General features: G+C 47.1%; 1 protein-coding gene across 1 annotated transcript; it reads right to left on the bottom strand.

The window, feature by feature from the left end:
- Positions 1 to 64,202: 64,202 nt before the first annotated feature.
- On the bottom strand, positions 64,203 to 124,342 carry LOC139266703 (equilibrative nucleobase transporter 1-like). Its single transcript, XM_070884291.1, has 12 exons — positions 124,153 to 124,342; positions 115,467 to 115,599; positions 112,349 to 112,395; positions 106,599 to 106,675; positions 98,810 to 98,902; positions 98,063 to 98,202; positions 87,330 to 87,553; positions 85,734 to 85,895; positions 83,362 to 83,511; positions 70,183 to 70,375; positions 65,091 to 65,214; positions 64,203 to 64,373 (listed from the first exon to the last, which is right to left on the bottom strand). Exons 1-12 carry the CDS (start codon positions 124,340 to 124,342, stop codon positions 64,203 to 64,205), a joined length of 1,704 nt encoding a protein of 567 aa, XP_070740392.1.
- Positions 124,343 to 144,179: the final 19,837 nt, after the last annotated feature.

Raw genomic sequence — 144,179 nt, 5'->3', positions numbered from 1 at the left:
CATGCCTATAGAAAATTTTGCAATCCGCCTTAATGTTCCCTGCAAGCTTCTTCTCGTACTCCATTTTCCCTGCCCTAATCAAACCCTTTGTCCTCCTCTGCTGAGTTCTAAATTTCTCCCAGTCCCCGGGTTCACTGCTATTGCTGGCCAATGTGTATGCCACTTCCTTGGCTTTAATACTATCCCTGATTTCCTTTGATAGCCACGGTTGAGCCACCTTCCCTTTTTTATTTTTACGCCAGACAGGAATGTACAATTGTTGTAGTTCATCCATGCAGTCTCTAAATGTCTGCCATTGTCCATCCACAGTCAACCCCTTAAGTATCATTCGCCAAACTATGCTAGCCAATTCACCCCTCATACCTTCAAAGTTACCCTTCTTTAAGTTCTGGACCATGGTCTCCGAATTAACTGTTTCATTCTCCATCCTAATGCAGAATTCCACCATATTATGGTCACTCTTCCCCAAGGGGCCTCGCACAATGAGATTGCTAATTAATCCTCTCTCATTACACAACACCCAGTCTAAGATGGCCTCCCCCATAGTTGGTTCCTCGACATATAGGAAAAATAAAAAAACATAATTATTTAAATGGGGAGAGATTACAAAATGCGGAGGTACAGAGAAACACAAAAAGTTAGCATACAGATACAGCAAGTAATTAGGAAAGCAAATGGAATGTTGACCTTTCTTACAAGGGGGTGGAGTATAAAAGTAGAGAATTCCTGCTACAACTGTACAGGGTGTTGATAAGACCACACCTGGAGTACTGTGTACAGTTTTGGTCTCCTACTTGCATTGGAGGCAGTATAGAGAAGGTTCATGAGGTTGATTCCTGAGATAAAGGGGTTGTCTTTTGAAGAATGGTTGGGCCTATATTCATCGGAGTTTAGAAGAATAAGAGGGGGTCTTTTGAAACATATAAGATACTGAGGAGACCCGACAAGGTAGATGCAGAGAGGATATTTCCCCTCGTGGGGGAATCTAGAACCAGGGGGCATAATTTCAGAATAAGGGGTTGCCTGTTTAAAATGGAAATGAGGAGGAAATTCTTCTCTGAGGGTCATGAATCTTTGGAATTCTCTTTCCCAGAGAGCTGTGGAGGCTGAGTCATTGAGTATATTTAAGGTGGAGATAGACATATTTTTGAATGGTAAGGGAGTCAAAGGTTATGGGGAGTGGGCAGGGTAGTGGAGTTGAGGCCAGGATCAGATCAGCCATGATCTTATTGAATGGCGGAGCAGGCTCGAGGGGCCAAATGGCTTAGTCCTGCTCCTATTTCTTATGTTCTTATGTTCTTATAATTGGGGAAAATTGAACCCTATGTGAGTACCTTCATCACACGGACTGCAGCGGTTCAAGAAGGCGGCTCACCATTACCTTCTCAAGGGCAATTAGGGAGGGCAATAAATGCCGGCCTTGTCAGCGATGTTCACATCCCAGCAACAAAACAAAAAGCCATTATGTTGGTATTTATAAAACTAAGGACCCCATATGCATCCTAAACACGTTTATCATTTTTTTCTGTCACCGTCAATGCTTTGTGCCTATGAGCACCCTATATATCTGGAGAGTATAGAAACATAAAAACATAGGAAATAGGTGCAGGAGTAGGCCATTTGGCCCTTCAAGCCTGCACCACCATTCAATATGATCATGGCTGATCATGCAACTTTTGTACCCCATTTCTGCTTTCTCTCCATACCCCTTGATCCCTGAAACTGTAAGGGACACATCTAACTCCCTTTTAAATATTTCTAACGAGATGGCCTCAATAAATTTCTATGTTAGAGAATTCCACAGGTTCACACTTCTCTGAGTGTGTGTGAATGTGTTCTGGGAAATACATGGATGTGTTCTGGGAAATTCATGGATGTGTTCTGGGAAGTACAGGAATGTGTGCTGGATATATAAATGTGTTCTGAATATATAAATGTGTGCTGGTTATATAAATGTGTGCTGGATATATAAATGTGTTTTGGGAAGTATATGAATGTGTTCTGAGAACATAACATAGAAGGCCCTAGGATTCTAGGGCCAGCGGCAGTGTGGATATAAAATTGTTTAAGGTACAGAAAGCAGAGACCAGTGGTGAACGGGTGTTGATGTCCCAATGATGTCCCCAGGGGTCGGTATTCAGACCACTGTTCATTTTGATCGATATCAAAGTCCTGGAATTGGATATCCAGGGCATAATTTCATATTGTGCAGATGACACGAAACTCAAGTTTAGTGAGGAGGACAGTAGCAGAGTTCAGGCGGACTTAGACAGACTGGTAAAATGGGCCGACACACGGCAGATGAAATTTACTGCTGAGAAGTGCGGAGTGATACATTTTGGAAGGATGAAGCAGGAGAGGCAATATAAATTAATGGTACAATTTTAAAGGGAGTTCAGGCATAGACAGACCAGGTGGTTAATGGAATCTTTACTGATGGGCGGGGCCTCCCCGAAGTGGGTAATGGGGTTCCGGCGTGATGATAATAACCATCCGGTAAATCCTGTGGTAATTAATGGAGGCCAGCGACAGATAATGCTTGTGGACACTGGTTGGGCTATTACACACCCCATGCCCTCAACACCACCTCTGGCCACAGGGAAGATTATTTCTTTGACTGCCTTTGTCGGATCGATGCAAAAGGCACCCGAGACAAAGGAGGGATGGTTTATATTTAGACTGGTGGAAGTCATTCTAGAGAGGCCGGTTGTGATACACTTAATGAATGGGGAAGGTATTGTGGGTCTGATTTCCTGGATAAATGTGGTGTAATTGTGGATTATGTGAATGATCTACTGTGGTTTGGGAAAGGAAATTCTCACGGCAGAGCGATATCGGACATTCATGTTGTTTCTGCGATTGAGGAGCCCGAGACATATGAGGTAGTTACACACAAACACACAGACCCGAACACACAAGCTCTGTTAACTCAATATCGGGCCTACAGCATGGTTGAAAAAGAGGCTCTGGCTTGCGTTTACAGGGTAAAAAAATGCACCAGTACTTATTTGGCCTCAAGTTTGAACTTAAAACTGACCACAAACTACACATATCACTATTCTCAGAGAGCAAAGGGATTAATACCAATGCCTCTGCCCGCATCCAAAGATGGGCGCTCACGCTGTTGGCATACAACTATGTAATCTGCCACAGACTGGGCACAGAAAACTGCGCAGATGCTCTCAGTTGGCTACCATTGCCCACCGCCGGGGTGGAAATGGCACAGCTAGCAGACTTGCTTATGGTCAAGGAGGTATTTGAGAATGAGAAATCCTTCGTTATGGCCCGCCAGATCAGGACCTGGCCCAGCCAGGATCCTTTACTGTCCCTGGTAAAAAACTGTGTCCTCCATGGGAGCTGGTCCAGTGTCCCAGTGGAGATGCAGGAAGCGATTAAGACATTCCACAGACGCAAAGATGAGCTGTCCCTGCAGGCGGTCTGTCTTTTGTGGGGCAATCGCATAGTTTGCCCAAGAAAGGCAGAGACACATTCATTTGCGAACTGCACAGCACCCACCCAGGCATCGTGATGCTGAAAGCCATAGCCAGATCCCACGTGTGGTAGCCTGGCATCGACGCAGATTTAGTCATGTGTGCGCCAGTGCAACACTTGCTCTCAATGCACCCAGAGAGGCACGGCTAAGTTTGTGGTCCAGGCCATCCAAACCGTGGTCGAGGATCCATGTAGACTATGTGGGCCCATTCCTAGGCAAAATGTTTTTAGTTGTCGTGGACGCTTACTCAAAGTGGATTGAATGTGCAATAATGTCTGTAAGCACATCCACGGCCACCATTGAAAGTCTACGAGCCATGTTTACCATGTACAGACTGCCTGATGTCCTAGTCAGCGGCAATGGGTCGTGTTTCACCAGTGCGGAATTCAAAGAATTCATGACCCGCAATGGGATCAAACTTGTCACATCTGCCCCATTCAAGCTCGCATCCAACGGCCAAGCAGAACAGGCAGTCCAGACCGTGAAACGCATGTCGGAAGGCTCCCTGCAGACCCTGCTCAGCTACCGCATCAGACCCCACTCACTCACCAGGATTCCCCCAGTTGAGCTGCTCATGAAAATGACGCTTAAAGCAAGGCTATCTCTGGTCCATCCTGATCTACATGATCACGTGGAGGACAAGCGGCATCAAAAAAGTGTGTACCATGACCCCACAAACTTGTCACGCGATATTGAGATCAATGATCCTGTGTTTGTGTTCAATTATGGACATGGTCCCAAATGGCTCGCTGGCACAGTCACAGCCAAAGAGGGTATTTCAAGTCAAACTGATCAGTGGGCAAACACACAGAAAACATTTGGACCAAATTAACTTGTGGTTCACCAACAGCTACGCACAACCTGAAGAGGACACCACCAACTTTGACCTTCTAAAACACACACACAAGTGATAACTGACATCACAGTTGACAACGAAACAGAACTCATCATCACCAGCAGCCGGGCAAGACTGGCTGCCCAACAGCCCAATAAAGAACTGACCAACCCACCTACACCAGCATTTGTACCGAGACGATCGACAAGGGAGTGCAAAGCCCCAGGTCGTCTCACCTTGTAAATAAGTGTATTATTGACTTCACGGAGGAGTGATGTTATGTATTTAACCCCTCGTAACCTGCATCACACCTGACCACCAGAGGGCCTACCTGTTGGAGTCCCAAGGGATCCCAGCATCCTTTGGGAGCACAGTATATAAGCAGGCCACCCATGAGGTACCTGCACTCTAGAACCTTAATAAAGGAGCGAAGGTCACACTTGCTCATTACACATAGTACTCAGTCTGACCATTTATTATGAGTGTATCAGTAACACCGGCATGTGCCTACGTAGTGCGAGAGGTGCCCACATTACTGTCCCAAATTTCAGGTTTTGGCGTAGTTGAAGAGTTACGTCAGATTTTTTTATGTCCGAATATGCCCAAAAAAAGTTGCAAGTTTCCCGTTTTAACTTGTGAATATGGCCCGGCATAGTCCGTAAGCTCCAAAAGAGCGGGTTGCCAGGTGTAAGAATAAAAGTGTTTAGTAATGACAAAATTGATTCTGTGTATATATATATATAAAAATGTTAACAAATGAGATTATACGAAAAGACAGTTTTGAAAGAGACAAAATCTTCCAGCATGTTCTGTTTGTATATTGTCTTCTGGCTGGACAGAGCTTAAAGGAACAAAGGAAATGTCTTTGAAACCCATCGAAACTTAAAGGTGTTAATTGGAAAACCATTAACCTAATCAAGGAATGGCACTGGTCCCCCAGACAGACACATGTATGAAGAGAAGCCAATCAGAAACGGCCCTGGAATCAAGAGCTAATCCTGGGGCTTTCTGAGAAACAATGTATTTAAGGACTATAAAGACCCAAACACAGATTGCTGGGTTTCTCTTCTTCTCTCCTGAGCACAAGGCAAAACAGGAAAACTGTCATCTCAAGACCAGCCCAAACAGCAGGCCGTGTGTACAGCCAGCCAGCCAGAGGAAAGTGAAGTATACCCTTTTATAATCTGTTGTAACTAAATAGATCCGTAAGCTAACTGATGACTGCTGTTTCTGTGATAAGACGTGTTTTTGTGTGTGATAATAAACTATTTGGAATTGTTTTAAACATAAGAACATAAGAAATAGGAGCAGGAGTAGGCCATAAGGCCCCTCGAGCCTGCTCCACCATTCAATAAGATCATGGCTGATCTGATCATGGACTCAGCTCCACTTCCCTGCCCGTTTCCCTATCCCCTTATCGTTTAAGAAACTGTCTATCTATGTCTTAAATTTATTTAATGTCCCAGTTTCCACAGCTCTCTGAGGTAGCGAATTCCACAGATTCACAACCCTCAGAGAGAAGAAATTTCTCCTCATCTCAGTTCTAAATGGGTAGCCCCTTATTCTAGTCTCTCCCACCAGTGGAAACATCCTCTCCTCATCCATGTTGTCAAGCCCCTTCATAATCTTATACATTTCTATAAGATCACCTCTCATTCTTCTGAATTCCAATGAGTAGAGGCCCAACCTACTCAACCTTTCCTCATAAATCAACCCCCTCATCCCCAGGATCAACCTAGTGAACTTTCTCTGAACTGCCTCCACAGCAAGTATATCCTTTCGTAAATATGGAAACCAAAACTGCATGCAGTATTCCAGGTGTGGCGTCACCAATAGCCTGTACAGCTGTAACAAGACTTCCCTGCTTTTATACTCCATCCCCTTTGCAATAAAGGCCAAGATTCCATTGGCCTTCCTTATCACTTGCTGCACCTGCATACTATCCTTTTGTGTTTCATACACAAGTACACCGGTACGCTCGCGGCCTTCCGCGAGAGGTGGGCACCGGAGGGACTGGAGTGCATCATCACGCCCGGCAACCAAATTTTAATTTGATTTTACGTTTTTTAAGTTTAATTTGTTTTAATTGCCGGTGCTTTTAGTGTCCCCCTTCCCTTTTATAGGGGGCACTGGGGAAAATTGTGATTTTAGTGCCCAAAAAAAAAACCAAAAAAAGAAAAACACAAAAAAAAACAAAAAAAAGGGGGAAAAAAAAGGGCCTTGTAAATGTCTGGAGTGTCACCCAGGTCGGGTGGCACCGTTTAATGTTTTATGTTTTTGCAGGTGAACTCCAAAAAGAGTTTCATACACAAGTACCCCCAGGTCCCGCTGTATTGCAGCACTTACAAGAATCAGTCTTGCTGTCAATTTAATGCCAGAGATTTAAAAATCTTACAAAATTGGGGACTCGTCCGAGATCCGGCGGGACAGCTTTTAATTATTTCTTTGAACAATTGGAAATTTCGAGAGTTGCGATTCTAACCTGTGTTGCGAAGTGTGAACTATAAACTGTTAAACGGATCGGGAGAAGTTGCGTCTTAAGGAGCAGTTGTTTCGATAGTTGGAACTGGTTAAGTGGACATCCACCAGTAGTTACATTCAAAAGACACAGGATGAAGGGATCGGTCATGAACAGAAAGCTAACAAAAAAAATGTTGAGAGAGTTTATCAGGAGTTGTCCAAAAAGGTATCCATAAAGGACATAAAGGACACTTTTGTACTTATTGCCCAAAAATGGGCGTTCTTTCCTGCATGGGCAGTAAAAAATGATTTTCAGATCGCTGGCTTCTCGCCCATTCTGAAAACACCTAGTTTACATTTTTGAAAATGTCCTTCACCATGAGCGATATCAAATGGTCGGTAGCGTTAAATTTTTTTGGCCTTCTGCCATAAAGTGTGGCCGTCCTTAGCAACGGCATGGCAACGCTCGATTCCCGTGATTCTGGAGGTCAGGGATCACCATGACATGGGCAGAAGAGAAGACAGAGAGAGAGGGAGCTCAGAGGGACTGAAGGTGTGGCTGGGTGTGGTGTGGCTGCTTTGGGAGAAAGGAGGGAGACTTTCGAGCTTCACAGCAATTAGGCAAACAAAAAGCCTCATATTTGACTGAATTTGCCCTATAATGGAGGGAGAAGAGGAGGCATCACAGCACGCTGTGGAGACTGATGCTGGAGAGAGCAGTAAGGTGGGAGAGGAGCACATTGGAGGTCGCAAAATTGCCAGGCGGTTCTCGGACGAGACAAATGCCTCCCTCCTGCAGGAGGTCGACTCACGCTGGGGAGATTTAACACAGGGAGGGCGTGGGAAACCCACCCCAAAGGCCTACCAGAGGATATGGACTGAGATAGCAGAGGTGGTCTCGTCGGTGACCAACGAGGTGCATGAGGGCAACCAATGCCGCAAACGATGGAACGTTTGTGGGATCTGCAAGAGTAAGTATTACATTGATTTACATGTACTTATATATTTATATAACTTGATTTGTGACAGTCATGACTGACTATCAGCAGATGTGAGGTCTTGCACTTTTACCGGGAATGCTTTACTCAAAGCCTGTGGTCACGGTGTATGTCTTTAGGTAAAGAATGATAATATTCATATTAATGTTGATGAAATCTGTTTGTTATGTGTTGTATCAGTCTCTGTAACAGTACCTAGCAATGATATCACGCAATGATCTCATGCCATGTTGTCCTGTCACCTTTTACAGAAGAAGCTATTGACGATGAGGTCTGTGCTGAGGTGAAGGGGTGGGCGGCCACCAGTCCCCAGCGACATCACAGAGGTGGAGGAGTGAGTGCTAGCACTCGTGGGGAAGCACCCCCGGACAGCCATGGATGCATCTGCAGACACTGAAGTGATGCCACGTGAGTAAAGCTTACACCATTGCGTGATGTAAAGTCAATAGATACCACACCAACTCATATCCAAACAATCATATAAGAACAAAGAACATAAGAATAGAAGAACATAAGAAATACGAGCAGGAGTAGGCCAGACCTCAAGCCTGCTCCGACATATGATAGATGATTTCTAAAAGTGTCATAGAAATAATTCTGGCCGAATGAAAATCATTGCAATGCACAATGTGTTGATGGTCATGAAATGTGATGTCTGCGATGATTTTGAGAGCGGTGGTGCTTTTATCGTGCATATGTTGTGTGTAGCGCTGGACTCACCTTGTCACCCTAGTACCCCCTTCTCCTCTAATAACCTCATTTGTTTCTTGCAGCTCAGCCAGCAGCGCGGCCCCAAGCAAGGCCACAGAGGCCAGAAGGTGGGGGTGCGGGGCAGGAGTCGGCGGATGATCCCACTACATCTGGTGCTGAGGAGCTCCGATTGTCACCCGTCAATCCACTGGGTCTGTTCTCAACGGATATGAGTGCAAACTTCGAAGAACCTGCATTGCCACGCTCCAGAACCCATTCCATGCCATCTAGTGGTCCTCCAGTCATTCCCGCCTCCACTCTGGAGGTGCCGGCTCCAAGTACCACTCCACAGGGCATCCCATTCGTCCCCAGGACGGCGCTAAGCCTGCAGAGACCTCATGGACGTGGCAAGTTTGTTCCACCAGCGCAACATGACAGCAGAGAGATGATACAATTGTCCAGGAGGACTGTAGACATTGGTGACCTGCTCATCAAAGCATTGGGGGGCATATCCCGACACCTGGCCACCATGACTGAGTACATTCCATGCATGGCAGAGTCCCTGGATGCGATAGCCAGGAACGCTGCTCCCACAGGCCTCCCAGTGGTCCCCGAGCACAGCACTCCACCCCTAGGTTCCACACCACCACTACGACCGACAGATGAGAGCAAGGACCAAGATCCTGCTTCTGCCTCAGAGAATGTTGGCCCCTCAGCACACCCTGCTCCTGTACCCATCCAACCAATGCATCTGCCTTCATCCGCTCCCCCCATTGAGGCACCACCTGAGGAGCTCCTCGGTCAGGCGCCATGGAGCAAGTAGGCGAAGGGGTAGAGATGGGGAGAAGAAGGACAGGGGGGAAGAAAAGTGAGGTGCATGTGCGCAGGTGATGGCTGTGTTATAGCTCCATCTGGGTGTATGCAATTTGTTGCAATGTATGGGGGCTGGGAACCACGCACCTGCTTTGCCTTTGTATTCTGTGTTGCTGGACAAGTTGAACATATGATTTATGTCAATGGTGGAAAAAATGGGGTGTGAGCGGCGGTTGGGTGTTATTGGCTGTGATACTTATGATTTCAGACCAATATTGGTATTAAACTTTTGTTGTTGAACATAACCTTGTTGTGCATTGTCTCAGATAGCTGGACCATTACACACTGGTGATTACTTACCCATGAAAGGGTTAAATATAAATTAACATCAATCAACGGAAACCTTAACTGGCACCAAGATGATGGGCACCATTGATGTCTGAGCTGCACACACACAGTAGTGTGTCAGCGTTGTCACTCACATCCGCGCTCTTTCAGTCAAATCTTTCAGACATCAGCTCCTCACGTAAGAGAGGAATTTAACAAATGCCAGTCACACCGGTTAGTTCCATTTTTTGTGAGCGGTTTTTGAGCGAGCGATATTGTGGGCGATATGTGTGCGAGGTGATGAAATTGAAGATGGGCGATCTGCATGGTCGCTAGTTTGGGTAAATATGCTCTTTATGACAAAAAACAGTGTGCGGGCGTCAATATTGAATCTCGATGTTAATTCCGTGCGGAAAGTAATGCTGGGCGATATTATGGGGGTTGAATTCGTCCATTCTGCTGATTCTGCCCCAAAAAAGTGGGTGGGCGGTGATCTTTTTCCCCGGCATTAAGCCCATTGGGAAATTAACGCTCAGCGATAAATCTCCTAAAAAAGCCTGTCAGTTTCCATTTTGTGCCAGAATGGGCGTTATACGTCATTTCAGCAGTAAAATGGACGTTAAGTGGGCGTTAAGCATACAAAAAAAGTGGAGGTTCTAGCCCATAGAAGAGTTACAGGCACAGGCACCATATTTCCGTAAGGACCAACATGCGTCCTTTGGGGAGCTCGTGACATTTATCGAGGAGAAAGTAGATCAAGGAGAGCCAAGGCCAAAACGGGCAAATGGTCTTTTGGCATTCACTGCATTTTATTGTACCCAGAGAGATGAGGAATTAATAAGGCAGGAGGTCAAAGTGATACAAGATTTAAAAGAACTCCAAGTAAAAGAGGTTCAAAGCGTGAAACAAAGGGCAAAAGAAATACAGGAAATCAAAAGAATTGTAAGTAAAAGAGATTCAACTAAAAGAAAAAGAGAATCAAGGTATAAAACAACAAAAGGAAGAAGGCCTCCAACTTGTGAAGCAGTTAAAAGAGGGAGAAATACAGCATTTAAGACAAGAAATTTGTCAATTAAACCACAGTATTAGGCAATTAGAAACATAAAAACATAGAAACATAGAAAATAGGTGGAGGAGTAGGCCATTCGGCCCTTCGAGCCTGCACCGCCATTCAATAAGATCATGGCTGATCATTCCCTCAGTACCCCTTTCCTGCTTTCTCTCCAGACCCCTTGATCCCCTCGGCAGTAGGCGAGAGGCAGGAGCAGTGTGAGTGAGGCCTATAAAGGCCCAGCGGGTGTTCTTTTGGCGGCGGCAGTTGGCGAGAGGCAGGAGCAGTATGAGTGAGGCCTATAAAGGCCCAGCGGGTGTTCCTGAGGCAGCGGCAGTTGGCGAGAGGCAGGAGCAGTGTGAGTGAGGCCTATAAAGGCCCAGCGGGTGTTCCTGAGGCAGCGGCAGTTGGCGAGAGGCAGGAGCAGCGTGAGTGAGGCCTATAAAGGCCCAGCAGGTGTTCCTGAGGCAGCGGCAGTCGGCGCGAGCCGGGAGCAGCGTGAGTGAGGCCTATAAAGGCCCAGCAGGTGTTCCTGAGGCAGCGGCAGTCGGCGCGAGCCGGGAGCAGCGTGAGTGAGGCCTATAAAGGCCCAGCGGGTGTTCCTGAGGCAGTGGCAGTCGGCGAGAGGCGGGAGCAGCGTGAGTGAGGCCTATAAAGGCTCAGCGGGAGATCGAGAGGCAGCGGCAGTTGGCGAGAGGCGGGAGCAGTGTGAGTGAGGCCTATAAAGGCCCAGCGGGTGTTCCTGAGGCAGTGGCAGTTGGCGAGAGGCGGGAGCAGTGTGAGTGAGGCCTATAAAGGCTCAGCGGGTGTTCCTGAGGCAGTGGCAGTTGGCGAGAGGCGGGAGCAGTGTGAGTGAGGCCTATAAAGGCTCAGCGGGAGATCGAGAGGCAGCGGCAGTTGGCGAGAGGCGGGAGCAGCGTGAGTGAGGCCTATAAAGGCTCAGCGGGAGATCGAGAGGCAGCGGCAGTTGGCGAGAGGCGGGAGCAGTGTGAGTGAGGCCTATAAAGGCTCAGCGGGTGTTCCTGAGGCAGCGGCAGTTGGCGAGAGGCGGGAGCAGTGTGAGTGAGGCCTATAAAGGCTCAGCGGGTGTTCCTGAGGCAGTGGCAGTTGGCGAGAGGCGGGAGCAGTGTGAGTGAGGCCTATAAAAGCCCAGCGGGTGTTCCTGAGGCAGTGGCAGTTGGCGAGAGGCGGGAGCAGTGTGAGTGAGGCCTATAAAGGCTCAGCGGGTGTTCCTGAGGCAGTGGCAGTTGGCGAGAGGCGGGAGCAGTGTGAGTGAGGCCTATAAAGGCTCAGCGGGAGATCGAGAGGCAGCGGCAGTTGGCGAGAGGCGGGAGCAGTGTGAGTGAGGCCTATAAAGGCCCAGCGGGTGTTCCTGAGGCAGTGGCAGTTGGCGAGAGGCGGGAGCAGTGTGAGTGAGGCCTATAAAGGCTCAGCGGGTGTTCCTGAGGCAGTGGCAGTTGGCGAGAGGCGGGAGCAGTGTGAGTGAGGCCTATAAAGGCTCAGCGGGAGATCGAGAGGCAGCGGCAGTTGGCGAGAGGCGGGAGCAGCGTGAGTGAGGCCTATAAAGGCTCAGCGGGAGATCGAGAGGCAGCGGCAGTTGGCGAGAGGCGGGAGCAGTGTGAGTGAGGCCATAAAGGCTCAGCGGGTGTTCCTGAGGCAGCGGCAGTTGGCGAGAGGCGGGAGCAGTGTGAGTGAGGCCTATAAAGGCTCAGCGGGTGTTCCTGAGGCAGTGGCAGTTGGCGAGAGGCGGGAGCAGTGTGAGTGAGGCCTATAAAGGCTCAGCGGGTGTTCCTGAGGCAGTGGCAGTCGGCGAGAGGCGGGAGCAGTGTGAGTGAGGCCTATAAAGGCTCAGCGGGTGTTCCTGAGGCAGTGGCAGTTGGCGAGAGGCGGGAGCAGTGTGAGTGAGGCCTATAAAGGCTCAGCTTGTGCAGCTTCAGCGGGGACAGAAGGCAAAAAAGAAGTAGAAAGAAATCGAAAGGTGACATCACAGCCAACGGGGTAAATGAATGGCTGGTGATTGGTAAGTAGCTTTTCTTTTTCTTTTCTAAATCAGGAAGGAATCTTTAGCATTGTTGTTGCCAAATTAAGTTAATCTAGGGGTTAAGTCATGGCAGCAGAGCTCAGACACGTGTTATGCTCCTCCTGTACCATGTGGGAAATCAGGGGCGCTTCCGGTGTCCCTGACGACTACGTGTGCGGGAAGTGTATTCGCCTCCAGCTCCTGACAAACCGCGTTGCGGAACTGGAGCTGCGGGTGTATTCACTCTGGAGCATGCACGATGCTGAGAATGATGTGAATAGTACATTTAGTGAGTGGATCTTACCGCAGGTCAAAGGTCCACAGCCAGATAGGGAATGGAAGACCAACAGGAAGAACAGTGCAAGGAAGGTAGTGCATGGGTCCACTGCGGTCATACCCCTGCAAAACAGATACACCGCTTTGGGTACTGTTGAGGGGGATGACTCATCAGGGGAGAGAATCAGCAGCCAGGTTCATGGCACCGTGGCTGGCTCTGCTGCACAGGAGGGCAGGAAAAAGTGTGGGAGAGCGATCGTGATAGGGGATTCAATTGTAAGGGGAATAGATAGGCGTTTCTGCGGCTGCAACCGAGACTCAAGGATGGTATGTTGCCTCCCTGGTGCAAGGGTCAAGGATGTCTCAGAGCAGGTGCAGGATCTTCTGAAAAGAGAGTGTGAACAGCCAGTTGTCGTGGTGCATATAGGTGCCAACGATATCGGTAAAAAACGGGATGAGGTCCTACGAGACGAATTTAGGGAGCTTGGAGCTAAATTAAAAAGTAGGACCTCAAAAGAAGTAATCTCAGGATTGCTACCAGTGCCATGTGCTAGTCAGAGTGGGAATCGCAGAATAGCTCAGATGAATACGTGGCTTGAGCAGTGGTGCAGAAGGGAGGGATTCAAATTCCTGGGACATTGGAACCGGTTCTGGGGGAGATGGGACCGGTACAAACCGGATGGTCTGCACCTGGGCAGGACCGGAACCAATGTCCTTGGGGGAGTGTTTGCTAGTGCTGTTTGGGAGGAGTTTAAATAATATGGCAGGGGGATGGGAACCTATGCAGGGGGACAGAGGGGAATAAAATGGAGACAGAAGCAAAATATAGAAACGTGAATAGTAAAAGTGGAGGGCAGAGAAACCCAAGGCAAAAAACAAAAAGGGTCAAAGTGTGTTAAAAAGACAAGCCTGACGGCTCTGTGGCTCAATGCGAGGTGTATTCGGAATAAGGTGGACGAATTAACTGCGCAGATAGCAGTTAACGGGTATGATGTGATTGGCATCACGGAGACCTGGCTCCAAGGGACCAAGGCTGGGAACTCAACATCCAGGGTTATTCTGCATTTAGGAAGGATAGACAGAAAGGAAAAGGAGGCGGGGTGGCGTTGCTGGTTAAAGAGGAAATTAAAGCAATTGTAAGGAAGGACATTAGCCTGGATGATGTGGAATCGGTATGGGTGGAGCTACAGAATACCCATGGGCAGAAAACGCTAGTGGGAGTTGTGTACAGGCCACCAAATAGTAGTAGTGAGGTTTGGGACAGCATCAAACAAAAAATAAGGGATGTGTGCAATAAAGGTACAGCTGTAATCATAGGCGACTTTAATCTAAATATTGATTGGGCTAACCTAACTGGGAGCAATACGGTGGAGGAGGATTTCCTGGAGTGTATTCGGGATGGTTTTCTAGACCAATATGTCGAGGAACCAACCAGAGAGCTGGCCATCCTAGATGGGTGATGTGTAATGAGAAGCGACTAATTAGCAATATTGTTGTACGAGGCCCCTTGGGGAAGAGTGACCATAATATGGTAGAATTCTTTATTAAGATGGAGAGTGACAAGTTATTTCAGAAACCAGGGTCCTGAACTTAAGGAAAGATAACTTTGATGGTATGAGATGCGAATTGGCTAGATTAGACTGGCTAATGATACTTAAAGGGTTGACGGTAGATAGGCAATGGCAAACCTTTAAAGATCGTCAACAATTGTACATCCCTGTCTGGAGTAAGAATAAAATGGGGAAGGTGGCTCAACCGTGGCTAACCAGGCAAATTAAGGATAGTGTTAAATCCAAGAAAGAGGCATACAAATTAGCCAGAAAAAGTAGCAAGCCGGAGGACTGGGAGAAATTTAGAATACAGCAGAGGAGGACAAAGGATTTAATGAAAAGGGGGAAAATAGAGTACAAGAGGAAGCTTGCCGGAAACATAAAAAATGACTGCAAAAGCTTCTATACATATGAGAAGAGAAAAAGATTAGTGAAGACAAACATTGGTCCCTTGCAGTCGGATTCGGGTGAATTTATAATGGGGAACAAAGAAATGTCAGACCAATTGAACAAATACTTTGGTTCTGTCTTCACAAAGGAAGTACAAATAACCTTCCCGATTTACTAGGGGACCGAGGGTCTAGTGAGAAGGAGGAACTGAAGGATATCCTTATTAGGCGGGAAATTTTGTTAGGGAAATTGACGGGATTAAAGGCCGATAAATCCCCAGGGCCTGAGAGTCTACATCCCAGAGTACTTAAGGAAGTGGCCCGAGAAATAGTGGATGCATTGGTGATAATTTACCAATCGTCTATCGACTCTGGATCAGTTCCTATGGACTGGAGGATTGCTAATGTAACACCACTTTTTAAAAAAGGAGGGAGAGAAAAAACAGGTAATTATAGACCAGTTAGCCTGACATCACTAGTGGGGAAAATGTTGGAATCAATCATTAAGGATGAAATAGCAACACATTTGGAAATCAGTGATAGGATTGGTCCAAGTCAGCATGGATTTAAGAAGGGGAAATCAAACTTGACAAATCTTCTGGAATTTTTTGAGGATGTAACTAGTATAGTGGACAGGGGAGAACCTGTGGATGTGGTGTATTTGGACTTTCAAAAGGCTTTTGACAAGGTCCACACAAGACATTGGTGTGCAAAATCAAAGTACATGGTATTGGGGGTAATGTACTGACGTGGATAGAGAACTGGTTGGCAGACAGGAAGCAGAGAGTCGGGATTAACGGGTCCTTTTCAGAATGGCAGGCAGTGACCAGTGGAGTGCCACAGGGCTCAGTGCTGGGACCCCAGCTCTTTACAATATATATTAATGAATTGGATGATGGAATTGAGTGCAATATCTCCAAGTTTGCAGATGACGCTAAACTGGGTGGCGGTATGAGCGGAGAGGAGGACACTAAGAGGGTGACTTGGACAGGTTAGGCAAGTGGGCCAATACATGGCAGATGCAGAATAATGTGGATAAATGTGAGGTTATTCTTTTTGGCGGCAAAAACACAAAGGCAGAATATTATCTGAATGCTGGCAGATTAGGAAAAGGGGAGGTGCAACGAGACCTGGGTGTCATGGTACATCAGTCATTGAAGATTGGCATGCAGGTACAGGAGGTGGTGAAGAAGGCAAATGGTATGTTGGCCTTCATAGCAAGGGGCTTTGAGTATAGGAGCAGGGAGGTCTTACTGCAGTTGTACAGGGTCTTAGTGAGGCCTCACCTGGAATATTGTGTTCAGCTAACCCTAACCCTAACCCTAACCCTAACCCTATAATAAGCCAAGCCAAAGATTGATGGCTCTCTGCTTCTCTTTTCCTAAGCACGCGGCAAAAGCAGGACCTTCCTCCACAGACCAAGAAGCAGGCCGTGTGGTTGGCCACAGGGAAGTGACATATACCTTTTTATAAATCATTATTGTTACATTGTATCTGTTGTAACTAAGTCGATCGGTCGGAGAGCTGACACTGCTGATAAGACGTCCATGTGTGTGTTTAAGAAACTATTCCGAATTGTTTTCAAAGAATCCGTCTTGCTGTCAATTTAATGCCAGAGATTTAGAAATCTTACATCCCTCCCGTCCATCAGTTTTCCCCTCCTTCCCACTCAGACCCTTCCCTCACGATCATTGTCCCCTCTACTACCCACTCCCTTCCTCACGATCGTTGTCCCCACTCCTGCCCAACCCCTCCCTCACGATTATTGTCCCCTCTCCTGCCCAACCCCTCCCTCACGATTATTGTCCCCTCTCCTACCCACTCCCTTCCTCACGATCATTGCCCCCTCTCCTACCCACTCCCTCCCTCACGATCATTGTCCCCTCTCCTGCCCACTCCCTCCCTCACAATCATTGTCCCCACTCCTGCCCAACCCCTCCCTCACGATTATTGTCCCCTCTCCTACCCACTCCCTCCCTCATGATCATTGTCCCCACTCACTGGAGATTGGGCCGTGTAGGACTCATTTTTTAAATGGAGGCATCTGTGAAAAGAAGGGCAATAAGTTTACAGACCTCAAACCGTCCCACCCACCCCCACCCCCACTATACCCTCCCACACACCCCCCACCCCCACTATACCCTCCCACACACCCCCCACCCCCACTATACCCTCCCACACACTCCCCACCCCCACTATACCCTTCCACACACCCCCCACCCCCACTATACCCTCCCACACACCCCCCACCCCCCACTATACCCTCCCACACACCTCCCACACCCACTATACCCTCCCACACACCCCCCACACCCACTATACCCTCCCACACACCCCCCACACCCACTATACCCTCCCACACACCCCCCACTCCCACTATACCCTCGCACACACCCCCCACCTCAACTATACACTCCCACACACACCCCACCCCCACTATACCCTCCCACACACACACCACCCCCACTATACCGTCCCAGCAATGTCAGCAATGCCATGTATGTAACCTTTATGGAACAACACTGCAATACTGTATATACGTAAGAAATGCACACCTTGACCACAGGGAGTGAACTTGTGGGAGACACTCCTCACCTAGTCATCCAGGTATATAAAGGGAGGTCCCACGCACGGTCATCACTTCTTGGTCCTGTGAATAAAGGTTCAAGTCATGGAGTGACCTTTTCCATAGAATGTGCCTCGTGTGGATTTGTGGTATTGTGTAAGGACTTTACAAGCAACACATCATTGGTGAAGACATCGGATAGGATGGGTGAGAACCTTGATTCATTTCTGAGAGATAAATTCAGGGAGTCTCCCATTTTACAGGGATTGAGGAGTTGCAGTTCATTCCCAAGATTTAATCTGCACTCCCATAGTTTCCAAGGCAACGGCTCCCTCTAGTGTTGAACTGTTGAATATAAAAATCAATCCAACAACCAGCTATTAACCACAGCTTGTATTAATTATACTCAGAAACCAGAAACCCCAATATACAGCAAGTCTATTCGTTTGTTAACCATGAATCAGCTAAGAGCACATGCCTGAGAAGTTTGATGGTGCGGTTCACCCAACCAATAACAACAGTAATAATAATAATCAAATATTGTTAAAAATTGCATGTTGTCATTGGGGCCTGCAAGCCCTGGCGATATAACATCCTCAAACATTTCCACATGACAGGATTGATGCTAAATGTCATTGTCAACGGGTCATCTCACACATATAGAATGCTGAACTATTTGGCCAAAACAACACAGTAAATCGGAGGATGTGGTGCTACACTGTTTCCTTGCTGGGGCCACACCATACCTTGAGCACTGGGCCCTGTTCTGGTCACCAAGACAACAAGGGAGATTTTCAGTACCATGATGCACTGCACGAGACTGATCCCTGGGTAAAGGGACTGAATTATGAGCAAAGACGGCAGAAACATGGGCTTTCTAGCTGGAAAAGGAAGCGTTTTGAGATCCTTAAGATAATAAATGGTATAGAAAAGATAAATCTGGGTCGGGTCGGGTAAGTGGGAGAAATGGGGTCTCTGGGTCAAAGTGGCAAAGGGAAAATTAACTTTGATTTCAGGAAATTTGTCACCGAGTGCTCAACACTTGGAGTAGATTCCAGATAATGTGGTTGGGGTAAAAATCATAAGGAGTGGTGAGGGAGGGCATTTGTATCTCAGTTTGAAAAATGAACAAGGAGGCATGTCTGAAAATGCAGTGTCAGTTTCCACATGTACGCTGATGACACGCAGCTCTACCTCACTACCACTTCTGTCGACCCCTCCACGGTCTCTAAATTGTCAGACTGCTTCTCTGACATTCAATTTCTGGATGAGCAGACATTTTCTCCAATTGATTATTAGGAAGACCGAAGTCATTATTTTCAGTCCCTGCCACAAACTCCGTTCCCGAGCCACTGACTCCATCCCTCTCCCCAACTTCTGTCTGAGACTGAAGCAGACTGTTCACCTAGGTGTCATGTTTGACCCTGAAATGAGCTTTCGACCACGTATCTGCAACATAACTAAGAGCGCCCATTTCCATCTCTGTAACATCGCCCGTCTCAGCCCTTTCCTCAGTTCATCTGCTGCTGAAGCTCTCTTCCATGCCTTTGTTACCTCGAGTCTTGACGATTGCAATGCACTCCTGGCTGGCCTCCCCCACTCTACCCTATGTAAACTTGAGGTTATCCACAACTCGGCAGCCTGTGTCCTAACTCGCACCAAGTCCCGCTCACCCATCCCCCCTGTGCTCGCTGACCTACATTGGTTCCTGTTTAAGAACACCTCAATTTCAAAATTCTCATCCTTGTTTACAATTCCCTCCATGGCCTCGCCTCTCCCTATCTCTGTAATCTCCTTCAGCCTCACAACTCCCTAAGATATCTGCGCACCTCAAATTCTGCCCCCTTGAGCATCCCTGGTTATAACTGCTCACTGTCGGTGGCCGTGCCTTCAGCTGTTTGGGCCCTAAGCTCTGGAACTCCCTCCCTAAACCTCTCGACCTCTCGCCGTCTCTTTCCTCCTTCAAGCTCCTTAAAACCTACCTGTTTGACCAAACATGGTTATCTGCCGTAATTTCTTCTTATCTGGCTCGGTGTCAATTTTGTTTGTGTTTTATAACACCCATGTGAAGTGCCTTGTGATGTTTTACTGCGTGATATGTTGCCTGGATAGAAATACAAGTTGTTGTTGTTGTTGTTGCACTGAATGACTCTCAGCACCTTCAGGTGGGTCTACAGTTTGAGCAGCGAGTTCAGATCTATTGATACGGCTTTCTGAAGATATTTTCAAATCCTTTAGGCAGGAACATTAAACGCTGAAGAAAAACAGCAGCTAATTGATCCTGGAATTGTTTCTTCCTTCCAATATTGTGATGGATTTAGAAACCATGAACTCTCTGAGTGTCGGCTCCAGGGAGGTCTGAACACCCGGGGCAGCCATTGTTTAATGATTCCAGCTCTCACACTGTAAGGCTGATAAATTCCCCAGTAATACAGTAATAACATTGGGGAAGTGTCAGGAGTGGCTTGTTCTGTATGTTACAATTCAGCCTCACTCCCAAAACTCTTTCCTTGTTCTCAGTGTAAAAGGCAGCCTCCATTAGCAGGCCCACACCTCGGGATCATTTTGACTTGGGCGAGATTATAAAATGGGCGATACCAGATCAGCCGCCCGTTATAGATCTCTCCAATAGAAATGAAAATCCGCTATCGCCCGTTTTATACTATCCACCAAAGTCAAAATTACTCTACTCATTTAAATATGGGTCTTTGTAAATCGAGCTTCTGCCCAGGACAGGTTTCACCCCGTGGTGTAATCTGCAGTCTGTGCTGAGTTATCGGATCTCAGACAGGTAAAACGGGCGGCCGATTCACCATCGCACGTTTTGTGCTACTGCCCAAGATGGATTTACACCCCTGGTGTAACCTGCAGTCTGTGCTGAGTTCTCCAATCTCAGCCAGGTGGCAGTAGGGGCACAACAGGTAGTCTCACCTCCCTTGTCTGGGAAGGGATAAAAATCAGCATTGTTCCTGCTGATAAATGTATGTATGTAGGTGTTGGGGGAGGACAGGAGTGGTTCAGCTGTGATACTCTCTGTGGTCAAAACACATGGTGAATTTCATGGGGTCATTACCATATTAGGGGTGGGTAACCCCCCCCCCCCCCCCGGCCAGTGGTGGTGTTACAGGGGCACCCACCCTGATGACCAGGTGGAATATGAGAACAGCTCCTTGCTGGTCTATGAGGCATGTAACAGCCTGGTGTGGCTGAAGACCTTGGTCCGTCCATATCTTTCTGAATGTTGGTCGCTCAATGGTGGGCCCAGAATCAAATGACTTAATCAGTGGAGCCCAAAGGATGCCTAGAAAATCAACAATCCAGCTTTCCGCAGTATAAGTAAATACAACTATCTGATGGGGATTTCGGGCTGCCTGGTAAAAACTAACCTAATTTTTGAGGCGGAGGTGGAGGACGCACTCGAGCCCCCTCCACTGGAATTTGCGTTCCCGCATCCAATATCCTAGGGGGAGTGTTTGCTAGTGCTGTTGGGGAGGAGTTAAACTAATATGGCAGGGGGTTGAGAACATATGCAGGGAGACAGAGGGAAATAAAAAGGAGGCAGAAGCAAAATATAGAAAGGAGAACAGTAAAAGTGGAGCGCAGAGAAACCCAAGGCAAAAAACAAAAAGGGCCACATTACAGCAAAATTCTAAAGGGGCAAAGTGTGTTAAAGGCTCTGTGCCACAATGCAAGGAGTATTCGAAATAAGGTGGATGAATTAACTGCGCAGATAGCAGTTAACGGAAACGATGTGATTGGCATCACGGAGACATGGCTCCAGGTTGACCAAGGCTGGAAACTCAACATCCAGGGGTATTCAGCATTTAGGAAGGATAGACAGAAAGAAAAAGGAGGCGGGGTGGCATTGCTGGTTAAAGGTGAAATCAATACAATTGTAAGGAAGGACATTAGCCTGGATTTTGTGGAATCAGTATGGGTGGAGCTGCAGAATTCCAAAGGGCAGAAAACGCTAGCGGGTGTTGTGTATAGACCACCAAATAGTAGTAGTGAGGTTGTGGACAGCATCAAACAAGAAATAAGGGATGTGTGCAATAAAGGTGCAGCAGTAATCATGGGCGACTTTAATCTACACATTGATTGGGCTAACCTAACTGGTAGCAATGTGGTGGAGGAGGATTTCCTGGAGTGTATTAGGGATGGTTTTCTAGACCAATATGTCGAGGAACCAACCAGGGAGCTGGCCATCCTAGACTGGGTATTGTGTAATGAGAAGTGACGAATTAGCAATCTTGTTGTGCGAGACCCTTTGGGGAAAAGTGACCATAATATGGTAGAATTCCTTATTAAGATGGAGAATGACAAAGTTAATTCGGAAACTAGGGTCCTGAACTTAAGGAAAGGTAACTTTGACGGTATGAGGCGTGAATAGGCTAGAATAGGCTGGCAAACAATACTAAAAGGATTGACGGTGGATAAGCATTGGCAAACATTTAAAGATCACACGGATGAACTTCAGCAAATGTACATCCCTGTCTGGAGTAAAAATAAAACGGGAAAAGTGGCTCAACCATGGCTAACAAAGGAAATTAAGGATAGTGTTAAAGCCAAGGAAGAGGCATATAAATTGGCTAGAAAAAACAACAAACCTGAGGACTGGGAGAAATTTAGAATTCAACAGAGGAGGACTAAGGGTTTAATTAAGAGGGGGAAAATAGAGTACGAGAGGAAGCTTGCAGGGAATATAAAAACTTCTCTAAATATGTGAAGAGAAAAAGATTAGTAAAGACAAATGTAGGTTCCTTGCAGTTGGATTCAGGTGAAATTATAATGGGGAACAAAGAAATGGCAGACCAATTTAACCAATACTTCGGTTCTGTCTTCACGAAGGAAGATACAAATAACCTTCCAAAGCTACGAGGGGACGGTGGGTCAAGTGAGAAGGAGGAACTGAAGGATATCCTTATTAGGCGGGAAATTGTGTTCGGGAAATTGATGAGATTGAAGGCCGATAAATCCCCGGGGCCTGATAGTCTGCTTCCCAGAGTGTTCAAGGAAGTGGCCCGAGAAATAATGGATGCTTTGGTGATCATTTTCCAAGTATCTATCGATTCTGGATCAGTTCCCATGGACTGGAGGGTAGCTAATGTAACACCACTTTTTAAAAAAGGAGGGAGAGAGAAAACGGGTAATTATAGACCGGTTAGCTTGACATCAGTAGTGGGGTAAATGTTGGAATCGATCATGAAGGACGAAATAGCAGCGCATTTGGAAAGCGGTGACAGGAACGGATCAAGTCAGCGTTGATTTATGAAAGGGAAATCATGCTTGATGAATCTTCTGGAATTTTTTGAGGATGTAACGAGCAGAGTGGACAAGGGAGAACCAGTGGATGTGGTATATTTTGACTTTCAGAAGGCTTTTGACAAGGTCCCGCACAAGAGATTGTTGTGCAAAATCAAAGCACATGGTATTGGGGGTAATATACTGACGTGGATAGGGAGCTGGTTTGCAGACAGGAAGCAGAGTGTCGGGATAAACGGGTCCTTTTCAGAATGGCAGGCGGTGACTAGTGGAGTGCCGCAGGGCTCAGTGCTGGGACCCCAGCTCTTTACAATATACATTAACGATTTGGATGAAGGAATAGAGTGTAGTATCTCCAAGTTTGCAGATGACACTAAACTGGGTGGTGGTGTGAGCTGTGAAGGGGACGCTAAGAGGCTGCAAGGTGACTTGGACAGGTTAGGTGAGTGGGCAAATGCAGTATAATGTGGATAAATGTGAGGTTATCCATTTTGGGGACAAAAACATGAAGGCAGAATATTATCTGAATGGCGGCAGACTAGGAAAAGGGGAGGTGCAACGAGACCTGGGTGTCATGGTCCATCAGTCACTGAAAGTGGGCACGCAGGTCCACAGGCGGTAAAGAAGGCAAATGGTATGTTGGCCTTCATAGCTAGGGGATTTGAATATAGAAGCAGGGAGGTCTTACTGCAGTTGTACAGGGCCTTAGTGAGGCCTCACCTGGAATATTGTGTTCAGTTTTGGTCTCCTTGTCTGAGGAAGGACATTCTTGCTATTGAGGGAGTGCAGCGAAGGTTCACCAGACTGATTCCAGGGATGGCTGGGCTGTCATATGAGGAGAGACTGGATCAACTGGGCCTTTATTCACTGGAGATTAGAAGGATGAGAGGGGATCTCATCGAAACATATAAGATTCTGATGGGACTGGACAGGTTAAATGTGGGAAGAATGTTCCTGATGTTGGGGAAGTCCAGAACCAGGGAACATAGTCTTAGGATAAGGGGTAGCCATTTAGGACTGAGATGAGGAGAAACTTCTTCACTCAGAGAGTTGGTAACCTGTGGAATTACCTACTGCAGAGAGTTGTTGATGCCAGTTCACTGGATATATTCAAGAGGGAGTTAGATATGGCTCTTACGGTTAGGGGGATCAAGGGGTGTGGAATCAAGGGGTGTGGAGAGAAAGCAGGAAAGGAGTACTGATGGAATGATCTTTTTGAATGGTGGTGCATGCTCGAAGGGCCGAATGGCCTACTCCTGCACCTATTTTTCTCTGTTTCTATGTTTCTATGCTTCCATGGGGCAGAGACAGGTTTTGCCCCAACTTATTGATCTCTTCGTCTAATGTCATGTCCACCAGAGCCTGGTCATGTGACCCTGTAATGCCTAGAGTGGGAGGGGCTTGGGCTGCTTTGGAACATGGGTCCTGGCTCCTTTGTGATGTCACCTGGAGACAGGTTTACGCCCCTTGCTACACCGCATCAGTGGGAGTCACTGCGGGAGGAGCTGGACTTGGCAGCTGACACTGCGAGTGAGTTGAGTCCATATAAATAGGGGAAAGGAAAGAACAATTTAATATTAAGGTAAACTGAACCAAATGTCAATAATTACCAATATATTCATGTTAAATATCATTATCGCCATAAAAATAGGCCCACTGTATTCCAATTACAGATTCTAGAATTAATATTAATGTTTATTAATGTTTTAGTGTTAATGTTTCTTCTGCATGAAAACTGGGCATCTAGCGAAGGCATGCCGACTGAAGAGTAAACCAACTTTCAAAGCTTTAAGTTGAAATCCCCAGAGAGTACATAGCATGGAAGAAAAGCAACAGGATGAAGAGATACACATCATCAGGAGCACAAGGGTATCTAACAGCGATTCCAAAATTATCATCATCCAAGTAGATGTTGCAGGAACCAGGATACCCATGGAAATCGACACTGGTGCATCCATGAGCGTAGTACTGGAATTGCAATATCTCAACAAATTGCTTGATTTCCCATTGGAGAAATCCAAGATAGAGCTACTCTGGAGAGAACATTCCTGTGGTAGGTTGTATCTCCGTACCGGTGAAGTACAAGAATCAATTTCAGGGTTTGCCTCTCTTAGTACTGGCAGGAGACAAGCCTGCCTTAGTAGAAAGAAATTGGTTGGGATCACTGAAGCTGAATTGGAGTGAGATTTCTCGTGTTTAAGGGAGATTTGCGTCGAAGGATGGTGTCATCAAGAAGTATCCGAAGGTGTTCTGCGAAACAGGCAGCCCGATCCAAGGCTTCAAGGCGAGTGTCTTCAGGGTACAGAAGGACACATGTACTCTCAGAGCCAGTGAGCGTAATTTTGTGCAAATCGAAAGGGACATTTTGGCACTAATTTTTGAGGTCAAGATGTTCCATAAATAATTGTATGGTCATAAATTTACCATTGTTATGGATCATAAGCCAATGACAGCAATCCTCCATCCAAAGTCCCCAGTTCCAACATTAGCAGCAACCTGAATGCAGAGATTGGCTTTGATCTTGTCAGCATATACATATGATATTGAGTACAGACGATCAGCTGATCACAGTAATGCTGATGCTATGTCTAGATTGCCTTCCCAATCACAAGTTACAACTGATACATTGATGAACTGACAGTCACAGCAGAAGAGATTGGTAGAACAACCAAACGTGACCCAGTTATGTCAAAGGTGTATGATTACATCACAAATGGCTGGCCAAACCAGGTATCAGATAAAGATATTAACCCATACTTCCTTTGCAGGAATGAATTGTCTGTGGATAAAGATTGTATCATGTGGGGTGCAAGAGTGGTTATACCAAAAAACTTTAGGTCCAGATTATTAGGAGATCTTCATGACCAGCACCTGGGAATGTGCTTAGAAACATAGAAACATAGAAAATAGATGCAGGAGCAGGCCATTCAGCCCTTCGAGCCTGCACCGCCATTCAATGAGTTCATGGCTGAACATGAAACTTCAGTACCCCCTTCCTGCTTTCTCGCCATACCCCTTGATCCCCCGAGTAGTAAGGACTTCATCTAACTCCCTTTTGAATATATTTAGTGAATTGGCCCCAACCACTTTTTGTGGCAGAGAATTCCACAGGTTCACCACTCTCTGGGTGAAGAAGTCTCTCCTCATCTCGGTCCTAAATGGCTTACCCCTTATCCTTAGACTGTGACCTCTGGTTCTGGACTTCCCCAATATTGGGAACATTCTTCCTGCATCTAACCTGTCTAAACCCATCAGAATTTTAAACGTTTCTATGAGGTCCCCTCTCATTCTTCTGAACTCCAGTGAATACAAGCCCAGTTGATCCATTCTTTCTTGATAGGTCAGTCCCACCATCCCGGGAATCAGTCTGGTGAATCTTCGCTGCACTCCCTCAATAGCATGAATGTCCTTCCTCAAGTTAGGAGACCAAAATTGTACACAATACTCCAGGTGTGGCCTCACCAAGGCCCTGTACAACTGTAGCAACATCTCCCTGCCCCTGTACTCAAATCCCCTCGCTATGAAGGCCAACATGCCATTTGCTTTCTTAACCGCCTGCTGTACCTGCATGCCAACCTTCAATGACTGATGTACCATGACACCCAGGTCTCGTTGCACCTTCCCTTTTCCTAATCTGTCACCATTCAGATAATAGTCTGTCTCTCTGTTTTTACCACCAAAGTGGATAACCACACATTTATCCACATTATACTTCATCTGCCATTCATTTGCCCACTCACCTAACCTATCCAAGTCACTCTGCAGCCTCACAGCATCCTCCTCGCAGCTCACACTGCCACCCAACTTAGTGTCATCCGCAAATTTGGAGATACTACATTTAATCCCCTCATCTAAATCATTAATGTACAATGTAAACAGCTGGGGCCCCAGCACAGAACCTTGCGGTACCCCACTAGTCACTGCCTGCCATTCTGAAAAGTACCCATTTACTCCTACTCTTTGCTTCCTGTCTGACAACCAGTTCTCAATCCACGTCCGCACACTACCCCCAATCCCATGTACTTTAACTTTGCACATTAATCTCTTGTGTGGGACCTTGTCGAAAGCCTTCTGAAAGTCCAAATATACCACATCAACTGGTTCTCCCTTGTCCACTTTACTGGAAACATCCTCAAAAAATTCCAGAAGATTTGTCAAGCATGATTTCCCCTTCACAAATCCATGCTGACTTGGACCTATCATGTCACCATTTTCCAAATGCGCTGCTATGACATCCTTAATAATTGATTCCATCATTTTACCCACTACTGAGGCCAGGCTGACCGGTCTATAGTTCCCTGTTTTCTCTCTCCCTCCTATTTTAAAAAGTGGGGTTACATTGGCTACCCTCCACTCAATAGGAACTGATCCAGAGTCAATGGAATGTTGGAAAATGACTGTCAATGCATCCGCTATTTCCAAGGCCACCTCCTTAAGTACTCTGGGATGCAGTCCATCAGGCCCTGGGGATTTCTCGGCCTTCAATCCCATCAATTTCCCCAACACAATTTCCCGACTAATAAAGATTTCCCTCAGTTCCTCCTCCCTACTAGACCCTCTGACCCCTTTTATATCCGGAAGGTTGTTTGTGTCCTCCTTAGTGAATACTGAACCAAAGTACTTGTTCAATTGGTCTGCCATTTCTTTGTTCCCCGTTATGACTTCACCTGATTCTGACTGCAGGGGACCTACGTTTGTCTTTACTAACCTTTTTCTCTTTACATACCTATAGAAACTTTTGCAATCCGCCTTAATGTTCCCTGCAAGCTTCTTCTCGTACTCCATTTTCCCTGCCCTAATCAAACCCTTTGTCCTCCTCTGCTGAGTTCTAAATTTTTCCCAGTCCCCGGTTTCGCTGCTATTTCTGGCCAATTTGTATGCCACTTCCTTGGCTTTAATACTATCCCTGATTTCCCTAGATAGCCACGGTTGAGCCACCTTCCCTTTTTTATTTTTACGCCAGACAGGAATGTACAATTGTTGTAATTCATCCATGCGGTCTCTAAATGTCTGCCATTGCCCATCCACAGTCACCCCCTTAAGTATCATTCGCCAATCTATCCTAGCCAATTCACACCTCATACCTTCAAAGTTACCCTTCTTTAAATACTGGACCATGGTCTCTGAATTAACTGTATCATTCTCCATCCTAATGCAGAATTCCACCATATTATGGTCACTCTTCCCCAAGGGGCCTCGCACAATGAGATTGCTAATTAGTCCTCTCTCATTACACAACACCCAGTCTAAGATGGCCTCCCCCCTAGTTGGTTCCTCGACATATTGGTCTAGAAAACCATCTCTTATGTACTCCAGGAAATCCTCCTCCACCGTATTGCTTCCAGTTTGGCTAGCCCAATCTATGTTAAAGTCACCCATTATAACTGCTGCACCTTTATTGCATGCACCCCTAATTTCCTGTTTGATGCCCTCCCCAACATCACTACTACTGTTTGGAGGTCTGTACATAACTCCCACTAACGTTTTTTGCCCTTTGGTGTTCTGCAGCTCTACCCATATAGATTCCACATCATCCAAGCTAATGTCTTTCCTAACTATTGCATTAATCTCCTCTTTAACCAGCAATGCTACCCCACCTCCTTTTCCTTTTATTCTATCCTTCCTGAATGCTTGACCAAGAGTTTTGCATGCAGTAACTTATGGTGGCCAGGACTAGATAATGATATAGAGTAAATCGTTAGTCAGTGTACAATATGTCAATCGGTAAGCAAGCAATCACCATCAACACCATTACAGCATTGGAAATGGCCTCCAAGGTGTGGCAAAGGTGACATATCAATTTTGCTGAGCTAGAAGGACAGCAATTGTTCATTGTGATTGATAGCCATTCGAAGTGGGTTAAGGCGTTTCCAATATGGAAAATATCAACAAGTAAAACAATAGACATTTTCCGAAGATTGTTTTCTTCATTTGGCCTCCCAGAAGATTTTGGCTCTGACAATTGTTAAGAAGAATTTAATAGTTCACAAGCAAAAATGCTGCGAAACATAGCAAATCGAGGGCTGCAAAGAGATTTAGAGAGGCTGCAAAGAGATTTAGATAGGTTAAGCGAATGGGCTAAGGTTTGGCAGATGGAATACAATGTCGGAAAATGTGAGGTCATCCACCTTGGGAAAAAAACCAGTAAAAGGGAATATTATTTGAATGGAGAGAAATTACAACATGTTACAGTGCAGAGAGACCTGGGGGTCCTTGTGCATAAATCCCAAAAAGTTAGTTTGCAGGTGCAGCAGGTAATCAGGAAGGCGAATGGAATGTTGGCCTTCATTGCGAGAGGGATGGAGTACAAAAGCAGGGAGGTCCTGCTGCAACTGTACAGGGTATTGGTGAGGCCGCACCTGGAGTACTGCGTGCAGTTTTGGTCACCTTACTTAAGGAAGGATATACTAGCTTTGGAGGGGGTACAGAGACGATTTACTCAGCTGATTCCGGAGATGAGGGGGTTATCTGATGATGATAGATTGAGTGGACTGGGTCTTTACTCGTTGGAGTTCAGAAGGATGAGGGGTGATCTTATAGAAACATTTAAAATAATGAAAGGGATAGACAAGATAGAGGCAGAGAGGTTGTTTCCACTGTTCGGGAGACTAGAACTAGGGGGCACAGCCTCAAAATACGGGGGAGCCAATTTAAAACCGAGTTGAGAAGGAATTTCTTCTCCCAGAGGGTTGTGAATCTGCGGAATTCTCTGCCCAAGGAAGCAGTTGAGGCTACCTCATTAAATGTATTCAAATCACAGATAGATAGATTTTTAACCAATAAGGGAATTAAGGGTTATGGGGAGCGGGCGGGTAAATGGAGCTGAGTCCACGGCCAGATCAGCCATGATCTTGTTGAATGGCGGAGCAGGCCTGAGGGGCTAGATGGCCTACTCCTGTTCCTAATTCTTATGTTCTTATGTTCTTATGTTCCACACGAAAAGTGAGTTCTTAGGTGACTGAACAGTCTACTGCAGGAATTACAATCTCTGTCAAAGGTGGGACTGACAGTCGTTGAAGGAAAAGGTGGGTGGGGATTATGGTTTGCGCAAACTCCTTCCGCTGTCTGCACTTGCTTTCTGCATGCTCTTGACGACAAGACTCGAGGTGCTCAGCGCCCTCTCAGATGCTCTTCCTCCACTTCAGGCGGTCTTTGGCAGGGACTCGCAGGTGTCGGTGAGGATGTTGCATTTTATCAAGGAGGCTTTGAGGGTGTCCTTGAAATGTTTCCTCTGCCCACTCGGGGCTCATTTGTCATGTAGGAATTCTGAGTAGAGCGCTTGCTTTGGGAGTCTTGTGTCAGGCATGTTCGAAGTATATAACAGAGATGTCAGAGTGTTTGAAGATCAGGCCCTCAAATCTGGAACCAAGCTCATGGTCTACAGGGCTGTAGTGATACCCGCCTTCCTGTATGGCTCAGAGACGTGGACCATATATAGTAGAGGTCATGTTTAGAATAACTCCACGAGGCTGGGTTGTAAACTTAAACCATTGTGACCTTGGTCTGGTTACTATAAATCCAAATTGAAGCAGCAACATGGTGACCTGCCTTTTATACCTGCTTGCACCAGGGTACACACAGGTGACCCATAGGTCTCCCATGGGTATGTCCTCTGGTGGCAAATCTTAAACACAGGTGAGGTGCACATACATAACATCACTTCCCCCCAAAGACTTGAGTGCAAGCTATTTATAGGTTGAGTTGATCTGGCGGCCTGCATTCCCTGGTCAATCGTCTGAGTTGACATCCTGGCATGGGTGAGTTGGTCGGGTCATCGCTGCACGGCAGCTGGGCTGGTCTGGTTGGACTGTCGGGCAAGGTGGGTTCATTCTTGTGGTTGACAGTGAGGTCACTTGCTGGTTGGGTGTGTGTTGGTGGATCAGAGATGGTGGGGTCTTCCTCAACCTGTTCTTGGTAGTCTGTGAATCGCAGTTTGGTCTGATCCAGGTGCTTTCTGCACGTTTGCCCATTCAACAATTTCACAACAAACACTCGATTCCCCTCCTTGGCTAAGACAGTGCCAGCAATCCACTTGGGACCATGACCGTAATTTAGAACAAACACCGGGTCATTGACACCAATGTCACACGAGGCCGCCGCGCGATCATTGCACACGTTATGCCAGTGCTGCCGGGTTTCTACGTGATCATTGAGGTCCAGGTGGACTAAGAAGAGCCTGGTTTTGAGTGCTCTCTTCATTAACAATTCTGCAGGGGGAACCCCGATGAGCGACTGGGGCGTGTCCGGTAGCTAAGCAGGAACCTGGATAACCGGGTCTGCAAGGAACCATCCGTTACGCATCTCAAGCATTGATCACTCACCGGGGTTCCGCTTGAAGCTTCTTCCCTAGAAAAGGGCCAGCGAAGTCTACGTGGACCCCGGACCATGGTTTGGAGGGCCATGACCACAGACTCAGTGGGGCCTCCCTGGGTGTGTTGCTCAGCTGTGAGTAAGTATCACATTGGTGTACAGATGACTCTAATTCGGAGTCGATGCCAGGCCACCAGACGTGCGTCCTGGCAATAGCCTTCATCATGACTATGCCTGGGTGGGTACTGTGTAGATCGCCTATAAATGTTTCCTTGCACTTTTTGGGCAAAATCATGCAATTCCCCCATAGGAGGCAATCTGACTGGACTGACAGTTCATCTTTGCGTCGGTGAAAAAGCTTAATTTGCTCTTGCATTTTCCCGGGAACGCCCAACCAGCTCCCATTGAGGATGCATCTTTTTACTAGTGATTTCAGGGGGTCTTGGCTGGTCCAGGACCTGATCTGGTGAGCCGTGATAGTCGACCCCTCACTCTCAAAGGCATCCATTACTAGAAGCAAGTCTGTGGGTTGTGCCATTTCCATCCCGGTGGTGGGCAATGGCAACCGACTGAGGGCATCAGCGCAGTTCTCTGTGCCTTGTCTGTGGCGGATTACATCATCATATGCAGACAACGTTAGCACTCATCTTTGGATGTGGGATGAAGCATTGGTGTTGACACCTTTGCTTTCTCAGACCAGTGATGTGAGCGGTTTGTGGTCGGTTTCTAGCTCGAACCGGAGACCAAATAGATATTGGTGCATTTTCTTAACCCCATACGTACAAGCCAGCCCTTCTTTCTCAACCATACTATAGGCTCTTTCAGCCTTGGACAAACTTCTGGACACGTATGCAACTGCTTGCAGTTTTCCTGACACATTTGCTTTCTGTAACACACACCCGACCCCGTACGACGACGCATCACATGCTCGTACCAAACCGTTACATGGGTCATACAGAGCAAGTAATTTGTTGGAGCATAGCAAGTTTCTGGTCTTGTTTAAGGCTGTTTCTTGAGATTTACCCTAAACCTAATCATCACCCTCAATAAATCTCACAAGAATACCAACGGCAGCCATTTCCATGTGAAAGTATGTGATTTGTAACTCGTCGCCAGTTGCTATGTTTAGAATAACTCCACAAGGATGTGTTATAAACTTAAACCATTGTGACCTTGGTCTGTTTACTATAATTCCAAAGTGAGGCAGCAACATGGTGGCCTACCTTTTAAACCTGCTTGCACCAAGGTGCACACAGGTGACCCATAGGTCTCCCACGGGTTTGCCCTCTGGTGGGAAGTCTTACACACAGGTGAGGTTCACATACATAACAGTAGACACCTCAAATCACTGGAGAATTACCACCATTGATGTCTCCACAAGATCCTGCAAATCCCCTGAGAGAACAGATGCAACAACGTTAGTGTCCTCAATCAGGCCCACATCCCCAGCATTGAAGCACTGACCACACTCGACCAGCTCCGTTGGGTGGGCCACTTTGTTCCTCATACAACTACTGGTAGAGCACCAGCAGAGTTGTTTCTCAAACGACAGCCATGAACCAGGTTCTCATTGTTAAAACCAAACTTAGCACAGTCAGTTGTGGGATACGTTCCTCCCCCCCACAACAGTAAAAATTGGACTACTATAAAAACTCAGAAATGCATTCCGGCCTGCAAAAAGAGCTGGGCAGGAAAGGGACACAAGCTGCTATTCAAACATTGCAGCCAAACCATCAGACATCATGAGAGACAATGATACAGGATATCTGCCATCAATCTTAACCCACACAGACAATGACATCAAAAGAGACATCCACACCTTCAATGGTTTTCTGTCTGAAAAGATACAGGGACAGTCGCACATTCCTCAACTGTGGAGACCAAGGAAGGTTACGCAGCAGGAGAGCTGACCATGCCCCTGTCTGGGCCAGGGAGAGACAATCAACACAGACAATGCCATTCAAACATTCGATGGTCCTGGCCATTGCAGTGAAACTATGATTCATCGAGAGATTGGACATCATCAAAGCACCAGAAGAGGGATATACAACCTTCAATGGTTTTCTGTCTGAAAAGATACTGGGACATTCAAACATTCCTCAACCATCAATACCAAGGAAGGCTTTGCATTGTGTTGCACAGCAGGAGAGCTAATATCACAGGAGGGAACAGGAAATCTGTTTGGAGATCACAAGCTTGTTTTTGGAATAAAGAAGACCCATTTTCGAAGGCAAGAGAGCATTACAGGAACAGCATCGAAACAGCAACAGAAGCCAGCGCTGTGTCTTTGGGACATAAGCTGTAATGAAGAAAATGGCCCACAGTCAACCTCAGAGGATAGCCGAGGAATTGTTGATTGTATGTTTGTTCCAGCCAAATCATAGAAGGGTTTTGTTATTGGGTCTGGGTAACTTTATGTGCAACAGTCAAATCGCGGACGGGTTTAACTGTCATATTGTGCCGAGGCAAATGAGTCTTTCGTAGGGGTTTGTATTCTGGGGTTTATTAATCCAATATAAATTGTATGATTTATACAGGGGAGGTAATTGCGTGTATGGTCAACAAAACAAACAAATCTTGGTTGAGCCAAAACCCTGTGCCATGTGTATTTTGTTCTTTTCGATCCTGACCTCAAAGAACTGTGTGTAACGGGGGTTAGGTATTTAGAAACCTTTACCAATAGAAGAGAAACAATTAAGACAGAAGGAGAATCATGATAGAGGTAGAGTAAGCGAGAGAAGTGTGAAATTAAATCAGAAGGTGAGAGTGAAGAACCATCACCATAAATGGTTAAAGTGGTTACCAGGAAGAGTGGTGAAGATATGTGGTCCTTGGACAATTTTGGTCAAGATGTTTGATCATGGACAGTGTTAGGTTTGTTCACATTGATCATATTTCACCTACAGATGTGGAAGGAGTTGAAATTTGGAATGATTCAGAATCACGTCCAAGAGAAAGTGAGAATTTAAGTGTGAGTCCGAGTCAGGCAGACAAATAGTCTGAAGTTGTAGAGAATTCAAATGTAAATCAAAGTCATCCCTTGGAGGAAAACTTTCCTCAGGCTCAGCCTAGAATGAGTCTAAGTTCCACACCATGTTTGGAAAGTTCTGTTCGAAAACGAAGGTATCCTCTTCGAAACAGAAAACCAGTCGTTACGTTTGATTTGTAAAAATGGCAAAATAAGTCCATGGGCTAGACTTTCCTCTTCATTTTCGGCAGTTTTCTCGGTGGTACATCTCTTTTTCAGCGGAAAATCACACGGTGAAAGTTTCCTCTTCATTTTTGAACCCGTTCCGCCGACATTTTCTAAATACCGCTGGGGAGCAGACGGCCCACGTGTATCTGTGTGCACCGCCGAGAAAACTGCCACGGTCCAAGTTTTACCTCAACGGTGTCCCACATCAACTCGAAAAAACCACCCACAAAAAGCTGCCGGAAACAGGACGGTCAGTAACTACCCTGAAAAGAAAGGTAAGTTAAAGATTTTTTGATAATTATTTTAAAATTCTTTCACGATGATTACGTTAAAAAGGGCCTTGAGAATGTTTTCTAATTTTTTATTTTTTGTTTCATTGAGAAACTATTTTTTGAGCTTTCCCTCCCCTCCCTAGGGCCAACCGTAGTTTGAGTACTTACCGTCTATTCTGGTAAGAACTGCCCATTTTGCCAAGTTTCAATTTAACCGCCGAGAAACCCTCGAGAATCTACGTGTAAGATCCATTTTCTCGCCGGCCGGTATTTTTTCCCTTTTTTATGGAATTTTTCGCCAGCGGTATTTGAAGAATCTTTTTGGACGGCAATCCGGCGGTGGGGGGCTTTAGGGAAAGTCTAGCCCCATATCTTTTGTTATGTATAACCATGCAAGTGATGTATGATGATTGTTTGTTATAATTACTTCTTCATTGAGGAGTGAGAAGTGTAATATAGTTCCATATAGTGGACTACTGCTCCACCCAGTGGACAAATGTGGTAATGCAGCTATTGTTGTTATTGCAATAAAGATGCAGGTCACCTGACAAGTTCCTGAGTTAACAGCCATCTTGTGAAGTCTTGTGTGTTTGCGAGGTCCTAAAGAATATATCACATATACTGCATTTAGCACGTGCTGGATGTGAGTTGGCTGTGCTTGGTGAACCAATTTAGAGAGAGCTTCACTCTGTACCTAACTCGTGCTTAACCATTTCGGCCCATCGTATCTGTGCCGGTTGACAAAGAGCTATCCAGCCTAATCCCACTTTCCAGCTCTTGGCCCGTAGTCCTGTAGGTTACGGCACTTCAAGTGCACATCCAAGCAGTTTTTAAATGTGGTGAGGGTTTCTGCCTCTATCACCCTTTCAGGCAGTGAGTTCCAGACCCTCACCATCCTTTGTGTGAAGAAATGTTCCCTCAAATCCCCTCTAAACCTGCTACCAATTACTTTAAATCTATGCCCCCTGGTTGTTGACCTCTCTGCTAAGGGAAATAGGTCCTTCCTATCCATTCTCTCTAGGCCCCTCATAATTTTATACACCTCAATTTAAATCTCCCCTCAGCCTCCTCTGTTCCAAAGAAAATAAACTCAGCTGATCCAATCTTTCCTCATAGATAAAATTCTCCAGTCCAGGCAATATCCTCGTAAATCTCCTCTGTACCCTCTCTGGTGCAATCACATCTTTCCTGTAATGTGGTGACCAGAACTGCACGCAGTACTCTAGCTGTGCCCTAACTATTGTTTTATACTGTTCAAGCATAACCTCCCTGCTCTTATATTCTATGCCTCGACTAATAAAGGCAAGTATTCCGTATGCCTTTTTAACCACCTTATCTACCTAGCCTTCTACCATTAGGGATCTGTGAACTGTACCCCAAGGACCCTCTGTTCCTCTACACTTTTTAGTGTCCTACCATTTAATGTGTACTCTCTTGGCTTGTTAGCCCTCACCAAATGCATTACCTCATACTTCTCCAGATTGAATTCCATTTGCCACTGTTCTACCCACCTGACCAGTTCGTTGATAACTTCCTGCAGTCTACAGCTTTCTTCTTCATTATCAACCACAAAGCCAAATTTATCTCCATCTGCAAACTTCTTAATCATACCCACTACATTCAAGTACAGAGGGAGCTGTACACCATTATTGCCCACGATGCACCTTCCAATTCATCATCATCATAGGCAGTCCCTCGGAATCGAGGAAGACTAGCTTCCACTCATACCATGAGTTCTTTGGTGGCTGTACAGTCCAATACGAGAACCACAGTCTCTGTCACAGGTGGGACAAATAGTCATTGAGGGAAAGGGTGGACAGGGAGCCTGGTTTGCCGCACGCTCCTTCCGCTGCTTGCGCTTGATTTCTGCGACGATACTCGAGGAGCTCAGTGCCCTCCCGAATGCACTTCCTCCACTTAGGGCGGTCTATGGCCAGGGACTCCCAGGTGTCAGTGGGGATGTTGCACTTCATCAGGGAGGCTTTGAGGATGTCCTTGTAAAGTTTCCTCAGCCCACCTTTGGCTTGTTTGCTTTGGACGAGTTCCGAGTAGCGCGGTTGCTTTGGGAGTCTCGTGTCTGGCATGCAAACTTCGTGGCCTGCCCAGCGGAGCTGATCAAGTGTGGTCAGTGCTTCAATGTTGGGGATGTTGGACTGGAAGAGGAGCTCGGATGATGTGGAATCTATATGGGTGGAGCTACAGAATACCAAGGGGGAGATTGGCCAGAAATAGCAGCGAACCCGGGGACTGGGAGAAATTTAGAACTCAGCAGAGGAGGACGACGGGTTTGATTAGGGCAGGGAAAATAGAGTACGAGAGGAAGCTTGCAGGGAACATTAAAATGGACTGCGAAAGCTTCTATAGATATGTAAAGAGAAAAAGGTTAGTAAAGACAAACGTAGGTCCCCTGCAGTCAGAATCAGGGGAAGTCATAACTGGGAACAAAGAAATGGCAGACCAATTGAACAAGTACTTTGGTTCGGTATTCACTAAAGAGGACACAAACAACCTTCTGGATATAAAAGGGGTCAGAGGGTCCAATAAGAAGGAGGAACTGAAGGAAATCCTTATTAGTCGGGAAATTGTGTTGGGAAATTGATGGGACTGAAGGCCGATGAATCCCCAGGGCCTGATGGATCCCAGAGTATTAAGGAGGTGACCTTAGAAATAGCGGATGCATTGTCAGTCATTTTACAACATTCCATAGACTCTGGATCAGTTCCTATCAAGTGGAGGGTAGCCAATGTAACCCCACTGTTTAAAAAAGGAGGGAGAGAGAAACCAGGGAATTATAGACCGGTCAGCCTGACATCGGTAGTGGGTAAAATGATGGAATCAATTATTAAGGATGTCATAGCAGCACATTTGGAAAGAGGTGACATGATAGGTCCAAGTCAGCATGGATTTGTGAAAGGAAAATCATACTTGACAAATCTTCTGGAATTTTTTGAGGATGTTTCCAGTAGAGTGGACAAGGGAGAACCCGTTGATGTGGTGTATTTGGACTTCCAGAAGGCTTTTGACAAGGTCCCACACAAGAGATTAATGTGCAAAGTTAAAGCACATGGGATGGGGGGGTAGTGTGCTGACATGGATTGAGAACTGGTTGGCAGACAGGAAGCAAAGAATAGGAGTAAATGTGTACTTTTCAGAATGGCAGGCAGTGACTAGTGGGGTACTGCAAGGTTCTGTGCTGGGGCCCCAGCTGTTTACATTGTACATTAATGATTTAGACGAGGGGATTAAATGTAGTATCTCCAAATTTGCGGATGACACTAAGTTGGGTGGCAGTGTGAGCTGCGAGAAGGATGCTATGAGGCTGCAGAGTGACTTGGATCAGTTAGGTGAGTGGGCAAATGCATGGCAGATGAAGTATAATGTGGATAAATGTGAGGTTATCCACTTTGGTGGTAAAAACAAAGAGACAGTCTATTATCTGAATGGTGACAGATTAGGAAAAGGGGAGATGCAACGAGACCTGGGTGTCATGGTACATCAGTCATTGAAGGTTGGCATGCAGGTACAGCAGGCGGTTAAGAAAGCAAATGGCATGTTGGCCTTCATAGTGAGGAGATTTGAGTACAGGGGCAGGGAAGTGTTACTACAGTTACACAGGGCCTTGGTGAGGCCACAACTGGAGTATTGTGTACAGTTCTCGTCACCTAACTTGAGAAAGGACATTCTTGCTGTTGAGGGAGTGCATCAAAGGTTCACCAGACTGATTCCCGGGATGACGGGACTGACATATCAAGAAAGGCTAAATCAACTGGGCTTGTATTCACTGGAGTTCAGATGAATGGGAGGGGATCTCATAGAAACGTTTAAAATTCTGACGGGTTTAGACAGGGTAGATGCAGGAAGAATGTTCCCAATGTTGGGGAAGTCCAGAACCAGGGGTCACAGCCTAAGAATAAGGGGTAAGACAGTTAGGACTGAGATGAGGAGAAACTTCTTCACCCAGAGAGTGGGGGTGAACCTGTGGAATTCTCTACCACAGAAAGTTGTTGAGGCCAATTCACTAAATATATTCAAGAAGGAATTAAATGTAGTCGTTACTACTAGGGGGATCAAGGGGTATGGCGAGAAAGCAGGAATGGGGTACTGAAGTTGCATGTTCAGCCATGAACTCATTGAATGGCGGTGCAGGCTCGAAGGGCCGCAAGGCCTACTCCTGCACCCATTTTCTATGTTTCTAACGTTTGTGCATCTGTCCTCCCAGACCTTCCAATTAATGTTGTGATGTTCCAACTCTTTGATATCCCTGAAGATCCTTTCATTTATTGCCTCTGGCACCTTTCATTTTCAGAAAATAAAGTTGTTTCAGAGCACATAGGATGTTGTAATATCCTTGCCTTATCGCATATCCCATTCCCACGAACTGCCTCTCTGTCAGAGCAGGAGGAAGACACACTGGCTGATATAACGAGAGCAGAGACTTTCTGGTGAATAAAGCAAGAGGTAGACATGGGAACCATAGAAACATAGAAACATAGAAAATAGGTGCAGGAGCAGGCCATTCAGCCCTTCTAGCCTGCACCGCCATTCAATGAGTTCATGGCTGAACATGAAACTTCAGTACCCCCTTCCTGCTTTCTCGCCATAACCCTTGATCCCCCGAGTAGTAAGGACTTCATCTAACTCCCTTTTGAATATATTTAGTGAATTGGCCTCAACTACTTTCTGTGGTAGAGAATTCCACAGGTTCACCCCCACTCTCTGGGTGAAGAAGTTTCTCCTCATCTCAGTCCTAAATGGCTTATCCCTTATCCTTAGACTGTGACCCCTGGTTCTGGACTTCCCCAACATTGGGAACATTCTTCCTGCATCTAACCTGTCTCAACCCGTCAGAATTTTAAACGTTTCCATGAGGTCCCCTCTCATTCTTCTGAACTCCAGTGAATACAAGCCCAGTTGATCCAGTCTTTCTTGATAGGTCAGTCCCGCCATCCCGGGAATCAGTCTGGTGAATCTTCGCTGCACTCCCTCAATAGCAAGAATGTCCTTCCTCAAGTTAGGAGACCAAAACTGTACACAATACTCCAGGTGTGGCCTCACCAAGGCCCTGTACAACTGTAGCAACACCTCCCTGCCCCTGTATTCAAATCCCCTCGCTATGAAGGCCAACATGCCATTTGATTTCTTAACCGCCTGCTGTACCTGCATGCTAACTTTCAATGACTGGTGTACCATGACACCCAGGTCTCGTTGCACCTTCCCTTTTCCTAATCTGTCACCATTCAGATAATAGTCTGTCTCTCTGTTTTTACCACCAAAGTGGATAACCTCACATTTATCCACATTATACTTCATCTGCCATGCATTTGCCCACTCACCTAACCTGTCCAAGTCACTCTGCCGCCTAATAGCATCCTCCTCGCTGCTCACACTGCCACCCAACTTAGTGTCATCCGCAAATTTGGAGATACTGCATTTAATCCCCTCGTCTAAATCATTAATGTACAATGTAAACAGCTGGGGCCCCAGCACAGAACCTTGCGGCACCCCACTAGTCACTGCCTGCCATTCTGAAAAGTACCCGTTTAATCCTACTCTTTGCTTCCTGTCTGACAACCAGTTCTCAATCCACAGCAGCACACTACCCCCAATCCCATGTGCTTTAACTTTGCACATTAATCTCTTGTGTGGGACCTTGTCAAAAGCCTTCTGAAAGTCCAAATATACCACATCAACTGGTTCTCCTTTGTCCACTTTACTGGAAACATCCTCAAAAAATTCCAGAAGATTTGTCAAGCATAATTTCCCTTTCACAAATCCATGCTGACTTGGACCTATCATGTCACCATTTTCCAGATGCACTGCTATGACATCCTTAATAATTGATTCCATCATTTTACCCACTACTGAGGTCAGGCTGACCGGTCTATAGTTCCCTGTTTTCTCTCTCCCTCCTTTTTTAAAAAGTGGGGTTACATTGGCTACCCTCCACTCCATAGGAACTGATCCAGAGTCAATGGAATGTTGGAAAATGACTGTCAATGCATCCGCTATTTCCAAGGCCACCTCCTTAAGTACTCTGGGATGCAGTCCAGCAGGCCCTGGGGATTTATCGGCCTTCAATCCCATCAATTTCCCCAACACAATTTCCCGACTAATAAAGATTTCCCTCAGTTCCCCCTCCTTACTAGACTCTCTGACCCCTTTTATATCCGGAAGGTTGTTTGTATCCTCCTTAGTGAATAACGAACCAAAGTACTTGTTCAATTTGTCTGCCATTTCTTTGTTCCCCGTTATGACTTCCCCTGATTCTGACTGCAGGGGACCTACGTTTGTCTTTACTAACCTTTTTCTCTTTACATACCTATAGAAACTTTTGCAATCCGCCTTAATGTTCCCTGCAAGCTTCTTCTCGTACTCCATTTTCCCTGCCCTAATCAAACCCTTTGTCCTCCTCTGCTGAGTTCTAAATTTCTCCCAGTCCCCAGGTTTGCTGCTATTTCTGGCCAATTTGTATGCCACTTCCTTCGCTTTAATACTATCCCTGATTTCCCTAGATAGCCACGGTTGAGCCACCTTCCCTTTTTTATTTTTACGCCAGACAGGAATGTACAATTGTTGTAATTCAACCATGCGGTCTCTAAATGTCTGCCATTGCCCATCCACAGTCAACCCCCTAAGTATCATTCGCCAATCTACCCTAGTCAATTCACGCCTCATACCTTCAAAGTTACCCTTCTTTAAGTTCTGGACCATGGTCTCTGAATTTACTGTTTCATTCTCCATCCTAATGCAGAATTCCAACATATTATGGTCACTCTTCCCCAAGGGGCCTCGCACAATGAGATTGCTAATTAATCCTCTCTCATTACACAACACCCAGTCTAAGATGGCCTCCCCCCTAGTTGGTTCCTCAACATATTGGTCTAGAAAACCATCCCTTATGCACTCCAGGAAATCCTCCTCCACCGTATTGCTTCCAGTTTGGCTAGCCCAATCTATGTGCATATTAAAGTCACCCATTATAACTGCTACACCTTTATTGCATGCACCCCTAATTTCCTGTTTGATGCCCTCCCCAACATCCCTATTACTGTTTGGAGGTCTGTACACAACTCCTACTAACGTTTTTTGCTCTTTGGTGTTCTGCAGCTCTACCCATATAGATTCCACATCATCCAAGCTAATGTCTTTCCTAACTGTTGCATTAATCTCCTCTTTAACCAGCAATGCTACCCCACCTCCTTTTCCTTTTATTCTATCCTTCCTGAATGTAGAATACCCCTGAATGTTGAGTTCCCAGCCCTGATCATCCTCCGTAATCCCAATCACATCATATTTGTTAACATCTCTTTGCACAATTAATTCATCCACCTTATTGCGGATACTCCTTGCATTAAGACACAAAGCCTTCAGGCTTGTTTTTTTTAACACCCTTTGTTCTTTTAGAATTTTGCTGTACAGTGGCCCTTTTTGTTCTTTGCCTTGGGTTTCTCTGCCCTCCACTTTTCCTCATCTCCTTTCTTTCTTTTGCTTTTGCCTCCTTTTTGTTTCCCTCTGTCTCCCTGCATTGGTTCCCATCCCCCTGCCATATTAGTTGAAATCCTCCCCAACAGCACTAGCAAACACTCCCCCTAGGACATTGGTTCCAGTCCTGCCCAGGTGCAGACCGTCCGGTTTGTACTGGTCCCACCTCCCCCAGAACCGGTCCCAATGCCCCAGGAATTTGAATCCCTCCCTGCTGCACCACTGCTCAAGCCACGTATTCATCTGAGCTATCCTGTGATTCCTACTCTGACTATCACGTGGCACTGGTAGCAATCCTGAGATTACTACTTTTGAGGTCCTACTTTTTAATTTAGCTCCTAGCTCCTTAAATTCATTTCGTAGGACCTCATCCCTTTTTTTACCAATGTTGTTGGTACCAATATGCACCACGACAACTGGATTTTCTCCCTCCCATTTCAGAATGTCCTGCACCATTGAATAGTGGGATGTCACATTTGTAGCATGGGAGTAATAATTTATATGTGATAATTTTGGGAGTCAGTGCTCTCTGCCTGGAGTCTCACTATGTGGGAGCAGGTTTGGAGATGGGACTGAATGTCCAACCTGCATTCATGCCCAGTGAGACTACACACCAGGAGCAGAGCCTGGTCATGTGACCCTGTAGTACCTAGAGTGGGAGGGCTTGGGTTCCTTTGTGATATCACCTGGAGACAGGTTTCCGCCCCTGGTTACACAGCATCAGTGGGAGTCACTGTGGGAGGAGCTTTACTTGGCAGCTGACACTGCGAGTGAGTTTCGTCCATACAAATAGGGGAAAGGAAACAACAATTTAGTATTAAGGTAAGGTCAATTAAATGTTATTCATTAGCAATATATTCACGTTAAATATAATCATAGTCACTAAAATAGTCTGACTGTATTCCAATTACAGATTCTATAATTAATATTAATTTTTATATTAAAATGTTCATGGAGTGAGCAGTTCTCAGGAAGGTGAAGAGAGAGGATTCAAATCATCATCACACTAACTGGGACTGGAGAAATGTCGCTGGATTCACAGAGCAGATCTGGTGGGACCAAGACCCTCAATGTCAAAGATGGGATGAAACAAGAAGCCTCAACAATGATTGTAAAGGTGAGGAACTTTACTGAGGATCCCATCAGTCCAGGATATTGCTGAGGTGAAAGTCTAACCATCTACTGGGAGCTTCTTCGATAGATGCCATAAAGCTCGGCCTTTGATGTGACAACTTGACCCGAGCTTAACCTGTGTGTGAAGCCAGCCAATACCTCACCTGGGAATACTTGTCACTTGTATGTAGAGGGTGTTTTATTTTGTATTCTTACAATGCAGTACCTGAGCTGGTGGGCCCGAAATTCACCGTCCCCAAAGGGGAGTTTGGGCAGTCGATCGAGAAAATCGATGGGCCGCTGCAGTCGGGTAATTTTCCCTCCCCGAGCCATATTCAGCTCGGGGAGGATTTCAGCGGTGTTCACCTCCGCCGGGAAGGGCACGGTGAAGCCGCTGTAAAGGGAAGTTTCCAGCGGAGAGGGAAGCAGCGTGCAGGCTGCTGAAAAGCCACCAGGACAGCGAACTTCACCGAGGAAACGGTCGGACTTTTCCCGGCAGTGCCCCCGCGAGGTTTTCGATGCGGTGCTCGAACGCGACATCGCTGGGGCCCTTTGGAAGGTAAATAGTTTTATTACTTACTATTGATTTTATTTCATTTTTCAGCATGCATCCGCAGTATTTATCTTTTGAAAATGTTTTTATTATTATTATTGTTTTTATTTCATTTTCCATGGTCTGCAGTATTTGTCTCTTGATATAGTTTTATTAATTGTTTTGGTTCCATTAAACCTGCTGAGTGCTGCTCAGAGGTTTTCACATAGCTCTGTACTTTTGTATAACTTTCAGGTCTGACTCTTTAGTGGGCTGCAGAGAGCTGCTTGGCAGGGTTCACCCTGAGGATGGGAGGAGTGTTGGGAGGGCGACACCTGGTACACCTGCTCAGAAGTAGGGTGGCACGCAGGAGAAGGCATCGCCGTCAGCACCATGCAGACAGGCAGCGGGCAAGGGAGGGAGCAGCCATTGATTCGTTCATTCTGTGCCACACCAGTGTGCCCGCCGTCTTCACCGGCCTGAATCAGGATTGTGGTTGGCTGCTTGGGGACAAGGGATATCCCCTGTGGCTGCTCACTCCTCTGCGGAACCCCAGGACAGTGCCAGAGCCTGCTTACAATGACGCTCATTGTGCCACCAGGTGTATCGTCGAGCAGTGCAGAGGCATCCTTAAGCAGAGATTCCGGATCCTCTGGTGGCACCGTGCAGTACTCTCAACGAGTCTCCATAATCGTCATGGTCTGCCGCATGCTGCACAAAATGGCCATCATGAGGGGACAGTCGCTGGAGGTCGAGCCAGCAGTACCACCTGAGGAGGAGGAGGATCCCATCACCCCAGAGCTAGGAGGTGTCGACCCATCGCCACCCTGGAAGGGCCGGGTGCAGACTGGCCAGCACCCTCCTAGGAGGGTGCGTCCTCACATATATGGAGGTGCCTGACACCTCCCCTGCAATCTCCCTCCATGCATTATGTACTGGTGGTCTGCCAGGTCTCCCCACATCAGGAAACAGTATTCTTCTTCTGTCCTCCACACCATCCATCAGTGTCTCCAGCTTCATATTAGTGAACCTGTTGGCTCTGTTACAACTCTTGCACCTCTTCCAACCTCCTTCCAACCTCCTTCCCCCCTCAGGGGCTTTGCTGCAAACCCCAGCCTTTAAAAAGACCAGGGAGCAGCTGGCATTAGAAACCCTTACCTGCATGCTGAATTTCTCAGTGGTGATAACACTCAGATTAAGACAGCCACACCGCTGAAAAATCCACTTTGGAAGGGTTCATTGGCATTGGAACCATTTGTTCACTTTTGGTGCTGAATATGGGGTGGCCCAGCCACGGAAAAATGTTGGTGCTCATGGCCACAAAAAGGTGGGGGGAGCACCAGCTTTCCAGTGGTACTGAATTTCAGGCCTGGTGTGCTTTAATACACAGTATCAGAGGAGCTGTATGCTGCATTTAATACAGGCTTGATCTGAGTTGGTATATTGTGTGAACCAATTTGGACAGAGATTCATTCAGCATCTAACCCGTGTTGTACATGCCCTGGGTGTGTTTGATGGGACACTGTAGAGGGAGCGTTACTCTATCGAACCCGTGCTGTACCTGCCCTGGGAGTGTTTGATGGGGCAGTGTACAGGGAGCGTTACTCTATCAAACCCGTGCTGTACCTGCCCTGGGCGTGTTTGATGGGACAGGGGAAATGGAGCTTTACAATGTATCTAACCCGTGCTGTAAATGCGCTGGGACGATTTGATTGGACAGGGTAGATGTAACTTTATCCTGTGTCTAACCCATGCTGTATCTGGCCTGGGAGTGTTTGATGGGATAGTACAGAGGGAGCTTTACTCCATTATTGCCCAGGATGCACCTTCCAATTAATGCTCCGATGATTCCACTCCTTGACACCCCTGAAGATTCCTCCACATATTGCCTCTAATGCCTTTCCTGTTTCAGTGATAGACTTCTTTCAGAGCATAAAGGATGTTGTAATAACCTTGCCTCATCCCAAACACAATTTCCACAAATTGTCTCTCTCTGCCATTGCAGGAGAGAGACAAAATTTAAAGAAAGTGGAGACATTGGTGCATAAGCAAGAGGTAGACATGGCGGACATTGAATAATAGGATGTCACATTTGGAGGATGCAAGGCATAATTTAGAAGTGGTAATTTGGGGAATCTCAGTATATGGCAGCAGGTTTGGAGATGGGACTGAATGTACAACCTGCGTTCATGCTCAGTGAGACTGCACACCAGGAGCAGAGCCTGGTCATGTGACCCTGGAGTACCTTGAGTGGGAGGGGGTTGGGCTCCTTTGTGATGTCACCTGGAGACAGGTTTCCGCCCCTGGTTACACAGCATCAGTGGGAGTCACTGTGGGAGGAGCTGCACTTGGCAGCTGACACTGTGAGTGAGTTTAGTCCATATAAATAGGGGAAAGGAAAGAACAATTTAATATTAAGGTAAGTTCAACCAAATGTCATTAATTACCAATATATTCACGTTAAAAATAATCATAGTCACTAAAATAGTCCGACTGTATTCCAATTACAGATTCTAGAATGACTATTAATTTTATATTAAAATGTTCTTGGAGTGAATAGTATCTGAGGAATGTGGAGAGAGAGGATTCGAATCATCATCACACGAACTGGGACTGGAGAAATGTCACTGGATTCACAGAGCAGATCTGCTGGGACCAAGACCCTCAATGTCAATGATGGGATAAAACATGAAGCCTCAACAATGATTGTAAAGGTGAGGAACTTTACTGAGGATCCCATCAGTCCAGGATATTGCCAAGGTGAGAGTCTAACCATCTACTGGGAGCTTCTTCGATCGATGCCATAAGGGTCCGCCTTTGATGCAGCAAATCCAACAGAGCTTAACTCATATGTAAAGCTGGCCCATACCTGGGACTGCATGACATTTACATGTAGCTGGATTTTTATTCTCTATTGATCCCATGCTGTACCTGAGCTGGTGTGCTTCATTGGATAGTGTCAAGGGAGCTGTACGCTGAATTTAATAATTGCTGTGTATCTCAGTTGGCTGTGTTTGATGAACCAATTTAGGGAGAGCTTAACTCGTGCTGTACCTGGCCTGGGATTGTTAGATGGTCATGTGCAGTGGAAGGCTATACTCTGTATCTAACACACGCTATACCAGGTCTGGGAGTGTTTGATTGGACAGTGTAGAGGGAGCTTTACTCTGTTTCTAACCCATGCTCTACTTGGCCTGAGAGTGTTTGATAGGACAGTGTACAGGGAGCTTTACTCTGTACTTAACCTGGGCTCTCTCTGTCCTGGGAGTGTTTGATAGGACAGTTAGAGGGAGCTTTACTCTGTATCTAACCTGTGCTGTACCTGTCCTGTGAGTGTTTGATGGGACAGTTTAGAGGGAGTTTTACTCTGCATTTAACTGAGACTGGCTGATACCTTCATTGACTATTTCTGTCATATACCCAGTACTGGCCTGAACTCAGATACATTCCGTATACACACAGAGATCAGCATGAGAGCAGAAAAGATCCCAGTCACAGGAGCTGACCCTGGGATGGTGCGACACTACCTCTGCAGGTAAATCAGCAACCTCTAGAGAGGAACCCCTGTCCGCGCCCAGCCTAATTTATAATTTTCTTGTGGGTACAGTTGGAATATTGCAGGTGTGTGACATCAAGCCGAAGGAAATTACCATCTTTGACCTCTTCAATTATTTTATTTCAGCTCTTCTTTGAAGACCAGGACTGTCCTTCAGATGTCACACATTACCTGACAGTACATTCCCAGTACTGGACAAGTGACAGGAGAGTGACACCAAAGAGGTAGGACTTGTACAGTGACACTCAGCAACATCCACCTTGCCCAGACCTGGTGCTGGGCTGTAGCAGATCGAGAAATGCTGGAGATCCCCTGTGGAGGGAGGCAATGGCAGTTCTGGTGCAAAAGACTTTCAGTCACTCGACGCAAGAGATGGTGACGGAAAGAATCAGGAAATGTAAAGCTTTGAGCAACTGGATTCTGAGCAAATGAGGTTCACCAGAACATGGTGGAATATTCATTCCAGATACATGTGTCAGAAATATTTGTTGTCCACAATTCATCCTGAATGCTGCAGCTCAAGAGGAGTAACAGTCAATTCCAGACTAACACATATGAGGCCTGTTACACAGAAACATGGAAACATAGAAACATAGAAAATAGGTGCAGGAGCAGGCCATTCTGCCCTTCGAGCCTGCACCACCACTCAATAAGATCATGGCTGATCATTCACCTCAGTATCCCTTTCCTGCTTTCTCTCCATACCCCTTGATCCCTTCAGCCATAAGGGCAATATCCAACTCCCTCCTGAATATATGTCAAGAACTGGCATCAAAAACTCTCTGTGGAAGAGAATTCCACAGGTTAATAACTCCCTGAGTGAAGATGTTTCTCCTCATCTCGGTCCTAAATGGATTACCCCTTATCCTTAGACTGTGTCCCCTGGTTCTGGACTCCCCCAACATCGGGAACATTCTTCCTGCATCTAACCTTTCCAGTACCGTCAGAATTTTATATGTTTCTATGAGATCCCCTCTCATTCTTCTAAACTTCAATGAATACAGGCCCAGTTGATCCAGTCTCTCCTCATATGTCAGTCCTGCCATTCCGGGAATCAGTCTGGTGAACCTTCGCTGCACTCCCTCAATAGCAAGAACAACCTTCCTCAGATTAGGAGACCAAAACTGAACACAATATTCCAGGTGTGGCCTCACCAAGACTGCAGCAAGACCTCCCTACTCTGATACTCAAATCCTCCAGCTATGAAGGCCAACATGCCATTTGCCTTCTTCACCGCCTGCTGCACCTGCATGCCAACCTTCAATGACTGATGTCCCATGACACCCAGGTCTTGTTGCACCTCCCCTTTTCCTAATCTGATGCCATTCAGATAATATTCTGCCTTCATGTTTTTGCCACCAAAGTGGATAATCTCACATTTATCCACATCTGCCATGCATTTGCCCACTCAACTAACCTGTCCAAGTCACCCTGCAGCCTCTTAGCATCCTCCTCACTGCTCACATCATCACCCAGCTTAGTGTCTTCTGCAAACTTGGAGATATTATATCCAATTCCTTCATCTAAATCATTGATGTAAAATGTAAATAGCTGGTGTTCCAGCACTGAGCCCTGCGGCATCGCACTAGTCACTGCCTGCCATTCTGAAAAGGACCCGTTCATCCAGACTCTCTGCTTCCTGTCTGCCAGCTAGTTCTCTATCCATGTCAATACATTACCCCCAATACCATGTGCTTTAATTTTGCACACTAATCTTTTGTATGGGATCTTGTCAAATGCCTTTTGAAAGTCCAAATACACCACATCCACTGGTTCTCCCTTGTCCACTCTACCAGTTACATCCTCAAAAAATTCTAGAAGATTGGTCAAGCATGATTTCCCTTTCATAAATCCATGCTGACTAGGACCGATCCTGTCACTGTTTTCCAAATGCGCTGCTATTTCATCTTTAATAATTGATTCCAACATTTTCCCCACTACTGATGTCAGGCTAACCGATCTATAATTTCCTGTTTTCTCTCCCTCCTTTTTTGAAAAGTGGTGTCACATTTGCTACCCTCCAGTCCATAGGAACTGATCCAGAGTTGATAGACTGTTGGAAAATGATCAGCAATGCATCCACTATTTCTAGGGCCAATTCCTTAAGAACATTGGGATGCAATCTATTAGGCCCTGGGGATTTATCGGCCTTCAGTCCCATCAATTTCGCGTACACAATTTCCTGACTAATAAGGATTTCCTTTCGTTCTTCCTTCTCGCTAGACGCTCAGTTTTTCCGGAACATTATTTTTGTCTTCCTTCGTGAAGACAGAACCAAAGTTTTTGTTCAATTGGTCTGCCATTTTTTTGTTCCCCATTGTAAATTCCCTTGATTCTGACTGCAAGGAACCTACGTTTGTCTTCACTAATCTTTTTCTCTTCATATATCTATAGAAGCTTTTGCAGTCAGTTTTTATGTTCCCGGCAAGCTTTCTCTCATATTCTATTTTCCCCCTCTGCTGAATTCTATATTTCTCCCAGTCCTCAGGTTTGCTGCTTGTTCTGGTCAATTTATATGCCTCTTCCTTGGATTTAGCACTATCCTTAATTTCCCTTGTTCGCCACGGTTGAGCCACCTTCCCCATTTTATTTTTACTCCAGACAGGGATGTACAATTGTTGAAGTTCATCAATGTGATCTTTAAATGTTTGCCTATCCACCGGCAACTCTTTAAGTATCATTCGCCAGTCTATTTGAGCCCGAGCCAATTCACGTCTCATACTGTCGAAGTACCCTTTCTTTATGTTCAGGACTCTAGTCTCTGATTTAACTGTTTCACTCTCCATCTTAATAAAGAATTCGACCATATTATGGTCACTCTTCTCCAAGGGGCCTCGTACAACAAGATTGCTAATTAGGGCTTTCTCGTTAGATATCACCCAGTCTAGGATGGCCAGCCCTCTAGTTGGTTCCTCGAAATATTCGTCTAGAAAACCATCCATAATACACTCCAGGAAATCCTCCGCCACCGTACTACTATCAGTTTGGTCATCCCAATCTATATGTAGATTAAAGTTGCCCATGATAACTGCTGTACCTTTATTGCATGCATCCCTAATTTGTGGTTGATATTGTCCCCCACCTCACTACTACTGTTTGGTGGTCTGTACACAACTCCCACTCATGTTTTCTGCCCTTTGGTATTCCGCAGCACTACCCATACAGATTCCACATCATCCAAGCTAATGTCCTTCCTTACTATTGCGTTAATTTCCTCTTTAACCAGCAACACTACCCCATCTCCTTTTCTTTTTTGTCTATCCTTCCTGAATGTTGAATACCGCTGGATATTGAGTTCCCAGCCTTGGTCACCCTGGAGCCATGTCTCCGTAATCCAATTATATCATATTCGTTACTAGCTGCCTGTGCAGTTAATTCATCCACCTTATTACGAATACTCCTCGCATTGAGGCACAGAGCCTTCAGGTTTGTCTTTTTCACACACTTTGTCCCTTTAGACTTTTGCTGTAACATGGCCCTTTTTGATTTTTGCCTTGGGTTTCGCTGCCCTCCACTTTTACTTTTCTTCATTCTATCTTTTGCTTCTGCCCCATTTTACTTCCCTCTGTCTACCTGCATAGGTTCCCATTCCCCTGCCATATTAACTTAACCCCTCCCCAACAGCACTAGCAAGCACTCCCCCGAGGACATTGGTTCCGGTCCTGCCCAGGTGCAGACCGTCCGGTTTGTACTGGTCCCATCTCCTCCAGAACCGGTTCCAGTGTCCCAGGAATTTGAATCCCTCCCTCCTGCACCACTCCTCAAGCCACGAATTGATCTGAGCTATCCTGCAATTCCTACTCTGACTAGCACGTGGCACTGGTAGCAATCCTGAGATTACTACCTTTGAGGTCCTGCTTTTAAATTTAACTCCTAGCTTCCTAAATTCAGCTTTTCGGACCTCATCCTGTTTTTTTACCTATATCATTGTTACCTATATGCACCACGACAACTGGCTGTTCACCTTCCCCTTCTAAAATGTCCTGCAGCCGCTCCGAGAAATCCTTGACCCTTGCACCAGGGAGGCAACATACCATCCTGGAGTCTCAATTGCGGCCACAGAAACATCTATCTATTCCCCTTACGATAGAATCCCCTACCACTTTAGCTGTCCCACTCATCTTCCTGCCCTCCTGTGTGCAGAGCCACCCATGGTGCCATGAACTTGGCTACTGCTGCCTTCCCCGGATGAGTCATTCCCCACAACAGTACCCAAAACAGTGTATCTGTTTTGGAGGGAGATGAACGCAGGGGACCCCTGCACTACCTTCCTTCCATTGCTCTGCCTGATGGTCACCCATTCCCTATCTGCCTGAGTAACCTTTGCCTGTAGTGTGACCAACTCACTAAACGTGCTATTCACGACAACCTCAGCATTGCGGATGCCCCAGAGTGAATCCATGCACTGCTCCAGTGCCGCAATGTGGTCTGTCAGGACCTGCAGCAGGATACACTTCCTGCACATGTAGTCATCAGGGACACTGGAAGCGTCCCTGGCTTCCCACGTAGCACAGGAGGAGCATGACATGGGTCTGGGCTCTCCTGCCATGATTTAACCCTGAGATTAACTTAATTTGGCAACAATGTCAAAGGTTACCTACTGATAAGGAAATAAAGAGAAGAAAAAAAAGATTATATACTCACCAATCCACCAGCCAATCACTTACCAGCCTGGCTGTGACGTCACCCTTCGATTTCTTTCTACTTCTTTGTTTACCTTCTGCCCCTGCGTCTGCACCAGCTGGCCTCCTCAAACTCCCACTGCTCCCGAACTCCCAGGTATTGGAAACCAAACAGGACAAAGATAAATAGCACTGACGTATTGATCAATGGTAAGATCTGAATTATAGACAGATTAAATTTGACCCTGCAGGAAGGAAGGAAAAACAGAAGGAAGGAAAGTGCTAATTTGTGATAACGAGGACATTGCCTTCCAACAACCACAACAATCTTCCTTTGTGCTAGATATGACACCATCCAGTAGAGAGGTTTCCCCCTGAGCCCCATTGACTTCAGTTTTACTCGAGCCCCTTGATGCCGCACAAATGTGACTTGATATTGAGGGCAGCCTCTCTCATCGCACTTCTGGAATTCAGCTCGTTTGACCATGTTTGAACCACGGCTGTAATGAGGTCAGGAGCAGAGTTCCTGGCGGAAACCAAAGTGAGCATCAGTGAGCAGGTTAATTGTACGTAAGTGCTGCTTGATGATAGCATTGTCGATGACAGCCCCCATCACTTCACTGCGGATTGAGGAATGGCTGATGGGGCGGTAACTGACTGTTGGATTAGCTTGGCTAGAGGTGCGGCTAGTTCTGGAGCAAAGACCTTCAACTGTAAAGCCAAGATGTTGTCATAGCCCATAGCCTTTGCTGTATCCGCTGCGCTCTGCCGTTTCTTGATATCACGTTGAGTGAATCGAATTGGCTGAAGACTGGCATCTGTGATGATGGTGGGACCTCAGGAGGAAGCCAAGATTGGTCATGCACACGGCATTTCTGGCTGTAGATGATTGCGAAGGCTTCAGCCTTGTCTTTTGCACTCACATGCTGTGCCACAGTTGAGAATAGGGATGTTCATGGAGCCTCGTCCTCCCATTAGTTGTTTTATTGTCCTTCATCATTCATGACTGAATGTGGCAGGACTGCAGAGCTTTGATCTGATCCATTGAGTGTGGGATTGCTTAGCTCTGTCTGTAGCCTACTGCCTCCGCTGGTTAGCATGCCTAGAGTCCTGTGTTGTGGCTTCACCAAGTTGGTATCTGATTTTCAGGTACAGCTAGTGCAGCTCCTGGCATGCTCTTCAACACTCCTCATTGAACCAGGATTGGTTTGATGGTAATGGTAGCGTGAAGGATATGCCAGCCCATGAGGTTATAGATTGTGGTGAAATACAATTCTGTTGCTTCTGATGTCAGCAGCAGAATTGTATTCCACCACAATCCATAACCTCATTGGCTGGCATATCCTTCAGTCTCATGGATACCCAGTTCTGTGCTGCTGAAGTGTTCTTAATCTATCCCTTTTAGCACAATGATAGTGCCAACAATACGATGAATGAGTGTTCTCTCTGTGAAGATGGGACTTCTTCTCCACACGGATTGTGCAGTGGTCACTGCTACCAATACTGTCATGCACAGATGCATCTGCGACGGAAGAAGTGAGGCCGAGATCAAGTAGGATTTTTCCTTGTGTTTGTTCTCTCACCACCCATCGTGAGCCCAGTCTGGCAGCGATGTCCTTCAGGACTCAGCCAGCTCTGTCAACGTTGGTACTACTGAGCCAGTCTTGGTGATGAATATTGAAGATGCCACCCAGAGTACATTCCGTGCCCTAGCAGCCACTGTGAGCTGTAGGATTTGGCCAGTGCCAACATCACTGTGTGTATGGGCCGGAAGGATTTTTGGACTTTTAAAATGGATCTGTACCCTTTTAAAATGGAGATGCACATGGGCTGTGTTTCAAAATTGAGTTTGAACATTTGGACTTTAAAAAGGACTGATAGCAGGAGCTTTCATTTTGAACTTTGTGTGATTTGTGGAAAGACACCTTTTGTCCGGGATGTCTGGATGGACAATGAGGTTTGCAGGCCAATTGTAACACCTCTGGACTCTTTCAGTGAAGGAGCAGTCAAGAACTCAACAAACAGTTTGCACTTCGAGAACTGCTCATCTACAGAAATGGCCTACCATTGTTTTCATCAAGTTGACCAATCCAGGACAGAGACGTCACCAGGAAGACCAACTAGCATCTCTGCGACCATGGTAACCAGGAACTGCCCAGTCAGTTTTGTGTATTATACGGCGTATAAAGATACTGAACTTTGGGGGATTCAGTGCTTACTTTTCTCCACCATCTGGAACGGTGTTCCCCACGTGGCTACGCGTCCGTCAACTCTCCAGGAACGCCCAAAGTGAGTGCTTCGCTGTAACACCTGAATGTAACACTCTAGGCCTCATCGCACGCCTCTATTTGCACGGTTTTGTCTTTAGAGTCGAACGGACCCGGGACCGCATGAATCAACGACAAGGGCTGGTAATTATATCCAGCATACACCTCTGGAAATCCCCAAGACCACCAGTGTGTTTGGCTGCTGAGGAACTGCAGGTGTCCAAGATGCAGGCTCACATGTGTGTGTGTGAGGAGGCTTCCAAGTGTGGGTTCTGACCAAACCAGGAGAGGGGTTTAGTTAGAAGGCTTTCTATTATCTAGACTTAGATTCTAGGAAGGGGGTTGGTTTGGCGTAACTGACAGGCTGGATATTTGGTCTGAGGTTTTAAGCTAGTGTCCACAGTCACCTACTCTTTAAGCCATAAGCGAGAGGAGTAGGGGTTGTCGTTTTGTGAGTGTAATAAAAGGAATCGATCTTTGACCAACCTGAACCATTGCGTTTTGCCAGAGTCAATTATAATCTATCCATAGTAACTCCTTGTGTCCGAACTTGGGGGTTGTGGGGCTTGTGGTTCGCGGTATAATTCGGAAGACCAACCGGGTGGCATCCGCTCACGGCCGGGTTACACAGTAATCCCGCTGGGGATGCTGCGTATCGGACATAGGAGAAGACCTATCTGACCTTGGTCTCTCTCTGTGTGGGATTACCCGCTAATCAACGGGCTAGGCAGGAACTATTGGCAAAAGCTCCTGCCGTCCAAAGGGAAACAACTCAAACCGGGGAGTTTTAAAGCATGGGTCGACTCAAGGGAGAGTCATAGAGACACGGAGCACACAAAACACCCTGCAGCATTACAAGAAGGACGTGGTTGCACTGGAGAGGGTACAGAGGAGATTTATGAGGATGTTGCCGGGAGTGGAGAACCTTAGCTATGAGGACAGTTTGGATAGGCTGGGTTTGTTTTCCTTGGAACAGAGGAGGCTGAGGGGCGACCACATTGAGGTGTATAAAATTATGAGGGGCCTGGATATAGTAGATAGAAAGGGCCTGTTTCTTTTAGCGGGGCTGTCAACAGCCAGGGGACATTAAATTTAAAGTAATTGGTAGAAGGATTAGAGGGAACTGAGTGGAAATTTCTTCACACAGACGATTTTGGTCGTCTGGAGCTCACTGCTTGAAAGGGTGGTAGAGGCAGAAACCCTCACCACATTGAAAAATACTTGGATGTGCACTTGAAGTGCCGTAACCTGCAGGTGGGCCGAAATGTGCTGTAAACTTCTAGAATCTATGAATCTTTGAGAACCGCCCCCTTTATTATTGGCCTTGCTATGCACTGGCGAAAAAGGTTCTGCTCCCTCTATACCTTTTGCACCAATTCTATCCCAGGTAATATTAGGGTAGTTGAAATTCCCCACTATTACTGCCCCATTGTTTTTGCACTTCTTGTTTGGGGGTCTATAGTACACTTCCAGCAATGTCACTGCCCCTTTTTTGTTCTTCAATTCGATCCATATTGTCTCATTTGATGATCCTTCGTGCATATCATCCCTCATCACAACTGTAATTGTTTCTTTAATCAATATTTTAACCCCCTAGTCTGAATACCCTGTAATCAGGAATGTTGAGCTGCCATTCCTGCCCTTCTTTGAGCCGTTTCTCAGTAATAGCTATAATATAATACTCCCACGTGTCTATCTGTGTCCTCAGCTCATCTGCTTGTTCCCTCGACTCCTTGCATTGAAGTATATACCATTTAGCATGGCCAAACTCCCTTGTTGTCTATTTTCGAGCCTTCATTTTCTCTGACTTCCAAACTCGTTTACTAATTTTCTACCTTCCATTTCCAGCTTTTCTTCTTTTCCTTCTGAATCTACTCTCAGGTTCCCACCCCGCTCTGGGAACAATTCACTGCACAAATGTAGTCGAGGGGACTGCCCTCTCTGGTGGATGTAGTGTCCCTGCACCTTAATACAAACTCACACGAGGCATAGATATCTCAGACACCGTCACTCTGTGACCTTCACCTTTATTGCCAGGACCAAGGAGTGCTGACCCTGGGTGGGATGTCCCCTTTTATACCTGGAAACCCAGGTGAGGAGTGTCTCCCGCAAGTTCATCCCCCTGTGGTGAGGGTGTGCATTTCTAGGGTACAGGTACCGTGTACATGAGTTACAGTTACATGACTATGTCATTGCAAGATGGTTAAATACATGCCATCACCTCCCCCCTTCAGTCTTTTTGTTTCAGAGGTTAAGTCTGTCAGGTGGTCGACGCTCTCTCGTGGAGCGACACAGTTGTGGCTCTGGTGGCTGAGCCTTGGCACGCGTCTCTGTCACGTGAGGTGATTCCGGCCTGTCCGGGCTGGTCGCAGGGACTGTGCATGCTGAGGGCTGTCTTTGTTGCTCATTGCTAGCAGTGGTGTGGGTGCCATCTCATGCTCTTCTTCAGGTTCCTCCGTGTCTATGCTGAACCTTTTCTTTACTTGCTCCAAGTGTTTGCGGCATATCTGCCCATTGTTTAGTCGGACCACCATGACTCTATTTCCTTCTTTGCCCAATTACGGTGCCCTCAAGTCACTTGGGTCCCAAAGCATGGTTAAGAACAAATACTGGGTCATCTATTTCTATACACCTCCCCCTTGAGTTTCGATTATGGCGCTAGGTTTGGGACTGGCGCTTGCCCTCAACAATGTCTGCCAGGGCTGGGTGAATGAGGGACAGCGCGTCTTTAGCATGCGTTTCATGAGGAGTTCCGCTGGCGGGACTCCCATGAGCGAGTGCGGGTGGGACCTGTAGGCCAGCAGGAGGCGCAATAGGCGGTACTGAAGGGAGGGTCCTTGAATGCGTAGCATGCCTGTTTTATGACTTGGACCGCTCGTTCCGCTTGACCATTGGAAGCCGGCTTGAACGGCGCTGTCCGGACGTGTTTGATACCATTGCCCGACATAAACTCCTGGAATTCATGGCTGGTGAAACACGGGCCATTGTTACTGACCAGGATGTTCAGCAAGCCATGGGTCGCGAAAACCGTAAGCAGACTCTCCACAGTGATGGATGTCATGCACTAGTTCAATATGATGCCCTCGATCCACTTCGAGTATGCATCGACAACGATCAGGAACATTTTCCCCATGAACGGGCCCGCATAGTCTACGTGAATACGTGACCATGGTCTGGTGTGCCAGGGCCACGGGCATGTCGTGCACCTGCGAACCCAATGTTCCAGGTCTGAGTCAATCCCTGGCCACCATACATGTGACCGGGCAATGGCCTTCATTAACACGATGCCAGGGTGCTCACTGTGGAGTTCCCTGATGAACGCTTCCCTTCCTTTCTGGGGCATGACTACCTGGCTGCCCCATTGCAGGCAGTCGGCTTGGATGGAGAGCTCATCCATCCGTCTCTGAAATGGTTTGACTTCCTCGGGGCACGCCCTGTGTGCGGGCGCCCAATCCCCAGTCAGGACACATTTCTTTATCATGGATAGGAGGGGGTCCCTGTTAGTCCAGAGTTTGATCTGGCAGGCTGTGATGGGGGTGCCCGCAGTGTCAAAAGCCTCAACGGCCATGAGCATCTCGGTGCTCTGCTCCAACGCCCCCTCGGTGGTGGCCAGTGGGAGCCTGCTGAGCGCGTCAGTGCAATTTTCGGTGCCTGGCCGGTGCTGTATGGTGTCGGCATATGCAGCCAGCGTGAGGGCCCAGCACTGTATGCGAGCTGACGCATTGGCGTTGACAGCCTTGCTGTCGGACAATAAGGATGTTAACGGCTTGTGGTCTGTCTCTAGCTCGAACTTTCTACCAAAAAGGAACTGCTGCATCTTTTTCACACCGTAAACACATGCAAGTGCTTCCTTCTCAACCATGCCGTATCTACGCTCTGCCTGGGAGAGCGACCTGGAGGCGTAAGCCACCGGTTGGAGTCGACTGTCATCGTTGCCCTGCTGCAACACACACCCAACCCTGTAGGTTGATGCATCGCATGTTAAGACCAGTTTTTTACAGAGGTCATACAAAGTCAACAGTTTGTTGGAACACAGCAGGTTCCTCGCCTTATTGAAAGCCCATTCTTGACAGTCCCCCGCAAAACCATTCACAACCTTTACGCAGGAGCATGTGTAATGGCTCCAACAATGTGCTTAAGTTCGGCAGAAAGTTCCCGAAATGGTTCAAAAGTCCCATGAATGTTTGCAACTCCTACGTGTTGCCGGGCCTGGGTGCCCAGTGGATCGCCTCCGTTTTTGATTCAGTGGGCCGGATCCTGTCTGAGCCAACCCTCCTGCCCTAAAACTCGACCTCTGGGGCCAAAAACACACACTTGACCTTTTTCAGCCGCAAGCCTACCCGATCCAATCGGCGTAGCACCTCCTCCAGGCTGTGGAGATGTTCTTCGGTGTCTCTACCCATTGTGAGAATGTCGTCTCGGAATACGATTGTTCCAGGAATGGATTTGAGCAAACTTTCCATGTTTCTCTGAAAGATAGCTGCTGCCGAACGAATGCCAAACAGACACCTGTTGTAGACAAATAATCCCTTGTGTGTCGTGATGGTGGTCAGAAGCTTGGATTCTTTAGCCAGTTCCTGAGTCATGTAGGCCGAAGTGAGGTCCAACTTCGTGAACAGCTTGCCACCTGCCAGTGTGGCAAAAAGGTCCTTCACTCTCGGAAGCGGGTATTGGTCTTGCAGCAATACTCGGTTGATGGTGGCTTTGTAGTCGCCACAAATCCTGACCGAGCCATCTGCTTTGAGGATGGGAAGGATGGAACTTGCCTAGTTGCTGAATTCAACGGCTGAAATTAGCCCTCTCTGAGCAGCCTGTCCTGTTCACATTCAAATTTTTCACGCATCGCTCTGGCTTTGTGGTGCACTGGTCTGGCGTCCGGAGTGATGCGTATCACTACTTTAGTGCCCTTGAACGTTCCGACACCGGGTTGAAACAGTGACCCGAATTTTTGCAGGACCTGTGAGCATGAACTTCGTTCCACGGATGAAATGGCGAGCACATCCCCCCATTTCCAATTCATCTCGGCTAGTCAACTCCTCCCCACAAGCGCGGGGCCATTTCCCGGAACGATCCAGAGTGGCAGCCGGTTCTGTAATCCATTATGTGTTACCACCAAATTTGCACTGCCCAGCACTGGGATGATCTCTTTGGTGTACGTTCATAGCTGCATCTTAATGTGTTCCAGTTTGGGCCTGCTAGCTCTGTGTGGCCATAGACTCTCAATTTATTGGGCGCTCATGAATGACTGGCTTGCTCCTGTATCCAGCTCCATGTGCACCAGGATGCCATTCAGTAAGACATTCATTGTCATGGGTGGCGTTTTGGTGCATGAGCTGTGGACATCAGCCACCTGAACCCGCTGAACTTCAGCATCTATGGCTTTACCCTGGGCCTCATCCTGCATTGCAGACCCCTCGTCGGGTTCCTCTGTCTCAGAGATTAGCCTCACTACTGCCTTTTTGTACATCCTGGCCAAGTGTCCACTGACATTACAAATCCTACAGATATATTGCTGGAACCTGCAGCTTTTCACAGTGTGTCTACCCCTGCACCTCCAGCATGAGCTGAGATTGAGATTGCTGTTAACAAAAGGACTATTACCAGGCATTCCTCTCTGATTGCCCATTTGGCTGTTTCTCAGCACTCTGATGGTGGGTGTTAATGGTCCCATCGTGGGACGCATTATTCCTCGAGATGGCGTGTATTGCCGATCCCCTTTCCATTGTCCTTGTTGCGAGCCCACCCTAGAGCCTGTTGCTGCCTGGGCGGTTTCAAAATGCCCTTGCCTGCCTGTGGGGTCCCGAGCCGCATTCACCATGTTAACTCCCTGGTCCGTCGCCACTATTTGGACCAGGGCTGCGCGCGTAAATTAGCTTGGTCTCCTCTTCCCCTGCCATAAAGGTATGAGCTATCAGCACCGCCCCTTCTAAAGTCAAGTCCTTAGTCTTTATGAGCTTCCTGAAAATGTCGGCATGATTAATGCCCTTGATGAAAAAGTCCCTTAACATCTCCCACCTGCAGGTATCGGAGAACTTACAGAGACTGGCCAAGCGCCACAGTTCCGCCACGAAGTCCGAGATGTTTTGACCCTCCTGACGCCGGTGAGAGTAGAACCGGTGTCGGGCCATGTGTACACTACTCGCTGGCTTGAGATGCACACTGATCAGCTGGCTGAGCTCTTCAAAGGACTTGTCCGCCGGCTTTTGGGGTGCGAGCAGGTCTTCCATCAACGCATAGGTCTGTGGTCTGCAGCTGGTCAGTAGATGCGCCCTCCGCTTGTCAGCCGCTGTCTCTTCCAGCCAGTCCTTTGTGACAAAGCTCTGCTGGAGTCTTTCCATGAAGTCGTCCCAGTCCTCATCCACACAGTAACATTCCTCTGTGCCACCGGTGGCCATCCACGTGGTTCGGTGAATCCCGTTTTACATCACCAAATGTAGTGTCCTTGCACCTTAATACAAACTCACACGAGGCATAGATATATCAGACACAGTCACTCTGTGACCTTCACCTTTATTGCCAGGACCAAGAAGTGCTGACCCTGGGTGGGACCTCCCCTTTTATTCCTGGAAACCCAGGTGAGGAGTGTCTCCCGTAAGTTCACCCCCTGTGGTCAGGGTGTGCATTTCTAGGGTACAGGTACAGTGTACATGAGTTACAGTTACATGACTATATCATTGCAAGATGGTTAAATACATGACAGTGGACGTAAAAGATCCCGTGGAAGAGTGGAGTTCTCCCTGGTGTCCTGGGCCCAATATTTATTCCTCAATCAACATCATAAAAACACACAGATTATCTGGTCAGTGATCATATTACTGTTTGTGGGAGCTTGCTGTGCACAATTTGGCTGCAGTTTTTCCCTACATTACAATTGTTGGATAATTCCTTCCTTATCCTTCAAACACATTTGCACAGGTAGCGACAGTAATATGATTGATAATTCACTTCACTTATTACCAACCAACACTGCTCTTAAACACTCAAACCAACCAAACATTAATCTTAAGCACACTAGCCATTATTTTGACTTGTTGTGAGTTGCTTGTCCTCTACAGGGAGCCGTACACTCTGCACATTGCGTTCAGGTATTCTTCATAAAGAACACTGTTGCTTCTGTGGGCCCCACGCTGCCATCCTTAAAAAGGAAATGCATTTCACAGATAACTGGTGTGACACTTCTTCCTTCAGCAGTGCCCTTTCTGGCATCTTTAAAAGGGAAATGTACTCCTGCAAAACACTGTGGTGTCATTGCAGGCACCACTTCCGGCACCCTTAAAAGGGAAATTCTTTAATGGGAACAGTACAAAACCTCTAACAATTGTGGAGACCTTGATCATGCAGCGTAAAAGATATAATGAAGCTGGCAAGTAAGTAAGGAGGCGAAGGGAAGGAGAGAGGGGGAGGGGAGAATGAGAGGGGGATGGTGGAGAAAAGATAGGTGGGGAAAAGGAGAGCAGAGGGAGAGAGGAAAAGGGAGAAGGAGAGGGGAAAGGGTAGAAGGATAGAAGGGGAGAAGGAGAGAGAGGAAAGAACAAGCAGAGCAGAAGGAGAGAGGGGGAAGGAGAATTAGAGAGGATATTGAAGGAGAGTGAGGAGGGAGGAGAGAGGGAAGGGGAGAGAGGCAAAGGAAGGAGAGAGGAGGGCAGAAGTAGAAGAGGGGAAGGAGAGGGGAACAGAGAAGTAGAGAGATGAGGGAAGATGGAGGGGAGAAGAAAAGAAGAGGGGGAAGGGGAGTAGGAGAGAGAGAGAGAGAGGAGATAAGAACATAAGAAATAAGAGCAGGAATAGGCCATACAGCCCCACGAGCATGCTCCACCATTCAATAAAATCATGGCTGATCTCATGGACTCAGGTCCACTTTCCTGAGCGCTCCCCATAATCTCTTATTCCCTTATCGGTTAAGAACTGTCTATCTTTGTCTTAAATTTATTCAATGACCCAGCTTCCACAGCTCTCTGAGGCAGCGAATTCCATAGATTTACAACCCTCTGAGAGAAGAAATTCCTCCTCATCTCAGTTTTAAATGGGCGGTCCCTTATTCTAAGATTATGCCCCCTAGCTCTAGTCTCCTTTAACAGTGGAAACATCCTCTTTGCATCCACCTTGTCAAGCCCCCTCATAATCTTATACATTTCGATAAGATCACCTCTCATTCTTCTGAATTCCAATGAGTAGAAGCCCAAACTACTCAACCTTTACTCATAAGTCATCCTCATCCCCAGAATCAATCGAGTGAACCTTCTCTGAACTGCCTCCAAAGCAAGTATATCCTTTCTTAAATATAGAAACCAAAACTGCACGCAGTATTCCAGGTGTGACCTCACCAATACCCTGTATAACTGTAGCAAGACTTCCCTGCTTTTATACTCCATCTCCTTTGCAATAAAAGCCAAGATTCCATTGGCCTTCCTGATCACTTGCTGTACCGGCATACCAACCTTATGTGTTTCATGCACAAGTACCTCCAGGTCCTGCTGTACTGCAGCACTTTGCAATTTTTCTCCATTCAAATAATAACTTGCTCTTCGTTTTTTTTCTGCCAAAGTGCATAACCTCACACTTTCCAACATTATACTCCATCTGACAAATTTTTGCCCACTCACTTAGCCTGTCTATGTCCTTTTGCAGGTTTTTTGTATCCTCCTCACACATTGCTTTTCCTCTCATCTTTGTCTCATCAGCAAACTTGGCTACGTTACACTCAGTCCCTTGGAAGGAGAGAGAGAGAGAGAGAGAGAGAGGGAAGGAATGGGAAAGAAAAAGAGGAGGGATGAAGGGGAGAGGGGAGGGAATGAGAGCAGGAGAGGAGGGGAGAAGGAGAGAGGAGGGGAGAAGGAGAGAGGAGGGGAGAAGGAGAGAGGAGAGGGGAGGGGAGAAGGAGAGAGGGAAGGGGAGAAGGAGAGGGGAGGGGAGAAGGAGGAAGGAGAGAGGAGGGGAGAAGGAGAGAGGAGAGAGGAGAGAGGGAAGGAGAGAGGAGGGGAGAAGGAGAGGGGAGGGGAGAAGGAGAGGGGAGGGAAGAAGGAGAGAGGGGAGGGGAGAAGGAGAGAGGAGGGGAGAAGGAGAAAGGAGGGGAGAAGGAGAGAGGGGAGGGGAGGAGGAGAGGGGAGGGGAGAAGGAGAGAGGAGGGGAGAAGGAGAGAGGAGGGGAGAAGGAGAGAGGAGGGAGGGGAGGGGAGAAGGAGAGAGGAGGGGAGAAGGAGACAGGCGGGGAGAAGGAGAGAGGGGAGGGGAGAAGGAGAGAGGGGAGGGGAGAAGGAGAGAGGGGAGGGGAGGAGGGGAGAAGAGGATTATTTGCATTGGATAATCTCTGATAAAAACAAAATATTTGCTTATACAGAATTAACATTGTCCATAATCTGTCTCTGACCCGGTCTTCTGAAGAAAAGATCTCATTCTCCGGGATCCCGGGAAACAGCACTGTTTCCAATTGATCTTTTTTGTAAATGATTTGTTTGGGAATTGCTTGAAACCAAACTTCACCCCTGCTCACCCTCACCCCTCTCAACCTACACCCTCCCAACCCACACCTCAAAACCTCAACATCCCCCAACCCCACCCCCTATCCTACACCCCCAAACCACACTCCAACACCCCCAAACCATACTCCAACATCCCCACCCCCCATCCTAAACCCCCCCAAACCACACTCCAACACCCCCCAAACCACACTCCAACACCCCCACCCCCCATCCTACACCCCAACACCTCCCAACCTCAACTCCCCCATCTTACACCCTCAAAACCCATACCCCAACACCCCCCAACTCCCCCATCCTAACCCCCCCAAACCCACACCCCAACATCCCACACACCAACATCCCACACACCTCCACCCCCCACCCTACACCCCCCAAACCCACAACTCAACACCCCACACACCCCCCGCCCCCAACCTACACCACCTCAAACCCACACCTCAACACCCCACATCCTCCTAACACTGACCCCCCCCAACCTGCACCCTTCCAAACCCACTCCAACTCCTCACACCCTCCCAACTTGACCCCCCCATTCCCCAACCTACACCCCCGCAAACTCACACCCCAACCCCCCACATCCCCTCCAACACCAACCCCCACTTGACACCATCCCCGACACCTCCCACCCCAAGCAGATGTCCAGCTCAGATATCGTTTCCCGACACAGGTTGATCGTCCGTCTCTCCCAAGCCTGGCACTTTGACTCGGTAGTGCTTCACTGTGCCTCTCTGCTGGGTTTCCCGTCGGCAGTGCAGGTAAACATTGATGGGATGGACATATGTCAAGGTTACCAGGACGATTAATCCGATGTTCAACTGCGTCAAGAGGGACAAAAAAAGGCAAACAGAGAGTTTGTGTTCAGGCAACAACAATCTCAAACCCTTATCATAGAATCATAGAATAGTACAGCACAGAAGGTGGCCATTCGGCCCATCGAGTCTGTGCCAGCTCTTTCGAAGAGCAATCCAGTTAGTCCCACTCCCAGCTCTTACCCCATATCCCTGCAATTTTTTCTCATTTTAAGTATTTATCCAATTCCCTTTTGAAAGTTACTTTTGAATCTGTATCCACCACCCTACCAGGCAGTGCATTCCAAATCCTAACCACTTGTGGAAACAAATGTTTGCTCAGACGCCTCTGGTTCTTTTAGCAATCTGTCCCTCCGGTCCCTTCAGCCACTGGAAACAGTTCCTCTTTATTTACTCTATGTAAACCCTTCAGGTTTTTCAACACTTCTTCAAATCTCCTCTTAGCCTTCTCTGCTCTCAGGAGAAAAACCCCAGCTTTTCCAGATTCTCCAAAATCTCTTCTGCATTCCCCAAGGCCTTCAGGTCTTTCCTAACGTGTGGTGCCCAGAATTGGACGCAGTACTTCAGCTGGGGCCGAACTCGTGTTTTATAAAGGTTTAGCATAACTTCCTGACTTTTGTACTCTATGCCTGTATTTATAAAGACTACTGTCTCTCTCTATCTCACTGTACCCGTGACTGTCTGGCACAGATCACAGGGAGACCCGGACCTCCCAATACTCACATACAAGGGGTCACCGTGCAAGGGTCCCTTGACCAGAATGAAGCAAGGGTACTGGAGCAGATTTACAATTCCCGCAAGAGCCAGTAGCAGTCCATAGACCTTCCCAAAGTGGCGGGGAGGGAACCTGCAGGGAACAAGCAGAGAGAGAGGAGGAGGTTCAGAGAATTACATCGGGTCGACAGCACAGAAATAGACCATTTGACCGAACTGGTCCATGCCGGCGTTTATACTCCATTCGAGTCTCCTCCCATCCCTCTTCATCTCACCCCGTCAACCTATCCCTCTATTCCTTTCTCCTTCATGTGTTTATCTAGCTTCCCCTTAAATGCATCTCTGCTATTTGGTAGCGAGTTCCACACAGCTTGCTTGTGTGTAAATTGGTTGCCGCGTTTCCTACATTGCACCAGTGACTGCACTCCATAGAAACATAGAAACATAGAAATTAGGTGCAGGAGCAGGCCATTCGGCCATTCGAGCCTGCTCCGCCATTCAATAAGATCATGGCTGATCATTCAACCTCAGTTTCCTTTTCCTGCTTTCTCTCCAGATCCCTTGATCCCTTTGGCTGTAAGGGCCATATCTAACTCCCTTTTGAATATATCTAATGAACTGGCCTCAACAACTTTCTGTGGTAGATAATTGCACAGGTTAACCACTCTCTGAGGGTCCCAGATTTACCTGTGTGTGTGTGTGTGTGTGGGGAGTCTGAATGGACTCCTGGTCTCAGGGTTCCAGATTTACCTGTGTGTGTATGTGTGGGGAGTCTGAATGAACTCCTGGTCTCAGGGTCCCAGATTTACCTGTGTGTGTGTGTGTGTGGGGGGAGTCTGAATGGACTCCTGGTCTCAGAATACCAGATCTAACAATGAGTATGGGAGTCTGAATGAACTCCTGGGCCCTGAAATTTGGCACCTTAGCGCCGGCAGTTAAGGCCGGTTTGGGTAAGTGGGAAAAAATGGCGGCCGCCTCGCTTCCATCCACTTCCGGCGCGACCCACACTGGTCGCCATCTTGGTGCGAGCGATAACACGGGCGGGACGAGCGTGTGTAGGCCGTGTGCAGAGTCGGCAGATCGTGACGTCAGTCAGCGTGCAATGCTGATTTGATGCATGACCTGCCATTTTTGACATCGCCATCTCAAACAACGACTTCTCCGAAACACGCACAGCTGGACATGTGATCAGCTGCACGATGGACCCCACCAGCGCTATTTAAAGGGAAACATTCAACTTGCATTTGTATAGCGCCTTTCACGACCACTGGACGTCTCAAAGCGCTTTACAGACAATGAAGTACTTTTGAAGTGTAGTCACTGTGGTCAGTTGATTATTTCTCTTGTACTGGCTCTTGCAGTGTTCATATCAATACTGGCTTGTTGGAAAACATTTATAACATTGTTAAAGTATGCAGGGAGTGTTGCTGGACATGGGAAGGCATTGGTTGGAACTGGAAGGCCTCTGAATACACCACTTGCTGCCAGTCAAGGGGGCTCTACCTGTAGTCCCCCTCACACTGCAGCATAACAGGGAGATGGAGCAGTGGCAGCAAAGACAAGCTGCCCACAGTGGGAGGTGGAGGAGGGGGAGAAGGGCTGTCAGCAGAGGCCTTACCCACCAAGGGTCTTCAGGTAAACACTTCTCATCCCTACACCTAAACCAGGAGCAGTGTGTTGGGAGGCTCCATGTCACCAAGGATGTAGTCACAGATTTCTGCCCCCTCCTACACCCAGACCTGCAGCCTGAGATCGGGGCGACGACATTGCTGCCAGTGGCCCTCAAGGTGACTTGGCCCTGAATTTTGCCCCAACTGATTCTTCTGGGCTGGAACAGATGTCAGCGCTAACATCTCACAGTTTGCTATCCATTGCTACATCTACTAGGTCACAGAGGCTCTGAACTCCAGTAGAAGGGACTTCACTGTCTTCTCATATAGAAATATAGAAACATAGAAAATAGGTGCAGGAGTAGGTCATTCGGCCCTTCGAGCCTGCACCACTATTCAATAAGATCATGGCTGATCATGCAACTTCAATTCCCCATTCCTGCTTTCTCTCCATACCCATTCATCCCTTTAGCCGTAATAGCCACATCTAACTCCATTTTGAATATATCGAACGAACTGGACACAACAACTTCCTGTGGTAGAGAATTCCACAGGTTCACAACTCTCTGAGTGAAGAAGTTTCTCCTCATCTCAGTCCTAAATGGCTCATCCCTTATCCTTAGACTGTGACCCCTGGTTCTGGACTTCCCCAACATTGGGAACATTCTTCCTGCATCTAACCTGTCCAATCCCATCAGAATTTTATATATTTCGATGAGATCCTCTCTCATTCTTCTACATTCCAGTGAATATAAGCCTAGTCGATCCAGTCTATCTTTATAGGTCAGTCCTGCCATCCCGGGAATCAATCTGGTGAACCTTTGCTGCACTCCCTCAATAGCAAGAATGTCCTTCCTCAGATTAGGGGACCAAAACTGCACACAATACTCAAGGTGTGGTCTCACCAAGGCCCTGTACAATTGCAGTAAGACCTCCCTGCTCCTATACTAAAATCCTCTCGTTATGAAGGTCAGCATGCCATTTGCCTTCTTTACTGCCTGCTGTACCTGTATTGCCTACTTTCAATGACTGATGTATCATGACACCCAGGTCTCGTTGCACCGCCCCTTTTATTAATCTGTCACCATTCCGATAATAATCTGCCTTCCTGTTTTTGCAACCAAAGTGGATAACCTCACACTTATCTACATTATACTGCATCTGCCATGCATTTGCCCATTCACCTAACCTGTCCAAGTCCCCCTGCAGGCTCCTAGCATCCTCCTCGTACCTCACACTGCCACCCAGCTTAGTGTCATCTGCAAACTTGGAGATATTACATTCAATTCCTTTGTCTAAATCATGAATGTATATTGTAAATAGCTGGAGTCCCAGCACTGAATCCTGTGACACCCCAGTAGACACTGCCTGCCATTCTGAAAAGGACCCGTTTATTCCCACTCTTTGCTTCCTGTCTGCCAACCAGTTCTCTATCCACGTCAATACGTTGACCCCAATATCATGTGCCTTAATTTTGTACACTAATCTCTTGTGTGGGACCTTGTCAAAATCTTTTTGAAAGTCCAAATACACCACATCAACTGCGTGAGGCATGTCAATGCTGAGATGTCCCATCACTGCAAAGGCTACCACTCTCTCAATGTACAGTTGGTGTGCGACCATGCCAAACACATCGAGATGGTGAATGCCCGCTATCCTGGCAGCACTGATGATGTCTTCATCCAGTGCCAGTCCGCTGTACCAGGAATCTTCCAGCCACCATGTCGAACCCGAGGATGGCTGTTAGGCAACAAGGGCTATCCGCTCGAACCCCGGTTGATGAATCCCTTCCTCAATCCCACTACTCGTGGCCAGCAATCATATAATGACAGCCATGCTGCCACGAGGAACTTAATCGAGCAGACCTTTGGGGAGCTCAAGCAATGGTTCCGCTTCCTTGACTGCTCCAGTACTCATCGGAGCGGGTGTCCCAACTCGTGGTGGTCTGCTGCATCCTCCAAAACTTGGCCATCATGAGGGCACAGCCCTTTCCACCACGGGTTCTGTGACAACCTCAGGAGGAAGAGGAAGATAAAAAGGGAAATGGGAGGAGTCAGCCTGCAAATCTCTCTTCTGGCTGGGCTGACCGTGAGCACATAATCAGATTCCATTTCCCTGGATTGAAACCCCAGATCCCCGTTGAGCAACACTTCCCCACCTTACCATCCCTCTGTCACGGAACATCACAGCGTCCTCTTGGGCTAAATACCAAAATGAAAATCACCAGAAAAAAAATTCCTGTCATATTTTATGATTAATTCCAATTTACATTAAATGTCAACTAATGACCCTTGTGCATTCCCTTAGTTTCTGTATTTTGTCCTTTGCCTGTCCTAGTGCTCCTACACAGTGCTGCCCCAGTGGCTGCAGCATGGCTGCTGGAAGGATGCTGACTTTCCATGGGGGACACGGCAGATTGTCTTGGAGGATGGCACTAACAATTAGTGCCTCGGCACTTTTCCCCATGCAGATCGTGACATCAATGAGTGTGCAACGCTCGCTGAGCGCCCGATCTGCAAACTTCAGTAGCACCCCCCGCCTTACCGCCTCGCACCGACAGCGACAGCGAGCGGAGGCGTAAACCAGTCAGCTGGTGGCTGGCGGGGCGCTACTTAAAGGGATGTGCTTCCGTTCTAAAGGTCAGTTATGCGGCAAGTGAGCGCGTGATGTATCTGCAGACAGATAAATGCTGCTTAGTCCCCAGAGTGTTGTGGGCCATCAAAGGACTTTGTACTTCAGCATATCGCCATTCTGTTGGCATTGGACAGGTTAGATGCAGGAAGAATGTTCCTGATGTTGGCGAAGTCCAGAACCAGGGGTCACAGTCTAAGGATAAGGGGTAAGTCATTTCGAACCAAGATGAGGAGAAACTTCTTCACTCAGTGAATTGTGAACCTGTGGAATTCTCTACCACAGAAAGTTGTTGAGGCCAGTTCATAAATATATTGAAAAGGGAGTTAGATGTGGCACTTACGTCTAAAGGGATCAAGGGGTATGGAGAGAAAGCAGGAATGAAGTCGCATGATCAGCCATGATCATATTGAATGATGGTGTAGGCTCGAAGGGCCGAATGGCCTATTCCTGCGCCAATTTTCTATGTTTCTATGCTTCTGCACTCCCTGATTCATTGAGGGCTGGTGTGCAGACTCTAGTCGCCCTCTCTTCTAATGGCTGGAAGGTGCCTTCACCAATGCTCACTCCCAATTACACCACACCTCATTTTCGTTATCGCTTGAAGCCTAACGCCACTCACCTATGAAATTAGCGCCTGATTTAGCGCTCCCCTGCATTCTTTCAGTGCAGAGACTCAATTTCGCGGGTGTGGAGATTGATTAGCGCCTGGCGCTAAACTTACAACTTTTCTAAAGTTGACGCTCCAGCCGGGGCGCTAATGAATTTCTAGCTCCCTGTCTCACAATCCCAGATGTAACGGTACGCACTTTGGCCCCCGAATGGGGTCTCCCTTCCCTGGATATCATGGGCTGACTTACGTGATGGCGGTGAATGCAGTGTGACTTCCGTACAGGAATGAACTGTTGACCACCTGCAGGATGAAGGTCAGATACTGGACCTTCAGCACAGGGATAGCGGCACTGATAGAGAACAGGATGCTTTGCGTGACTGTGATAGTGAGCGAGAGCACCGCTGACTTCATGTCAGCCAATCTCTGCGAGACGGTGGAATCTGAGGGGGGACGAGAAAGAGAAAATAAAACACTTAATCTGGGCTCAGCACATCCCCGAATCCCCCTCATACCCCAACCATCCCAGAGAGAGGGAGGGGCTCCCTCATATCACCCGCTGTACCCCAACTGTCCCAGAGAGAGGGGCTCCCCCATACCACCCGCTGTACCCCAACTGACCCAGAGAGAGGGGCTCCCCCCAAATACCCTGTACCCCAACTGTCCCAGATAGAGCGACTCCCCAATATCATCCACTGTACGTTAACTGTCCCAGAGAGAGGGGCTCCCCCAAATCCCCAGTACCCAAACTGTCCCAGAGAGAGAGAAGCCCCCGCAAATCTCCTGTACCCCAACAGTCCCAGAGAGAGAGACTCCTCCAAATCACCCATACCCAAATTGTCCCAGACAGAGGCTCCTCCCAAATTCCCCATACCCCAACTGTCTCAAAGAGAGAGGCTCCCCGCAAATCCCCCGTACCCCAACTGTCACAGAGAGAGAGAGGCTCCTCCAAATCCGCCATACCCCAACTGTCCCAGAGAGAGGCTCCCCCCAAATCCCCCGTATCCCAACTGTCACAGAGAGAGAGAGGCTCCTCCAAATCCGCCATACCCCAACTGTCCCAGAGAGAGGCTCCCACCAAATCCCCCGTACCCCAACTGTCCCAGAGATAGAGACAGGCTCCCCCAAATCCCCCGTACCCCAACTGTCCCAGAGAGAGGGGCTCCCCCAAATCCCCTGTATCCAAATTATCGCAGAGATAGAGAGGCTCCCTCAAATCCCCTGTACCACAACTGTCCCAGAGAGAGAGGCTCCCCCCAAATACCCCGTACCCCAACTGTCCCAGATAGAGCGACTCCCCAATATCATCCACTGTACGTTAACTATCCCAGAGAGAGGGGCTCCCCCAAATCCCCAGTATCTAAACTGTCCCAGAGAGAGAGAAGCCCCCGCAAATCTCCTGTACTCCAACAGTCCCAGAGAGAGAGACTCCTCCAAATCCCCCATACCCAAATTGTCCCAGACAGAGGCTCCTCCCAAATTCCCCATACCCCAACTGTCACAGAGAGAGGCTCCCCCCAAATCCCCCGTACCCCAACTGTCCCAGAGATAGAGACAGGCTCCCCCAAATCCCCCATATCCCAACTGTCCCAGCGAGAGAGGGGCTCCCCCAAATCCCCCATAGCCCAACCATCCGAGAGATAGTTCGGCAGAGGGATGGGAACCTGAGAACAAATTCAATAGCGAAGGATGTAAAGCTGAAATTTGAAAGCAAGAATGCAGAAAGCGAATCTGTAAGACAGAGGAAACACGGGTTAGTAAGTAGCAATCAAGCAGGTCTTTCCATGTTAGCTGGTCTAAACTTTAATGCAAGGAGTATAGCGAATAGGGCAGATAAGCTGAGAGCACAGGTAGACACTTGTGAGTATGACATTATAGCCATTACAGAGACATGGCTGAAGGAGGGGCAGGTTTGGCAGCTCAATATTCCTGGTTACAGGATTTTTAGAGAGGTCAGAGAGGGGGGTAAAATAGGGGTGGGGTCACAGTATTGATTAAAGAAACTATTCCAGCTGTGAGGAGGGATGATGTGTTCGAGGGATCATCAAATGAGGCCATATGGGTTGAACTGAAAAATATAAACGGGGCAATCACACTGGGCATGTATTTTAGACTACCAAACAGTGGGAGGGAGATAGAAGAGCAAATATGTAGGCAGATTTCTGTAAAGTCTAAAAACCATAGGGCAGAAATAATAGGATATTTCAACTATCCAAAATTGATTGGGACAAATATAGTGTGATGTGTATAGAGGGTGTGGAATTACTAAAATGCATTCAAAAGAACTTTTTTAGTCAGTATGTAACAAGCCCAACACGGGAGGGGGCGGTTCTGGATTTAGTTTTGGGGAATGAAGCTGGGCAGGTGGAAGGGGTATTAATGGGAGAGCACTTGGGTGCCAGTAGCCATAATTCAGTCAGATTCATGGTAGTTATGGATAATGACAAGGATAGACCAGGAATAAAAGTCCACATTTGAGGAAAAGCTAACTTTGCTAAGTTGATAGATGAATTGGCCACAGTGGCCTGGAAACAGCTACTTGAAGGTAAATCCATGTCAGAAAAGTGGGAGGCATTCAAGGAGGAGATCCGGAAAGCTCAGGCCAAACATGTGCCATTAAAGAAAAAGGGTGGGTGTAACAATTCTAGAGCCCTCAGGATGTCTAGGGACTTACAGGGGAGGATAAGGAAAAAAAGGGAAGATTAAATACTATAGAATCTCAGGAGGAATGTAGAAAGTTCAGAGGTAAATTGAAAAATGATATTATGAATTCTAAGAGAGAGCATGAAAAATTCTTGGCAAGTAAAATCAAGGAAAAGCCAAAGATGTTCTATAAATATATTGAGCAAGAGGATAACTAAAGAAAGGGTCGGGCCTATTAGAGACAATGGGCCCAAATTTCCCCAGCTGCCTAGAGCGGCGTAGTTAGCCATGGTACGCCGACTTTGTGGGACAAAAAACACGGCGAAAATTTACATTTTAATTTGGCCGCTCCTTCATCGTTCTGGTCCAGTGGCGTGGCGCTGCAGAGCCTGCGGCGGGGGGGGGGGGGGGGGGGGGGCGGAGCTTCTACCGTGCATACTCAGCGCAGCCGGCATGGGGGCGGGGCTTGGGCCAGCATCTCTTCACGTGCCAACAGGGAGACGCATGTCCGTTTCAGCGTGCGCGCATGCGCAATGGAGCAGGAAGCTGGGCAATCGGCCAATTAAAGGGACAGCGTGCTCAGTGCCTCAGCATCATTGGCAATGGACCATATATAAAGGTAAGGTGTGAATAGTGATTTTTGGGTGGCTGAGGGAGTGGAAAGGACTGCTGCATAGGTGGAAGAAAGGTGAGAACTGTGATTTTTCAAGTGTAAGTCCAATACACCAATGACGTAAGAGTGTGCAACAAGAACAAAGAATTTCCTCCATGAGGAAGTGGAGAAACTAGTCACTGTCATTGAGGACAAATGGCTGGAGCTGGATATCAGTAAGAGTGGTCTCACAAAAGTTCCACCCAAAGAAATGAGAAGACGATGGAACCTAGTTGCAGAAGAATACTCCGCAGGAGTGAATACCGCAAGATCTGAAAGCCAGTGCAAAAAGAAATGGCAGGACGTTGGTCAAGTAGTGAGTGTAAGTAATATCTTCACCTTTAAATGTAATTGCAATTGTAAACGTGACCATCTGTATATGTCCCACCATCAAAAGTGCACCATGTGTGAAATGTTGTATTTTCATCTTTGCAGAAGAAATTGGCCCACAACAAAAGGAAAAGACTTAGAACAGGAGGAGGACCGTCAAATCTGCACCAACTATCACCCCTGGAACAAAGGGTAGCAGCCCTGCTGAGTCGCACCTGCAGAAAAAGTATCAGCTGTGCACAAGCTGGACCCACACGCGAGGGTGAGGGTGAGTCATTAAAATCATTGTCACCCTTCAAATCAACCTGCTGACTGGCCTGATACGCATAAGACTATTCATGCCACCCATCCTGCCCCCTCCTGTGTTGCTCAGCATTTGACTGTTCTGTTGTATTTTACAGAAGAAGAAGACAATCCTGAACATCCTGAGGATCCACCAGAAGATCCAGATGTGTGCTCTCCAGACCAAGGCAGGTGGGGGGAGGAGCGGTCCATGGAAATGTGTTCACGGGAGAATGCTGATCGTGATATGGATCAGTCCATAGTACAGGGCAGCACACTGCCAGAAACCTCCATGAGCTCCACGGCGACATTCCATGGTTTCACACCTTCCGAGGTTGCGGGTCCCAGTGGCGGTGGTGAAATACATGTTGGAACACCCAGTGCTCCACCGTCCCAGCCTGCGCCTCACACTGGAGTGGTGTCACTAGGCAGACCCATGGCGAGGAGAAGGAGAAGCCGACCAGTCTCTCCTGAGATCTAGCCTTCATCAGAAGTTAATCAGGTTATGTCATTGGGTAAGTAGACCAATGTTCTTACAAGATCACTCGTGGCGACCGTCAGTGGGGTGTGTGATGAGGTAGCGATACTGTCAGGAGAAATATCAGCACTGAGACGGAAACTGAGGGCAGGCATTTCAGAGGGTGTGCAAACGATGGCAGATGTCATGAGGGAACTAGCTGCTACAATAAGGGCACAAAGGCCAGATACTCAAATGCCACTCCCATTTCAATTCACGCACCAGCCACCGGTGAGACACAAGTCGGGCCTCCAATCCCCCCCACCACCATCACCGACCCTATGAGGAAGTGCACTTTCCCCGAGATGTGGGTGAGGGATGGGTGCAGCCTTTCTTTGCTGTTATTGCTATTGTTGCTGTTGTTGTTGAAGTGCATTGTAAACTTTCCAATAAAATATATTTTGCATTAAGACTGAATCATGTTCCATTATCACCACACAACATTTAGGAACAACTGTAAAAGAAAAACAAACCCTCACCTCTACAGTCATGTGTGCCTGCCGCCCCTCGCCCCAGCTGAAGGGCTAGCCGAAGCGTTCTGCAGTCAGCAAGGCAGGACTGCTCTATTTTCAGTAACTGATTTGTCTTTCCTTTATTTTTGATGATGTTGTGAAGAGGTTGTGCTGAAGATATCGTGATGTTGTGCTGATGCTGTGAAGGTATTTGGTGCTTTAGAATCCTCTAACTCACCTGCCCCCACCCCCCCCCCCACGCCCTCACCCCCATCTCGAGCTACCTGTGCTGATTTCTTATATGGACGTAAGGTTTTCTGTGCCTACAAAAGTGGCCACATACACTGGCCTAAGTTAGTTTGGAGTAACTCTTAGCTGGCCAAATTTGCTTCTATGGCCAAAAGAGGTGGAAGTAGCTGATAACGCCCCCTTTTGGAGAAAAAAAACTAAACTAATAAAAAACCTAACTAACTGACTTACACTGGAGCAGGTTAAATGGGGAAATTTGCGATTTTTATGTTACTTCAAAAAAAACTACTTGCACCAAAAAAAGCGGGGCATCTCCTGGGGAAATTTGAGCCTCATGAAGGTAATCTGTGTGTGGAGGTGAAAGATGTTGGTATGGTTCTTAATAAATACTTTGTGTCTGTTTTCACAAAGGAAAGGGGCAATGCCGATACTGCTATCGAGGAGGAGTGTGAAATTCTGGCTGAATTAAACATTGTGAGAGAGAAGGTATTAAGGGGTTTAGCAGCTTTGAAAGTGGATAAATCCCCAGGCCTGGATGAAACGCATCCCAGGCTGTTGAGCGAAGCAAAAGAGGAAATAGCAGAGTCCTTGACCATCATTTTCCAATCCTCTTTGGATTCAGGCATGGTGCCGGAGGACTGCTAATATGGTACCCTTGTTTAAGAAGGGAGAAAGGGATAGGCCGGATAATTACAGGCCTGTTAGCCTAACCTCAGTGGTGGGAAAATTATTGGAAAGAATCCTGAAGGACAGATTAAATCTACACTTAGAAAGGCAAGGATTACTCAGGGACAGTCAGCATGGATTTGTTAAGGGAAGATCGTGTTTGACTAATCTGTTTGAATTTTTTGAGGAGGTAACCAGGAAGGTCGATGAGGGTAGTGCGTATGACATAGTGTATAAGGACTTTAGTAAAGCTTTTGATAAGGTTCCACACGGCAGACTGGTCACAAAGGTAAAATCACATGGGATCCAGGGCAAAGTGGCAAGTTGGATCCAAAATTGGCTTAAAGGTTGGAAGCAAATGGTTGATGGATCTTTTTGTGATTGGAAGGATGTTTCCAGTGGAGTTCCGCAGGGCTCAGTACTGGGTCCCTTGCTTTTTGTGGTACACATTAATGATCTAGATTTGAATATACGATTAAGAAGTTTGCAGATGACAAAAAAATTGGCTGTGTGGTTGATACTAAAGAGGAAAGTCATGGACTGCAGGAGGATATCAATCTATTGGTCGGATGAGCAGAACAGTGGAAAATGGAATTTAATTTAGAAAAGTGTGAGATAATGCACTTGGGGAGGGCTAATAATGAAAGGGCATACACATTAATCGGAAGGCCATTTAGAAATGTAAATGAACATAGGCACTTAGAGTGCTTGTCCACAGATCCCTGAAAGTAGCAGGCCAGGTGGATAAGGTCGTTAAAAAGGCATACGGAATGCTTGTCTTTCGCTGCCGAGGCATAGAATACAGGAGCAGGGAGGTTATGCTTAAATTGTATAATACCCTGGTTAGGCCACAGCTGGAGTACTGTGTGCAGTTCTGGTCGCTGTATTATAGGAAGGACCTGATTGTAACGGGAGATGGTGCAGAAGAGATTTACAAGGATGCTGCGTGAAATGGAGAAACTTAGCTATGAGGACAGATTGGATAGGTTGGGTTTCTTCTCATTGGAACAGAGGAGGCTGAGAGAAGACCTCATTGAGGTGTATGACACTTTGAGGGGCCTGGATATAGTGGATAGCAAGGGCCTCTTTCCCTTGGTGGAAGTGTTAATTACAAGGAGCATAGGTTTAAGGTGGTTGGTGAAAGGTTGAGAGGGGATTTGAGGGGAAGCTTCTTCACGGAGTGGATTGTGGAGGTCTGGAACTCACTACCTGGAAAGATTGTAGAGGCAGAAACCCTCACCAGATTTAAAAGATGCTTGGATGGGCACTTGAGGTGGAGGTTATGGACCTAGAGCTGGTAAGTGGGATTAGACTGGATAACCTCTGTTGGCTGGCGCAGATACGATGGTAAGTACTTCAGGGAATTGAATACAGCCAGAATGATCTCCTGGACTAGTTTCGATCACCTGGATGGGTCGGAGAGCAATTTTCCCAGATTTTCTTTCCCCAATTGGCCTGGGTTTTTAATCTGTTTTTTTACCTCTCCCAGGAGATCGCATGCCTCCAGGTGGGGTGGAGTGAAAAATGTTATGACGCATGGAATATTGCAGTTTTGTGGGGCGGGCTGGTTGGGCCGGATGCTATTTACCTTTCGCCATTGATTATTGTTCATAGGTTTATATATAACCTTCAGGGCTGATGACCGAGGGCCGTGTGGCTCTTTGTCGGCCGGCGCGGACACGGTGAGCCGAGATGGCTTCCTTCTGCGCTGCAAATTACTATGTTTCTATGTTTCTACATCATTGAATGATGAGATTAATAATGAATTAAGTACATTTAAAATTAAAAAAGAGGCTATATTTGTGATATATTCAGAGAGCACAGCACACACAGCTCCTAACATGGAGGCAGCTCTCTCGGAAGTCCCCGGAAACTGCCGAGTTCTGTTTAATGATTAACTATGCACTTGCAGTACACAATACGTCCACATCCACAGTGTGGAGCTACAAACATTACAAGCTTACAGATATTATACTTCTCCCTCCTAAATGAAGAAGCCATCACAACAACCATCATACATAACTTTCATGTTTATACATAACACAGGATATAAACTTATTTTTTTTCCATATTTACAAATTTAACTTCACCACTTGTTTTCTGTTTCGAAGAGGATACCTTCACTTTCAAACAAAACATTCCAAACATGGTGTCGAATCTAAACTCATTCGAGGCTCATCCTGAGGAACATTTTCCCCCACGGAATGTCCTTGATTTTCATTTGAACTCACTCTAACTTCAGGCTCTTTGTTTTCCTGACTCGGACTCAGATTTTCATTCTGATTCTCTTCTGGATTTGTTTCCAGTACATTGAATTTAGGATTTGCTACTGGTGTATCAAAACTGTCTGATGAGTCAGAAATAATTGAATCATTCCCACCTTCAACTCCTTCCATGTCTGTAGGTAAATATGATCAATATGAACAAACCAAACCTGTCCATTATCAAACATCTTTATCAAATATGTGCAAGGACCACATATCTTCACCACTCTTCCTGGTAACCTCTTTAACCATTTATGGTGATGGTTCTTCACTCTCCCCTTCTGCCTTAATTTCACAATTCTCTCTTTTACTCTACCTTTATCATGATTCTCTTTCTGTCTTAATTGTGTCTCTTCTACGGACTGTGCCAAATTTGGCTTTAACAACGAGAATCTGGTTCGTGGCTGTCATTTGAGAAACAACTCTGCTGGTGTTCTACCAGTAGTTGTATGAGGAGTATTTCGATATGTAATCAAACCATTAGCCAATTTATGATCCAATGACAACTGTTGTTTCCTTGGATTAGGATCTAACATTTGTTTTATGAGGGCACGTGTTATAATTTGTACATTGCGTGCTGTTGCACCATTCAAAGCAGGATGGTATGGTGGAACCTTGGTATGTTTCACACCATTTTTGTTCGTGAATTGTGCAAATTCTTCTGAACGAAATTGTGGTCCATTATCCGAAACAATTTCTTCAGGGAGGCCAAATGCAGAAAATAATTTTCGCAAAATGTACTTGTTGTTATTTTCCACATTGGAAACACCTCAACCCACTTCGAATGGCTATAATTCACAATGAACAATTGTCCTTCTAACTCAGAAAAATCAATATGTAGCGTTTGCCACACCCTGGGAGGCCATTTCCATAGCTGTAATGGTACTGGTGGTGGTTGCTTGCTTACCGATTGACATGTTGTACACTGCCTCACGATGTACTCTATACCTTTATCAAGACCTGGCCACCATAAATAACTGCGTGCAAAAATCTTGGTCAAGCACATTCCGAGGTGCTGGTCATGGAGGTCTCCTAATAATTTGGAACTGAATTTATTTGGTATAACCACTCTTGCACCCCACATGATACAATCTTTATCGACTGATAATTCATTCCTACGAATGAAGAATGGATGTGTATCTTTGGCTGTTACCTGGTTTGGCCATCCATTTGCAATATACTCATACACCTTTGACATCACTGGGTCACGTTTGGTTGCTCTACCAATCTCTTCAGCTGTGACTGGCAGTTCATCAATGTATGAAAAATAAAACACTTCTTCCCTATCGGGTGTAACTTGTGATGGGGAAGACAATCTAGACATTGCATCAGCATTACTGTGATCAACTGATCGTCTGTATTCAATATCATATGTATATGCTGACAAAGTCAAAGCCCATCTCTGCATTCGGGCTGCAGCTAAGGTTGGAACTGGGGACTTTGGATGGAGGATTGCTGTTAGGGGATTATGGTCCGTAACGATGGTAAGCTTACGACCATTCAAGTATTTGTGAAACTTCTTGACCCCAAAAATTAATGCCAAAGCTTCACTTTCAATTTGCGCATAATTACTCTCATTGGCACTGAGAGTGCGTGAAGCAAAAGCAATTGGTCTCTCCTCCCCACTACTTAATACATGAGAGATTATTGCCCCAAATCCATACGGAGAGGCATCACATGCTAGCTTAATCTCCTCAGATATGTCATAGTGAACTAACATGGTGCTCTCTACGAATTTGCTTTTACACTTCTTGAATGCTGTATTGCATTCTTTTGGCCACTTCCAATGGGCCTGTTTTTTCAAAAGTAGCCAAATTTGGTATGAACTTCCCATAATAGTTCCAAAGACACAAGAATGAACGAAGTTCAGTGACATTCCTGGGAGTGTATTCATTTCTAATTGCATCCAATTTTTCCATGGTTGGATGTAAACCATCTTTGTCTACTCTGTACCCTAAGTACTCCACTGAGTTTTTAAATAACTCACACTTACGAGCAGACACTCGTACTCTGTGCTTCTCTAGCCATTTGAGGACTTCATTCAATATGTTATTATGAATTTGCCTATTTGGTGCTTAAATTAGTATGTCATCCAAATAACATACTACCCCTTCAATACCTTGAAAAATCTGGTTCATCACACCTTGGAATATGGCAGGGCCAGAAGACACTCCAAACGGTAGCCTATTGAATTGATATAGGCCTAGATGAGTATTTATAGTCAAACATGAATTGGACTCCTCATCTAGTTCAAGCTGTAAGTAGGCATTCGTAAGATCCAGTTTTGAGAAGATTTAACCACCTGTCAGTGTTGTGAACAAATCTTCTATATTCGGCAATGTATTGGGGACATTACCCTCTAGAACCTGGTTTATGGTTTCTTTATAATCACCACACAATCTTACCTTGCCATCGGACTTAGGTACAACAACAATGGGTGTAGCCGAATTACATCGATCTATCTTACAAATAATGTTCTCAGTCTCTAGTTTTTTGATTTCTTGCTCAACTTTCTCCTTGAGTGCTTATGTTATGGAACGTGGCTTGTAGTAAACCGATCTAGCGTCCTTCTGTACCCTGACACGCGACTTGAAACTTTGGATCGGACTGCTCATTTCGCAGAACACCTTCGGATACTGCTTGATAACCTCTTCCGTTGATGAAAATCTCGCTTCCACACAGAAAATCTTCCCCCAATCCAGCTTCAGTGAGCTCAACCAATTTCTTCCTCGTAAGGCAGACTTGTCTCCTTTCACTACTATTAGAGGCAAGTTCTGAAATTGATCTTTATATTTCACCGGTATGGTGATACGACCTACCACAGGAATTTTCTCTCCCGAGTAACCTTGCAGCTCTATCTTGGATTTCTCCAGTTGGAAATCACGCAATTTGTCGCGGTACAGTGACTCCGGTACAACACTCACGGATGCACCCGTGTCAATTTCCATTGGTATCTTGAATCCCGCAACAGCTATGTGGATTTTGATGCTTTCTGAATCGCTGTCCATTAACCTCGTGCTCCTGATGACGTGTAACTCTAACATCTCCTCATCCTGTTGCTGTTCTTCCATGCTGTGTAGTCTCTTTGGATTTCTACTCATAGCTTTGAACGCTGGACTCATAGCTTTAAAAGCTGGTTTACCCTTCAGTCGGCGTGCCTTCGCAAGATGCCCAGTCTTCCTGCAGAAGAAACACTCTGCCTTCATGTATGGGCAACTTTGAGCAATGTGTTATCCCAAGCACCTATCGCATGACTTCGACGCTCTGGTAGAATTTCCAGTTTCTGAGACTTTCGGCCATGCCCGTCTTTTACTTTGAACCTGCAGGTGATTTACCTCAGTTGACTGACAACCGTAATCATTATTTAATTCTCAGGAATATTGTTCGGCCATGCTCTCAAAAGTCAAGTCATCTGTTGTCAATAACTTCCTTCTGATCGCATCATTTTTCACCCCACAAACAAAACGATCCCATAATGCTCGGTTTTGAAAGTGTCCAAAATTACAGTGCATCGATAGCTTTTTTAATGCTATGATGTAATCACCGATACTTTCATCAGCCTTTTGACTCCGAATCCCAAAACGATAGCTTTCAGCAATTTCTAACGGTTTGGGGTTATAGTGCTGCTCCAGCTTCATTAAAATCTCTTTAAGCATTGTGTCTTTTGGCTCGTTAAGCACAAGCAGATTTACAAGGGTTTCGTATAATGCTGGACCTGCCTTGGATAAGAAGATCGCCCTCTTACGTTCCAACACAGCCTGGTTCTGGACTGCATTGTCTGGAACTTCGATTATGTTATTTGCAGTGAAATACATTTCTAGCTGATCCACGTACGCTTTAAAATGTTTCCGGTCGTGTCTATACTCACACAAAGATCCCAATACACCTGCCATTTTAATCTTTAGCTGTTCACACCATGTGCTGTATTTTACCTCGGATTTTGTAGCTTTTTTCCAAAGACAGAAACTTCCAAAGTCTCTCTGTCGGCTGGCTGAATCCTTCATTAAGGAAAATTAAGCATTAAATCATCCGAAAAATCCCATCTCAGTTGCCAAATGTGATATATTCACAGAGCACAACACACACAGCTCCTAACATGGAGGCAGCTCTCTCGGAAGACCCCGGAAACTGCTTAATGATTAACTATGCACTTGCAGTACACAACACGTCCACATCCACAGTGTGGAGCTACAAACATTACAAGCTTACAGACATTACAATATTAAAAAATAAAAAGTAAAAAAACATACCCAAGACAGTTTTAAAGCTAATCGGCGTTTTACAATTAAAAAAAACGAAAGAATCTTTAACTCACCTTTCTTTGCAGAGTACTCACCGACCGGGCTGAAAAAGCAGCTTTCTGTGGTCAGTTCCCTCAGCGATCTGGATGGGCTTCCATTGAGGCCAAACTTAGGCCCGGGCACTTCGCTCGGCGGTGCACACAGGTTTTGATCCCAGCGGTCATGTCGCGATCTGGGCGGTCCCATTCAAAAGGTAAGTGGCAAACTTTCGCCGGGCGGTTTCTCTCATAAAAAACGCCCAAAAAATACGGCGAAAGTCTCCCCCTTAAAGTTTCTATAGAGAGGCTCCCCAAATCCCCCGTACCCCTACTATCCCAGAGAGAGAGGCTCCCCCAAATCCCCGTACCCCAACTGTCCCAGAGATAGAGACTCCCCCAAATCCCCCGTACCCCAATCATCCTAGAGATAGAGAGGCTCCCTCCAAATCCCCCATACCCCAACCATCCCAGAGAGAGAGAGAGGCTCCCCCAAATCCCCCTACCCCAACTGTCCCAGAGAGAGAGGCTCCCCCAAATCCCCCGTACCCCAACTGTTCCAGAGGTAGAGTGGCTGCCCCCAAATCGCCCGTACCCCAACTGTCCCAGAGATAGAGAGACTCCCCCACATCTCCCGTACCCAAACTGTCCCAGAGAGCGAGAGACTCCCCCAAATCCCCCGTACCCCAACTGTTCCAGTAATAGAGAGGCTCTCCCAAATCGCCCGTACCCAAACTGTCCCAGAGAGCGAGAGACTCCCCCAAATCCCCATACCCCAACTGTCCGAAAGACAGAGTCACAGGAGCCCTTCATCTCCAATTGTCTGGGGCTGAATTTGATCCCTGGCCCCAGAGATCAGAGGTTTGTGTACCTGGGACAGGTGTGTGTTCACAGCTGGATTACCTGAGACTGGGATCGACTGTGTGTTCACAGCTGGATTACCTGAGACTGGGATCGACTGTGTGTTCACAGCTGGATTACCTGAGACTGGGATCGACTGTGTGTTCACAGCTGGATTACCTGAGACTGGGATCGACTGTGTGTTCACAGCTGGATTACCTGAGACTGGGATCGACTGTGTGTTCACAGCTGGATTACCTGAGACTGGGATCGACTGTGTGTTCACAGCTGAGACATTATCAGAAGGTTGGGCTCTGCCTTTGTGCCGGTCCATGATTAGCCCATTCCAGGGGGCGCAGAAAATACCACACAATCGTGTGAAGGCAAACGCGTTTGTAAACCTGCTGACTGAAGAGAGAGAGAGAGAGGGACAGAGAGAGAGAGACATAGAGAAAGAGATAGAGATAGAGAGAGAGAGGCACATGGAAAAAGAGAGAGAAAGAGACAGAGAGAGAGAGAGAAATACAGAGAACAGAATCAGAAAGAGAGAGATAAAGTGACAGAGACAAGGACAGAGAGTGAAACATAGAGACAGAGAAAGAGAGAGAGCGATAGGCAGAGAGTGGCAGAGACAGAAAAAGATATAGCGAGAGACAGAGTTACAGAGACTAAGGCAGAGAGAGAAACATAGAGAGAACAGAGACAGAACGAGACAGAGAGTGTAACAGAGACAAGGACAGAGAGAGAGGCAGAGAGAGACAGAGAGAGATACAGAGGGAGACAGAGACAGACAGAGAGACACAGAGAGACAGAGACAAAGACGGAGACCAGAGACAGACAAAGACATAGAGAGAGACAGAGAGAGAGAGAGGCAGGGAGTCAGTGAGAGAGAGGCAGGGAGAGAGTGAGAGAGGTAAAGAGGGAGAAACAGACAGAGGCAGATAGTTAGAATCAAACAACATTTTGCTGCTTTTTGGCTCAATATTTTGTGATTTTTTTCCTGAGGTGTAGTTTGGGATGAGTCCCACACATGAGGGAGTGGGATTTAGAATGGTGAAGCCCAATCCTGCTCTCCCACAGATAGACACACAACTTGGGATGTGAGTTTTAGTGTTGATTGGGATACAAGTCTCGGTGCGGATTGGGATACAAGGTGCGGATTGGGATTCGAGTCTCAATGCGGAGTGGACTACGAGGTGCGGATTGGGATACAAGTCACGGTATGCATTGGGATTCGAGTCTCAGTGTGCATTGGGATTCGAGTCTCGATGCGGATTGGGATACGAGGTGTGGATTGGAATACAAGGTGTGGATTGGGATACGAGGTGCGGATTGGAATACAAGGTGTGGATTGGGATATGACATGCAGATTGGGATACGAGAGGAAAATCGACAGACAAGGAGACACCCAATGACATCACAGAGGTTGGAGCCCACGTGATGACATCAAAGAGGTTGGCGCCCACGCGATGACATCACAGAGATTGGCGCCCACACGATGACATCACAGGGGTTGGTGCCCATGCGATGACATCATGGGTTGGAGCCCACGCGATGACATCACAAAGGTTGACGTCCATGCAATGACATCACAGGGATTGGCGCACACACGATGATATCACAGGGGTTGTGTAGGCCTCTCCAGCTCTGTGTGTGTGGGGCTCAGTACCACACAGGCTGTGAGATTAGCTAACTGAGCACAGGTCGGGGATGGAGCCTGGGCCTTTACTGCTCTGTGCCTCAGAGAGGGAGAGAGAGAAGAGAGAGCGAGAGACAGGTGACCCTGCTCCTCACACCCCATCTGCTCCCTGGACACCTCACCTCACTGAGATGTGATCGGGCTGGGAGTGAACAAAGGCTCATTCATCAACTTCTCTCCCCTTTCCCTCTCTCTCTCCCGACTCGTTCTCCCCACCTCTCCCCAATCTCCACTCCCTCATTCTCTCTTCCCCCATTTAACTCTCCCTCCGCTCTCCCTCTTCCCCTCCCTCGCCACTCACCCTCTGTCTCTCCCTCGTCCCTTTCTCTCTCTCCTCTCTCCTTTCCCTCTCCCTTCCTCTCTCTCCCCCTCTCATTGCTCTCTCATCCATCTCCTCTCTCCCTCCTTCTCTCTCCCTCCCTTCCATCTCCCGCTCGACCTCCAGATTTCTCTCCTCCTCCATCTCTCTCTCTCTCTGCCCTCCCTCCATCTCCCCTCTCTCTCCCCTACCTCTCTCTCCCCTCTCTCTCTCCCATTCCCTTACTCCCTCTCTCTGTCCCTCCCCCTCTCCCCTCTCTCCACCCTCCCTGTCTCCACCTCTCTCTCTCTCTCCCACTCTGTCCCTCCCTCACTCTTCCCCCTCTCTCTCTCTCTCTCCTCCTCTGTCTCCCCTCTCTTTCTATCCTCCTCTCCCCTCTCTCCCTGTCTCTCCCCGCACTCTCCCCCATGACTATCCCCCTCACCCCTCCCCCTCTCTCCCTCTATCACTCTTCACCTTGTTCCCCTTCTTTACTCTCCCCCCCCTCACTCCCCCTCACTCTCTCTCTCTCCCCCTCTCTCTCTCTCCCCCTTTCTCCCTCACCATCTCTCTCCCTCTCCCCTTCTACCCCTCTCCCCTCTCTATAATCAGCGAGTGACCTCTACCCCTTACCTTGTCTGGAGTCACCGCTGGCGAGCAGGCTGAGCATGGGGTTCAGGGTGCCGATGAACAGGTTGAGTCGGAGCTGCATGATGGAGAGCCAAAGCATGTGAGTGAGGAAGAGCTTGGAGAAGATGCAGCTCCTGAAGGAGGGAATCTCCTCCTCATTCCCTTCTGCCTCCGAGTTTGTAGTGGGAGGGGAGGAGAAACAAAGAGTTAAACGGAGCAAGAATTAGCCAAGGAAAAATGTATCGCAGTCTTCAGACATTTCCAGAACAATTTCGACCAGGGCGGCCTACTGGAAATCCTCGCCCTTTCCCACCCTAACTTACAGCACAGAAGGAGGCCAATCGGCCCATCCTACCTGTGCTGGCACTTTGAAAGATTCCATTCAATTAGTTCCACTTCCCCTCTGCTCTGTCCCCATAGCCCTGCAAATGGAGTTCCCCTTCAAGTATTTATCTCATTCCCCTTTTGAACGTTATTATTGAATCTACTTCCACCGTCCTTTCACGCAATGCATTCCGGATCACAACGACTCGCAGTGTAAAAATAAATTATCCTCATCTTCCCTCTGGTTCTTTTGCCGATTATCTTAAACCTGTGCCCTCTGGTTACCCATCTCCTGCCTGTGGAAACAGTTTCTCTCTATTTACTCGATCAAAACCCTTCAGGACTTTGAATATCTCCATCAAATCTCCCCTTAACCTTCTCTGCTGTAAGGAGAACAATCCCAGCTTTTCCAGTCTCCACATAACTGAAGTCCCTCATCCCGGGAACCCTTCTGGTAAATCTCTCCTTAACCTTCTCTCAGGCCTTGTCATCCTTCCTAAAGTGTGGGGCCCAGGATTGGCCACAATACTCCAGCTGAGCCCTAACCAGTGGTTCATGAAGGTTTAGCAATAACTTCCTTGCTTTTGAACTCTCTGGCCGAGAAATTCCTCTCGGGCTGAAATGGATCTGAATTCCAGGGTCTGCGTGTAACGGGGGGCCGGTCCGATACCGCCATTGTGCACCACCAGCAGAGATGGATTTCTCGGCCTATGCCTCCACAAATAAAACAAAGGAGCCTACATGGAAAAGAGGGGGAGAGAGAAGGGGAAATGGAGAGACAAGGGGAAAGGGAAAAATGGGAAGGGGAAGGGGAAAGGGTGATCGGGGAAAAGGAAAGAGGGAAGGGGAGAATGGGAAGGGGTGAGGGGAAAAGGAAAGGGTGTAATCAAAAGGGGGAAGGGAGAAATGCAGAATGGGAAAAGGGAGTGGGAAAGAGGGAAAATGTGTGAGGGGAAAGAAAGAGCGGAAGGGGAAAGGGAGAGGAAAGGAGAGGGTAAAGTGGGAAGGTGTAAGGGAGAAGGGTGAAGAGGGGAGAGGAATGGAGGAGAGAGGGAGAGGAGTGGGTGAGGGAGGAGCTGGAGTGGGGGAGAGGGGTAAAGGAAGGTTGGAAGGGAGAGTGAGAAGAGAGGGGGAGAGAGGGGGAGGGAGGGGATTGGGAGAGGGAAGAGATAATGTGACAGGGAGGGAAGATGGAGAGAGAAGGGGAATGGGGAAGGTGAGGAGGAGGGGTAGAGGGATAGGGGAGGTGGGCGCGGAGGGGGAAGATGTTCTCACCTCTTGGTCCAAGCAACCGGGGATTCACACCATCAATTATCTCCATCTCTTCGTGACTCTCGCCCCTGTCTCCCTCTGTTACTTTCCTTCTCTTCCCCGTGTCTCCTTTTATCTCTTCCCTTGTCTCGCTCCTATCTCCATCCATCCCTCCGTAAGGCTTCCGCTGGCTCTCAGTCCCTTCCTCGCAGGAGAAGGTTTTCAATTCAAACTTCGCACAAATCATCCTGTCCGAAAAAGCAAGAAATTCCTTGTTAAATACAGCATCTAATTCTTTCAATTAACACCCACCCCGGGGTATCTGTTATTCTAAATATAAACCATCTGAACCCATTGATTAGATTCCAGCCTGCAACACTCTGGAGTATCTGTTGTGCGATATATAAACACCCGCAAACCCCGCAATTAGATTCCAGCCTTTAACTTACTCCTGGTTATCTGTTATTTTATTTACAAACTTTTCAAACCCCTCGATTAGATTCCAGCTTGTAATTCACTCCCAGAATTTCTGTTATTCTACATATAAATGAACATCGATTAGATTCTAGCCTGTTAAACTCCGGGGTATCTGTTATGCTCTATATAAACAACCTCAAATTCCTCAATTAGATTCCAGTTTGTAATTCACATCCTCACCACCACCATTGATGCTCTCGTCCCTGTTGAAACAACGGAGTAGCTATTTGTACTAAGTCTCCCTTCTGCACATGTGTCTCCCAATGCAAGAGTTAGGAAAATATCACCGACTCCGCCCCTCCCCCAGCGCAATTCCTACTCCACGATGGTATGTTGCCTCCCTGGTGCAAGGGTCAAGGATGTCTCGGAGCGGGTGCAGGACATTTTGACGAGGGAGTGTGAACATACAGTTGTCATGGTGCATATAGGTACCAATGATATAGGTAAAAACAGGATGAGGTCCTGCAAGACGAATTTAGGGAGCTAGGAGCTAAATTAAAAAGTAGGACCTCAAAAGTAGTAATTTCAGGATTGCTACCAGTGCCACATGCTAGTCAGAGTAGGAATTGCAGGATAGTTCTGGTGAATACGTAGCTTGAGGAGTGGTGCAGAAGGGAGGGATTCAAATTCCTGGTACATTGGAACTGGTTCTGGGGGATGTGGGACCAGTACAAACTGGACGGTCTGCACCGAGGCAGGACTGGAACCAATGTCCGAGGGGGAGTGTTTGCTAGTGTTGTTGTGGAGGGGTTAAACTAATATTGCAGGTGAATGGGAACCTATATAGGGAGACAGAGGGAAGTAGAATGGGGGCAGAAGCAAAAGATAGAAAGAAGAAAAGTAAAAGTGGAGCACAGAGAAACCCAAGGCAAAAAGCAAAAAGGACCACATTACAGCAAAATCCTAAAGGGGCAAAGGGTGTTAAAAAGACAAGCCTGAAGGGTCTGTGCCTCAATGCGAGGATTATTCGGAATAAGGTGGATGAATTAAATGCGCAGATTGCAGTTAACGGAGATGATGTAATTGGCATCACGGAGACATGGCTCCAGGTGACCAAGGCTGGGAACTCAACATCCAGGGGTATTCAACATTTAGGAAGGATAGACAGAAAGGAAAAGTAGGTGAGGTGACGTTGCTGGTTAAAGAGGAAATTAATGCAATAGTAAGGAAGGACATTAGCTTGGATGATATGGAATCTGTATGGGTGGAGCTATGGAATACCAAAGGGCAGAAACCGCTAGTGGGAGTTGTGTACAGATCACCAAATAGTAGTAATGATGATGCGGACAGCATCAAACAAGAAATTAGGGATGTGTGCAATAAAGATACAGCAGTTATCATGGGCGACTTTAATCTACATATTGACTGGACTAACCAAACTGGTAGCAATACGTTGGAGGAGGATTTCCTGGAGTGTATTAGGGATGGTTTTCTGGACCAATATATCAAGGAACCAACTAGAGGGCCGGCCATCCGAGGCTGGGTGATGTGTAATGAGAAAGGACTAATTAATTGTTGTGTGAGGCCCCTTGAGGAAGAGTGACCATAATATGGTAGAATTCTTTATTAAGATGGAGAGTGACACAGTTAATTCAGAGACAAGGATCCTGAACTTGGGGAAAGATAACTTCAATGGTATGAGATGTGAATTGGCTAGAATAGACTGGCCAGTGATACTTAAAAGGTTGACGGTGGACAGTCAATGGCAAACATTTAAAGATCACATGGATGAACTGCAACAATTGTACATCCCTGTCTGGAGTAAAAATAAAACGGGGAAGGTAGCTCAACAGTGGCTAACAAGGGAAATTCAGGATAGTGTTAAATCCAAGGAAGAGGAATATAAATTGTCCAGAAAAAACAGCATACCTGAGGACTGGGAGAATTTTGGAATACAGCAGAGGAGGACAAAGGGTTTAATTAGGAAGGGAAAATAGAGTATGAGGGGAAGCTTGCTGGGAACATAAAAACTTACTGCAAAAGCTTCTATAGACATGTGAAGAGAAAAAAATTAATGAAAACAAACATAGGTCCCTTGTAGCCAGGTTCAGGTGAATTTTTATTGGCGAACAAAGAAATGTCAGACCAGTTAAACAAATACTTTGGTTCTGTTTTCATGAAGGAAGACACAACTAACCTTCCGGAAATACTAGAGGACCGAGGGTCTCGTGAGGAGGAGGAACTGAAGGATATCCTTATAAAGCGGGAAATTGTGTAAGGGAAATTGATGGGATTCAAGGCTCATAAATCCCCGGGGCCAGATAGTCTGCATCCATGAGTATTTAAGGAAGTGGCCATAGAAATAGTGGATGCATTGGTGATCATTTTCCAACTGTCTATCGACTCTGGATCAGTACCTTTGGACTTGAGGGTAACTATTGTAACGTCTTTGTTTAAAAACGGAGGGAGAGAGAAAACGGGTAATTATAGACCAGTTAGCCTGACATCAGTAGTGGGGAAAATGTTGGAACGAATTATTAAAGATAAAATAGCAGCACATTTGGAAAGCAGTGACAGGATCGGTCCAAGTCAGCATGGATTTATGAAAGGGAAAACATGCTTGACAAATCTTCTGGAATTTTTTGAGGTTGCAACTCGCAGAGTGGACAAAGGGGAACCAGTGGATGTGGTGTATTTGGACTTTCAAAAGGCTTTTGACAAGGTCTCACACGAGAGATTGGTGTGCAAAATCAAAGCTCATGGTATTGGGGGTAATGTACTGACGTGGATAGAGAACTTGTTGGCAGACAGGAAGCAGAGAGTCGGAATGGCAGGCAGTGACTAGTGGAGTGCCGCAGGGCTCAGTGCTGGGATACCAGCTCTTTACAACATACATTAATGATTTAGATGAATGAATTGAGTGTAGTATCTCCAAGTTTGCAGATGACACTAAACTGGGTGGCGGTGTGAGCTGTGAGGAGAATGCTAAAAGGCTGCAGGGTGATTGGACAGGTTAGGGGAGTGGGCAAAGGCATGGCAGAAGCAGTACAATGTGGATAAATGTGATCTTATCCAATTTGCAGGCAAAAACACGAAGGCAGAATATTATCTGAATGGCGGCAAATTAGGAAAGGCGGAGGTGCAACGAGGCCTTGGTGTCATGGTTCATCAGTCATTGAAAGTTGGCATGCAGGTACAGCAGGCCGTGAAGAAGGCAAATGGTATGTTGGCCTTTAGAGCTTGGGAATTTGAGTATAGGAGCAGGGAGGTCTTACTGCATTTGTACAGGACCTTGGTGAGGTCTCACCTGGAATATTGTTTTCAGTTTTGGTCTCCTAATCTGTGGAAGGACGTTCTTGCTATTGAGGGAGTGCAGCAAATATTCACCAGACTGATTCCCAGGATGGCGGAACTGACACATGAGGAGAGATTGCATCAACTGGGTGTTTATACACTGGAGTTTAGAAGGAAGAGAGGGGATCTCATAGAAACTTATAAGATTCTGATGGGACTGGACAGGTTAGATGCGGGAAGAATGTTCCCGATGATGGGGAAGTCCAGAACCAGGGTACACAGTCTTAGGATAAGGGGTAGGCCATTTAGAACTGAGATGAGGAGAAACTTCTTCACTCAGACAGTTGTTAACCTGTGGAATTCCCTACCACAGAGAGTTGTTGATACCAGTTCATTGGATATATTCAAAAGGGAGTTAAATATGACCCTTTCGGCTAAAGCGATCAAGAGGTATGGAGAGAAAGCAGGAAAGGGATACTAAGGGAATGATCAGCCATGATCTTATTAAATGGCGGTGCAGGCTCGAAGGGCCGACTGACCTACTCCTGCACCTATTTTCTCTGTTTCTAAGTCTCTTAGCCTTTTCTGCGCATGTGTCCAACACCACGTTACAGCCGAACGCATCCGCCGAGCCTCCGAACCCCCTGCTCACTGAGCCCTGGTTCTTCCAAGCCCCTGGTGCCTGCAAGCTCGGTGCGAGTGTTACAAGGGATATCGTTCGGGTGGTTAAAATCAATAAGTCACGACACTGTCACTATTGACTTCATACCCAATAAATCCCTTAACAATCTGCTCACAATGCCTCACCTATGGGGGCAGTGGGGGGGGGGGGGCGTTGGACAATGTGGGGGTATGGTCTTGCGCTGGGGTAAGCAACTTCGGCTGGAACTTGGCAGTGGGAGGTAGCACATGTGCTGGGGCAAGAGTCTTCAGCTGGCGGAGGGATGCACTTGCGCTGGGTCAGGGCTTCAGCTGTGGGAGGAAGCACATGTGCTGGGGTAAGGGTCTTCAGTTGGCAGAGGCAGCACTTACGCTGGGGCAAGGGACTTCGGTTGGAACTTGGAGACTTTTGGGGAGATCAATCCTCAGTGGCTTCTGAACTCAAAATGGATCGAATTACAAATTGGAAAGTCACTCAGAACTTGGGCTAGATGGTTCCAATTACACATTCCAAAGAAACTTCAGGCTGTGGCTTATCCTCCAAGGGGACCAATCAGCAATAGATCATGTGAAAATGGAGAGCCAATTAGAGAAACGGCTGATTTTCAGTTAGGACAAATAGACACAGCTATAAAACAATTATTCTCACCCTGGCCGTTCCCCGTGGTACAGACTTGATCTTCACTCCCTTAAGTCCAAGGGACGTAGACTTGAACAGACGTGGCAGACAACTGGTTTAACCATTCACCGCCAGATCTGGCTGGACCAGATAAAGCATAATCGTGTCCTGCTCTCATCTGCTAAAATTGCTCACGATTCCAGAATCTTCTGAAATGTAAAGCTAAACCCCGGCTTCTATTCTCCACTGCTAACTGTCTTTTTAAAGCCTTCTTCCCAGTCTCCACCTCCACCTCTGACAATAAGTGTGAGGAGCTCATGGACTTCTTTGTCTCTAAGATTGAGACCATCCGTTCAGCCGCCTCTGCCTTTCCTTCCCCTAGCCCAGTGGGCCAAACTTCCTCTAAGGATCCCTCCTGTCCTCACATCTTTCTCCAGTTTCTCTCCAATCTCTCCTCATGACCACTCTGAGCTCATCCTGTCCATGAGACCCACTTCCTGCTCCCTTGACCCTATTCCCACCAAACTGCTGACCACCCAACTTCCTTTTCTGTCTCCCATGTTAGCTGACATTGTTAACGGTTCTCTCTCCTCAGGTACTGTCCCCCTCTCCCTCAAATCTGCCGTCACCACCCCTCTCCTCAAAAAAACAATCCTTGACCCCACTGTGCTTCCAAGCTACCACCCCATCGCCAACCTCCCTTTCCTCGCCAAAGTTCTTGAACATGTTGTCGCCTCCCAACTCCGTGCCCATCTTTCCCTCAATTCCATGTTTAAATCCCTCCAATCTAGTATCCACGACTACCACAGTACCGAAACGTCTCTCATCAAAGTCACAAATTACATCCCTGCTCCTCCTTCCTGACTTGTCTTCAGCCTTTGACACATTTGACCAATCTATCCTTCTCTAACGCCTCTCCATCGTCGTCCAGCTGGGTGGGCCTGCACTTGCTTGGTTCCATTCTTATCTATCTAATGGTAGCCAAAGAATCACCTGCAATGGCTTCTCTTCCCGCCCTTGCATAGTTACCTCTGGTGTCCTCTAAGGATCTATCCTTGGCCCCCTCCTATTTCTCATCTACATGTTACCCTTTGGCGACATCATCTGAAAACACAGCCACAGTTTCACATGTACACTGATGAAACCCAGCTCTACCTCACTAACCTTCTCTCGACCCCTCCACAGTCTCTAAATTGTCAGACTGCTTGTCCAACATCCAGTTCTGGATGAGCAGAAATTATCTCCAATTAAATATTGGGAAGACCAAAGCCATTGTTTTTAGTACCTGCCACAAACTCCGTTCCCTAGCCATTAACTCCATTCCTCTCCCCTTCCTCTGTCTGAACCTTGGTGTCATATTTGACCCTGAAATGAGCTTTCGACCACATATCCACTGTATAACTAAAATTAACAATTTCCACCTCCGTAACATCGCCTGTCTCCGGCTTTGCCGCAGCTCATCCATGCCTTTGTTACCTCTAGGCTTGATTATTCCAATGCACTCCTGGCTGGTCTCCTACATTCTATCCTACGTATACTAGAGGTGACCCAAATCTCGGCTGCCAGTGTCCTAACTCGCACCAAGTCCCGCTCACCCATCACCGCTGTGCTCGCTGACCAACATTGGCTCCCAGTTAAGCAATGCCTTGATTTTAAAATTCTCATCCTTGTTTCAAATCCTTCCATGGCACTCGCCCCTCCCTATCTCTTTAATCTCCTTCAGCCCCACAACCCCCCGAGATATCTGCGCTCCACTAATTCTCTTCTCTTTGAGCATCCCTGATTATAATCGCTCAGCCATGCCTTCTGTTGTCTAGATCCTAAGCTCTGGAACTCCCTGCCTAAACCTCTCCGCTTCTCTACCTCTCTTTACTCCTTCAAGTTTCTCTTTAAAACCTACCTTGTTGCCTGCCCTAATTTCAATAAGTTCATGGCTGATCTGATCATGGGCTCAGCTCCACTTCGCTGCCTGCTCCACATAACCCTTTAGTCCCTTATTAATCAAAAATCTGTCTATCTCCACCTGAAATAAATTCAATGACCCAGCCTCCACAGCTCTCTGGGGCAGAGAATTCCATAGATTTACAATCCTCTGAGAGTAGAAATGCCTCCACATCTCAGTTTTAAATGGGCGGCCCCTTATTCTGAGACTATGTCCCCTAGTTTTAGTTTCTCCTATGAGTGGAAATATCCTCTCTGCATCCACCTTGTCGAGCCCCCTCATTACCTTATATGTTTCGATAAGATCACCTCTTATTCTTCTGAACTCCAACATGTATAGGCCCGACCCCTATCTTAATAAGTCAACCCCCTCATTTCCGGAATCAAGCTAGTGAACCTTCTCTGAACAGCCTCCAATGCAAGTATATCCTTCCTTAAATAAGGAGACCAAAACTATACGCAATACTTCAAGTGTGGCCTCACCAATATCCTGTACAGTTATCGCAGGACTTCTCTGCTTTTATACTTCATCCCCCTTGCAATAAAGGCCAACATTCCATATGCCTTCCTGATTACCATTGCGAGCTGCTCCAAGGATTTTGAAATGTGCACCTAGGTGACGTCATCAAACCCTGGTTGCCGTTTTGGAGCATTGGCAGGAACATCGGCAGAGCCCAGGTACAGAGGAGTGGGAAGGTCGGGGCAGATGAGCGGCGAGTGTTTGTGGCGAGATGCGGTGAATGTTTATGGCGGAGGAGCAGTGAGAGATTATGGCGGAGGTGCGACAGATGAGGGTACGGGGCCCAGAAGAGCCGAGGCGATATGTGTGCGCTCGGTCCGTGCAGCGGAGCAGGTCTCCAGTCGTCTTGGTTACTCCTTGCAACTGGACCAAGACCTAGCTCTGTCAAGCCCGTGTGGTGGCTGGTGTGCAACGGTCACCACATATTAAAAAAATTCATGCACAGGCATCTTCCACCCCCTCAATTGGAGTTCAGGACTGGAACATCGGGTCCTTCATCGAAACACCTGTGGACTCATGGAAGCAAGTCATCCTCGTTCGAGGGACTGCCTATGATGATGGTGACTTGGTGTACCTGCATACTAACTTTTTGTGTTTCATGCACAAGGACCCCAGGTCCATCTGAACTGCAGCACTTTATAATTTTTCTCCAATTAAATTATAATTGGCTTTTCTATTTTTTCTGCCAAAATAGATAACCTCACATTTTCCCACGTTATATTACATCTGCCAAATTTTTGCTCACTCACTTAGCCTGTCTGTATTCCTTTGCAGATTTTTTGTGTACTCCTCACCATTTGCTTTCCCACCCATCTTTGTATAATCAGCAAATTGGCTACATTACATTTGGTCCATTCATCCAAGTCATTAATATAGATTGTAAATAGTTGAGGACCCAGCACTGATCCGTGCGGCACCCCATTAGTCATTGTTTACCAATCAGAAAATGACCCATTTATCCTGACTCTCTGCTTTCTGTTAGTTAGCCAATCCTCCATCCATGCTAATATATTACCCCCAACCCCGTGAACTTTTGTCTTGCGCAGTAACCTTTTATGTGGCACCTTATCGAATGCCTTCTGGAAATCCAAATGCATCACATCCAGTGGTTCCTCCTTATCCACCCTGCTCGTTACATCCTCACAAAGAATTCCAGCATGATTTATCTTTAATAAAACCATGCTGACTCTGCTTGATTGAATCATGCTTCTCCAAATGTCCTGCTACTGCTTCCTTAATAATGGATTCTAGCATTTTCCCAATGACAGATGTTAGACTAACTCTTCTATAGTTTCCTGCTTTTTGTCTGCCTCCTTTTTTAAATAGGGGCGTTACATTCGCATTTTTACAATCCGCTGGGACCGCCCCAGAAGGCAGGGAATTTTGGTAGATTACAACCAATGCATCCACTATCTCTGCAGCCACTTCTTTTAATACCCTAGGATGTAAGCCATCAGGTCCAGGGGACTTGTCAGCCTTTAGTCCCATTATTTTACCGAGTACTACTTCATTAGTGATTGTGATTGTATTAAGTTCCTCCATCGCTATAGCCCCTTAATTATCCACGATTGGGATGTTTTTAATGTCTTCTACCATGAAGACTGAAGCAAAATATTTGTTCAATGTCTCTGGCATTTTCCTGTTCTCCATTATTAATTCCCCAGTCTCACCTCTAGGGGACCAACATTTACTTTAGCCACTCTTCCTTTTTATGTACCTGTAGAAACTCTTACTGTCTGTTTTTATATTTTGTGCGAGTTAATTTTCATAATCTATCATCCCTCGCTTTATCAATGTTTTAGTCGTTCTTTGCTGGCTTTTAAAAGTGGACTGACATATGAGGAGAGACTGGATCAACTGGGCCTTTATTCACTGGAGTTTAGAAAGATGAGAGGGGATCTCATAGAAATGTATAAGATTCTGACGGGACTGGACAGGTTAGATGCGGGAAGAATGTTCTCGGTGTTGGCGAAATCCAGAACAAGGGGACATAGTCTTAGGATAAGGGGTAGGCCATTTAGGACTGAGATGAGGAGGAACTTCTTCACTCAGTGAGTTGTTAACCTGTGGAATTTCCTGCCGCAGAGAGTTGTTGATGCGGCTAAAGAGATCAAGGGTTATGGAGAGAAAGCAGGAAAGGGGTACTGAAGTTGCATGATCAGACATGATCTTATTGAATGGCAGTGCAGGCTCGAAGGGCCGAATGGCCAACTCCTGCACCTATTTTCTATGTTTCTATGTTTCCAATCCTCTGGCCTCCCACTAGTCTTGGCCACATTGTATGCCCTTGTTTTCAATTTGATGCCACTGCTCATCAACCGTCCTACACTTTAATCTATGTTCCCAGTCCACTTGAGCCAACTCTGCCCTCATACCTTTGTAGTCTCCTTGATTTAAGATCAAAACCCTAGTTTGAGAACTAACTTTCTCACCCTCCAACTGAATTTGAAATTCAACCATGTTATGGTCACTCATTCCTAAAGGATCATTTATTAATCCTGTCTTGTTACACAGTACCAGATCGAAGATAGCCTGCTCCTTGGTTGGTTCTGCACTGTACTGTTGAGGGAAACTATCCCGGATACACTCTATGAACTCTTCCTCAAGGCTACCCTCAACAATTTGCCTTGTCCAATCAATATGAACGTTAAAATTGTCCATGATTATTGCCGTTCCTTTATTACAAGCCTCCATTATTTCTTGATTTATACTCCATCCAACAGTGTAGCTACTGTTAGGGGGCCAATAGACTACACCCACCAGCGACTTTTTCCCCTTATTATTCTTTATCTCCGCCCAAACTGATTGAGCATTTTGATCATCTGAACCAATATCGTTTCTCACTAACACACTGTTCTCATCTTTTATTAACAGTGCTACCCCACCTCCTTTTCCTTTCTGTCTGTCCTTCCCAATTGTCAAATATCCCTGAATATTCAGTTCCCAGTCCTGGTCACCTTACAACTGTAATATAGTTGCAGCAATTTTCTGTATTATATTTCTGGATTCGGGACGTCGGATTGTCTCCGAAATCCAGAAATACCTGAAACTCGGCCAAGGGGTGTCTGGATTTGGAACGTCGGATTTTCTTCTCCGAAATCCGGAAAAACCCGAAAACCAGAATGGCCTCGGTGACGAGGTTTCCGGATTCGGGACGTTGTACCTGTATTCTATATATAAACCACACCGAGCACCTTGATTAGATCCCAGCCTATAACTCACTCCCAGGTATTTGTTATTCTATATAATCCCCCAAACCCCTGGATTAGATTCCATGCTGTAACTCACTCTGCCTGCCCTCCTTACCCATAGCTGTACTCCTCAGGCAGGGGATAGGGAATGTGTGTGCGGGGGAGCAGGAGGCAGGTACGCACGATGTGCAAGCAGCTCAGGCAGCTGATGAACAGGAACATGGGCCTCAGGGAGAAGCCAGCCTCGTACAACACCTACAGGGAGAAAGGGTGGGACGCAATAAAACAAGAGGTGACCATTAACAGCAGATCTCGCCTGACACCACTCCGCACTCTCCCCTTTATCTCAACCCCCTCACCCCACTTTATCTCTCCCCCCACACCCCCCTTTATCTCTCGCCCCTCATTCCCCCTTTATCTCTCCCCTATCCCACCCCACACCCTCCCTGATCTCACTCCGCACCTCCCCTTTCTCTCTCCCACACCCCTCACTCCGCACCCTCCCCTCTCTCTCTCCTACACCACTAACCCAGCACCCTTTCCGATCTCACACTGCCCCCTTCCCTCTCTTTCTCCGTGTGCCCCCTCTCTCTCTCTCTCCACCTCTCTCTCCCTCTTTGCCCCCTTTCTTTCTCTTCTCCTCTCTCTCTCTACAGCCAGAACTCTCTCCTCTGCCTCTCCCCTCTCCCCCAGACAGAGGGAGTGAAGGGCTCCTCTCTCTGATGGATAACACTGGGTGGGGTCAGTAGGTCAGGCCCTGACCTTTCACCCTCTGGTCCTCTGAGCTGGATGTTAAGCCAGGCAGTGAGTAAGTTTGAATCCATCTGTTTTTATAAGCTAGTTTGCGACCTGCACCTCTCACCTTGACCAGCAGAAACACGCCAGATGAGGTACTGAAGGCTCCGTTGTACAGTGTGATAACTGTGGATCGTTTGTTCCCAAATAAGTTTCCAACCTGGGGATCAGACACAACAAAAACAGTCACTGGAGCTCTATGTGCCCTTGAAGCCGCTCCCAAACAGATCCATCGTTAGCTGGGCCACACACAGCAGCAAGGGCCCAGGCTTCATGCCCGGCCTGTGCTGAGTCAGCTGATCACAGTCGGTGTGGTACAGAGCCCCACACACACACACACACACAGCAGGAAAAGGCCCAGGCTCCATCCTGTGATCTTTATGTGTCATACCCTATTACGCCAGCAGATGGCACCACACAGCCTCCATTCAGATTGGAATGTGAGTTTTATTTATACAAAAGATGCCGAGGTCTAGAAATTGGATATGGCCTGAAAACGGGTGGTGTCATGGGCCAGTGCAATTTGGCTGCAGCAATTCAAAGTGGTGCAGGTAGCAGGCAAAATTTGTGCTGCCTGCTCATTTACATGATTGGAGAGGTGATCTCAGCAGTAAACGCACTGCTGGTTGGCTTAGTGCTCAACAAGTGGGTCAATATCGGCGCAGTCTCATGGTCAGTAATGTTTGGCCTGGTCTCTCTCCATTACTTAAAGGGGAGGTGCGATGATGCAGCAGCACCTCATTGTAAGTGAAGTTGGAGACATGGCTCAGCAACAACACGGAGAATGAGCCCGAGGGTCTCGCGGCATTGGTAGTGGCACAGGAGAGAAGGTGGGTTCCTGTTCCCGCAGGGTGGCAGGAAGCCATTAAAACCCACTGGCAAGAGGTAGCTGCGTACGTCACGGCCAACAGTGCCATGCCACGGAACTGGATCCAGTGCCGATAAAAGTTTAATGACCTCACACGGAAGGTCAAGGGGAGTGAAGGCTTCAGCAAATGTCACATCCCACCATCTGCACCACAAGCCTCACAGTGCTCAATACACCACACCCCATCACTCACCTACCAACAATCTCGACCGTTCACCACTCATACCTCACATTCAGAGCTTCACTTCACACTCACAACCGTACCATGGCTGCAAAACTCACATCCACATATCACACCTTGCAGGCACTGACAGCTATTCAACTATGGCAGGCACATCACCCAAACACATTGCACCACACTCAATCACTCACACATTCCACCCAAAGACACTGCACCACACTCACTCACTCACACACTCCACCCAAACACACTGCACCACACTGACTCACTCACACACTCCACCCAAACACATTGCACCACACTCACTCACTCACACATTCCACCCAAAGACACTGCACCACACTCACTCACTCACACACTCCACCCAAACACACTGCACCACACTGACTCACTCACACACTCCACCCAAACACATTGCACCACACTCACTCACTCACACTCCACCCAAACACACTGCACCACACTCACTCACTCACACTCCACCCAAACACACTGCACCACACTCACTCACTCACACTCCACCCAAACACACTGCACCACACTCACTCACTCACACTCCACCTAAACACACTGCACCACACTCACTCACTCACACACTCCACCTAAACACACTGCACCACACTGACTCACTCACACACTCCACCCAAACACACTGCACCACACTCACTCACTCACACACTCCACCTAAACACACTGCACCACACTCACTCACACACTCCACCTAAACACACTGCACCACACTCACTCACTCACACTCCACCCAAACACACTGCACCACACTGACTCACTCACACACTCCACCCAAACACACTGCACCACACTCACTCACTCACACACTCCACCCAAACACACTGCACCACACTCACTCACACACACGCCACCTAAACACACTGCACCACAATCACTCACTCACTCACACTCCACTGAAACACACTGCACCACACTCACTCACTCACACACTCCACCTAAACATACTGCACCACACTCACTCACTCACACACTCCACCCAAACACACTGCACCACACTCACTCACTCACACTCCACTGAAACACACTGCACCACACTCACTCACTCACACACTCCACCTAAAAACACTGCACCACACTCACTCACTCACACACTCCACCCAAACACACTGCACCACACTCACTCACTCACACACACTCCACTGAAACACACTGCACCACACTCACTCACTCACACACTCCATCCAAACACACTGCACCACACTCACTCACTCACACACTCCACTGAAACACACTGCACCACACTCACTCACTCACACACTCCATCCAAACACACTGCACCACACTCACTCACTCACACACTCCATCCAAACACACTGCACCACACTCACTCACTCACACACTCCACTGAAACACACTGCACCACAATCACTCACTCACACACTCCACCCAAACACACTGCACCACACTCACTCACTCACACACACTCCACTGAAACACACTGCACCACACTCACTCACTCACACACTCCACCTAAACACACTGCACCACACTCACTCACTCACACACTCCATCCAAACACACTGCACCACACTCACTCACTCACACACTCCACCTAAACACACTGCACCACACTCACTTACTCACACACCCCACCCAAACACACTGCACCACACTCACTCACTCACACACTCCACTGAAACACACTGCACCACAATCACTCACTCACACACTCCACCTAAACACACTGCACCACACTGACTCACTCACACACTCCACCCAAACACACTGCACCACACTCACTCACTCACACACGCCACCCAAACACACTGCACCACACTGACTCACTCACACACTCCACTGAAACACACTGCACCACACTCACTCACTCACACTCCACCCAAACACACTGCACCACACTCACTCACTCACACACTCCACCCAAACACACTGCACCACACTCACTCACTCACACACTCCACCTAAACACACTGCACCACACTCACTCACTCACACACTCCACCCAAACACACTGCACCACACTCACTCACTCACACACTCCACCCAAACACACTGCACCACACTCACTCACTCACACACTCCACTGAAACACACTGCACCACACTGACTCACTCACACACTCCACCTAAACACACTGCACCACACTCACTCACTCACACACTCCACCTAAACACACTGCACCACACTGACTCACTCACACACTCCACCCAAACACACTGCACCACACTCACTCACTCACACACTCCACCCAAACACACTGCACCACACTCACTCACTCACACACGCCACCCAAACACACTGCACCACACTCACTCACTCACACACTCCACTGAAACACACTGCACCACAATCACTCACTCACACACTCCACCCAAACACACTGCACCACACTCACTCACTCACACACTCCACCCAAACACACTGCACCACACTCACTCACTCACACACTCCACCCAAACACACTGCACCACACTCACTCTTCCACACACTCACCCAAACACACTGCACCACACTCACTCACTCACACACTCCACCCAAACACACTGCACCACACTCACTCTTCCACACACTCACCCAAACACACTGCACCACACTCACTCACTCACACACTCCACTGAAACACACTGCACCACACTCACTCTTCCACACACTCCACCCAAACACACTGCACCACACTCACTCACTCACACACTCCACCCAAACACACTGCACAACACTCACTCACTCACACACTCCACCCAAACACACTGCACCACAATCACTCACTCACACACTCCACCCAAACACACTGCACCACACTCACTCACTCACACACTCCATCCAAACACACTGCACCACACTGACCCATTCACACACTCCACCCAAACACACTGCACCACACTCACTCACTCACACACTCCATCCAAACACACTGCACCACAGGTAAGAATCGGAGGAAACATCGACAGCATCAGCGTAAACATTTTGGACTTAAGTTTTGGACATTGCTTTTCCATATTTTCTGTTACTGCAGAAGAGCAGATAGAGGATTGGGATAAGTCCAGACATGTTCCACAGGAATCCACATCAGGTGGGCGGGGATGGGTCAATGGCTGAAATCGTAGGAAGGTGAATGATGCAGGACCCTTTGTCATGTAATGGGAACCCATCAGTGAGAGATCAGGTAAACTGGTCAGTGCTCAAGCCATCGAAATGACTGAGAGCCCCGGAGCGCGGGAACCTTACGTCAAAGTAAGCCATTTGGCCACCCAGACGATGGAGCCTTTATCCCCAGGAAGAGCCCAGTAACAAAGGTACAGGTCGAAGAGCTGATTCATTGCTGTTGGTTGGACTGCCTCAGGCAAAGGACTGGTTTTTGGTGCGAGAATTCAGAAGTATTTTTCGGGTATAAGAGACAGCAGTTTGCAGCCATCTCTCTCTCTCTCCTAAGAAACATAGAAAATAGAAACATAGAAAATAGGTGCAGGAGTAGGCCATTCAGCCCTTCTAGCCTACACCGCCATTCAATGAGTTCATGGCTGAACATGAAACTTTAGTACCCCCTTCCTGCTTTCTCGCCATACCCCTTGATCCCCCGAGTAGTAAGGACTTCATCTAACTCCCTTTTGAATATATTTAGTGAATTGGCCTCAACTACTTTTTGTGGTAGAGAATTCCACAGGTTCACCACTCTCTGGGTGAAGAAGTTTCTCCTCATCTCGGTCCTAAATGGCTTACCCCTTATCCTTAGACTGTGAGCCCTGGTTCTGGACTTCCCCAACACTGGGAACATTCTTCCTGCATCCAACCTGTCCAAACCCGTCAGAATTTTAAACGTTTCTATGAGGTCCCCTCTCACTCTTCTGAGCTCCAGTGAATACAAGCCCAGTTGATCCAGTCTTTCTTGATAGGTCAGTCCCACCATCCCGGTAAACAGTCTGGTGAATCTTCGTTGCACTCCCTCAATAGCAAGAATGTCCTTCCTCAAGTTAGGAAACCAAAACTGCACACAATACTCCAGGTGTGGCCTCACCAAGGCCCTGTACAACTGGAGCAACACCTCCCTGCCCCTATACTCAAATCCCCTCGCGATGAAGGCCAACATGCCATTTGCTTTCTTAACCGCCTGCTGTACCTGCATGCCAATGTACCATGACACCCAGGTCTCGTTGCTTTCCTTTTTCTAATCTGTCACGATTCAGATAATAGTCTGTCTCTCTGTTTTTACCACCAAAGTGGATAACCTCACATTTATCCACATTATACATCATCTGCCATGCATTTGCCGACTCACCTAACCTATCCAAGTCACTCTGCAGCCTCATAGCATCCTCCTCGCAGCTCACACTGCCACCCAACTTAGTGTCATTCGTAAATTTGGAGATACTACATTTAATCCCTTCATCTAAATCATTAATGTACAGTGTAAACAGCTGGGGCCCCAGCACAGAACCTTGCGTTACCCCACTAGTCACTGCCTGCCATTCTGAAAAGTACCCATTTACTCCGACTCTTTGCTTCCTGTCTGACAACCAGTTCTCAATTCACGTCAGCACACTACCCCCAATCCCATGTGCTTAAATGTTGCACATTAATCTCCTGTGTGGGACCTTGTCGAAAGCCTTCTGAAAGTCCAAATACACCACATCAACTGGTTCTCCTTTGTCCACTTTACTGGAAACATCCTCAAAAAATTCCAGAAGATTTGTCAAGCATGATTTCCCTTTCACAAATCCATGCTGACTTGGACCTATTATGTCACCATTTTCCAAATGCGCTGCTATGACATCCTTAATAATTGATTCCATCATTTTACTCACTACTGAGGTCAGGCTGACCGGTCTATAATTCCTTGCTTTCTCTCTCCCTCCTTTTTTAAAAAGTGGGGTTACATTGGCTACCCTCCACTCGATAGAAACTGATCCAGAGTCAATGGAATGTTGGAAAATGACTGTCAATGCATCCGCTATTTCCAAGGCCACCTCCTTAAGTACTCTGGGATGCAGTCCATCAGGGCCTGGGGATTTATCGGCCTTCAATCTCATCAATTTCCCCAACACAATTTCCCGACTAATAAAGATTTCCCTCAGTTCCTCCTCCTTATGAGACCATCTGACCCTTTTTATATCCGGAAGGTTGTTTGTGTCCTCCTTCGTGAATACTGAACTAAAGTACTTGTTCAATTGGTCTGCCATTTCTTTGTTCCCCGATATGACTTCCCCTGATTCTGACTGCAGGGGACCTACGTTTGTTTTTACTAACCTTTTTCTCTTTACATACCTATAGAAACTTTTGCAATCCACCTTAATGTTCCCTGCAAGCTTCTTCTCGTACTCCATTTTCCCAGCCCAAATCAAACCCTTTGCCCTCCTCTGCTGAGTTCTAAATTTCTCCCAGTCCCCAGGTTCGCTGCTATTTCTGGACAATTTGTATGCCACTTCCTTGGCTTTAATACTATCCCTAATTTCCCTAGATAGCCACGGTTGAGCCACCTTCCCTTTTTTATTTTTACGCCAGACAGGAATGTACAATTGTTGTAATTCATCCATGCAGTCTCTAAATATCTGCCATTGCCCATCCACAGTCAACCCCTTAAGTATCATTCGCCAATCTATCTTAGCCAATTCACGCCTCATACCTTCAAAGTTACCCATCTTTAAGTTCTGGACCATGGTCTCTGAATTAACTGTTTCATTCTCCATCCTAATGCAGAATTCCACCATATTATGGTCACTCTTCCCCAAGGGGCCTCGCACAATGAGATTGCTAATTAATCCTCTCTCATTACACAACACCCAGTCTAAGATGGCCTCCCCGCCAGTTGGTTCCTCGACATATTGGTCTAGAAAACCATCCCTTATGCACTCCAGGAAATCCTCCTCCACCGTATTGCTTGCAGTTTGGCTAGCCCAATCTATGTGCATATTAAAGTCACCCATTATAACTGCTGCACCTTTATTGCATGCACTCCTAATTTCCTGTTTGATGCCCTCCCCAACATCACTACTACTGTTTGGAGGTCTGTACACAACTCCCACTAACGTTTTTTGCCCTTTAGTGTTCTGTAGCTCTACCCATATAGATTCCACATCATCCAAGCTAATGTCTTTCCTAACTATTGCATTAATCTCCTCTTTAACCAGCAATGCTACCCCACCTCCTTTTCCTTTTATTCTATCCTTCCTGAATGTTGAATACCCCTGGATGTTGAGTTCCCAGCCCTGGTCATCCTGGAGCCATGTCTCCGTAATCCCAATCACATCATATTTGTTAACATCTATTTGCACAGTTAATTCAACCACCTTATTGCGGATACTCCTTGCATTAAGACACAAAGCCTTCAGGCTTGCTTTCTTAACACCCTTTGTCCCTCAGTACTGCCCCTCTGACAGTGCAGCACTCCCTCAGTACTGCCCCTCTGACAGTGCAGCACTCTCTCAGTACTGCCCCTCTGGCAGTGCAGCACTCCCTCAGTACTGCCCCTCTGACAGTGCAGCACTCTCTCAGTACTGCCCCTCTGACAATGCAGCAATCTCTCAGTACTGCCCCTCTGACAGTGCAGCACTCTCTCAGTACTGCCCCCTGACAGTGCAGCACTCTCTCAGTACTGCCACTCTGACAGTGCAGCACTCCCTCAGTACTGCCCCTCTGACAGTACAGCACTCTCTCCGTACTGCTCCTCTGACAGTACAGCACTCTCTCAGTACTGCCCCTCTGGTAGTGCAGCACTCCCTCAGTACTGCCCCTCTGACAGTGCAGCACTCCCTCAGTACTGCCCCTCTGACAGTGCAGCACTCTCTCAGTACACTTGACGCTCTATCACACACAATCCTACATTACCTGAATGTTTGTTATGAAAAAACACCTTCCTCCCACTGCCATCAGACAGAGTGCAGGGAACAACAGTGTTGCTGAAGCTGCAACAGAGGGAGAGAGGGAGTGTGAGAAAGAGAGAAAGAACTTTCATTTATACAGTGCCTTTCACCACCTTAGGACGTCCCAAAATCTTCACAGCCAATTAATTACTTTATCTTAACATTATTGTAATGTAGGAAATCCAGCAGTCAATTTGTGCCCAGCAAGCTCCCACAAACAGCAACCTGATAAATGACCAGATCTGCTGGGTTTTTTAGTGTGATGTTGGTTGATGGATAAATATTGGGCGCCCTTCTTCTACTCAATGGAAAAAGAGGGAGGGGTTCCGTTAGCAGCTCTTGGGGCCACTGGCCAGCGACAGATCCCTCGCCTCGTATCAGAAGGGCATCAGTGCCGAGGCCCGTATCTACTATGGGGCTCTGTTCTCTGCGGATCCGTCCTATCGAGGTTGCTCGCATTATTTTGTGCGAGGACCTGCTGAAGGTCAGCCCGAAGGGTGGTGAGCAGCTCGATGCCCCGCTAAGCCTGGGGGAGCTGGCCGGTGCCCTCAGCCCATTCTCGAGGGGCAAGTCCCCAGGGCTGGACGGTCAGACCGTGGAGTTCTGGGATGTTCTTGGGTGGGCGGTGGTGGGCGACTACCTGTGAGTCTTGGGGAAAGTCTGGAGGCCGGGGTGATATTCCTCTCTCAGTGCAGGGCAGTCATCATCCCGCTGCCCAAGAGTGAAAATCTGCCCCTACTGAAGATCTGGTGCCTGGTCTCCCTCCTTAGCACGAACGACAAGTCTTTGCTTGCCTTGGCACCATGTTGGCCCAAATGATCCACCCTGACCAGTCCTACACAGATCAGGGCCGGACCATCCACAACAGCATCCATCTGTTTCGGGACCTGGTCCACCATTCCCAGAGGACTGGTCTGTCGGTGGCATTCCTTTCCCTGGATCAACAGGATGGATCACGAGTGCCTCTTCAGGATACATTCAGCTCATGCGCACATTCAGATTCAGGACACATTTTTTTAACTCGAACTGACTTGCGTGGAGTGTCTGATTAAGGTCAACGGGTCTTTGACAGCGTCCCTTGGCTTCGGGATATGGGACCGTCAGGAATGCCCCTTGTCTGGCCAGTTCCATGCTTTCTGTCTGGAGACTTTCCTGCATCTTTTGCGGAAGATGTTTACGGGACGGTCTCTCCAAGGGCCGGGCGTGGAGGTCGTGCTCTCGGCTTACATCGCTGACGAGCTCCTCATGGTCACGGATGCCGTTGTCTTGCGGAGGTTGCGCGAGTGCCAGCGGGTCTAATCTGCCGCGTTCTCTGTGAGGATCAACTGGGAGAAATGTTCCGCACTCCTGGTCAGTCAGTGGTGGGAGGAGCTCAGAAATTATACCTGGAGTACAACTCATCTCCTCAACCTGGGAGTTTACCTTCACCCTGCTGAGGAAGCCTGGCTGGCAAACTGGCAAGTGCTGGAGGCTAAAGTCACTGCTCACCGAGGGCGCTGGACAGGACTGCTCCAAGTGCTGTCCTACAGGGGTAGGGCGCTGGTCATAAACCAACTGATGGCCGCTATGTTGTGATACTGATTGGTCACTTTGATACATCCCCCGCCCCTCCCCCGAATCTGTTGCTGTCATGTATTCAACCAGCATTGTAACCCATGTATAAACTGACCTAAGTTGTGCACCGTGAGAACACTGACCACTAGATGGGAGACATTCCTAACCTGGACCTTCAGGTATAAAAGGGGAAGCTCCACCCACCTTCAGCACTTGAGTGCTAAGGAATAAAGGACAGGTCACAGACTGACCTTCTCTCAAGCATGGGCCTCGTGTGCATTTATACTGTGTAGTAAGGACGTATCAATGGCGACAAGAAACTGGGATTTAAACCACGCGAGCATGGCCACTAGCAGAACAGACGTGAGATACTGTGTTAAGGAATGGTTGGGACAGAGATTCAACATTGTTAAAGCAGCACACAGTTCTCCAGGCAGACAAGGGCAGTCAGGCATGCCCCAACATGTAGTCGAACCCAGAGGGGGAGTTCGACAGAGACAATGGCAAGCTGAACAGCGATTCACGCCAATGCGGCCAGTAATGGGGCCATCAACACCTGTTAATGGTGCACTCAAGGACAATAACAGGGGCAGTCAGGGACGATCGACTGGCAAGGGACCTTTTGTTTCAAACCGCAACTCATGCTGGAGGCGTGGAGGCATACATTCAGCCGGATTTTGCAGAGATGTGTAAAATACCTGCAGAAATTGCAGAAATGGACACTGGGGGAAATCGCTGGAAGCTGAAGTTCAGCGAGTTCATGTGGAGCATGTATACAGTTCTTACACCAGGACGCCACCGATAATGATGAAAGTGCTCCTCAATGGCATCCCAATATCAATGGAGTTAGACACGGGTGCCAACCAGTCCCTGATGGGTATCAAACAGTTCAAAAAGTTGTGGGCATCCAAGGCCAGGAGGCCAAAATTATCACCGATTGACGCACAGCTACGGACTTACACAAAGCAGATCATTCCGGTGCTGGGCAGCGCCACGGTAGTCGTGAGCCACAAAGATTCGGAGAACAGGTTGCCACTCTGGATTGTCCCAGGGGACGGTCCCGCACTACTGGGGAGGAGTTGGCTTGCTGTCATGAACTGGAAATGGGCGATGTCAATGCAATTTCCTCTGTGGAGCGAGTATCATGCTCACAGGTCCTGGACAAATTTGACTCATTATTTCAACCCGGCATTGGCACTTTCATGGGGGCCAAGGTAGTGATTTACATAAACCCGGACGCCAGGCCAGTACACCACAAGGCCAGAGCGGTGCCGTACGTGATGCGGGAAAAGATAGAAGGCGAATTGGACCGCCTGTTGAGGGAAGGCATCATCTCACCAGTCAAATTCAGTGACTGGGCGAGCCCAATTGTGCCGGTGCTCAAGGCAGATGGGTCAGTCAGGATATGTGGCGATTACAAGGCCACCATCAATCGGGTGTCACTCCAAGGCCAGTACCCGCTACCGAGAGCGGAGGACCTCTTTGCGACGCTATCCGGGGCAAACTTTTTTCAAAATTGGACCTGACCTCAACTTACATGACCCAGGAGCTGGCGAGTGAGTCGAAGAAGCTGACCACCATCACGACACACAAGGGGTTGTTTGAGTACAACAAATGTCCGTTCGGGATTCGCTCGGCCGTCGCGATCTTCCAACGAAATATGGAAAGCCTCCTCAAGTCGATTCCAGGGACGGTGGTTTTTCAGGACAACATACTCATTACGGGTTACAATACGGAAGAACACCATTTCACAGGCGCAAGAATGAACTCTCGATTCAGGCCGATTGCCTACTGTGGGGAAACCGCGTAGTCATGCCCCAGATGGGTAGAGAGGTGTTCATCAGAGAACTCCACAATGGGCACCCGGGCATTGTCACAATGAAGACAATTGCCAGGTCACACGTTTGGTGGCCAGGGATAGATGCAGATCTGGAACTTTGTGTTCGCAGGTGCAACACGTGTGCCCAGCTGGGCCATGCGCCCAGGGAAGCCCCCCTTAGCCCTTGGCCATGGCCCGCCAAGCCTTGGTCACGCATCCATGTGGACTACGCAGGTCCTTTCATGGGGAAAATGTTTTTGGTTGTAGCAGACGCCGACTCCAAATGGATTGAGTGTGACATTTTAAATTCAAGCACATCCTCTGCCACGGTAGAAAGTCTACGGGCAATGTTTGCCACCCACGGTCTACCGGACATCTTGGTCAGTGACAGTGGCCCGTGCTTCACAAGCACTGAATTCCAGGACTTCATGGTAGGCAATGGAATTAACCATGTTAGAACGGCACCGTTCAAGCCGGCCTCAAACGGCCAGGCAGAACGAGCAGTGCAGATAATCAAACAGGGGATGCTCAGATTCCAAGGGGATTCCCTACAAACCCACTTATCACGCCTCCTGTTGGCCTATAGAACCCGACCACACTCGCCCCCAGGGGTTCCACCCGCTGAGCTACTAATGAAAAGGATGCTCAAAAACCGATTATCCCTTATACACACCACCATGAAAGAAATTGTCGAGAGCAGGCGCCAGTCACAATATCACTACCATGACAAGAATGCGAGGGCGCGATGTATTGATGTAAATGATCCTGATTTTGTCCTCAACTACGCTGCAGGACCCAAATGGCTCGCAGGCACTGTGGTTGCCAAAGAGGGAAATAGGATTCTGGTAGTTAAACTTACCAATGGACAAATCTGCCGCAAACCTGTGATCCCAATAAGACTTTGGGGGGTGGCGGAGGTGATGTCATGTATTCAACCAGCATTGTAACCCATGTATAAACTGACCTAAGTTGTACACCGTGAGAACACTGACCACTAGGTGGGAGACACTCCTAACCTGGACTTTCAGGTATAAAAGGGGAAGCTCCACCCACCTTTATCACTTGAGTGCTAAGGAATAAAGGACAGGTCACAGACTGACTTTCTCTCAAGCATGGGCCTCGTGTGCATTTATACTGTGTAGTAAGGACGTATCAGTCGCCAAGATTCAGAAGATGCTTGTTGACTTCAGGATCAAAGGGAAGCATTGGGTCTGTGCCATGTTATCAGTCTCCTGCTTAGAGAGGGCGGTCAGGCGTTGGTGTGGGTGTGTACCCAGGCTGCGACCTTCCGTCTTCAGACCCTGTAGAGATATCTGTACGTCAGGGATCTTCCCAAATGGTGTGCGCTGGCGACGTATTTCTTCCGCTAGCTGCACGGACTCAATTATAGCACTCAGCTATTGCCAATAAATCTGGGGTGTGGCTGGGCCTCCTTGCAGGAGCTGCCTGTCTTTTACCATGTAATGATCAGGATCTGCAATGCTGTCACCTCCAGCCGGAGTTCTCCCCCGTCAGGAGTGACAGCTATACTCCGGGAGCTGCTGCTCAGGAATCCGTGCCTCCACGTCCGCGTGTCACGTGGCTGGCAGAGGGAAAGACACTGGCTGGCAAGATGACCAGAGTCAGGGGCCTATTGGATAAAGGAGGAGCGGGCTGGATGTTCCATGAAGATTTGGCACAGCGCATGTCGTGGCACAGTATCTGGTCCATGGCCAAAGCCATCGAGACGCTAAAAGAGGCACTTTGCCCTGACTCCACGAGGTGTGTCGAGGAGGCTCAAGTGTGTGGACTGATCCCGTCCATGTTTTCTCATCGGCACCAGGGCTCGAATCCTCCCTCGGGATCCGGCGCCTCACAGCTTGAACCATCTCTTGGAGATCCCTGCCGTCCTTTTCCACTCTGCACGGAGGGGTTTCCTGTACGGGCTGCTCTTGCACACTCTCCACTTTGTCTTCCTCGTCTGCCGTCCGGACACGCCTTGGCGGGCCATCTTGCCATCGGGAGGAGGCGGGGCTCCCCAGTGGAGGTCACTCAATGTGGGACTCCTCCCCTTTTCTATTGGGGAGATGGAACCAGCCATCAAACACTGAACTCAACATGGAAAAAGTGTCAGTAACTAAGGACTGGTGCTCTATCCTTCCCTCTATCCAACTTTTATAATGCTGATAGAGTTAGATGAGGAAGGATGGGAGGAGGCTGGAGTGGAGCACAAAAGCCGGCATGGACTGATTGGGCTGAATGGCCTGTATCTGTGCTGTATATTCTACGTAATTCTATGCAGGTATTGAAGGACCATGTGTGGGACCTCACTGGGTTCTGACAGGGGGAGGGGCTAGACTTACCAGCAGTGGAGAAGGCGATGATCAGAGTAGCGGTGGTGTGGAGGAATCTGTGGAGATAAAAATCAGAGCTTAGTTTAAACTCCTTTGTCCCCACATTCACCTCCCCTTCCCCTGAAAGGAATGAGCTCCCAGTTATCCAACGTCTCTCACCACCTCAGGATGACCCAAAGCGCTTCACAGCCAATGAAGTACTTGATAAACAGACCCAGAGTACAAAAGCAAGAAGTTATTGCTAAATCCTTCATAAACCACTGGTTAGGCCTCAGCTGGAGCCTTGTGTTCAATTCTGGGCACCGCACTTTAGGAAGGATGTCAAGGCACTAGAGGGCGCAGGGGGGATTTACCAGAATGGTACCAGGGATGAGAGACTTCTGTTATTTGGAGAGACTGGAGAAGCTGGGGTTGTTCTCCTTAGAGCAGAGAAGGTTAAAAGGATAATTGATAGAGATGTTCAAAATGATGACCGGTTTTGATCGAATAAATAAGGAGGAACTGTTTCCAATGGAAGGAGGGTCAGGAACCAGAGGACACAGATTTAAGGTCATTAGGCAAAGGAGAGGTGCAACAAGACCTGGATGTCATGGTACATCAGTCATTGAAGGTTGGCATGCAGGTACAGCAGGATGGTTAAGAAAGCAAATGGCATGTTGGCCTTCATCGCGAGGGGATTTGAGTACAGGGGCAGGGAGGTGTTACTACAGTTGTACAGGGCCTTGGTGAGGCCACACCTGGAGTATTGTATACAGTTTTGGTCTCCTAACTTGAGGAAGGACATTCTTGCTATTGAGGGAGTGCAGCGAAGGTTCACCAGACTGATTCCCGGGATGGCGGGACTGACATATCAAGAACGACTGGATCAACTGGGCTTGTATTCACTGGAGTTCAGAAGAATGAGAGGGGATCTCATAGAAACGTTTAAAATTCTGATGGGTTTCGACAGATTAGATGCAGGAAGAATGTTCCCAATGTTAGGGAAGACCAAAACCAGGGCTCACAGTCTCAGGATAAGGGGTAAGCCATTTAGGACCGAGATGAGGAGAAACTTCTTCACCCATAGAGTGGTGAACCTGTGGAATTCTCTACCACAGAAAGTTGTTGAGGCCAATTCACTAAATATATTCAAAAAGGAGTTCGATGTCGTCCTTACTATTCGGGGGATCAAGGGGTATGGCGAGAAAGCAGGAATAGGGTACTGAAGTTGCCTTTTCAGCCATGAACTCATTGAATGGCGGTGCAGGCTTGAAGGGCCGAAGGGCCTACTCCTGCACCTATTTTCTATGTTTCTATGTTTCTGAGAGGGGCAGTACTGAGGGAGTGCTGCACTGTGGGAGAGGCAGTACTGAGGGAGTGCTGCACTGTGGGAGAGGCAGTACTGAGGGTTCGCTGCACTGTGGGAGGGGCAGTATTGAGGGAGTGCTGCACTGAGGGAGTGCTGCACAGTAGGAGGGGCAGTATTGAGGGAGTGCTGCACTGAGGGAGTGCTGCACAGTAGGAGGGGCAGTACTGAAGGAGTGCTGTACTGTGGGAGGAGCAGTACTGAGGGAGCGCTGCACTATGGGAGTGGCAGTACTGAGGAAGAGCTGCACTGTTAGAGATGCCCTCTTTCAAATAAAAAGCTAAACCAATGTCCCTTCCGCCCTCCGAAGTGGACATAGCTGGTACTGGAAGAACAGGGCAATTCTCCCCGGAATCCTGTGGCCAATATTTATCCCTCACGCACATCACTAAAAATACAGTTGGTGTCTGGTCATATTGCATTTCTCTCTGTGGGATCTTGCTGTGCATAAATTGACTGCCACGTTTCCTACATTAGAACAGTGACTACACTTCAAAAGAACTTCATTGGTTTTAAAGTGTTTTGGGACATGCTGAGGTGGTGAAAGTATATAGTTCAGTCATAAATTGCTCCAATAAATGCACACAGTGTTTTTTGGATTTATTCGGGGAACTATTCTCAGAGTTTACACTGACAACAAATCAAAACAGCAATCAAACTGTATCTCGATTTGGTCTCTCTTCAATCTTCTCTGCTCGAAAGAGAACAACCCCAGTTTCTTCAATCTCTCCACATGACTGAAGTTCCTCATTCCCGGTAAACCTCCTCTGTACCTCTGATATCTTCTTTGTGACATCACAAACACACGGACGACAAGAACATGATGCTTTTATAATATACATCAGCAGTTGTATTTACACAGTAGTCCACTAGGGGGAGCTACATTATACTTCTCCCCCCTTAATGAGTAATTAATCATAACAAAATAATCATCATACATAACTTGCATGGTTATACACATCAAAGATATTCGGGCCAAAATTTACCCCCGCCCGAAACATGGCATACACAGCACGTTTCTATGGTTTTTACCGCCATGGTGAGCGAGGTCGCCTCTTGAGCAAAATTCTGCTCTTTGTTTTTTTCACTCGGATCCGGAAGTTGCACTTAATGGGGGCGGATATGCGGCGGTGACAAGACTAGAGGGGGGAAGTTGCGGGGGCCGGGGGCTGTGGAGTGGTCCCGGTGATGAGGTCAGCACAATGCCGCATCACCACGGCTCTCCCCTTCACTTAAAGGTGAGAGCCTGCGCGATGAGGATACCTTCGCTCTCCAAACTTGGTGTTGCAGTTAGACTCATTCTAGGCTGAGCCTGAGGAGAGTTTTTCTTCAAGAGATGCCCTTGATCTACATTTGAACTCTGTACAACTTCAGACTGTCTGCCTGCCTGACTCAGACTTAAATTCTGACTTTCTCTTGGACTTGTTTCCAGTACATCAGATGTAGGATTTGCTATTGGTACTCTACTTATAACAAGACTATCTGACTCATCAGAAATAATCGAATCATTTCAACTTTCAGCTCCTTCAATATGAACAAACCTAACATTTCCATCATCAAATATGTGCGAGGACCATATATCTTTAATATTCCTGGTAACCACTTTAACCATTTATGGTGATGGTTCTTCACTCTAACCTTCTGATTCAATATTACACATCACTCTCTTACTCTACCTCTTTCATGATTCTCTTTCTGTCTTAATTGTTTCTCTTCTACTGACTGTGTCAAGTCATATCAACCTCTAACAAACCAAAAGCCCAGAAGAGGGCAAGTACTTACATGGCCAGGACATGGGTTACCATGGTACCAAAGTGGTCAAACAGTAAACCACTGGGAAAGGCCACAAAGTTGATGGTGCAGGAGGCGAGGGTGAAGATGAGGGTGAAGCGCTCATCCTGCCAATCACAGTCCACTGAGAGAGAGAAAGAAAGGACGAGAAAGTGAGTGAGACAGACAGAGAAAGAGCATCGATTTCTACAGCGCCTTTCACCAACTCAAGCCGTCCCAACTGAAGTCCTTTTGAAGTGTAGTTACTGTTGCAATGTAGAAAACATGGCAGCCAATTTTCACACAGCAAGCCCACACAAACAGCAACGTGATTAATGACCAGATCATCTGTTTTTTTGTGATATTGGTTGTGGGATAAATATTGTCCCTATCCCTTGGGCAGAACTGCCCCTGCTCTTCTTCCAATAGTGGCTGTGGGAACTTTTCTTCAAATAAGAGGGCAGACTGGGGCCTTGGTTTAATGTCTCATATGAAAGACGGACCCTCCAACAGTCTGGTGTTCCCTCAGTAATGACTTTCCGACAGTGTGGCCTTCCCTCAGAACTGCCCCTCCAACAGTGTGGCTGTCCTGCAGTATTGTCCCTCTGACAGTGTCGCACTCCCTCAGTACTGCCCCTCTGACAGTGTGGCACTCCCTCAGTAATGCCCCTCCGACAATGTGGCACTCCCACAGTACTGGCCCTCCAACAGTGCGGTGCTCCCTCAATCCTGCCCCTCCTATTGACCCTATGCCAATTTGCTTGTGGCTCAGGAAATAATGCAGTGATTACCACTTTTGTGGTTTTGCTTTTCAATTTAGTCCCTAGATGTTCAAACTCTCTCAGCAGAACCTCTTTCTTAGTTCTACCTATGTCATTGGTACCTACATGTACCACGGCAACTGGATGCTCCCCCTCCCACTCCAAGTTCTCCTCCGGCCCGGAGGAGATGTCCTTTACCCTGGCACCAGGTAGGCAACATCGCCTTCGGGATGCACACTCTCGGCTGCAGAGAACCCGATCTATCTCCCGAACTATACTATCCCCAATACAACCATCTGCCTCTTTACTCCCCGCACTTGAATGGCTTTCTGCACCACGGTACTTTGTTCAGTCTGCTTGTCCACCCCGCAGTCTGCACACTTATCCACAAGTTTTGCAAGAACCTAAAATCTATTGGACAAGTGCAGGGACTGAGGCTCCTGCAATACTACCTCCTGGATCCCCTTACCTGCTTCACTCGCAGTCACATGCTCCAGTCCCTGACCATGTGTCAATTCTAAAGTATTTAATCTAGAGGGTGTGGCTGCCTCCTGGAGCAACAGGTCCAATTAACTTTCTCCCTCTCTCATGTCTCGCAATGGCTGCAGCTCGGACTCCAGCTCCTCAACCTGGAGCCGCAGACACTTACCGCAGATGTAGTCGCCCTCGACCAAAACTTCTCGAACCTCACACATATTGCAGCAACAACACATCTCCTGTTTTCCCATTATTTTATTGAATTAATTAGTTTTGCGTTAATCAAGTATTTACCCTATATAGTTTATCAAATTAGTTAAACAAGTAAAGGTTAGTTTTTAGTATTTAGTTATATGCTATATATTAATTTAAAAGAAAAACTTAGCCCACAATCACTACTAATCACTTACCTGCATTACCTGTGATGTCACATACAGGGTTCTCCTCACCCGGAGCCATGCGATCTCCTGGGAGAGTCATTAACCAGAAAAAAACCCAGGCCAATTGCGGAAAAATCTGGGAAAATTCATCTCCGATCCAACCAGGTGATCAAAACTAGTTCAGGAGATCACACTGGCTGTATGCTGATGGTATGTTGCCTCCCGAGTGCAAGGGTCAAGGATGTCTCAGAACGGCTGCAGGGCATTTTCGAGAGGGAGGGTGAACAGCCAGTTGTCGTGCTGCATATAGGTACCAAAGATATAGGTAAAAAACTGGATGAGGGCCTACAAGCTGATTTTAAGGAGCTAGTTTAAAAAGTGGGACCTCAAAGGTAGTAATCTCAGGATTGCTACCAGTGCCACATGCTAGTCAGAGTAGGAATTGCAGGATAGCTGAGATAAATTGCAGGATAGCTCAGGAATGGTGCAGAAGGGAAGGATTTAAATTCCTGGGACATTGGAACCGGTTCTGCGGGTGGTGAGACCTGTACAAACCGGACGGTCTGCACCTGGGCAGGACCGGAACCAATGTCCTAGGGGGAGTGTTTGCTAGTGCTGTTGGGGAGGGGTTAAACTAATATGGCAGGGGGATGGGAAACTAGGCAGGGAGACAGAGGGAAATAGAATGGGGGCAGAAGCAAAAGATAGAAAGAAGAAAAGTAAAAGAAAAAGTGGAGGGCAGAGAAACCTAAGGCAAAAATCAAAAAGGGCCACATTGCAGCAAAATTTTAAAGGGGCAAAGTGTGTTAAAAGGACAAGCCTGAAGGCTCTGTGCCTCAATGCGAGACGTATTTGTAATAAGGTGGAGGAATTAACTGCGCAGGCAGTAAAGTGTGTTAAAAACGAATATGATATAATTGGTATCATGGAGACATGGCTCCAGGGTGACCAAGGCTGGGAGCTCAACATCCAGGGGTATTCAACATTCAGGAACGATAGACAGAAAGGAAAAGGAGGTGGGGTAGCATTGCTGGTTAAAGAGGAAATTAACGCAATAGTAAGGAAGAGCATTAGCTTGGATGATGTGGAATCTGTATGGGTGGAGCTGACCAAACTGGTAGCAATACGGTGAGGAGGATTTCCTGGAGTGTATTAGGGATGGTTTTCTAGACCAATATGTCGACGAACCAACTGGAGGGCTGGCCATCCTAGATGGGTGATGTGTAATGAGAAAGGACTAATTAGTAATCTTCTTGTGCGAGGCCCCTTGGGGAAGAGTGACCATAATATGGCAGAATTCTTTATTAAGATGGAGAGTGACACAGTTAATTCAGAGACGAGGGTTCTGAACTTAAGGAAAGGTAACTTCGATGGTATGTGACGTGAATTGGCTAGAATAGACTGGCGAATTATATTTCAAGGATTGACGGTGGATAGGCAATGTCAAACATTTAAAGATCACATGGATGAACTTCAACAATTGAACATCGTTGTCTGGAGTAAAATTAAAATGGGGAAGCTGGCTCAACCATGGCTAACAAGGGAAATGAAGGATCGTGTTAAATCCAAGAAAGAGGCATATAAATTGGCTATATAAAGCAGCAAACCTGAGGACCACAAGGAATTTAAAATTCAGCAGAGGAGGACAAAGGCTTTAATCAGGAGGGGGAAAAGAGAGTATGAGAGGAACCTTGCTGGGAACATAAAAACTAATTGCAAAAGCTTCTATAGATATATGAAGAGATCAAGATTAGTGAAGACAACCGTAGGTCCTTTGCAGTCAGAATCAGCTGAATTTATAATGGGGAACAAAGAAATGGCAGACCAGTTGAACAAATACTTTGCTTCTGTCTTCACGAAGGAAGACACAAATAACCTTTCGGAAATACTAGGGGACCGAGGGTCTAGTCAGAAGGAGGAACTGAAGAAAATCCTTATTAGGCTGGAAATTGTGTTAGCAAAATTGATGGGATTGAAGGCTGAAAAATCCCCAGGGCCTGGTAATCTGCATCCCAGAGTACTTAAGGAAGTAGCCCTAGAAATAGTGGATGCACTTGTAATCATTTTCCAACAGTCTATCGACTCTGGATCAGTTCCCATGGACTGGAGGGTAGCTAATGTAACACCACTTTTTAAAAAAGGAGGGAGAGAGAAAACGGGGAATTATACACCAGTTAGACTGACATCAGTAGTGGGGAAAATGATGGAATCAATTATTAAAGAAGAAATAGCAGCGCATTTGGAAAGCAGTGACAGGATCGGTCCAAGTCAGCATGGATTTGTAAAAGGGAAATCATGCTAGACAAATCTTCTGGAATTTTTTGAGGATGTAACTAGTAGAGTGGACAAGGGAGAACCAATGGATGTGGTGTATTTGGACTTTCAAAGGCTTTTGACAAGGTCCCACACAAGAGATTGATGTGCAAAATTAAAGCAGATGGTATTGGGGGTAATGTACAGATGTGGATAGAGAACTGGTTGGCAGACAGGAAGCAGAGAGTCAGGATAAATGGGTCCTTTTCAGAATGGCAGGCAGTGACTAATGGGGTGCTGCAGGGCTCAGTGCTGTGACCCCAGCTATTTACAATATACATTAATTATTTCGATGAAGGAATTGAGTATCATATCTCCACGTTTGCAGATGACTCTAAGCTGGGTGGTGGTGAGAGCTGTGAGGAGGATGCTCAGAGGCTGCAGGGTGACTTGGACAGGTTAGGTGATTAGGCAAATGCATGGCAGATGCAGTATAATGTGGATAAATGTGAGGTTATGCACTTTGGTGGCAAAAACACGAAGGCAGAATATTATCTGAATGGCGGTGGATTCGAAAAAGGGGAGGTGCAACGAGACCTGGGTGTCATGGTATATCAGTCATAGAAAGTTGGCATGCAGGTACAGCAAGCGGTGAAGAAGGCAAATGGTATGTTGGCCTTCATAGCTAGGGGATTTGAGTATAGGAGAAGGGAGGTCTTACTGCAGTTATACAGGGCCTTGGTTAGACCTCACCTAGAATATTGTGTTCAGTTTTGGTCTCCTAACCCCGAGGAAGGACATTCTTGCTATTGAAGGAGTGCAGCAAAGGTTCACCAGACTAATTCCCAGGATGGCAGAACTGACATATGAAGGGAGACTGGATCGTCGGGGCCTGTATTCACTGGAGTTTAGAAGAATGAGAGGGGATCTCATAGAAACATTTAAAATTGATGGGACTGGACAGATTAGATGCACTAAGAATGTTCCCAATGTTGGGGAAGTCCAGAACCAGGGGACACAGTCTAAGGATAAGGGGTAAGCCATTTAGGACTGAGATGAGGAGAAGCTTCTTCACTCGGAGAGTTGTTAACCTGTGGAATTCTTTATTGCAGAGAGTTGTTGATGTCAGTTCATTGGATATATTCAAGAGGGAGTTAGATTTGGCTCTTACAGCTAAGGGGACCAAGGGATAGGGAGAGAAAGCAGGAAAGGGGTACTGAGGTGAATGATCAGCCATGATCTCATTGAATGGTGGTGCAGGCTCGAAGGGCCGAATGGCCTCCTCCTGCACCTATTTTTCTATGTTTCTATGTCTGCTGTGACTTTTATTCCCACCCTCGGGCCTCGGTCTGCTCCGGCTCAGGTACGTCGCCGCTCTGCGGAAAAAGTTAGGAAAAACAAGGCAAAGCAAAACCTCCCGCCCCCACTTCACCAGACTCTCCCACTTACCAAACCCTGTTTTCCCACTCTGAGCTGCTGCACTCCGAGCTAACAGCACGTGCCCTCGATTTTTAAATTGCTTGTGGCTCAGATGAGTCACCACTGGTCAGCTGCTCAAAAAACGGTTTTAACTAGTTTTAACTAACTGGCTATTTAGCAAACTACTGGAGAGCTAGCTAGCTAGTTTGTCTCTACCTCAGCCTGAAAGAATGCTAAATATTTAACTGTTAATCTTACTGAGAGGCGACTAGCAATTGCCACCAGCCTCCAAACCCTTGAGACTCTCCCACTCACCAAACTCGGTTTTCCCACTCTGAGCTGCTGCACAGATGCAAAGTATTCATGATATATCTTACCGACATCTTCTGCCTCTACACACAGATTTCATTGACGGTCTCTAAGAGGCCCCACTCTTTCTCTAGTTATTCTCTTGCTCTTAATATATCTATAAAACATCTTTGGCTTTTCCCTGATTTTACTGCCAACATTCTTTCATTCTCTCTCTCTGACTTCCTGATATCTTTTTTAATTCTTATACTCCGCTAGAGTTTCTGCAGTGTTGAGTTCTCCGTATCTGTCATAAGCTTCCCTTTTTTTTTATCTTACTCGATATGTCCCCCGACATCAGAGGGCTCTAGATTTGTTAGCCCCACCCTTTTATTAGTGGAACATACTTGCTCTGTACCCTCAGGATCTCCTCCTTGAATGACTCCCACTGCTCTGACACTGATTTCCCATCAAGTAGCCAGTTCCAGTCCATTTTGGCCCAATCCCATCTCAGCTCAGCAAAATTGGCTTTTCCCCAGTTGAGAACTTTTTTCACTGGTCCCCCTTTTTCCTTTTCCATAACTACCCTAAATCTTACTGAATTATGGTCACTAGCACCAAAATGCTCTCCCACTGATACCCCTTCCACCTGCCCCTCTTCATTCCCCAAAACTAAGTACAGAACTGACCCTTCCTTGTTGGGTTTGTTATGTACTGGCAAAATAATTTTTCCTGAATGCATTTTAGGAATTCCGCACCTTCTGTACCATTCACACTACCTTTTTCCAAGTTAATATGGGCATAGTTGAAATCCCCCACTATTACAGCTCGATAGATTTTGCACTTTGCAGCAATTTGCCCACATATTTGTTCTTCTATCTCACTCTGACTGCTTGGGGGTCTATAGTACACTCCCAATATTGTGATCGCCCCTTTTTTATTCTTTAATTCAACCCATATGGCCTTGTTTGATGACTCCTCTAACATATCATCCCTTCTCACAGATGTGATTGTTTCTTTAATCAATACTGTGACACCCGCTCCTGTTTTACCCCCCTCTCTATCCTGTCTGAAAATCCTGTAACCAGGAAAGTTCAGCTGCCATACCTATCCTTCTGTCAGCCACGTCTCAGTAATAGCTATAATATCATACTGCCAAGTGTCAATCTGTGCTCTCAGCTCATCTGCCTTATTTCCTATACTCCTTACATTGAAGTATATCACATTTAGTATTGCCAAACTACCCTTTTGTCTATTTTCCAGCCCTTGTTTCATCTATCTTCCAAATTCACTTTCTACTTCTACTACTCTGCTGCCCAATTCCAGCTTTACTTCTCTTCCCACTGAATCTATTCTCCAGTTCCCATCCCCCTGCCAAGCTAATTTAAATCCTCCACAATAAGAATAGCAAAACCTCCCGCGAGGATATTGGTCATGGGTATATTGAGGAGCAACCTGTCCGGCTTGTACAGGTCCCACCTCCCCCAGAAACAGTCCCAATGCCTCAGGAATCTAAAGCCCTCCCGCATGTACCATCTCTCCAGCCACGTATTCATCTTCTCTATCCTCCTATTTCTGTACTCACTAGCACGTGGCTCCGGGAGTAACACGGAGATTGCTACCTTTGAGATCTTGCTTTTTAATCTTTCTCCTAGCTCCCAAAACTCTGCCTGCAGGACCTCACCCCTTTTTCTACCTATGTCATTCTCTTTACTTATCTCTTCCTATTTACATACCTCTATAGAAATGGTTACGATCTGTTTTTATGTCTCTTCCTAATTTACTCCCATATTCTTTTTCTCTTTCCAGATCAATTTCTTGGTCCTTCTTTGCTGAATTCTAAAATCCTCCTAATCCTCAGGCTTATTAGTCTTTTTGGCACCATTATAAGCTCTTCATTCGATCTAATACTAGTTTTAACATCTCTTGTTAGCCACGTTTGACCAGTTTTCCTGTGAGGTTTTTGTGTCTTAAAGGAATGTATATTTGTTGTAAATGATGTATTAGATCTTTAAATGCTAGCCATTGCTGGTCTACCATCATACCTGTTAATGTAGTTTCCCAATCTACCTTAGCCAAGTCACCCCTCATACCGACATAGTTTGCTCTGTCCCTCTCTCCCTGTCACTCTTTTTCACTGTCCCTCTCTCGATCTGTCATCCCTTTCTCTCTCTCAGTTTCTCTCTCTCTCTGTCTCTCTCTTTGTCCCTCTCCCTCGCTCTCTCTGTTCCTCTCTCTCTCTGTCCCTCTCTGTCACCCCTGTCTCTCTCTTTCTCTCTCTCTCTTTCTCTGTCTCTCTCTCTTTTTCTCTGTCTCTCTCTTTGTCCCTCTCCCTCACTCTCTCTCCCCCTCTCTCTCTGTTTCTCTCTCTCTCTGTCCCTCTCCCTCCATCACTCTCTTTCGCGCTCTCTCTCTGTCCCTCTCTCTCTGTCACTCCTTACTCTCTCTCTCTCTGTCCCTCTCTCATTCTCTGTCCCTCTCTCTCTCTTTCTCTGTCTTTCTGTCTCTCTCTCTGTCCCGCTCGCTCTTTCTCTCTGTTCCTCTCGTTCTCTGTCCCTCTCTCTCTGTCACCACTTTCTCTCTCTCTCTGTCCCTCTCTCTCTCTCTCTCTTTCTCTCTCTCTGTGTTTCTCTCTCTCCCTCACTCTCTCTCTGTCCCTCTCTCTGTCACCCATTTCTCTCTCTCTCTCTCTCTCTCTCTCTGTTTCCCTCTCTCTCTCTCTCTGTGTCTCTCTCTCTCTCTCTGTCTCTCTGTTTGTCTCTCTCTGGCCCTCTCCCTCCCTCACTCTCTCTGTCCCTCTCTCAATCTCTGTCCCTCTCTCTCTCTCTTTCTCTGTATTTCTGTCTCTCTCTGTCCCTCTCGCTCACTCTCTCTCCTCCTCTCTCTCTGTCCCTCTCTCTCTGTCACCCCTTTCTCTCTCTCTCTGTCTCTCTCTCTCTCGTTCTCTGTCACTCTCTCTCTCTGTTGCCCTCTCTCTCTGTCCCTCTCTCTCTGTCCCTCTCTCTTTCTGTCCCTCTATCTCCCTCCCTTCGGACACTTACTGGTGCCATTCCAAACTCAGTCACTCTCTCTCCCTCTTTCCCTTCCCCCCCTCCCTTCCCTCATCCCGCAGATACTCACTGGTGCCATTCCTCACGCCGGGGTCGCTGGAGTTGTGCAATGGGACACAGAGGTCGGAGAAATATTCCTCCTTCTTCAGTACGAAGATGAGGGAAGCCCAGCCGAAGATCACGCCACTGAAGCTGATGCACTCGAAGAGCCCGGTGGCAAAGGTCAAATACCGCTTGGCCTTCTTGTTCAACGGTGCCATTGACCCCGAGTCTTGTAAATTGCCCTTTTATAACCTGGGAGGTTCCTGATCCAGTGCCTGAAAGAAAGAGCCCCCATTTCTACAGTGCCTTTCACCACCTCAGGACATCCCAATCGCTGTACAGTCAATGACCTACTTTTTGAAGTGTAGTCATTGTTGTAATGAAGGAAATGCCGCAGCCAATTTGCACACAGCAAGAACCCACAAACAGCAATGTGATCAATGACCAGATAATCTGTTTATATTGATGTTGGTTAAGGGATAAATATTGGGTCCCAGGACACGGGAGAAACCTCATTCCCTGATCTTCTTCCAATAATGGCCAGAGGTTCTATTATGTCCTCCCAAGGGGATAGATGGAACTTTGGTTTAAAATCACGAAAGACAGCGTATCCTACAGTGCAGTGCTCCCTCAGTACTGACCCTCTGACAGTGCAGTGCTCCCTCAGTACTGACCCTACAACAGTGCAGTGCTCCCTCAGTACTGACCCTACAACAGTGCAGCGTCCCTCAGTACTGACCCTACAACAGTGCAGTGCTCCCTCAGTACTGACCCTCTGACAGTGCAGTGCTCCCTCAGTACTGACCCTACAACAGTGCAGTGCTCCCTCAGTACTGATCCCACAACAGTGCAGCGTCCCTCAGTAGTGACCCTACAACAGTGCAGTCCTCGCTCAGTAGTGATCCCACAACAGTGCAGTGCTCGCTCAGTACTGACCCTCTGACAGTGCAGTGCTCTCTCAGTACTGACCCTACAACAGTGCAGTGCTCCCTCAGTACTGATCCCACAACAGTGCAGTGCTCGCTCAGTACTGATCCCACAACAGTGCAGCGTCCCTCAGTACTGACCCTACAACAGTACAGTGCTCCCTCAGTACTGACCCTCTGACAGTGCAGCGTCCCTCAGTACTGAACCTACAACAGTGCAGTGCTCCCTCAGTACTGACCCTACAACAGTGCAGCACTTGCTCAGTACTGACCCTACAACAATGCAGTGCTCCCTCAGTACTGACCCTACAACAGTGCAGTGCTCCCTCAGTACTAACCCTACAACAATGCAGCATCCCTCAGTACTGACCCTACAACAGTGCAGTGCTCCCTCAGTAATGACCCTCTGACAGTGCAGTGCTCCCTCAGTACTGATCCCACAACAGTGCAGTGCTCACTCAGTACTGAAACTCCAACAGTGCAGTGCTCCCTCAGTACTGACCCTACAACAGTGCAGCGTCCCTCAGTACTGACCCTACAACAATGCACTGCTCCCTCAGTACTGACCCCACAACAGTGCAGCGCTTGCTCAGTAATGATCCTACAACAATGCACTGCTCCCTCAGTACTGACCCCACAACAGTGCAGCGCTTGCTCAGTACTGACCCTACAACAATGCACTGCTCCCTCAGTACTGACCCTACAACAGTGCAGCGTCCCTCAGTACTGACCCTACAACAGTGCAGCACCCCTCAGTACTGACCCTACAACAGTGCAGCGTCCCTCAGTACTGACCCTACAACAGTGCAGCACCCCTCAGTACTGAACCTACAACAGTGCAGTGCTCCCTCAGTACTGACCCTACAACAGTGCAGCGCTCGCTCAGTACTGACCCTACAACAGTGCAGCGTCCCTCAGTGCTGACCCTACAACAGTGCAGTGCTCCCTCAGTAATGACCCTCCGATAGTGCAGCGTTCCCTCAGTACTGACCCTGCAACAGTGCAGTGCTCCCTCAGTACTGACCCTCCCAGTATTGTCCCACCCTCGTGAGACGTCAGACGTTGGTTACACTCCGAAAGGAATGCGGAGAATCCTGTTCAGTGATTCTCAATTTTACCCAGGGAGGGGTGAGAATGAGGAACTCATGATTGAGGTGAGATACAAAAAGGGGAAGCTGGATAATCACAAGTGTGAGAAAGCAATTGAAGGATAAGTTGACGGGGTGAGATGAAGTGTGGTGGGAGAAGGCCCGTGTGGAGCATAAACACTGGCATAGACCTGTTGGGCCCAATGGCTATTTTCTGTGCTGTAAATATTTTGTTACACTTGCGGAAAACTCTTCCTCATTCATCTATAATTTGCTGACTACTTCCGTAAAATCTAAAATGCAAATTATACAGCGCTCAAAATCAAAACAAAAATAAATGTGGTGAGATAAGAAGAAATTATGGTAGATAATAATTGTTGTGTATGCAATAACTGTTAGTCTGAGTACTGTTTAACTCCAAGAGGTATGTCCTTGGCTCTGCTTTAGTAAGGCCCAAAATGAATAATATACAAAATGACTGGCCTTTTATACTTGGGCTGCACACATATGCGTGCAGCCCAATGGCCTCCAACAGTGACGCCATCTAGTGGCTAGTGATCCCGAAAGTACATACATGACAATACCCACCTCTGAGATATTAACACAGTCTTTTATAAATTGAGATGGTCCGGTGTTTTACCCTCTCGGGTTGACCATCTCAGTTCAACTCCAGCCTTGGGTGAGTGTTCAGAGTCTGTTGTGACTGTTGACTGGGTGGCTGACCTGAGTGGCAATGGCCATGTCAGGGATTGAAAGTCTATTTTCATTGAACATGTCAGTGATTGAAAGTCCTGGTTCACTGATGATCACTGAGTCCTCTGATGACTGGGGGTAGGTTGGTTGGTCATAGAAACATAGAAACATAGAAAATAGGTGCAGGAGTAGGCCATTCGGCCCTTCTAGCCTGCACCGCCATTCAATGAGTTCATGGCTGAACATGCAACTTCAGTACCCCATTCCTGCTTTCTCACCATATCCCTTGATTCCCCGAGTAGTAAGGACTTCATCTAACTCCTTTTTGAATATATTTAGTGAATTGGCCTCAACAACTTTCTGTGGTAGAGAATTCCACAGGTTCACCACTCTCTGGGTGAAGAAATTCCTCCTCATCTCGGTCCTAAATGGCTTCCCCCTTATCCTTAGACTGTGTCCCCTGGTTCTGGACTTCCCCAACATTGGGAACATTCTTCCTGCATCTAACCTGTCTAACCCCGTCAGAATTTTAAACGTTTCTATGAGGTCCCCTCTCATTCTTCTGAACTCCAGTGAATACAAGCCCAGTTGATCCAGTCTTTCTTGATAGGTCAGTCCCGCCATCCCGGGAATCAGTCTGGTGAACCTTCGCTGCACTCCCTCAATAGCAAGAATGTGCTTCCTCAGGTTAGGAGACCAAAACTTTACACAATACTCCAGGTGTGGCCTCACCAAGGCCCTGTACAATTGTAGCAACACCTCCCTGCCCTTGTACTCAAATCCCCTCGCTATGAAGGCCAACATGCCATTTGCTTTCTTAACCGCCTGCTGTACCTGCATGCCAACCTTCAATGACTGATGTACCATGACACCCAGGTCTCTTTGCACCTGCCCTTTTCCTAATCTGTCACCATTCAGATAATAGTCTGTCTCTCTGTTTTTACCACCAAAGTGGATAACCTCACATTTATCCACATTATACTTCATCTGCCATGCATTTGCCCACTCACCTAACCTATCCAAGTCGCTCTGCAGCCTCATAGAATCCTCCTTGCAGCTCACACTGCCACCCAACTTAGTGTCATCCGCAAATTTGGAGTTACTACATTTAATCCCCTCGTCTAAATCATTAATGTACAGTGTAAACAGCTGGGGCCCCAGCACAGAACCTTGCGGTACCTCACTAGTCACTGCCTGCCATTCTGAAAAGTCCCCATTTACTCCTACTCTTTGCTTCCTGTCTGACAACCAGTTCTCAATCCATGTCAGCACACTACCCCCAATCCCATGTGCTTTAACTTTGCACATTAATCTCTTGTGTGGGACCTTGTCGAAAGCCTTCTGAAAGTCCAAATATACCACATCAACTGGTTCTCCCTTGTCAACTCTACTGGAAACATCCTCAAAAAATTCCAGAAGATTTGTCAAGCATGATTTCCCTTTCACAAATCCATGCTGACTTGGACCTATCATATTACCTCTTTCCAAATGCACTGCTATGACATCCTTAATAATTGATTCCATCATTTTACCCACTACCGATGTCAGGCTGACCGGTCTGTAATTCCCTGTTTTCTCTCTCCCTCCTTTTTTAAAAAGTGTGGTTACATTGGCTACCCTCCACTCCATAGGAACTGATCCAGAGTCAATGGAATGTTGGAAAATGACTGTCAATGCATCCACTATTTCCAAGGCCACCTCCTTAAGTACTCTGGGATGCAGTCCATCAGGCCCTGGGGATTTATCGGCCTTCAATCCCATCAATTTCCCCAACACATTTTTCCCGACTAATAAGGATTTCCCTCAGTTCCTCCTCCTTACTAGACCCTCCGACCCCTTTTATATCCAGAAGGTTGTTTGTGTCCTCCTCAGTGAATACCGAACCAAAGTACTTGTTCAATTGGTCCGCCATTTCTTTGTTCCCCGTTATGACTTCCCCTGATTCTGACTGCAGGGGACCTACGTTTGTCTTTACTAACCTTTTTCTCTTTACATATCTATAGAAACTTTTGCAATCCGTCTTAATGTTCCCTGCAAGCTTCTTCTCATACTCCATTTTCCCTGCCCTAATCAAACCCTTTGTCCTCCTCTGCTGAGTTCTAAATTCCTCCCAGTCCCCGGGTTCTCTGCTATTTCTGGCCAATTTGTATGCCACTTCCTTGGCTTTAATGCTAGCCCTGATTTCCCTTGATAGCCACGGTTGAGCCACCTTCCCTTTTTTATTTTTACGACCGACAGGAATGTACAATTGTTGTAGTTCATCCATGCGGTCTCTAAATGTCTGCCATTGCCCATCCACAGTCAACCCCTTCAGTATCATTCGCCAATCTATCCTAGCCAATTCACGCCTCATACCTTCAAAGTTACCCTTCTTTAAGTTCTGGACTATGGTCTCTGAATTAACTGTTTCATTCTCCATCCTAATGCAGAATTCCACCATATTATGGTCACTCTTCCCCAAGGGGCCTCGCACAACGAGATTGCTAATTAATCCTCTCTCATTACACAACACCCAGTCTAAGATGGCCTCCCCCCTAGTTGGTTCCTCGACATATTGGTCTAAAAAACCATCCCTTATGCACTCCAGGAAATCCTCCTCTACCGTATTGCTTCCAGTTTGGTTAACCCAATCTATGTGCATATTAAAGTCACCCATTATAACTGCTGCACCTTTATTGCACGCATCGATTGTCTCTTCCTCCGACAGTTCCGGTTCGTCTGTGTGCCGCAGCTTTGTCTGATCCATATGTTTCCCGCATGTTTGGCCATTTTTGAGCTTGACAATAAATACTCTGTTGCCCTCCTTGGCCATGACAGTGCCAGCGATCCACTTGGGACCCTGACCATAATTCAGAATATATACAGGATCATTTACAGAAATATCGTGTGACACAGCAGCGCGATCGTGATACCCGTGCTGACTTTGTCTTCTATATTCAACATGATCATTCAATCAGGGTGTACAAGAGATAGCTTGGTCTTAACACCTCTCTTCACCATTAGTTCAGCCGGTGACACCCCGGTAAGCATGTGTGGTCTTGTCCTGTAACTAAGCAGTATGCATGATAGGTGGGTCTGCAGTGACCCTTGGGTTACTCGCTTCATACTCTGCTTTATGATTTGGATAGCACGTTCTGCTTGCCAATTGGATGTAGGTTGAACCGTGCTGACTTTACATGTTTGATACTATTGAGTTTCATAAATCCTGACTGGTGAAGCACGATCCGTTGTCGCTAACAACCATGTCAGGCAGACCATGTGTCGTAAGCATGACACTGACATTCTCAATGGCAGCTGTGGATGTACTGGATGACATGATTATACACTCTATCCACTTCGAATATGCATTCACCACAACTAAAAACACCTTCTCCAGGAATGGACCTGCAAAGTCTATGTGGATCCTGGACCATGGTTTGGACGGTCACGACCACAGACTCAATGGTGGTTCCACTGGTGCTTTGCTGAGCTGCATGCAAGTGTTGCACTGATGCACACATGATTCCAGCTCAGAGTCAATTCCTAGCCACCATACATGAGACCTGGTGATGGCTTTCATCATTACAATGCCGGGATGTGTGCTATGTAGCTCACGCACAAATTTCTCTCTCCCTTTCTTGGGCATAACAACACGACTGAATAGACAGTTCGTCTTTACGACCAATGTAAGGTTTGGTCTCCTCGCACATTTGCTTGGGTATGGCAGACCAATCAACTTTGAGGATGCAACTCTTCACCACCGATAAAATCAGGTCATGGATGGTCCAGGTCTTAGCTTGTTGAGCCGTGACAGGGAATCCTTCACTCTCAAAAGCATCCATAACTAACAATAGGTCCTCCAGTTGTGGTGTTTCCACCTCCGGTGTGGGCAACGGCAGATGGCTCAAAACATCGGCACAATTCTCGGTGCCAGGTCTATGGCGAATGACATAATCGTAAGCGGATAATGTCAGCGTCCACCTCTGGATGCACGATGGAGCATTGGTATTGATACCTTTGTTTTCAGAGAACAGTGAAATGAGCAGCTTGTGATCTGTCTCCAGTTCAAGCCAAAGACCAAACAGGTACTGATGCATCTTTTTAACCCCATACACACAGGCTAGTGCTTCTTTCTCTGCTATACTGTAGGCTCTTTCCACTTTAGACAAACTTTTTGAAGCATACACGACTGGTTGAAGTTTACCCAACTCATTAGCTTGTTGGAGTACGCAACCAATTCCATATGACGAAACATCGCAGGCCAATACTAAATGTTTACATGGGTCATAATGTACCAACAGCTTGTTAGAGCAAAGCAGATTAGTGGCTTTCTCAAAAGCTCTGTCGTGAGACGCATCCCACACCCAGTTGACGCCTTTTTTTAGCAGCATGTGCAGTGGTTCTAATACGGTGCTCAATTTAGATAGGAAGTTACCGAAGTCGTTGAGTCGACCCAGGAACAAATGCAGCTCCGTCACATTCTGCGGCCTGGGTGCATTCTTGATGTCCTTGGTTTTTGCGTCCGTGGGCCTGATGCCGTCAGCAGCAATTTTCCTCCCCAGGAATTCAACCTCTGGTGCCATGAAGACGCACTTCGAGCATTTCAGTCTGAGTCCCACTTTGTCCAGACGATGTAGAACCTCTTCCAGGTTGTTCAGAAACTCCTCGGAGTCACGATCTGTGATCAGGATGTCAAGTTGGAACACGACGGTTCTGGGAACAGACTTCAGTAGACTCTCCATGTTCCTCTGAAATATTGCTGCAGCCGAGCGAATTCCACCTGTGATAAATAAACTGTCCTTTATGCGTGTTAATGCATGGAAGTCTCTTCGACTTCTCGACCAGCTCCTGTGTCAAGTAGGCCAACATCAAGTCCAGTTTGGTAAACGATTTCCCCCCCCCGGCTAGCATTGCAAACAAGTCATCAGCCTTCGGTAATGGGTACTGATCCTGTTTCGAAACCCTGTTGATCGTAGCCTTGTAGTCTCCACAGATTCTGACTGTGCCATCACTTTTCAGCACAGGAACAATGGAGCTGGCCTATTCATTAAATTCAACCAGTGATATGATCCCTTCATGCTGGAGTCTGTCCAGTTCGATTTCGACCTGCTCCCTCATCATATATGGAATTGCCGAGCTTTATGATGGATGGGCCTTGCATCCAAGTCCACGTGGATCTGTACCTTGGCTCCCGTGAAGTTGTCGATGCCTGGTTCGAACAGTGAGGGGAACTTTTTCAATATTTGGGCACATGTATCTTCCTCCGACGACAATGCCTTGACATCATTCCAGTCACATCATATTTTTTCAAGCCAGTTCCTGCCGAACAGCATTGGGCCGTTGCTTGGGACAATCCACAGCAGTAACTCATGAACCGCACTGTCATACGACACTTTAAATGTGGCACTGCCAATCATCGTTATGAGTTCTTTGGTGTACGTGCGCAACTTGGCAGTGACTGGAATCAGCCTGGGCCTCACAGCCTCAATGTTCCACAGCTTGTTGAATGCCCTCTGGCTCATTATCGATCGACTCGCCCTCATGTCCAGTTCCATCGATACCGGTACCCCATTAAATTTCATGTTGATCATTATTGGTTTGCTCTTCATTAGAAATGAGTACAGTCCATACACTTCCTCCTCTGGTATCATGGATTGCGTATCTAGATCCGCACTTCTGACCATCATCCTCCACATGGTGTGTTGCAGCACGCTTGCTCATCTGCAGACACTTGCCCCACTCTCAGACAACCTTTGCAACTATATTGCTTAAATCAGCACTGCTGGTGCCGGTGATTTCCCCCACAATGCCAACACGGAGAAATCAGATTAATTCCCGCTGGGCAGCAACAGGTTTCACATACGCAGTCAGGTAGGCCCTGCCATGTGTCGCTCTGCCGAACGCCGAATCAATCATATTTACAGTACTTCCTGAGTTTCGATTTTTCACTGATATCTGCTTTAGACTTCTATCCGTCGTCATGCATGACTGAGAGATCATGATGGCCCTATTCAAGTCCAACGTCTCCACCGCCAGTAGCTAACGCAGGATCACCTCGTGGTTCATGCCGACTACAAAGAAGTCCCGCAGCATGTCTGCCAACACAGCCCCGAACTTACACGGTCCCGCTAGATGTCACAGGTCAGCAACAAATTCTGCCGCATTCTGGCCCTCTGAGCGAACGTGTGTTTAAATCTGTATCTCGAGATGATGATGCCTTTGTCTGTCTTAAGGTGGTCCTGTACCAGTGTACACAATTCTTCATATGTCTTCTCTGTTGGACTCACAAACAGGAGTAGATTCTTTATCAGACCATAATTTTGTTGGCCATGAAGAACTGGCTCAAACAGCTCACAAAGTCTGCTCAATCTTCTCCTTCCACAAATCACTCCAACAATCCAATTGTGCTCATTTTTGTAGGCAAAGGTTCTTGTTGCCTCATCGCCAAATATTGTGTATGCAGTAACTGTTAGACTGAGTACTGTTTAACTCCAAGAGGTATAACCTTGGCTCTGCTTTATTAAGGCCCAAAGTGACTAATATACAAAATGGCTGGCCTTTTATACTTGGGCTGCACACACTTGGTGCAGCCCAATGGCCTCCCAGTGCCACCATCTAGTGCTAATGATCCCAAAGTACAGCCATGACAATAATCTATGCAGAAGAATGTAATATCAGTAATGTGCCAAGAAAGTCCATCTGAAAACGTTGCCAAGTCTCCTGCAACATTGTTGGAAAGAATTCCGTGGGCTCGATTGTACTTTCTGAAAATGATCATTCGCCCATGGGAGGAAAATCATAAGAATATAAGAATTAGGAGCAGGAGTAGGCCATTCGGCCCCTCGAGCCTGCTCCACCATTCAATAAGATCATGACTGATCTTCTAGATCAACTCCACTTTCCTACACTATCCATATATCCCTTGATTCCTTAATATTCAAATATCTATCAATCTCCGTCTTGAATACACTCAACTACTGAGCCTCCATCGCCCTCTGGGGTAGAGAATTCCAAAGATTTACCACCGTCGGAGTGAAGAGATTTCTCCTCATCTCAGTCCGAAATGGCCAACCCCTTACTCTGAGACAGTGACCCCTGTTTCTAGACTCCCCAGCCAGGGGAAACATCCTCCCTGCATCTACCCTGTCAAGTCCTGCAATCATTTTTTATGTTTCAATGAGATCCCCTCTCATTCTTCTAATCTCTAGAGAATATACACCTAGTCTATTCAATCTCTCCCCACAGGACAATCCCCACATCCCTGGAATCAGTCTGGTAAACCACTGTTACACTCCCTCTATGGCAAGTATATACTTCCTTAGGTAAGGAGATCAAGGGGCAAAATTGTTCTCCGACTGAAAGGGTTCGCACTCGCCGATCCTGAAGGAGAACGAAATTCAGTTCTTTGATTTTTTTTCTGGTCGGGGCGATGTTTGGGGCAGCTGCGGGGCGGAAGTACACTTGGAGCAGAGCGGACATCACTCAAAGTCATCAGTGTTGTGTTGATGCGTCACAACGTCCCTCCCCTCAGTTAAAGGGGAAGGCCGCTGTGAGCTCTGTACTTAGTTTAATTTGGTCCACTGGGACACCAGGGAGGGTTTGGCCGGGCCAGCCGCCCGGTACCCAAGAGGGTTGCCGGGCTGCCTGCTGGAGGCCTGGCCAAACCCGTGGCCGCCATTGTCGGGCCGAACTTGTAATCGGCTGACAATTGAAATAAAATGGCGGCAGCGGCAGAGCGACTTCCCCTTTAAGGACGGACGCACTTCCCAGCCACACTCAGCTTCCTGCAGGAGAACGCTGTCGGGGGCATCGAGCGACGGCCGATCCGCTCCTGCGGGCAATTTCCTGCCGGGCAATTTCCCACGCGGGGTGGAAAAGGGTTGCCGCCGGTGGGTGGGGTTTGGAGCGGACCAACACCGCTGGTAAACAAATGGAGGGCAATTTCATAAATGTTGGTGACTCCTTGCTCACGAGGCGGTGAGTCCTTACTGTCCTCCTGCTGCCTCTTTAATGTGGTCACGTCTCTTAAAGAAAAAGGGGCAATTTCAGCCACAAAACTGTACACAATGCTCCAGGTACCATCTCACCAGGGCCCTATATAATTGTAGTAAGATGTCTGGCCAACATACCATTTGCTTTCTTAATTGCTTCCTGTATCTGCAAGTGAACTTTCAGTGATCCGTGTCCAAGGACACCCAGCTCCCTCTGAACACCAATCTCTCACCAGTTAAAAAATAATCTGCTTTTCTATTTTTCCTACCGAACTGGATAATTTTGCATTTTACCACAATCGTGACAAATGTACTGCCCTTCAATACTTGATTTCTTTCTCTCTCCTCTCTTTCTCTCCCTCGCTCCCTCCCTTTGTCTCTCCCTCACTTTCTTTTTCTCTCTCTCTCACGACCCATATCACTTTTGTTGAAATACAGAACATTTGATGGAGCTATAGAAAACATGAACGAGACGGTAAAAATAAAAGACAGCTCATTGATGCTGAAAGATACAGGGACCCGCAGATAAAAATATTTGTCATATTACCTTTGCAAAACTTCCTTAAAGTTCAAATAAATTCCCTTCCCAAAATAGTGATATTCCAAACTCCAACCGCCCATATAAGTGCGTGATTCAGCACCTCCCGTTCATTGCTGCACTGACGCAGAGGCAGTACTGAGGGAGTGCTGCACTGTCAGAGGGGCAGTACTGAGGGAGTGCTACACTGTCAGAGGGGCAGTACTGAGGGAGTGCTGCACTGTCAGAGGGGCAGTACTGAGGGAGTGCTGCACTGTCAGAGCGGCAGTACTGAGGGAGTGCTGCACTGTCAGGGGGGCAGTACTGAGGGAGTGCTGCACTGTCAGAGGGGCAGTACTGAGGGAGTGCTGCACTGTCAGAGGGGCAGTTCTGAGGGAGTGCTGCACTGTCGGAGGGGCAGTTCTGAGGGAGTGCTGCACTGTCAGAGGGGCAGTACTGAGGGAGTGCTGCACTGTCAGAGGGGCAGTACTGAGGGAGTGCTGCACTGGCGGAGGGGCAGTATTGAGGGAGTGCTGCACTGTCAGATGGGCAGTACTGAGGGAGTGCTGCACTGTCAGAGGGACAGTACTGAGGGAGCGCTGCACTGTCAGAGGGGCAGTTCTGAGGGAGTGCTGCACTGTCAGAGGGGCAGTACTGAGGGAGTGCTGCACTGTCAGAGGGGCAGTACTGAGGGAGTGCTGCACTGTCAGAGGGGCAGTACTGAGGGAGTGCTGCACTGTCAGAGGGGCAGAAATAAGAGAGCACTGCACTGTCGGAGGGGCAATACTGAGGGAGCACTGCACTGTCGGAAGGGAAGTACTGAGGGAGCGCTGCACTGTTGGAGTGACAGTACTGAGGGAGCACTACATTGTTGGAGGAGGCAGGACTGAGGGTGTGCTGCACTGTCTCCCTCTCCCTCTCGCTTCTTCCTTCTCTCTCTCCCTTCCTCTCCCTTAAGACAAGATAGAGGCAGAGAGTTGGTTTCCACTGGTCGGGGAGACTAGAACTCGGGGGCACAGCCTCAAAGTACGGGGGAGCCAATTTAAAACTGAGTTGAGAAGGTATTTCTTCTCCCAGAGGGTTTTGAATCTGTGGAATTCTCTGCCCAAGGAAGCAGTTGAGGCTAGCTCAGTGAATGTAATCAAATCACAGATAGATAGATTTTTAACCAATAAGGGAATTAAGGGTTATGGGGAACGGGCGGGTAAGTGGAGCTGAGTCCACGGCCAGATCAGTCATGATCTTGTTAAATGGCGGAGCAGGCTCGAGGGGCTAGATGGCCTACTCCTGTTCCTAATTCTTATGTTCTTATGTTCTATATGTCCTCATGCATGATTTCTCTCTCCCTCCCTCCCTCCTTTGATCACTCCCACTCTCACTCTTGCACTTTTTCCTTGCGTTCGTTCTCGCTCTCCCTCACCGCCTCCCGACACCGCCGCCCCCCGCCCCACCCCGGACACTCTCTGGTGCCATTATTCGCTTTGAGGTTGCTGGAGTTGTGCAGTGGGATACAGAGGTTGGAGAAATATTCATCCTTCTTCAGTATGAAGACAAGCCCAGCCAAAGATCACGCCCGTGAAGCTGATACACTCGAAGAGCACAGTGGTGGCAAAGATCAAATGCCGCTTAACCCTCTCATTCAGCGGTCTCATTCACCCTGAGTCCACAGTGATTCACGCCTGTGTGCTTTCCTTCTCCTTCCAATATTAGGCTTAAGCTAATCCATTCTCCTGTCGGAAACCAGCCACTCTATTAACACTGTCATCTCCCACCTTTAACTGGTGCTCACCCAGGGACACCAATGTTAGCGGGTCGAGGAGGAGGCGCGGTGAGTCTGGAGGCCTATAAAAGTCCCAACACTCGGAGAGTGGCAGCGTGGATGAGGATCCAGTTGGAGCAGGGAGAGAACTGCAAAAAATATTAGATAGAAATCGAAGGGTGACGTCACAGCCAAGGAGGTAAGTGATTGGCTGGTGAGCAGTTTGTCTTCTTTTTCTTTTCCTTTATCAATAGGTAACCTTTATCATTGTTGCCAAATTATGTTAATTTAAGGGTTAAGTCATGGCAGGAGAGCCCAGACACATGTTATGCTCCTCCTGTGCTATATGGGAACTCAGGGACGCTTCCAGCGTCCATGACAACAACATGTGCAGGAAGTGTATCCAACTGCAGCTCCTGACAGACAGTATTATGGCACTGGAGCTGCGCATGGATTCACTCTGAAGCAGCCGCGATGCTAAGGATATCGTGAATAGCATGTTTAGTGAGTTGGTTACACCGTAGACAAAGGTTACAAAGACAGAGAGAGAATGGGTGACCAGCAGGAAGGGCAGTGGAAGGAAGGTAGTGAAGGGGTCCCCTGTGCTCATCAACCTGCAAAACAGATACACCATTTTGTGTACTGTTGTGGGGCATAACTCATCAGGGGAGGGCAGCAGCAGCCAAGTTCCTGGCACCATGGGTGACTCTGCTGCACAGGAGGGCAGCAAAAAGAGTGGGAGAGTTATAGTGGTAGGGGATTCTATTGTAAGGCGTATAGATAGGCGTTTCTGCGGCCACAATCGAGACTCCAGGATGGTATGTTGCCTCCCTGGTGCAAGGGTCAAGGATGTCTCAGAGCGGTTGCAGGACATTTTGGAGGGGGAGGGTGAACAGCCAGTTGTCATGGTGCATATAGGTACCGACGATATAGGTAAAAAAATGGGATGAGGTCCTGCAAGCTGAATTTAGGCAGCTAGGAATTAAATTAAAAAGCAGGACCTCAAAGGTAGTAATCTCTGGATTGCTACCAGTGCCACGTGCTAGTCAGATTAGGAATTGCAGGATAGCTCAGATGAATATGTGGCTTGAGCAGTGGTTTAGGAGGGCGGGATTCAAATTCCTGGGACATTGGAACCGGTTCTAGGGGAGATGGGACCAGTACAAACTGGATGGTCTGCACCTGGGCAGGACCAGAACCAATGTCCTTGGGGGAGTGTTTGCTAGTGCTGTTGGGGAGGGGTTAAACTAATATGGCAGGGGGATGGGAACCTAGGCAGGGAGACAGAGGGAAATAAAATGGAGTCAGAAGCAAAAGATAGAAAGAAGAAAAGTAAAAGTGAAGGGCAGCATTACAGCAAAATTCTAAAGGGACAAAGTGTGTTAAAAAAAACAACCCTGAAGGCTCTGTGCCTCAATGCGAGGAGTATTCTTAACAAGGTGGATGAATTACCTGCGCAGGCAGCTATTAACGAATATCATATAATTGGCATCACGGAGACATGGCTCCAGGGTGACCAAGGCTGGGAACTCAACATCCAGGGGTATTCAACATTCAGGAAGGATAGACAGAAAGGAAAAGGAGATGGGGTAGCATTGCTGGTTAAAGAGGAAATTAACGCAATATTAAGGAAGGATATTAGCTTGGATGATATGGAATCTGTGTGGGTAGAGCTGCAGAATACCAAAGGGCAGAAAATGCTAGTGGGAGTTGTGTACAGACTACCAAACAGTAGTAGGGAGGTTGGGGGCAACATCAAACAAAAAAGTAGTGATGCGTGCAATAAAGGTACAGTAGTTATCATGGGCGACTTTAATCTACATATAGATTGGACTAACCAAACTGATAGCAATACGGTGGAGGAGGATTTCCTGGAGTGTATTAGGGATGATTTTCTCGACCAATATGTCGAGGAACTAACTAGCAAGGACTAATTAGCAATCTTGTTGTGCGAGGTCCCTTGGGGAAGAGTGACTATAATATGGTAGGATTCTTTATTAAGATGGAGAGTGACACAGTTATTTCAGAGACGAGCGTCCAGAACTTCAGGAAAGGTAATGTTCATGGTATGAGACGGGAATTGGCGAGATTAGACTTAGGAATTATAGTTAAAGGGTTGACGGTGGATAGGCAATGGCAGGCATTTAAATATCATATGGATGAATTTCAATAATTGTACATCTCTCTCTGGAGTAAAAATAAAACTGGGAAGGTGGCTCAACTGTGGATAACAAGGGAAATTAGGGATAGTGTTAAATGCAAGGAAGAGGCATATAAATTGGCGAGAAAAAGCAGCAAACCTGAGGACTGGAAGAAATTTAGAATCCAGCAGAGGAGGACAATGTGTTTAATTAGGAGGGGAAAAATAGAGTATGAGAGGAAGCTTGCAGGGAACATAAAAACTGACTGCAAAACCTTCTACAGATATGTGAAGAGAAAGAGATTAGTGAAGATAAACATAGATCCCTTATAGTCAGAATCAGGTGAATTTATAATGGGGAACAGAAAAATGGCAGACCAATTGAACAAATACTTTGGCTCTGTCTTCACGAAGGAAGACACAATTAACCTTCTGGAAATACTAGGCGACAGAGGATCTAGCGAGAAGAACTGAAGGAAATCCTTATTAGTCAGGATATTGTCTTCGGGAAATTGATGGGATTGAACGCCGATAATTCGCCAGGGCCTGATAGTCTGCATCCCAGAGTACTTAAGGAAGGGGCCCTAGAAATAGTGGATGCATTGATGGTCATTTTCCAACAGTCTATCGAATCTGGATCAGTTCCTATGGACTGCTGGGTAGCTAATTTAACACCACTTTTAAAAAAAGGAGGGAGAGAGAAAACCGGGAATTATACACTGGTTAGCGTTACATCGGTACTGAGGAAAATGTTGGAATCAATTATTAAAGATGAAATAGCAGTGCATTTGGAAAGCAGTGATATGATCAGTCCAAGTCAGCATGGATTTATGAAAGGTAAATCATGCGTGACAAATCTTTTAGAATTTTTTGAGGATGTAACTAGTAGAGTGGACAAGGGAGAACCAGTGGATGTGGTGTACTTGGAATTTCAAAAGGCTTTTAACAAGGTCCCACACAAGAGATTGTTGTGCAAAATTAAAGCACATGGTATTGGGGGTAATGTACAGATGCGGATAGAGAACTGGTTGGCAGACAGGAAGCAGAGAGTCGGGATAAATGGTTACTTTTCAGAATGGCAGGCAGTGACTAGTGGAGTGTCGCAGAGCTCAGTGCTGGGACCCCAGCTATTTACAATATGCATCAATGATTTAGATGAAGGAATTGAGTGTATTATCTCCAAGTTTGCAGATGACACTAAGCTGGATGGCGGTGTGAGCTGTGAGGGGGATGCTAAGGGGCTGCAAGGTGACTTGGTCAGGTTACGTGAGTGGGCAAATGTATGGTAGATGCAGTATAATGTGGATAAATGTGAGGTTATCCACTTTGTTGGCAAAAACGTGAAGGCAGAATATTATCTAAATGTCGGCAGATTAGGAAAAGGGGAGGTGCAACGAGACACGGGTGTCATGGTAAATCAGTCATTGAAAGTTGGCAAGCAGGTGCAGCAGGCGGTGAAGAAGGCAAATGGCATGTTGGCCTTCATAGCTCGGGGATTTGAGTATAGGAGCAGGGATGAGTTAGATATGGCCCTTATGGCTAAAGGGATCAAGGGGTATGGAGAGAAAGCAGGAAAGGGGTTTGGAGGTGAATGATCAGCCATGATCTTATTGAATGGTGGTGCAGGCTCGAAGGGCCGAATGGCCTACTCCGGCACCTATTTTCTATGTTTCTATGTTTCTCTGTGGTTACCTTCACAACAAAGAGTTGTTAATCCGGACACAGTAACTCCGCTGTGGTTTTCATAATAACAAGCTTTATTACAGTGACTGATTTGATCTTATTTTATGAAATGTATATTTTTTAATTAATTCCCGGAATGTGGGTGTTGCCCGTCTCTAATTGCCCTTGAGAAGGTGGTGCTGAGCTGCAGTCCTTCATTTAAAAAATCAATCTACTCCAGCATCTCTTTCTTTTAGCATTTTTCATCATAGAGCAAATGTGAGAGAATGGAACTTAATCTTGTCTCCAGATATGAACAACAGGACGAGGGAACAGGAGAAAGATTTGGCCTAACCACTTACTGTACTATAAACAAAGCTCGTAGCATAGGGGCAAATGTGAAAAGATTAGAAGCTGCGGCCTCAGCTGAGCGTACAATCTACATATTGCGTAGGACGGGCCAAGGTTGTATTATAGTATAAGAATAGAACCAGGACCCCTTCAACTTCAGGGCATTCTCGTGGGTCAGGATACAACCGCACGGAGGGCCAGGAGGGCGGGAGCTGATCACCCCAGGACTTGTGTTGTTCTCGGAGATCAGAGAGTGTTGTCGGAGATGGTCGGAGCCTAGGAACCAGGTTTTATTATTTGCATATCATTTATTATAAACGGAAGGCCAAATGAGTCACTGAAATAAAGTTGTTATGATAAAATCACTAGAAAAGCAGAAAGTGAATTTGGAAGACAGAGGAAACAAGGGCTGGCAAATAGACATCAAGTGAGTTTGGCAGTGCTAAATGGTATATACTTCAGTGCAAGGAGTATGGGGAATTAGGCAGATGAACTGAGAGCACAGATTGACACTTGGGAGTACGATATTATAGCTATTAGAGACATGGTTGAAAGAAGGGCAGGTATGGCAGCTCAACATTCCTGGTTGCAGGGATTTCAGATGGGATTGAGAGGGGGATAAAAAAGGCAATATTAATTAAAGAAACAATTACATCTGTGAGAAGGAATGATATGTTAGAGTGGTCATCAAATGACACCATATGTGTTGAATTGAAGAATAAACAAAGGGTGATCACACTACTGGGAGTATACTATAGACCCCCAAACAGTCAGAGGGAGATAGAAGAACAAATATGTGGGCAAATTGCTGCAAAGTGCAAAACTATAGAGCTATAATAGTGGGGGATTTCAACTACCCTAATATTAACTGGGGAAAAAAGTAGTGTGAATGGTACAGAAGGTGCAGAATTCCTAAAATGCATTCAGGAGAAATTCTTTAGCCAGTATGTAACTAGCCCAACAAGGGAGCGGCGGTTCTGGACTTAATTTTGGGGAATGAAGAGAGGCAGGTGGAAGGGGTATCAGTGAGAGAGCATGTTGGTGTCAGTGATCATAATTCAGTAAGATTTAGGGTAGTTATGGAAAAGAACAAAGGTGGTCCAGGAATAAAAGTTCTCAATTGGAGTAAAAACAATTTTGCTGAGCTGAGATGGGATTTGGCCAAAGTGGACTGGAAATGGCTACTTGATTGTAACTCAGTGTCAGAGCAGTGGGAGACATTCAAGGAGGAGATTCTGACGGTACAGAGCAAGTATGTTCCCCTAAAAAAAAGGGTGGGCCGAACAAATCTAGAGCCCTCTTGATGTCAAGGGACATACATGGTAAGATAAAGAAAAGCAGAGAAGCTTATGACAGATACCGAGAACTCAATGCTGCAGAATCTCTAGCGGAGTACAAGAAGTGCAGGGGTGCAACTAAAAAATATATCAGGAAAATAAAGAGAGAGCATGAAAGAATGTTGGCAAGTAAAATCAGGGAAAACCCAAAGATGGTTTTTAAAGACATGAAGAGCAAGAGGATAATTAGAGAAAGAGTGGGGCCTATTAGAGACCATAAAGGAAATCTATGTGTAGAGGCAGAAGATGTGGGGATGGTTCTTAATGAATACTTTGCATCTGTTTTCACAAAGGAGAGGGGTGATGCAGACTTTCCAATGAGGGAGGAGGAGTGTGAAATATTAGATAAGATAAACATAGTGAGAGAGGAAGTATTGCAGGGCTTAGCAGCTTTGAAAGTGTATAAATCCCTAGGCCCAGATGAAATGTCGCCCAGGCTGTTGAGAAGCAAAAGAGGAAATAGCAGAGGTTCTGACCATCATTTTCCAGTCCTCTCTGGCTACATGTGTGGAGCCAGAGGACTGGAGGACTTCTAATGTTGTACCTTTTTTAAAAAGGGAGAAAGGGATAGACCGAGTAATTACAGGCCAGTCAGTGGTGGGAAAATTATTGGAAAATATCCTGAGGGACAGGATAAATCTTCATTTGGAAAGATATGGATTAATCAAGGATATTCAGCATGGATTTGTTAAGAGAAGGTCCTGTCTGACGAACTTGATTGAATTTTTCGAGGAGATAACAAGGAGGGTCGATGAGGGCAGTGCATATGATGTAGTGTATATGGATTTTAGCAAAGCTTTTGATAAGGTCCCACATGGCAGACTCGTCATGAAAGTAAAAGCCCATGGGATCCAGGGCAAAGTGGCAAGTTCAATCCAAAATTGGCTTTGAGGCAGGAAGCAAAGGGTAATGGTTGATGGGTGCTTTTTTGACTGGAAGGCTGTATCCAGTAGCATTCCACAGGGCTCAATGCTGAGTTCCTTGCTTTTTGTGATATATATCAACGACTTGGAATAGAATGTTGGGGGTATGATTCAGAAGTTGACAGATGACACTAAAATAAGCTGTGTGGTTGATAATGAAGAAGAAAGCTGCAGACTGCAGGAAGATAAGAATATACTGGTCAGGTGGGCAGAACAGTGGCTTTGGGTACTGTTGAGGGGTTGACTCATCAGGGGAAGGCAGCAGCAGCCAAGTTCATGGCACCGTGGCTGGCTCTGCTGCACAGGAGGGCAGGAAAAAGAGTGGGAGAGCGATAGTGATAGGGGATTCAATTGTAAGGGGAATAGATAGGTGATTCTGCGGCCGCAACCGAGACTCTAGGATGGTATGTTGCCTCCCTGGTGCAAGGGTCATGGATGTCTCGTAGCGGGTGCAGGACATTCTGAAAAGGAAGGGTGGACAGCCAGTTGTCGTGGTGCACATTGGTACCAACGATATAGGTAAAAAATGAGATGAGGTCCTACAAGATGAATTTAAGGAGCTCGGAGCTAAATTAAAAAGTAGGACATCAAAAGTAGTAATCTCGGGATTGCTACCAGTGCCACGTGCTAGTCGGAGTAGGAATCGCAGGATAGCTTGAGCAGTGGTGCAGCAAGGAGGGATTCAAATT

Source organism: Pristiophorus japonicus, chromosome 7 (genome assembly GCF_044704955.1).
Source record: "Pristiophorus japonicus isolate sPriJap1 chromosome 7, sPriJap1.hap1, whole genome shotgun sequence".
In the NCBI taxonomy this organism is placed as follows: domain Eukaryota; kingdom Metazoa; phylum Chordata; class Chondrichthyes; family Pristiophoridae; genus Pristiophorus; species Pristiophorus japonicus.
The sequence above is the reverse complement of the archived record's forward strand: the minus strand, read 5'-3'. Positions and strand labels throughout refer to the sequence as shown.

What these genes read in the sequence shown, in the direction of transcription:
- LOC139266703 (XM_070884291.1), bottom strand. Translation starts at nt 124,342, where the DNA reads ATGGCACCGTTGAACAAGAAGGCCAAGCGGTATTTGACCTTTGCCACC. An exon ending in TTTTCATAACAAACATTCAG is followed by an intron (nt 98,903 to 106,598) that starts GTAATGTAGGAT and finishes TCTGATCCCCAG; the next exon opens with GTTGGAAACTTATTTGGGAA. An exon ending in CCGGTTGCTTGGACCAAGAG is followed by an intron (nt 85,896 to 87,329) that starts GTGAGAACATCT and finishes ACTCGGAGGCAG; the next exon opens with AAGGGAATGAGGAGGAGATT.